The sequence below is a fragment of the Salminus brasiliensis genome, chromosome 18 (assembly GCF_030463535.1).
Source record: "Salminus brasiliensis chromosome 18, fSalBra1.hap2, whole genome shotgun sequence".
Classification (NCBI taxonomy): Eukaryota; Metazoa; Chordata; class Actinopteri; order Characiformes; family Bryconidae; genus Salminus; species Salminus brasiliensis.
Genome location: NC_132895.1, coordinates 4413678 through 4543729, shown reverse-complemented (window position 1 = coordinate 4543729; position 130052 = coordinate 4413678). Strand labels below are relative to the sequence as shown.

At 43.4% G+C, this 130052-nt stretch overlaps 5 protein-coding genes across 5 annotated transcripts in view; 1 reads left to right on the top strand and 4 right to left on the bottom strand.

Moving 5' to 3' along the window:
- Nucleotides 1-32555, bottom strand: part of bcr (BCR activator of RhoGEF and GTPase) — a 148750-nt gene extending 116195 nt beyond the window's left edge. The window contains exon 1 of the mRNA XM_072662343.1: nucleotides 30252-32555. Within this exon, the coding sequence (XP_072518444.1) occupies nucleotides 30252-31806 (1555 nt within the window). The 5' untranslated portion in view covers nucleotides 31807-32555. The remainder of the gene's footprint in view (nucleotides 1-30251) is intronic.
- Nucleotides 32556-39411: 6856 nt separating this feature from the next.
- On the bottom strand, nucleotides 39412-82701 carry atp2a2b (ATPase sarcoplasmic/endoplasmic reticulum Ca2+ transporting 2b). Its single transcript, XM_072662444.1, has 20 exons — nucleotides 82080-82701; nucleotides 80034-80051; nucleotides 79851-79933; nucleotides 73278-73382; nucleotides 65796-65934; nucleotides 53410-53490; nucleotides 50805-50890; nucleotides 49467-49931; nucleotides 46840-46928; nucleotides 46638-46740; nucleotides 45455-45586; nucleotides 45171-45290; nucleotides 44653-44871; nucleotides 43946-44281; nucleotides 43288-43508; nucleotides 42972-43174; nucleotides 42687-42772; nucleotides 42101-42234; nucleotides 41568-41685; nucleotides 39412-41472 (listed from the first exon to the last, which is right to left on the bottom strand). The coding sequence occupies exons 1-20, from the start codon at nucleotides 82195-82197 to the stop codon at nucleotides 41203-41205; spliced, it is 3126 nt and encodes a 1041-aa protein (XP_072518545.1). The 5' UTR covers nucleotides 82198-82701; the 3' UTR covers nucleotides 39412-41202.
- Nucleotides 82695-99927, top strand: ube2g1b (ubiquitin-conjugating enzyme E2G 1b (UBC7 homolog, yeast)). Its single transcript, XM_072662445.1, has 7 exons — nucleotides 82695-82756; nucleotides 92732-92919; nucleotides 95503-95605; nucleotides 96075-96172; nucleotides 97152-97330; nucleotides 97867-97985; nucleotides 99007-99927. Exons 2-6 carry the CDS (start codon nucleotides 92877-92879, stop codon nucleotides 97951-97953), a joined length of 510 nt encoding a protein of 169 aa, XP_072518546.1. The 5' UTR covers nucleotides 82695-82756; nucleotides 92732-92876; the 3' UTR covers nucleotides 97954-97985; nucleotides 99007-99927.
- A 2152-nt stretch (nucleotides 99928-102079) lies between these two features.
- Nucleotides 102080-108679, bottom strand: arpc3 (actin related protein 2/3 complex, subunit 3). Its single transcript, XM_072662333.1, has 7 exons — nucleotides 108582-108679; nucleotides 107994-108093; nucleotides 107741-107817; nucleotides 105945-106013; nucleotides 104135-104261; nucleotides 102986-103080; nucleotides 102080-102386 (listed from the first exon to the last, which is right to left on the bottom strand). Exons 1-7 carry the CDS (start codon nucleotides 108585-108587, stop codon nucleotides 102324-102326), a joined length of 537 nt encoding a protein of 178 aa, XP_072518434.1. The 5' UTR covers nucleotides 108588-108679; the 3' UTR covers nucleotides 102080-102323.
- An 809-nt stretch (nucleotides 108680-109488) lies between these two features.
- Nucleotides 109489-121969, bottom strand: gpn3 (GPN-loop GTPase 3). Its single transcript, XM_072661915.1, has 8 exons — nucleotides 121810-121969; nucleotides 115324-115432; nucleotides 114592-114759; nucleotides 113685-113809; nucleotides 112640-112755; nucleotides 112401-112497; nucleotides 111701-111829; nucleotides 109489-110604 (listed from the first exon to the last, which is right to left on the bottom strand). The coding sequence occupies exons 1-8, from the start codon at nucleotides 121855-121857 to the stop codon at nucleotides 110539-110541; spliced, it is 858 nt and encodes a 285-aa protein (XP_072518016.1). The 5' UTR covers nucleotides 121858-121969; the 3' UTR covers nucleotides 109489-110538.
- Nucleotides 121970-130052: the final 8083 nt, after the last annotated feature.

The window sequence follows — 130052 nt, the reverse complement described above, 5'->3', positions numbered from 1 at the left end:
ACGTCACTTAAGTAAGTTATGTTAGCCTCCTATCACCCTGTTCTTCAATGGTCAGGACCCCACAGGACTGACCACCACAGAGCAGGTGGTAGTAACTTCAGGGTCCTGCAGATGGAGCTGCATAAGGATGAGCCTTTGTTGTTGCCCACTATGCAACACCAACGGCAGAGAAACCACTTCCAGCTATGGTGGGACTCGAACCCACAACCGATGCTGTTACCCACTACGCTACACCAACCACAGACATGTGAGCTTTGACTCTGGTCTCTGGACTCGAACCCACAACCGATGCTATTACCCACTACGCTACACCAACCACAGACATGCGACCTTTGACTCTGGTCTCTGGACTCGAACCCACAACCGATGCTGTTATCCACTACGCTACACCAACCACAGACAGGTGAGCTTTGACTCTGGTCTCTGGACTCGAACCTGTAACCGATGCTGTTACCCACTACGCTACACCAACCACAGACAGGTGATCTTTCACTCTGGTCTCTGGACTCGAACCTGTAACCGATGCTGTTACCCACTACGCTACACCAACCACAGACAGGCGACCTTTGACTCTGGTCTCTGGACTCGAACCCACAACCGATGCTGTTACCCACTACGCTACACCAACCACAGACAGGCGACCTTTGACTCTGGTCTCTGGACTCGAACCTGTAACCGATGCTGTTACCCACTACGCTACACCAACCACAGACAGGCGACCTTTGACTCTGGTCTCTGGACTCGAACCCACAACCGATGCTGTTACCCACTACGCTACACCAACCACAGACAGGTGAGCTTTGACTCTGGTCTCTGGACTCGAACCTGTAACCGATGCTGTTACCCACTACGCTACACCAACCACAGACAGGCGACCTTTGACTCTGGTCTCTGGACTCGAACCCACAACCGATGCTGTTACCCACTACGCTACACCAACCACAGACAGGCGACCTTTGACTCTGGTCTCTGGACTCAAACCTGTAACCGATGCTGTTACCCACTACGCTACACCAACCACAGACAGGCGACCTTTCACTCTGGTCTCTGGACTCAAACCTGTAACCGATGCTGTTACCCACTACACTACACCAACCACAGACAGGTGAGCTTTGACTCTGGTCTCTGGACTCGAACCCACAACTGATGCTGTTACCCACTACGCTACACCAACCACAGACAGGTGACCTTTGACTCTGGTCTCTGGACTCGAACCTGTAACCGATGCTGTTACCCACTACGCTACACCAACCACAGACAGGTGAGCTTTGACTCTGGTCTCTGGACTCGAACCCACAACTGATGCTGTTACCCACTACGCTACACCAACCACAGACAGGTGACCTTTGACTCTGGTCTCTGGACTCGAACCTGTAACCGATGCTGTTACCCACTACGCTACACCAACCACAGACAGGCGACCTTTCACTCTGGTCTCTGGACTCGAACCTGTAACCGATGCTGTTACCCACTACGCTACACCAACCACAGACAGCATGAGCTGGAGCCCATCAGCATATGGAGCAGAGCATTGGCTCAGCTGAAACAGTGCGCTGGCGAACTCCAACACAGCCCAAATTATGATTTCAGGGGTCTGCCAAGAACACTGCAATTTATCAATATGCACATATCGGCACAGAGCTCACCTAATCAATAGCTATAAATGTTCTACAGCACGGTTCAGCACTGCGATTCATCACCCATACTCACATTAACATTTTCACGAGGTAGCACAGCAACACAGTGATTCAGAGCTGAGGGCGGTGACATGAAATATTAAGCGCGGCCTTTTTAATTGCAAACGCTCTTACATAAACATGTGTGCAGGGAGGAAAACAAGGAGCCGACATTAAAGGAAACAACACACTCATATCTGTTCTAAATAAAGAGGATGACTGGAGCGTAAACAGTAGCCAGAGAAGCCTCTCTTTCCATGCTCAGGGAATACACAGCCTCGCTGATCCACCTCAGGGATAGAATTAGCAGATTTTTTTAAAGCACTGCCTGTCTGTATAAAACTACTACCAGCTCAACAGCCCTGCAATACGGCGTGACCTCGGCTGACCTCTCCACGGTGGAAAAGCCATTTTTCTCTGCCTAGAGGGGTAACAAAAAGCATGAGTATTCAATCAGCTAAGGCACACACCTCATGTCCAAAAGTTTGTGGACACCCCTTCTGATGAACGCATTCAGCTACTTTAAGCTGCACCCATTGCTGACACGGATGTGCAAATGCATGTTTGCACACGCAGCTTGTCTAGTCTAGTCCTGCCCATAGAATAGCACAATAGAACAGGTGTGGGCTAGTAGAGGGGTATAATAAAGCCCCCCAGCATTGAGGAGCTGTGGAGCAGTGGAAGAACTTGGTTCTCTGGAATGATGGATGGTGGTGGAGCTGCATCCAGTACTTTTGGGTGCAGTTGGGAATTTAAGGCTGAATGCAATCAAATCCTCACAGCAATGCTTCTTGAAAATCTAGTAGAAAGCCTTCTTCCCTGGTAGAGACAGTTACTCCAACAAAAACAGAAGAAATTCTTTTAATGTCCTGGATTGCAGAAGAGACAATGATCGAGCAGGTGTCCCAATACTTTTGTCCATATAGTGTACTAGAGATTACTCATAGAACTGGACAAAGGGACAGAGCTAAATGCTAGCGCTAAACAATAGAGCTAAACATACAACTAGCAGCCATCATGAGGCCTAAACTAAACTAAAATCTATATTGTCATTAATAACTGTGTAGTTACACATTAATAACCCATGTAATAACAACCAACAACTGCTGTTATTGTTTTGCTGTTAGATGTATTACAGCAATATAACTAGTATAAATATACACGTGTACCAACTTTAATTTGGACTGTTATTACACAGGTTTATCTCAATAGTTATAACACCACATTGTCTCTTTTGTGGTTATACATGTGTAATAACAATGTGAGGGTCATTTTATTTAAATGAACTGCAGGTCTTTTGCTGATCCATCTACTACGATGAACTACAGTCAATATACACATGCATTTAATGCATTTACATAGCACTGTAATACATCTGTAACAAATACTTCTCCAGTAGTTACATTGTTATTACATGTACATGTAATTTTAGTGTCAAGTATAACTGTGTAATAACAACTTAATAACCTAAGTAATAACAAAATAATTACTGGTGATATTTTGACTGTTAGATGATCACAGCGGTCCAGCTTATTTAAATACACAAGCTGCACAAATGTCATTTTCAATGTTGCTAAGTGTATCAGTAGTTATAACACCACATTGTCTCTTACGTGGTTATACATGTGTAATAACAGGTTGAGGGTAATTATACTTATAGGAACCGCTGTTTTGCTGATGCATCTACTGAGATACACTTCAGACAATAGATTAAAATTTCATGTATTTACATGAAAGGTGTAGCACTGTAATACATCTGTAACAACAAACAAACAAACAGTAGTAACATTGTTATTACATGTTCATGGATGAGCGACCACAATTAAAACCTCAGGTTAATAATGCATGTCAACATCACCAGCTCGGAATCACTGTGACGTCTGATTGACTACACTTGCTGTAAAGGGATAGCTCTTTAATAACGAATAATAATGATGTTACATATTAATAACCATGTAATAACAATGCAACTTCTGTTGAAGTATTACCTATTACTGATGAATTACACCAGTACAGCTATCTAAATACATGTGTATTAACTTCTGTTTTGACTGCCATTATTACGCAGGTGTACTTCAACAGTTATAACATCACACTGCCTTTTATGTGGTTATACATGTGTAATAACAGGGTGAGGTAATTACGTTTATGTGAACTGCTGCATTTTTGCTTTTTCAGCTACCGAGATCCATATATTTCATGCATTTACATAAGTTGGACAACTGTAATGTGTCACACAATCTGTAACAACAAACAAATATTAGTTACAATGTTATAACATGATTTTTGACTTGTAATTACATAGTTATTACAGAAGCTTAAGAAATAACAGCCTTTTCAATGCGCTGTTCTTTTCAAAATAGCAAATCACGTGCGTTTGCGGAAAAGCGAAGGGCTGCTAAAAATAAGGCGTCCGAGTAGAGCATGTTTATGACCCTGCGTGACCTCTCCATACTACGCTCCTATGTACTCTCCACGCCTGGCTGTTATAACAGGCAGCAGCCCAAGGCAAACGGGCTGCCTCTGTGACCACGGATCTGCGTTGGTCGTCTGGCAACCGGCGCTACATCCTCTGAGTCATCTGACATTGTCTAACCTCATATCCTTGAAACAAGCCTAATAAACATCCTTCCATCATCCAGCGGCGCTCTGCCTCGCAAATACAGGCAACTGCCACAGCCACCTCAAAATGGTGTGTGATGACCCAGAATTAGCACCAATAATTAGAGCTCTCTCCAGTCAGTAATCTGCTGCATAAAGAGGCCCTTATAATTAGTAGGTTTAAATAGCTCTGGGTGGCCATACTGGCACAGTTAGTAAGGGTGAGAGGGAGTATGTGTGTGTATGTGTGTGCCTGTGTCCCCGGTGGTCACATCCTGGTAATTGCTCCAATCTGGAGCCAAAGCAAATACACACATGCGCCGGTGCCGGTGCGCACACATACACACATATTTGTCAGGGTAGGCCCGAGAAGCCCAACATAAAAACAGCCTGGCCAGCGGGAACCGTGCTCTTTACATATACAGGTGATATTTTAATTAGGGCTCTTTTTAATCATCAAATCATCAAAAATATTATTAGCAATAAGAGTAAGTAATTAGCATTAATTTAGTTAATTAAGACAATGGTTATATGCCTAAAAGCAACGGCGTACATACCCTATGTTATAATTCATTAATTATAACATTAATTGTATATAGAAATAAAACATTTGTGACCCCTCATTATTTCCCAACTCATTCACCCCAAAAGTACTGGATGGAGCTCCACCACCATCCATCACTCCAGAGAACACAGCTCTTCCACTGCTCCACAGCTCCTCAATGCTGGGGGGCTTTATTATACCCCTCTACTAGCCCACGCCTTGCATTAGGAGGCAGCATGGTGCCAATAGGTTCATCATGTTTATCTGCTCCTGCAGAGAGTCTTATTCTTTTGGCAGTTTCTCTCTACAGGGACTAGACAAGCTGTGTGAGTGTCTGTGTACATTTTGCACATCTGTGTTAGCAACAGGTGTAACGAAAAGTAGCTGAATGCATTCGTTAGAAGGGGTGTCCACAAATATTTGGACATGTAGTGTACATTATATATATATATATATATATATATATATATATATATATATATATATATATATATACACACACACATACCCACACCCCCCCCCCCCCATTTCTCTTGAGTTGTCACACCCAGGAGTGTGAAAAAAAGCCTTCCCAGGGATACTGGCCCTCGTTTCCCATGGGAATGCTGCATCATCTCCACAGAAGAACCCACACACACATATAAACACAGAGCTACTGGCTGCCCAGAGGTCAGGGATGTGACTGACATTCTGACAGCAGGACAACAGAGCCCACAAGGCATATGCTAATCAGTGTCAACAGGGAGGAAGCAGAAAGCCGTACGAGGCCACAGAGGTTCAAAGCCGGGCCAGACGTGTCTGAGGCTGCACCAGCACACGCCGCGTCCTCTCTGCAGGAGCCGTCTAGGAAAACACCGCTGTTTAAAGGCCATGACCGATCCAAAATACAGTTTCCTTTTTATCGTAACCTGCAGATTCAGACGTTGTATGAAAAGCTAATTGCAGACGAGCAAACCAAAAAAAGCACATCTGGAAAAGCTGTCCTGGGTCCCTCTCAGGCTTTACTCGCCCCAGCATCAAAGAAAGGCCGCAAACGAAGCACAGATATGTCATGGATATGGGAATCGCGGGTCGATACCAATATCTGACGTTTTTCACCAACATATCTGCAGATGCTGACAAACACACAATACACAATCAGCCATAACATTAAAAAAATGCTCAGGTATAAGAATCTCAGCCACTTTGACCAGAACCAAGTCAGCTAGGGTCAGAACATCTCCAACCAGGACATCAGGCAGGTCTTGTGGAGCGCTCCCGGTATGCAGTACCTGGTCAGCACCTACCGGGCTCACTGTTGCTCATGGAGGCCCCACCTCATAAATACCAGGACTTAAGTCTAAGGTCTTAGCGCTAGATGCCACAGGACACCTTCAGAGGCCCTACTCAATGCTAGGCAGGTGGTGCTAATGTTATGGCTGATTGGTGTAACCACATGGATATCAGTTCAGTGCCCAACGACATGCTGGACAGTCGCGTGCGGGCTTCAGCGGGATATACTCTTTACCACAAGGAGGACTTACACAATATCAGACTGGTGGTTTTAATGTTTTGGTACAGATCGATCGTTCATTCCTAGGTCCAACCCAACCAGACCCATTATTAGCATGGCTACAGAGTCTGAACTGACCAGACCAGACCGGCTGTGGAGCCATTTGGCAAACACCTCTTGGATATGGCTGTGTTCAGCCCCTGGTGAGGCCCCCGTTTAGGGCTGGGGGACCAGCAGACCCAAGGTTTGGATCTAGTACAGCTACCAGCACAGCAGAGCAGAGCACAGCAGAGCAAAGAATCTGGCCCTGAGCCCAAGCTACAACCGTCTGCTTCTCCCATTCTGTCTGGGGCTGGCGGGTGCGCAAGGTGCTCCGTATCTAGGCCGAGACGAATCGTATTTGTGTCATTTCATTGTGCTCTGCGGCTGAAGCCGTTTTACCTCGGAGCGTAATTCGATTCATTCCGCGTAATCGCGTTACATTAATCACGCAAAGTTCTGTCATCCTCTCGGCCCAGCCCAAACAAAAGGCCTCGTTTTCTGCTCGGCCGAAACGAATGTTGTCCTTTTCCTTCGGCGAGCGACCGACTCCCCTCCACTGACTCCAGTCCTGCCGCCGGTGCTCCAGCCACAGCCACGGCACCAGCTGTTCTCGGTTATGGATTTTTTTAGTACACAAGGTCACCTTGAAGGCAGCCTCCCTCCTTCTATCCCGCTCTCTCCATATCAGCAGGAAAACTCCACCTCTCTGAGGGAGATCCGTGCTATCAGATAACACACCACTGCAGGCCGCATTTTCGCACAGGTGCTATCGATACGAACTACACCCACCGGCCAGAACATTAGCACCACCTAGCATGCGTCGGCCCACTGCGACAGATCTGAGCATTCGTGGCACGGACTCCACCAGACCTGATACCAGGTGTCCTGTGGTATCTGGCATCCTTTAAGGTAGCCTGGGGCACTTCTGGTAGGTACTGACCACTGCATGTACCCCATGTACTTGAGATGTTCTGACCCAGTTCTCTAGAACATCACAGCTCCACCACCTTCAAGAACTGACTGTTCTGGGTGCTGGGTCATGACCTACATGGTAGTGGTGTGGCTGCTGGAGTGCATAAACATTGACTCTGTCCACTTACTGTCCACTCTATTAGACGCTCCTACCTAGCTGGTCCACCTCGTAGATGTGCTGCTGCTGCTGCTGCTGCACAGTTCGTGCTGGTCATCCTCTAGTCCTCCATCAGACGCTGTTGGCTGGGTATTTCTGGTTGGTGGACTGTTCTTAGTCCAGCGGCACTGTTGGGTTTGACCTACCACATGTTGTGTCACTGCAGTACTGAGAATGACTGACCCACCACCCACCCAATAGTACAGTCTGCTTTGTGGTGGTCAGGGGACAGGACAGGGTGACAGGAGTACTACACAGTGCTCCTATAGGGTCAGTGAATGGGCAGCGTTCATTGAGTGAGAAGCATCTACGGCCAGATTCACCATGACACTTACACAACCCGATCCCCGAGCTCCACGTGGGTTCATCAATGTCAGGGCGAGCTTACACGCGTATGTGTGTGTGTGTGTGTGTGTGTGTTTAAGAAAGACAGTCTGAATTAGAGTCTCATGTGGCACCCGGGAATTCCTCTGTGGTCATGTGAGAGGCTCTGAGAAATACGGTAACTCCAAACCGCCGCGAGGCAGGGAAACAGAACCTGGCTCAGGGTCTAATGAAGTGAGGGCAGAAACATGCAGAGCATGATGGGTACACAGAGGACATGTGATGCTAGGACCACTTCCCCAGTGGAGATCCCATCTCCCGCTTATGAACACGACCAGGCTTCTGACTTAACGTTCGTTATATCCAACAAAAGCTAGCAATGCATCCATAAACAGAGCTAAAATAAACAAATAAATAAAAATAAACTAAAAATTCCAAAAATTAAACTCATGAAGGTTGACTGTATGAACTATTTAAAGTTTTTAAAGTTTAAAGAACCTCCATATAGTTTAAAGGTTCTTATCTGAGAACCCTTAAACTGGTATTAAGGCCTTATAGTGTGTATAAAGTCTTTAAACCTGGTTCTACACCCTCACACATCCTATTTTTTTCAAACATAGTCCACTGGTTCTTCTATGGCATCACTCAAAAGGTCTTATAATTGATGGTTCTTAAGAGAACCACTTTTCTAAATTAGTAGTGAGAATCTAAAGAACCTTTCTAGAGTTTAAAAAGACTTAACATAGTGTAAAGGGTCTAATCTAAGAACCTTTAAATTGGTATTGACCTGGTTCTTCCGTCTCACAAAGTAGTCCATTGGTTCTTTGATGGTACCACTCAAAAGTATTTTTATTGATGGTTCTTTAGGGTTCCTAAATCAGTTCAAGTTAAATCAATGAGAATGTGAAGAACCTTTCTAAAGTTTAAACAATCTGTACATAGTATATGGTTCTTATCTGAGAACCCTTAAATTGGTATTGAGGCTATATATTGTGCAAAAGTCTTATAAGTGATGGTTCTTTAGAGAACCACTTTTCTTGTTGTGAGAATGTGAAGAACCTTTCTAGAGTTTAAAAAGACTTAACATAGTGTAAAGGGTCTAATCTAAGAACCTATACATTGGTATTGAGGCGTAATATTGCGTGAAAGGTCTCCGAACATGGTTCTTCATTGGTTCTTTGATGGTACCACTTGATAGCCCATTGGTTCTTCAACGGTACCACTCAAAAGTCTTTTGATTGATGGTTCTTTAGGGTTCCTAAATAAGTTCAAGTTAAATCACTGAGCATGTGAAGAACCTTTCTAAAGTTTAAACAAACAATCTGTACATAGTATAAGGTTCTTATCTGAGAACCCTTAAATTGGTTCTTCTGGTTCTTCTACTGCATCACTTAAAAAGTCTTATAAGTGATGGTTCTTTAGGGAACCACTTTTCTTGTTGTGAGAATGTGAAGAACCTTTCTAGAGTTTAAAAAGACTTAATATAGTGTAAAGGGTCTAATCTAAGAACCTATCTAAAGTATTTGGCTTGATGGTTCTTTAGGGTTCCTAAATAAGTTCAAGTTAAATCAATGAGAATGTGAAGAACCTTTCTAAAGTTTAAACAATCTGTACATAGTATAAGGTTCTTATCTGAGAACCCTCAAATTGGTATTGAGGCTATATATTGTGCAAAAGTTCCTTTTTTCAAACAAAGTCCATTGGTTCTTCGAGGGAACCATTCAAAAGTCTTTTAAGTGAAGTTCTTTAGGGAACCACTTTTCTTGTTGTGAGAATGTGAAGAACCTTTCTAAAGTTTAAACAATCTGCATATAGTTTAAGGAGAACCCTTAAACCCTCAAGGCTATACATAAGTTCTTTTTTCACATAGTCCATTGGTTCTTCTACTCAAAAAGTCTTTAGAGAACCACTTTTCTTGTTGTGAGAATGTGAAGAACCTTTCTAGAGTTTAAAAAGACTTAACATAGTGTAAAGGGTCTAATCTAAGAACCTTTAAATTGGTATTGAGGCGTAATATTGCGTGAAAGGTCTCCAAACCTGGTTCTTTGATGGCACCACTTGATAGCCCATTGGTTCTTCAACGGTACCACTCAAAAGTCTTTTAAGTGAAGTTCTTTAGGGAACCACTTTTCTTGTTGTGAGAATGTGAAGAACCTTTGTAGAGTTGTAGAGTACAATCTGTACATAGTATAAGGTTCTTACCTGAGACCCCTTAAACCCTCAAGGACATCAACCTCAAGTTCTTTTTTCAAACAGAGTCCATTGGTTCTCTTATGGCATTACTCCAAGAACCCTTTGAATCACCTTGTATAATAGCCCTGGACTGTTCATCCTAGCCTAGCCCTGGATGGTTCTAAAGGAGATCTAAAAAGAACCTATAAGATTCTTCACTCTCACAAATCTCTTTTGTCCAAACGCAGCTCTTTGGTTCTCCTGTGGCATCACTCCAAGAACCCTTTGAAGCACCTTGTATAATAGTCCTGGACTGACCCTTCGAACCCCCCCTTACGTCATGGTTCATAAGCCCTTATTAAAAAGATGATATGCAGCCACTGTCCCAAAAACAATCAGCAGCTCAGAGCAGAGAAGCTCCTGAGGGCGTGAGAGTGTGTCTCTTTGGGCTGCTGGGGCGGCGAACATGACACCCACCCAACAGCCGTTTCTGGTTGTGCAGGAAGTGGGTTGAATAATAGATGGCAGCGCCTGGCCCCTCGGGACCGCTGCGTAGGAGGAGAGGACAGAGGACTGCGAGTGGAAAACACACAACACACACATCAGAGCGATCCACCAGCAGGACTGTGCGGTCTACACGGTCACTCTCAGGAGGCCGGGTCTCATGACCAGCATTTTAAAATCCGTAGAATGAAGATACACAAGGGCCAAGGCATGTGTGTGCATTTAAGATGCACCTATTGCTAACACAATAGAATCCAAACAAACCAAACATGAACCTATTGGCACCATGCTGCCCAATGCCAGGCATGGGCTAGTAGAGGGGTTGAGCTGTGGAGCAGTGGAAGAACTGTGTTCTCTGGAATGATGGATGGTGGAGCTCCATCCAGTACTTTTGGGATGAGTTAGAGAGTTGGGGATAATGAGGTGGGTTGGTTATAATCCAACATCCCGGCCTCACTAATGCTCTTGTTGCTAAATGCAATCAAATCCTCACAGCAATGCTTCTCCAAAATCTAGTAGAAAGCCTTCATCAGCTGTAGAGACAGTTACTCCAACAAAAGCAGGAGAAACGCTTAATTTCAGGGTAAACAGTGAATGAGCAGGTGTCCGAATACTTTTGTCGATATAGTGTATGAAGGTCGGACAGGTAAAAATGGAAAGAGAAAGATTAGGGTATTTCTATTTTGGGAGCCTGGAAAAACAACAGTTTGTGAAGATGGACAACGTCCAACCGGTACAGTTTTAACTGGACGGAGACGCAGAGCATTACAATCCAGAACATATTTCACTCCTGAGAGGAGAGCCGAGCCTGCCAGGTCCAGATCCTCCAGTGCCAAGAGAGAGCGAGAGAGAGAGAGAGAGAGAGAGAGAAACAGAGGTAGGAAAAAGAAAGATAAAAAAGATCAAAGAGAAGAGAGAGAAGGTAAAAAATAAGAAACAGAGGGAAAACAGATCAAATAGAACAAAAGAGAAGAGAGAAAAGAGAGAAAGAGAGGGAGAGGGTAAAAGATGAGAAACAAAGGGAAGAGATAAATCAAAGAGAAAAAAAGAGAAGACAGAGAGAGGATGAAGAGAGCAGAGAGTAAAGATAGAGAGAGAGATAAGAAACAGAGGGAAGAAACAGATCAAAGAGAACAAAAGAGAAGAGAGAATAAAGCAGACTAAAGAGGGATAGAGAGAATACTAGAAAAAGAAATGAGAGAAGATAAAAAGGGAGAAACTGGAGAGATCAAAGAGAACAAATGAGAGCAAAGAGAGAAGGAAACAGTAAAAGATGAGAAACAGAGGGAGGAGAGAGATCAAGAAGAAGAAAAGAGAAGACAGAGAGAGGATGAAGAGAAAAGAGAGAGAGAGAGGCAGAGAGAGAGAGAGAGAGAGAGAGAGAGAGAGAGAGAGAGAGAAAGAGAGAGAGAGAAACTGTTAAAAGGAGAGAAACAGAGGCAGGAAAAAGACAGATCAAGGAGAAGAGAGAGAGAAGGTAAAAGATAAGAAACAGAGGGAAATCAGATCAAAGAGAACAAAAGAGAAGAGAATAAAGCAGAGACTAAAGAGGGATAGAGAGAATCATAGAAAGAGAAATGAGAGAAGATAAAAGGTGAGAAACCGAAGAGATCAAAGAGAACAAATAAGAAAAAAAAGAGAATGAAACGGTAAAAGATGAGAAACAGAGGAAGGAGAGAGATCAAAGAGAAGAAAAGAGAAGACAGAGAGAGGATGAAGAGAGAATAAAGCAGAGTAAAGATGAAGAGAGAAAAGAAAGAGAAAGATCAAAGAGAAGAGAGAGAAAAAGAGAAGTTAAAAGATAAGAAACAGAGGGAAGAAAGAGAATAGAATAAAGCAGAGACTAAAGAGGGATAGAGAGAATCCTAGAAAGAGAAATGAGAGAAGATAAAAGGTGAGAAACTGAAGAGATCAAAGAGAAGAAAAGAGAGAGAGGGTGAAGAGAGAACAAAGCAGAGAGTAAAAGAGAAAGAGAAGGTAAAGGGAAAAGAAAGAGAAATCAAAGAGAACAAAGGAGAGATTGAAAGAGAGAGAGAGACGAAGCGAAACTAAAGCCCACTCTCCTCCTGTCTCTCTCTCTCTCTCTCTCTCTCTCTCGGCCTGTAGGTTCTCTGTGTTCTGGCTGGCAGGCTGTGAAAGAGCCCTCCTGGCTGGAGCTGCACTCAGCTGCACGGTGGCACCCAGCCCACATTCTGAGCCTTAAATCAGACCGGACCCACCTGCCTCCGGACCCTCTCCTCTGCTTCCAGAGGGCAGTTCTTCAGTCTCCCCTGGCTGGAATGTGCTCAACCAGAGAAGAAAAGGGCCCACAAATTAAACATATCAGCGTTTGAGCGTCTTCAAAGGAAAAGAGGACAAAGGTATTTTTATGTAAATTCTTAGAAATTAAAAATGTCTACTGGAATAAAAAGACGCCACATAGCATAGCATAGCCTACAGTTGTGGAGTGTAATGCCACGTTTACTCCACTGCCATAAATTGCGCCCCCAGCCATATGGTCAGCCATACACATGCATTTCTGGACAAGCTGAAGGATACACAAGCAGAACTGAGGTGGTAGACTAATATTACAGGATGTAGCAGTGATCCAGCCTGTGGTGCTAATATTATGGCTGATCTGTGTGTCACTAAACTGAACGGCATCAGAGAGAACGTAGCAGAGGCAGCCAATGGCATCGCTTGACCCATCCATAACACCCTGACTGAATTTGCAGCCTCGTTCTGACGGTAGTCAGACAGAGCTGAGCTGAGCTGAGCTGGACTGGGCTGGACTGGGCTCGGCTAAGGCTAGTGGAGAAGGCCTACCGTCACTTCTGCAACATGGAGCTGGAGCTGATCATCACAGAGAAGACATCGGACAACCACATTTACAGAGTCTGTCATGTGATCCTGAGATCATACAGTGTTGCGGGAAATAGAAGTGTGGGGGGTGAGAATTGGCGAGAGTGACGTTTGGCGTCCATCAGCCTCGCTCTTAAAAGTTATTGGATCCTCAGGTTGGGGCTTTGATCTCCTCTTCTTTTCCCCTTGTTTAGTGGAAAACATCGACACGCAGCACACAAAGGTGCGAGCGCAGTAATTGGCTGCACACACAGCCCAAATTCGAAGCAGCTGTCCGGTCTGCATGAGGGAGCAGATCTGGCTGAAAAAAAGGCGAACGCTTCATTTGGCCACAAGAAAAGAGCCGCCTGGGAAGTATTGCTTTAATCGGCAGCGCGGAGAACAGCAGTTGATTTGTGCGTTAGCACTCGACACAGATTAAAGAAGGGCCGTGAAAACAAACAGTACGAAGTACGAGGCGTAGCGCCATGTACGTGTCCGACAGACACCCCGATAATAAGCTGTCTGCGATATGTAGGACAGCAGACATGTGGCGTCTTGTGAAAGCGATGATGCAGTAAATGTGATGAGTGACACAGAAAGTAAGCTGATTGTTCCTCTTTCGACTGAAGTGTGATCTGGGATGGAGCGGGGTGTTTGTGTAACCGCATGGGTTTAATCCAAAAATGCAACCGAACTCATCTGTGGCGGTAATCTGGACCCCCTCGCCCCACCACCCCACCCCAGTGTAACACACAAACACACTTCACCACTCAGGGCCGTAGAGAGCCGTCAGCAATCGGAGCCGAAACTGCTATGGTACCCCATGTGTTTGCTACAGGGTTGCTAAGCGGTTGTACAGTTAGCTAGGTGGTCGCTAGGTAGCTGCTATGATTTCCTATTTTGGTTGCTATGGGGTTGCTATGATATCCCAGCTATTTTGATTACTATGGTGCTGCCAAGTAGTTGATACATGTATTTTGAGTGGTTGCTATGGAGTTGCTAGGGTACCCCATGTGTTTGCTATGGTTGTGCTAAGTAGCTGTAAGGTGGTTGCTAAGGAGTAGCTAGGCAGCTGCCTTGGTATCCCATTTGTTTGCTATGGGGTTGCTTGGTACCCCAGTCAATTACCATGGGGTTGCTAAGTAGCTGCATGATGTGTGCTACAATGTCGCTAGTTGGTTGCTGTGGTATTTCAGGGGGTTGCTTGAGTACCCCAGGCGATTACTATGCTGTTGCTGCGCCATGTGCGCTTTAACGTAACTAGGTGGTTGCTATGGTATCCCATGTATTTGCTACGGTGTTGCTAAGCATCTGTAAGGTGGTTGCTAAATGTTGCTAGGTGGTTGGCATCCCATTTGATTGTTATGGGGTTGCTAGGTGGTTGCTAAGGTACCCCAGGGGATACTATAGTGTTGCTAAGTAGCCGTGAGGTGAGCTGTAATGTTGCTAGGTGGTTCCCACAGTTTTTTCAGGTGGTTGCTTTGATGTTGCAAGGTGTTTGCTACATGCGTGTTATTATGTTGCTAGGCAGTGGCTCTATTGAATCCCAGGTGGTTGCTAAGGTGTTGCACAGTCCCCATGGTACCCCACATAGTTGGTTGAGTGTATCTGTATCACCATGGCATAAAAAGAGTGCACAACTTTTGCACCCCAGTCGTCCTACGAGACAAATTGCAGGACATGTTACCCAGCAACAACCCTGCAGTGAAATCCCGCATCCCCGTCCTGCTCGTCAGGCCCTGTTGTGCTGCGGCGGCCTGGACCAGAGCATGGAGTGCTTCTAACGCCTGTTCTGTCCTGAGCTTTTATTTCCCCCCATGAGCCACGTCTTTTTGGGACGGGTGCAAATGTGTCAGGCGACAAAAAAGCCTGTGTTCGAGAACTTGGCACTGGCGCCCATGCAAGCAAACACACACACACACATACACTTTGGTGTGGGTGGAGTGTGTGCCGGAGCCATGGGCAGTGCCTGCAGTGCAGGGTGGGGTGGGTCAGGCTGGGTTGGGTTCTCTGCTCTTCCTCTGGGCCAGGGGTCACAGTCCAGACCCTGATCCCAGCCGCATGCTGGTGGACGCACGCTGAGAGGGGGCAAGAGAGTCGTCCGCCCCAGGCTTTAGCCTTCCGTGCTGTGCCCAGTGCTTCGGCCTGCCAGCCACCTCCCCACCACCACGCTGGCCATTATAGGCTGATCTACGGCCCATGACTGGACAGTCAGAGCGGGGCTGCAACCATTGACGATGCTTAGTTGAGGGTCAATTATGGCAAGCGGTTGACCTCCTGAAGAACCATTGGACGCACAAATCCACCAATTATGGATGAGAGGCAGATGACGGACACCCGAATCCACCAGTTAGACGCAGCGAGAGGCAGAAGGATGGAAGAGGACGAAGCCTCATATCTGAGAGCGCAGAGTCGAGGGAACGTGTTCTAGATACACCCAGAACATTATTTTGAGACACCATAAGCACTGCCCAAGTTAGGCCACAGCTACAGGTCCAGCTGTTAACAGCTGCTACAGCAAAAGGAGGTCCACAGGACACTCCTGGGCAGGAATAACACCTTCTCCCCTGTAACACAAACACTTCGACACGTCCACTGAAGCTGTGTAAACGTTCGACATGGTGAGATAAAAAGTTCGGGATATTTTGGCTCAGCGGACGATGGAGACCATGTGTCCGAATCCCGAACCGTCGCGGAGGCTCTACATCTCTACAGTCGCTCACCAACATGAAAGCCATCCAGTTCAACTATTTTGCAGAAAAACAAGCAAGAACCCCCCCCCCCCACCACCACCACCACCACCACCACCACCACCACCACCCTCAAAAAAGGGGAGAGCAGAACTGAGACTAGTTTATCCTTATCCTAAGCTCAGGCTATCCTTTAACTTTCCTAAGTCTAAGTCGATCAGGCCTCGGAGATATCTGCTCGTCCAACGATACGCACTCTAAAAGTTCTAATCCCCATCTGGATTTTCCCACCCCCTCTCCCAGCAGGGGGAGATGAAGCTGGGATCCATCCAGCCACTGTTTGCCTTCTGTGGTTCCTGGAGCTTCCGCTGCATGTCTCCGGCAGAGCGCTGGGGACCAAATGAGGCTTTTAAAGGGGAACTGCACCCTTTTTTTATATAAATGAATGTCTGATAATCTAATATTGCTAATAAATCAATACACGGTCATTCAGAGTCAGGGTCTGGTGTGAAATGGTTCACTGTAGAGAAACTTACCTACGCTCATGTCTTTAACATGGTGGTGAATGGAACAGGACATCCCTCTGACTACCACACAAACATCTAAACCCACCAGTGCTCCTTCACGAGACTTCTGAGGATTGTTGATCATGGTCAAAAAGTGGGAAATCTGATAAAGTAAGTTTTCTTAAGGGACTATGTCGCCTTATAACATCCTTATAACATCCTTATAACAAACTTCCATAAAGCAATATCTCAGGCAGTGTGTTTCTAACCACCTGATGATTTCATTCACCACCACCGTCAACGGCTCTGAATACGTTTCTCCAGAACAGAGCGTTTCACACCAAACCCACTCTGAATGACTTTTGTAGAAAGCCCTTTTAACCCATAGTTACTATTGTAGTTTTCATACAGTTCACATGATATAATTTGTAACATATAATTACATAATTTCATGTTTAATTGTATAATTAATTACATGTATGTAGTGAGTATGTTGACAGGTTCAGTATTTACGAGGAATTATTCAGCAACCACTATGAATTATTTGATATCTACTAGGAATTATTTAATAAATACTATGAATTATTTAGTGCCTACTAGAAAATATTTGGTATCTCCTATGAATTATTCATAACATACTATGAATTAATCAGTATCTTTTATTAAGTATTTAGTATGTACCAGGAATTATTCAGTATCCACTAGAAATATTTAGTATCTACTAGGAATTATTGAGTACCTACCCTGAATTATTGAGTACCTACTAGAAATTATTGAGTATCTAATAGGAATTATTCAGTACCTACTAGGAATTATTGAGTACCTAATATTAATTATTCAGTATCTACTATAAATATTCAGAATCTACTAGGAATTATTGGGTACATACTATGAATTATTCAGTATCTACTAGGAATTATTCAGTACAATTTATGAATTATTCAGTATCAACTAGGAATTATTTAGTATCTACTAGGAATTATTTAATAAATACTATGAATTATTTAGTGCCTACTAGAAAATATTTGGTATCTCCTATGAATTATTCAATACCTACTAGGAATTATTCATAACATACTATGAATGAATCAGTATCTTTTATGAATTATTTAGTACGTACCAGGAATTATTCAGTATCCACTAGAAATATTCAGTATCTACTAGGAATTATTGAGTACCTACCCTGAATTATTCAATGTCTACTACAAATGGTTTAGTAACCACTACAAACTATTCTGTATCTGCTATTAATTATTCAGTATCCACTAGAAATTATTGAGTACCTACTATTAATTATTCAGTATCTACTAGAAATTATTCAGTATCTACTAGAAATTATTGAGTACCTACTAGGAATTATTCAGTATCTACTAGGAATTATTCAGTACAATTTATGAATTATTCAGTACCTACTAGGAATTATTTAGTATCTACTACGAATTATTTAAAAAATACTATGAATTATTTAGTGCCTACTAGAAAATATTTGGTATCTCCTATGAATTATTCAATACCTACTAGGAATTATTCATAACATACTATGAATGAATCAGTATCTTTTATGAATTATTTAGTACGTACCAGGAATTATTCAGTATCCACTAGAAATATTCAGTATCTACTAGAAATTATTCAGTATCTACTAGAAATTATTGAGTACCTACTAGAAATTATTGAGTATCTACTAGAAATTATTGAGTACCTACTATTAATTATTCAGTATCTACTAGAAATATTCAGTATCTACTAGGAATTATTGGGTACATACTATGAATGATTCAGTATCTACTAGGAATTATTCAGTATCTACTAATTATTCTGTATCTTCTATAAATCTTTTGGTAGCTGCTATGGAATTAAAATGTAACTTATGACGTTGGAAAGCAAGGAACTTAATTATAGACCAGAATTAAAGCCTTTAGGCTTTTCTTAGTGTTAAAAAAACACACAGTTGCTCCCTTTTCCACAAAACTCTAAGAAGTGTATTGTGTTGCTGGTGGTTAGTCAGAGTTTTTCCACTTAATTCCTCCTCGTATCCGGCATGTGTTAACATCGGAGCGTGTCACACCATGTGACCTGGTGTTTTTGTTTCATTAGCATGACTGCACTTCTGTTCTTCGAGTGCTGCCTTTTCCTCTCAGAGCCCAAAGTGGCGTCCAGCTTCGGGAGGAATGTTCCCAAACCTCCATGGCAAAGGTGTGCTAGTGTGAAGCTCTGGCCTCTCCTGCCACCCAGCCCGAAATAAAAACGTAAACAGCATACTTTTCTGAGGCATAAACGGGGGGGGGGGGGGGGGGTCCTGAGTGCCGGGCTAAAAATAAAGGCAAGGCTGGAAGGTCTGACCTCAGTCCAGTACTGCTGGACAATGAGAGCATTGACCAGGACACATTCCTCTACTCACATCCAGCCATCCATCCTCCAACCCATCCGTTCATACGCCCATCTATCCAGCTCTCTCTTTAACCGTTCCCTCCATAAAAGTGAAGGAACACCCAGAACGTCACTTGGAGAACCAGCAATATCTGAGCACTCCATTAGCACATGTTTCATCTTGAACAGCCCTGAGTCACGACTCGCTCTCCTCCACCTTCTCCTCCGCCGCCGCCTCAACCCGACAGGAGGCCCCGGTACATGCGGGAGGATTAATATTACATTACCAATATAACATTCAACAAAGACTGTCTTTTTTTTCAGCTCACTCCATAAATTCTCAGACCCCTTAATCGACCCCGGCTAAGAGCTCAACACACCTACACACCCTCCCTCTCCAGCTCGGCCTTTCTTTCCTTTCATCTATATATACCTCTCTAAAGCTCCCGTTTAACTGGCTTCATCCTAATTGCATATCCTCAGCTGGGGTCGGGCGCTCTCCACATCCAGGTCTGAATCCGGAGAGGGAAGCTGGTTAGCATTAGCTTAGTTAGCAGGATCACATTAGTCTCGTCACCACAGCTTTACCACACCCCGCTTATAAAGATCAAGAACTCGTTAAGCTAACCTTTGCTTAGCTAGCTCGACTACAGTGGTGTTGGGAGGAATTAGAGACCGGTTCTGCTGGCTTTGGACTCGTAGCCGGCTATGACACAAACAAACAGACGCAAAGTGAACTGCGACACATCTGAGTGGTCATGAAAATCCTTGTATCTCCTCATATCTCCTTAAACCATGTACAATCACCTGTACTGGAGGGGGAGGCTTCCTCCAACACACGTGCACGACCAGCCACCATCGCTTTTCGACAGGTGCCAGGTACCCAGCTCTGATACATCGGCTAGCGGATGCCCGTGCCGGCCAGCATCGTACTAAAGTGATGTGAGGAGGGAGGGAGGGGTGGACAGGGAGACGTGGACGGAGAGAGCGAGAGCGAAAGCACCATCTATCCATCAGGAGAGCGCATGGCCAACTGTGCTCTCTCAGGCTCCGGCTGCTGACGGCAGGCAGCATGACCCGGCATTCGGGTCATATTGGCCAAACCTAGTGAAGGCCTACAGTGGTGTTGGGAGGAATTAGAGACCGGTTCTGCTGGGTTTGGACTCGTAGCCGGCTATCTAGGCCTAGATAAGTGAGCTAGCAGGCTGAACACCACAGCACAGGCCGTGTTCCAGCTGACCGAGGCTCAAATCCCACCTGTTTAGAGGATAAAGCCTCATATCTGAGAGTATCACAGAGTCGAGGGAACAGTCTTAGGACTGTTATCAGACATATTTAGAAGGCCGGGTTATCCAGGGTTCCTTGGCCTGTTTTCATTAGAACTCAGCGCCGCTAAACTTGAAACTACGATGGGCTTGTCGCCCCCCCCCCCCTTGTTTTTAGAGTGTGACATCACCGATCCCACAGCGCCCCCACCCTGTGGCTCTCTTAAATGCACATGGGGGAATGAGCTTATTTGGCCGTGTTCTCGATAGACACAGAACAGAAATCGGACACATCGTCCAGTTCACAAATCGACAGGTCGTCATGTTGAGATACCATCTATTTTTTAAATACTGTGGTTTACAGTATTACCGATAAAGCGTCCAAGCCTATCCTCAACTAAAACTGTACCAAAATTCACTACCCGGACGACGTCTAATGCTAACGTTAACTTTACGTAGAATCGTGACGACAGCTGGCGTTGCTAGACTATATTGACAAAAGTATTGGGACACTGTTCATTCAGTGTTTCTTCTGAAATCAAGAATTTCTAAAAAGAGTTTCTCCTACTTTTGTTGGAGTAACTGTCTCTTCTGTCCAGGGAAGAAGGCTTTCAGCTAGATTTTGGAGGAGATTTGCTGTGAGGATTTGATTGAACTAGACAAGAGCGTTAGTGAGCTCAGGATGTTGGATGATCCCCCCCACCACCTCATCCCTTGCTCCCCAACTCTTCACTCATGTACATTTTAGAATTAAACCTTCCTAACCTTTTCTAATTTAGTGGTGAAGCTTTATTTTTCAGACGTCTGGCTCCATTCACCACCACTGTGAACAGATCGGACTCGTACATTTCTCTGGAACGGAGCGTTTCACACCGACCACACTCTGAAGGCCTTTATTCACTTCTTAAGATTCACATTATGCTGAAATTTTAAAAGCTGGTGGACTTCCCCTTTAAAGCGTCCAGACTACTCTTACAGTACACGGTCATGTGATGTGAGCAGGGAGGCAGCTGCACAGGGGCCCGGGCTCTTTTATCCATAATGAATGACTGATGTTTTCTTGGAAGCTTGTGTGAGAGCAGAGAGGGGGAGTTGTTTGTTGTCCGGAGCCTCCTTCCTCTCTCTCTCTCTCTCCCTCTCTCCCTCTCTCCCCAGCTCTCGCTCATTCCACTCATGTCTAACGGACACAAGGACATTTCATCCTGAAAATCCAGGGCCAAAAGAGACATGAGGAAACAATTGGCACTGTTATTTACAAGCGGGATTCCCACTGTGGGAACAGGGCCACAAGGACAAGGAAAGGACCAGATGGGGCTGAACGCCTTTGCAGAACTAACACAGTCCCGTCTGGACGCCTGTGAGAAGGCCCAGGCCTACAGCGAGTGGACACGGGGCGGAGCGGTACCGTGGTACGAGTTTAGGCGAGACGCAAAGTGAACTGCGACACATCTGAGCGGTCATGAAAATCCTTGTATCTCCTCATATCTCCTTAAACCATGTACAATCACCTGTACTGGTGGGGGAGGCTTCCTCCAACACACGTGCACAACCAGCCACCATCGCTTTTCAACAGGTGCCGGGTACCCAGCGCTGATACATCGGCTAGCGGATGCCCGTGCCGGCCAGCATCGTAGTAAAGGAGGGAGGGAGGGGTGGGCAGGGGGACGTGGACGGAGAGAGCGAGAGCGAGAGCGCCATCTATCCATCTGGAGAGAGCATGGCCAACTGTGCTCTCTCAGGCTCCGGCTGCTGGCGGCAGGCAGCATGACCCGGCATTCGGGTCATATTGGCCGAACCTAGTCTACTGGACCACTTGGAGCCCTTTGAAGGCCATGTGCCAGACATCATCATCATCATCATCATCATCCTCACCTAATCACTTGATGAAGTGAAGGTCCTTCAAACTCACACACCTCATACACGTGGTTCTTCATGGAACCACAAATAGGAGAACCATCTGAAACCTCCCAAGAAAGGTATACGGACAGTGTTCTGGGTTCTGGGTTCTAGGATAACAGGACCAACACACACCCTAAACCTCATGAAATGTAATTTCCACTATATTTTGGAGCACCTGTCCTGCACCTGTCCATCCGTCCTGAACTCACTCAACGTAAAGACCAGCCGTCCTCCTCCAACAGTGAGTCCAAGAGTGAACTTCCCTGAACATCTTGTGCTTGGAGGATAAAAGAAGGTTCTAATCCTGAAGCTTTAAAGAAGAACACATGAAAACAAAGACATCAGAAGCGCTGTGGCGGGTTCCGCTATTTTTAAAAAGAACACAGAGATCCTGTGTGGTGCTTAGTGCTCAGAGATTCAGCACCTGGTGGTACCATATGTATGCTCCCTTACACACACACACACACACACACACACACACACACACACTGGACTACTCTTTTCTCTCAGATACACACAGCAGCAGCCGGGCTCTGAGAGAGAGAGAGAGAGCGAGCGAGCGAGAGAGAGAGAGAGAGAGAGAGAGCGAGCGAGAGAGAGAGCGATGCTCCTGCTGTTACGCAATAGGAGAGCTCTACCCATCTGTGCTTCTCTCTTCAGCCCCCGCATCCCTGACCACCAGAGCAGAGACAGCAGATCAGCTCACTCACACGCATACACACACACACACACACACACACACACACACACACACACACACACACACACACACACACACACACTCTCTCTCTCTCTCACTGAGCACACACTCCACCTCCCTCTCTCCACACACTGACTCTCTAACACAGGACTCTGTACCTCTTTCACCCTGCCTTTCTTTACCACTCTACCTCTCTCTCTCTCATCACACACTCTACCTCTCTCTCTCTCTCATCACACACTCTACCTCTCTCTCTCTCTCATCACACACTCTACCTCTCTCTCTCTCATCACACACTCTACCTCTCTCTCTCATCACACACTCTACCTCTCTCTCTCTCTCATCACACACTCTACCTCTCTCTCTCTCTCATCACACACTCTACCTGTCTCTCTCTCATCACACACTCTACCTCTCTCTCTCTCTCTCTCTCTCATTGCACACTCTACCTCTCTCTCTCTCTCATCACACACTCTACCTCTCTCTCTCTCATCACACACTCTACCTCTCTCTCTCATCACACACTCTACCTCTCTCTCTCTCATCACACACACTACCTCTCTCTCTCTCATCACACACTCTACCTCTCTCTCTCTCATCACACACTCTACCTCTCTCTCTCTCTCTCTCTCTCATTGCACACTACCTCTCTCTCTCTCTCATTGCACACTCTACCTCTCTCTCTCTCTCATCGCACACTCTACCTCTCTCTCTCATCGCACACTCTACCTCTCTCTCTCTCATCACACACTCTACCTCTCTCTCTCATCGCACACTCTACCTCTCTCTCTCATCACACACTCTACCTCTCTCTCTCTCATCGCACACTCTACCTCTCTCTCTCTCATCGCACACTCTACCTCTCTCTCTCTCATCGCACACTCTACCTCTCTCTCTCTCTCATCGCACACTCTACCTCTCTCTCTCTCATCGCACACTCTACCTCTCTCTCTCTCATCGCACACTCTACCTCTCTCTCTCTCTCATCACTCTACCTCTCTTTCTCACCACACACTCTACCTCTCTCTCTCTCTCTCTCTCTCATTGCACACTCTACCTCTCTCTCTCTCTCATCGCACACTCTACCTCTCTCTCTCTCTCATCGCACACTCTACCTCTCTCTCTCATCGCACACTCTACCTCTCTCTCTCATCACCACACACTGTACCTCTCTCTCTCTCTCTCATCGCACACTGTACCTCTCTCTCTCTCTCTCATCGCACACTCTACCTCTCTCTCTCTCTCATCACTCTACCTCTCTTTCTCACCACACACTGTACCTCTCTCTCTCATCACACACTCTACCTCTCTCTCTCTCATCACTCTACCTCTCTTTCTCACCACACACTGTACCTCTCTCTCTCATCACACACTCTACCTCTCTCTCTCTCTCTCATCACACACTCTACCCATCTCTCTCTCTCATCACTCTACCTCTCTTTCTCACCACACACTCTATCCATCTCTCTCTCATCACACACTCTACCCATCTCTCTCTCATCACACACTCTATCCATCTCTCTCTCATCACACACTCTACCCATCTCTCTCTCATCACACACTCTACCCATCTCTCTCTCTCATCACACACTCTACCTCTCTTTCTCTCTCTCACCACACTGTACCTCTCTCTCTCTCTCTCTCTCTCATTACACACTCTACCTGTCTATCTCTCTCACCACACACTCTACCTCTCTCTCTCTAAATACATGACTCTCCACCTTTCTGAACACTCTTAACATACTCTAAACTGAATTCATAAATTAAATCTGAACACACACACACACACACACACACACAATTCGAAGACTCAGGAACTTTTCACACCTGCAGTCGGCGTTGAGCCGTGCTGCTTTATTAACACTGGATTTTAGGTCAGCTGCACACCGTCCACCACGACTCCAGAATACCAGTCCTGAAGACCTTCTGTCTCGAACACAGCCAGGAGGACCTCGGTTGACAGCTCCAGAGCTTTCACTTCTCCTCAGCGTTTCAGAACAACACACTTGACTCTGCTCTTGGCTCTAAGCTCTTACTCATACAGCGAGCCGACTGTGAGCTGGACTTTCCTGGGAGCAGTTCTCTCTTTCTGTCTCGGCTGTTAAACAGGAATAGTCTGCAAAAGGGAAGCAGGCAGCTTAGCTACCACCAAGTTAGCATCCGATGAGGTCTGACCACTGTGCTGTGACTGCTGACTGACACTGACTCACCTTTTCAGGTCTATTAAAAGAACACCACCTTGTCACTGATTCTTTACCATACACGGCAACAAAGGCCATACATATCCTTATGGACAAAAGTATTGGGACACCAGCGTTGTCCCAGCTCAGGATGTTGGATGATGACCACCCCACCTCATTCCCAACTCCCCAACTCATCCCAAAAGTATTGAATGGCGCACAACCATCCATCATTCCAGAGAACACAGTTCTTCTCAATGCTGGGGGGCTTTATTATACCCCTCTAGCCCACACCTGGCATTATTAAGCAGCATGGTGCCAATAGGTTTATGTATAGTTTATCAGCTCCAGAGAGTCCTATTCTATTGGCAGTACTTCTCCACAAGGACTAGACATGCTGTGTGTGTGTGTGTATTTGCACATCTGTGTCAGCAATGGGTGCAACTTAAAGTAGCTGAAAGCATACATCAGTGTCCACAAACTTTTGGACCAGTGTATATAGACAGATATGTCGCTCAGGGCAACCTCAGCTGCTGCTAAGTGTCCATCCTCGTCTGCCCTCCGGGTTATCGTTCTCCCGCCACAAAAAAAAAAAAAGACCTTCCTGGCATGAAGGTGGGCAATAGGTGCCAGCGCCCTCTGGGCCCGTCTGCTTCACACTGAAATGCCATTCACCCTGTCAGCACTAAGCTACGAGACTGCAGAGCCAAGCTTACACACACACACACACACACACACACACACACACACACAGCCTGCTGGCTCTCCGTGCCTCCAGGCTACACATAGGTTAAAAGATACTGGATAAGGTTTGAGGAAATAATCTGTCCCCAGTCCAAGGCTTCCTGTAAGCGCGCTCATAAAACCAGTCAGGAGGTGGAAAAGTCAGTCGGATGAGTCAGCTCTCATCTCTGGCGGCATCTTACATGCATGCACACACACACACACACACACACACACACACACACACACACACACACACACACCTGTGGTTGAATTCTTTGCACAAACCCAGAGAGAAGGTAAAGGTGTAGATTACCGTTCAGCTAGTCATAGTAGGTGCTACTTTAAGGAAGATTAAAGGATCTCTATACAGGCTCAAATGTTCTATACCCATTAAAGAGGTTTCCTAGTACTGCACGTTCTAATAAGAACAATTTGAGTGGGGGACGTCTTAAAAATGGGTTAGTGGGTATAGAACCTTCAGTTTACATAGAGGTGCTACAAAGTGGGCCCCATTTGTAAACTTTAAAGAAGATTAAAGAATCTCTATATAAGGTCAACTGTTCTATACCCATTAAAGAGGTTTCCTAGTACTGTATGTTCTAACAAGAACCATTTAGGGGCCTGTATTGCTTGAGTAGGAGACGTCTTAAAAATGGGTTAGTGGGTAAAGAACCTTCAGTTTACATAGTGGTCCTTTAATCCTCTAGGTGCTACTCAGACGGGATGCAGGCCTACAAAGTGGGCCCCATTTGTAAACTTTAAAGAAGATTAAAGAATCTCTATATATAAGGTCAACTGTTCTATACCCATTAAAGAGGGTTCCTAGTACTGTATGTTCTAACAAGAACCATTTAGGGGCCTGTATTGTTTGAGCGGGAGACGTCTTAAAAATGGGTTAGTGGGTAAAGAACCTTCAGTTTACATAGAGGTCCTTTAATATTTAACCTTTCAGACCTAAGGGCTCGCTGTCCTAAAAATTAAAGTTTGTAACTGGTTCCTGGCTCTAGAACATCCCATGGAGTTGGCGATTTCCGAGATGCTACCAGCCTCCACCCTATTACCATGCTCGTCTGGACATCAGTCCAGTCACGTCTGTTGCCCATGACGATGGTTTGCAATCTGCAACAACTGACTGGTGTGCTTGCTTATTTATATTGGGACGTCCCGGCCAGGGTTCATTCCAAACCAGCTGTGGTCATAACATTCTGATAAGACCGCGACAGTGGGCGGAGGGTGGTAGCGTCTCGGAAAGCGCTAAATTTGAGGGATGTCCTATAGGCACCGTAGTGAAGGTGTACCGAGAATGGACTTCTGCCACATCGGACGGCAGAACAGTGGTGCCCCACGGGCCACTGATGAGGGTTCAGTGTCCACCCCTTGACAAAAGCCCCTGGATCCACAAGATAATCAGTGTAATCCACTTCGCCTGGTCCTAATGTTATGGCTGTTTTTGGGCCTAAAATCAAACTCTGGTAATAATTACATTACCCCACCCCACCCCACCCCACCTCCCTGTGCCAAACTAATCTTGTCACAGCAGCACATTAGAGGTCATCAGCACTGCGACAGGAATGCTCACCTTACTCGCCAGGCGCGCACACACACACACACACACACACACACACACACACACACACACACACACACACACACACAGTCAAAGACACACTCTTATCTGTAAAGGTGTCGGGTTTCAGTCGTCCTACTGAACCGAAGTCGGCTTCGTTTAGACCAGCGTCTGCCTGGGAGATTCCCTCAATACAGGCAAACAATGAGCCGAGCGAGACGCGGTCATAGTAGGGTAGCCATGTGACACACAGTGGCAAAATCCCTCCATCCCACCCCTCCCCTCCCACCCTGCTCTTAACAAAGAGGCCGGCTCAGCAGCCTCACACACACTAAAGCATATAGACACACACTCTCTCTCGATCTGACCTCATCATCTAAATGAGCTCTTTCAGTTAATTACTCAACATCTCTCTGGCCCAGTGGGCCTGAGTCACTGTGGACAGGGCCTGTGGCTGAAGCAGGCCAGAGAGACGTCACGGTGTTTGAAGGACACAGCGGAGAGCAGGGAGGGAGAGTGGACGGTAGCTCAGCACGCTGACAGAAGGGTGAGAACAAAGAGGGTGGACAGCAACAGGTCCCCCTCTCTCTCTCTCTCTCTCTCTCTCTCTCTCTCTCTCTCTCTCTCTCTGAATCTCAATCTAGTCTAAATACATGATCCACTATCTTGACAAAAGTATTGGGACACTTGCTCATTTCATTGTTTCTTTCAAATTCAATTCAAAAAGGGAGCTTATCCTGCTGTCTCTATCATCCAGGGAAGAAGGCTTTTTTACTGGATTTTGGAGGAGCATTGCTGTGTGGATTTGATTGCATTCAGCAACAAGAGTGTTAGTGAGGTCAGGATATTTGATGACCACCACCCCAACCCATCCCAAAAGAATATGGAGCACCATCCATCATTCCAGAGAACAAAGTTCTTGCACTGCTCCACAGCTCAACACTGTGGGGGGCTTTATTACACCCCTCCAGCCCACACCTGGCATTAGGAGGCAGCATGGTGCCAATAGGTTCATTTATATCTGCTCCAGATATAAATCTTCTATTGGCAGTAATTTTCTACGGGGACTAGACAAGCTGTGTGCATTTAATAGAAGGGGTGTCCACAAACATTTGTATATATACCGTATTTAAACTATATTCAAGAGATCACCGTTTGTGCCAGTGTGAGTCTCAGGCACCGAGCTGAATAATACTCAGATAACTCTGTTATAGGATGTTATAGGCCTCGGGGCAAAACCATTAATGCCCCCTCAGACCCCCCACCCATCCAGCAGGCAAGTCCTCCAAGCATCCAACAGCTAACATTAACCTAAACATTAACATTACACTTCCTAAACACTCAAATATTAAAAGGTGCTTAATGGGTTCTTTGATGGTAAACGCCAAAGCAGAACCACCTTTGAATCCAGAACCATGTTTATGTTTATAATAGAGATGAGAGTGAAGAACCAGCAAGAACCTTTAAAAGATGGAACTAAAAGGGGTTCTTCTATAGAATCGACCATTAATGAACTGCTTGAATTATATTAACTATAATTGGCTATTATATTAATATAATAATAGTTATATATTAATATAATGACATTAATTATTATTGTTTCATATAATTATTATTAACATTAATTATTCATATTTTATACAATATTATATATATTATTGATAATTATATAACTATAACTACCTATAATATAAATAATATAATTACAAATTACATGTTAATAACTATAACTATAACTAACTATAATTTGCTATTATACTAATATAATTATTTTTATTATTATTATTATATTAATTGTTATATATGTTTAATATAATTATTATTAAGGTTAATTATTAATACTATATACAACATTATATATGTTATTAGTAATTACATAATATCATTTTAACTATAATATATACTATATAATATAACTTTAATATATATACACACTATAGTATATATCTATAACATAAATAATTTCATTATATATGTTAATATAATTATATTTATTATTAAGATTAGTTATTATTAATATGATTACATATGAATATAATAATTATATTAACTATAAATCGCTATATTAACAGGCCAAAAGCAGGAGGTCCCAGAGGTTCTGGGAACCTCCACATACTCTGAGATACGTAACCTGTTATAAATAAGAAGAGCTCGAACATCCTTTCTATAACAGGAGGCTGAGCAGCAGCAGCAGCAGCAGCAGCAGCAGCAGCAGCAGCAGCAGTAGCAGTAGTAGTAGTGTTGACGGAAGCTAAGCTGCCGCATGTTATTAAAGGGAAAGTCCAGTAGTTTTTCAGTGGACGTGGGTCGTTGTAGAGATACTGATGATGATGATGATGATGATGGTGAAATAGTGAGAAATCTGGAACCTGGAATCTGCTTTCTATGAGGACTATTTTTCCTTACAAAGCCCTGCATGTATCCCTCCACCGTTTAACAACACTAGTACATTTTAGGCCAAAGTTTTCTTAAAATACATAAATAAATAAAAATCCTTTATAATCATTTGGAGAAATAGCTTTGAGAGGCAATAAACTCTTCAGACGTCCAATTCCATTCCCCACCAAACGGAGCATTTCACTCCACACCCACTGGGAATGACCGTTTCCATATCATTGACTCAATTATGCCGAAATTTAGAAAATTTGGTGACATTCCCCTTTAATACATTGAATTTCTTGGTGAGATATGGGGGTACCGTTGCATTAGCATCTATATGAGAGTCGCAGTGAAGGTTTTAGGGGCCCCCTGCTCTCACTGTATTGAGTTATACCAGTGACTATAACCTATTCTTCTGGAAAATGATGCCATTCCACAATACAGCCCAAAATGAAGGGTCTTCCCTACTTGAACCCCCCTGTGTCGGATCATTAGCCGACTAGCAACCCCTTCCTGGACTAAATGAGGATTCCAGTGTACAGGAGCGCTTCGTGCAGATGGCTGACCTTTGCCTTGCAACTATCCATTCTTTCGCAAACCCAGGCCAGGCTGCCAAGTTTAACAAACCATGCAGAGCACATCAGGGGATAGTCATCACTTACCAAGGTCTCCATGGTAACTGTTGTCATGGGAGGCCCTGAGGCCGGAGGGTGCGGAGTCTCCATCTCCGTGGGGCCAGATCTGTCCGGTCTTGCGGACGCCTACAATGGTGGCCTCGGAGACAACCACGTGCTGCTGCTGCCGGTGCCTCTTCTGGGACTGCGGTGTGGGGGGGCTGCTGCTGTCCAGCGAGTGCTGGGAGTTCTGCGAGGGCGATCGGCTCTTCTCCCTGAAGGGCCGGCGGAAGGCCGCCGTGGGGCTGGGCGACACATGGCTGGACGACTGGCCCGACGAGAAGTCCTCCTCGCTGGACGTCAGGTTCTCGTTGGAGCTGCAGTCGGGCGTGTAGCCACCCCCGCCTCCGCCCCCTATGTCCTCCAAACTTCCAGGTGAGTAAGACCTCCGGGGCCAGGTGAGATGAAGGTCGTCGCTGCCCCCTCCATGCTCTCGCATCGCCACCCTGCCATCTCCCCCGTCCACGGGCACACCTCCGACATACACGGTGCTGTAGGGCTGGAAGTCTGACGGCTGCCACGGCGGTGGTGGAGGCTTGTTCCCGTTGGACCTGGATGCTCCATCTCTGCTGGACCGTGGGTTGGGCTCTCCATCTTCGCATTCGGCATCGTAGCCGCACGTGCTCTCGCTGGAGCGACCCCTGTAGACGGGCCTGGCCCTCAGCTCGCCAGCCACCGTGGCCAAATTGCCTGGCAGCGAGTGGAGGGACCTCTTGCGCTCCATCTGCATGGCTTGGGTACCCAATGAGCTGATCTTCTCAGAAACCTCGCGGTCATTCACTCGCACCAGGCCCCTCTCATGGTGGAACTCCACGTTGGTGTAGAAGGGCTGCTTCTCTTGGGCCGCCTTGCCATCCCCGGCCGAGTGCGAGTTGGCCCGCTTGATCCGCTCAAAGTTGGAGCGCAGCGCTGCCACTCCAAGCCCCATGCCCGGCTTGTCTTTAGGAGACGGGTCAGAGGGGAGATCCTTGTCGGGAGGAGGATGGGGCCTGCGGGGAGAGACCCCTCCCCTCTGTTTGGATGGTGAAAGCCCATCTGTCTCGCTCCCTGGCCCCGGCCCCGGCCCCGGCTGGTGGGGCTCGAAGGCGGACTGCAGCTCCAGCCCATCCCCGTGCGAGGCCGACTTCCTCGCCGGCGGAGGCCGCGGCTTCACCCTGGCCTCTCCCCCCACAGGCTGGAACCTGGTGCGCTCCCCTTGTCCTTGCCCCTGCCCCAGCCCCGGCTCCTGCAGGTGTTGGAGGTGCTGGGGGTCCAGCCCGCCTCCGGCCTGCGGATCTCCCGCCTCGTTCATCTGCGCCTTCCTGAATCCCCAGCGCTGCCGGTCGTAGCTCTTCCTCTCTTTGGCCAGCAGCGTCTGGAGGTAGATCATCCGGAAGCGCTCTTTGTTCACCTCCATCTCCAGCCTCCGGATGGACGCCTTGCACTTCTCCAGCTCCTGCTCGATGCCCCCCACGGACCGGAGCTCCATCTTCGGCGGCTCTGACTCGGGAAACTGTGCTTTCCAGGCCTCGATGAAACCCACCGGCTCCACCATTGTGGACATTCAAGTGGAACTTCTAACAAGATAGGTCTCGAGAAACGGCGATCTCGTAGTTCTGCAACAGAAATGATGAACGTGCTCAAGAAGTGTCCGAAAGTCACCAGCGCATGCACACCACACTTGGATCGGGGGTCTTCCAGGGACTGGGGCCTTCTCTTCGTTTTGAAGCGTCCTGCCAGATACAATGACCATCGGCGACCACTCTGGAGGGAGACAACAGCGACACGGCTCGGACTCCCCTCGCCTGCTTCATCCCTACGCTTGGCTCCCAAATCTCAGACCTCTCAACACAATGACAGCATCTGCACACCTTCTCCAGCAGGGATGAAGACACACACACACACACACACACACACTATATATATATATATATATACTGACACAATACACTGAGACCCTCACTCATTCAGACCTCCTCTGCTCAGCTGGTCCTGGTGCCCAGTCCTCATCCATGATGCGCCATCCTCTGCTTCTCCATCAGGAGCTCCTCTTTTGTAGACCGCACTAAAACAAAGGCTCTGAGGGGGAAACACCACAAAAGCGAGAGACTCACTCCTCCTCACTCCACCTCACTCCACCTCACTCCTCACACACACTCTTTCAGCTCTCGTCGTTCCTCCAAAACAACCCGGACTCGGTGAAAAAGCCCCTCAGACGTGTTATCCCATTTTCGCAGCTGGTAATCAGCAGAGGAGATGAGGGCTGCTGCTGCAGACTGCCTGCCTGCCTGCCTGCTCGCCTGCTCGCTGGACAGCCTACAGAGCTACTGTCTGAGGGAGGCGGGGCTTATGCAGGAAAGGGCTGGGCATCGGGATATGACTGACAGGGTGAAAGCATGCATTACAGCATCATACCTGCTCCTTTATTTAGATTATTTAATAGACAGACACTTGGAATAGCGTATAATTCATATTTATTTCAAGTTATTAATTAATTAATAGTAATCAATATGCATTAATATGCACTGATGATAATAATAAACACACAATAATACACAAGCCTCTGTTTATTGCCTAGTGTTTACTGCATGGCCTGTATTTCTTATTGCACGTTATTTTACGTGACTTTGACTTATGTAATGTAATTATTATTATTTTTATCACTATATATAATAAGTATAGGCGTAAATACGAGGTTTTACACGTTATAAGCAATTATGACAGCTAGGTAAGATAAACAAAAGTGAATAAAAAAATAAAACGTTAATTTATTATTTATTAATACTAATTTACTTCTAATAATACAGATGTTTACTAAACCAGTGAAGCCTCTCTATTATTTGTGCTGTATTTACCTCTCGGTGCCTTTGTTTTGGTCAATTTTAAGCCCATGCGCGCTCAAGTAATTATTAATAACGTGTAAATAATTAAATAAATAAATAAATAAATAAATAAACACACGTATCCACTGATTGCATTATATGCAAATTCGCTGTAGACGCTCATTCAGCACTGCCGTCTGTGCTCAAGGCCTAGTCTCTGTCGCCCTCTAGCGTCAGGTGGGAGTAATTACAGGCTGAACACACACTCAAGTTTGGTGCTGGGCTGGTGCTGGGCTGGTGCTGGTTGACCAGTATACCAGTGTGCAGAAAATAACAAATACTGGTTTATACTGGTTTATGCTGGTTTGGTGCTGGGCTGGTGCTGGGCTGGTGCTGGTTGACCAGTATACCAGTGTGCAGAAAATAACAAATACTGGTTTATACTGGCTTGGTGCTGGGCTGGTGCTGGTTGACCATCATACCAGTGTTAAAACACAATAAATACTGGTTTATACTGGTCTGGTGCTGGTTGACCAGTATACCAGCGTTCAGAACACAGTAAATGCTGGTTTATGCTGGTGTGGTGCTGGTTTGGTGCTGGTTGACCAGTATACCAGTGTGCAGAAAATAACAAATACTGGTTTATACTGGTTTATGCTGGTGTGCTGCTGGTGTGGTGCTGGTTGACCAGTATACCAGCATTCAGAACACAGTAAATGCTGGTTTATGCTGGTGTGGTGCTGGTTGACCAGTATACCAGTGTGCAGAAAATAACAAATACTGGTTTATGCTAGTGTGGTGCTGGTTGACCAGTATACCAGTGTGCAGAAAATAACAAATACTGGTTTATACTGGTTTATACTGGCTTTGTGCTGGGCTGGTGCTGGTTGACCAGTATACCATCATTCGAAACACAGCAAATGCTGGTTTATACTGGTCTGTTGTTGGTTTGGTGCTGGTTGACCATCATACCAGTGTTAAAACACAATAAATACTGGTTTATACTGGTCTGGTGCTGGTTGACCAGTACACCATCATTCTGAACATAGCAAATGCTGGTTTATACTGGTTTATACTGGTTTATGCTGGTCTGGTGCTGGTCTGGTGCTGGTTTATACTGGCTTGGCGCTGGTCCAGTGCTGGTCTGGTGCTGGTTGACCAGTATACCAGCGTTCAGAACACAGTAAATGCTGGTTTATACTGGCTTGGCGCTGGTCCAGTGCTGGTTTGGTGTTGGTTGACCAGTATTCCAGTGTGCAGAAAATAACAAATACAGGTTTATGCTGGTTTATGCTGGTCTGGTGCTGGTTGACCAATATACCATTGTTCTGAACACAGCAAATGCTGGTTTATGATAGTTTGGTGCTGGATGACCAGTATACCAGTGTTCAAAACCAGACAAATGCTGGTTATTACTGGTCTGTTGCTGGTTTGGTGCTGGTTGACCATCATACCAGTGTTAAAAACACAACAAATACTGGTTTATACTGGTTTGGCGCTTGTCCGGTGCTGGTGTGGTGCTGGTTGACCAGTATACCAGCGTTCAGAAAATACTGGCTGATGCTGCATTTACACACCCGTGTCAGCAAAGAGTGCAAGTAGCTGAATGTATTTATTAGAAGGGGTGTCCACAAACATTTGGACATATAGTGTATGTGTAGGTGTCTAGACATTCAGTCACAGCATGCTGCCTAATGCCAGGCGTGGGCTAGTAGAGGGGTATTAAGCCCCCCAGCATTGAGCTGTGAAGCAGTGGAGTGATGGTTGGTGGTGGAGCTCCATTCAACACTATTGGAATAATTAGGGGAGTCGGTATGAGATGACTTCAACATCCTGTTACTGAATGGAATCAAATCCTCACAGCAATGCCAATCCAAAAAATAGAAAGCTTATTCCTCCCTTAACAGTACTGAGACAGTTACTCCAACACAATACCTCTGAATTCAGAAGAAACAAAAAAAATCAGTAGGTGTCCCAATACTTTTGTCAATTTATTTGTTGTTATTGCACAATGTAAACTCCACCAGTTTTGTGGGATTATACACATATTGTCCTACCATGACATATCCAGAGAACTACTGTAATACTGAGCTTCACCGGTACTGCCTGGGACTAGATAACAGCTGTCATCAGAGAACCAATCAGGTGCTCCCTGCTGCAGAACGTTGTACAGCAGAGGGAAAAGCTAAGTGAGGACCTCGCTGAACTGGTGTTTATGGCACCATCACCCCCCAATTAGCTTTCAAGCATCGGGCCCACCACCACAGCCGGGCCTTTATCCACCACCCAAGCTGCACATATCTGATTAACCTAGTATTGGTGAGCCACCTATTAAAATGAATTAATTAACATTATTAAAATTATATTAATTAACATTAAAAAAAACTTTTTTATTTTTAAAATATGTATTTTTTATCATGACATCTTGGAGGTCTTCCCAGCCCCTGGTGGCGCCGGGGTGGCGTCAGGGCCCTAAGCAGCCACGTATTGCCACAAGTATGCCTTGTGCCTGGCTCTGACGGCCAGTAGAACACAGAGGGAGACGTGGGACACTCTGCGTCAGTAAAATCAGACTGGTGAGTTTATTTGTAAAATGATGTTCATGTCATAGCACTGAGCAGCAATGTACACAGCAAATTACTATAGAAATATAGATCAAATCGTTTGGCTACTTACAACTGAAGGCATGCAGTGTCCTATATATTATACATATATATATATATATATATACTGTATATAAAACTATGACATTTTACACATTAAAAAAAACAGCAAACGAAAAAGTACTCCTTCCAAACTCTCCTTGCGGGTCAGCATTTAAGAATGGTACACCATTTTTGTGTCTCGTCATGCAAAGTAGAGGACCCTGTCTGCACACAGCATCCACTCACACTCATCAGCACTGCCTTCAGCTTCTACGGAGCCACCAGTGATCGCTGTAGTCCGGTCAGGGTCCTTCACTACCGTTTAATTATTATTACTATTATTATTATTACTATTATTTTCAACATCGGTTCCCTCAGTGCAAGGACTGCTCGTCTTCCCTGGTCTGCACATGGATCATGCAGCGTATGACATGGAGAAGGGAATGCCACTGAAAAACACATGCACAAGAAGAAGAAGAAGAACAAGAAGAAGAAGAAGAAGCCTGCAGGTTCTCCACGACGAGCTGAAGGGAGGGGGGGGGCGTCTTTACGAGGCGCAAGCTGTAGAGAGGGAGAGAGAGAGAGAAGCAGAGAAAGAGGAGAGAGAGAGAGACAACATGAGCATCAATGGCCTGGAAGAGGGTTAGGAAAGGAGTGCGGCCTACCGTGGCTAACACTGCATGACTCTGTGTATCACTAATGCATCTGAGGGGGGTCGTTAGGACCGTTCTGAGGCTCTGTGACTGACCGGGTCGCTAAGAATTGCCACAATTGTTGAGCCCACTGTGATATCTTTTCATGGGGCCCCAAATCCATAGCAGCGCCCCTGCCCCTGAGTGAGGCTTCCACAGGGGTACTGCCTTAGGCCATGAAATGCACTGATTTCACAAAATCTGGCAACCCTTGCTTCCATTCCCCAACACTGTAAGATGTGGGTTTGGTGTGAGATGCTCCCCTGCTAACCCCTGGCGCTAGCAATGCTAGCAGGACTTAATACACGCCTCCTCTGATGGTCGCAAAGCCAGCCACCGGCTTTTGACCGATGCGGCAATGCTCTGAGGAAAGCGCCGGGTCCCCAGCTCCACCACACCGGCTAACAGACGCCTGTGCCGGCCAACATCGCTTGATGTGATGATGGGAGAGAGCTCAGCCAATTGTGCTCTCTCTGACTCCGGCTGCTGATGGCAAAGCGGCATGGCTCAGGATGAAAAGCACTGTTATTCAGGCCTGATTAGGCCCGAAGCCTAAATCACCGGTTTCCTATAGTTTTGAGACAGTTTGGGCCTAAAATGTGTTTTCAGAGCCAATCACGACAATGTGATATAGTGTATATTATGGGATGAGTGCATTATACCAGCATGTGCTCAAATCAAATGACAAAAATCCATTTTATACTTATAGATATAGATCCGCTCATATCCCGGATAACATGCCGGTATGGGGCCTGAATGGGTAGCTGAACTGGGAATCAGAAAGTTATGTCCTTGGGCTTCATGTATGGAGGCCCACCAGTGTCAGTGATGAGACCAGGGGGGGTTAAACATGGACCCCATGTGAGTTGTATGCGGCAAACGGGGCCTAAATGGGACCCATGTGAGATTTTAGGGTGGGCTGTAATGATTAGGGCCCATTTGGGAAGCCCAAAACAGCCCAGTAACAACAGAGATAAACAAACCTACTCAGAGCACATGCCCACCGGGAACCCACCCAGGCCAGGTTTCACCAATGTGAGCCCCTTTATGTGCCTGATCAAAGCCTGATCCAAATGGAAAGGACAACTCTAGGCCTCACTGCCTGTAATGCAGCCAGAGAACCAGCAGTGATCATTAGCAGATCTGAGGAAGGGTCACTCTCAAGAGCAACACTATATGGCCAAAAATATGTAGACACTGCTTGTATAATCTCCACAGACATACACTTGCACTTTGGGGGAGATGCATGTGAGCCTAAGGTCATCGACCCCTAACATCATGTGGTTGCTAGAGCTGTAGTTTCCAACCCTGCTCCTGGAGAACACCGCCTGCCTTGGGGCTTGATAATTAGCTGACTAGCTGGATCACAGGTGTCGGGAGCCGGGTAAACGCTAAAATATGCAGGGCATGGGGTTCTCCAGGAGCATGGCTGGGATCCACGGGACTAGAGGGCTGTAGAAGACAGTGGAATGATGGAGCTCCATCCACTACCTTTGGGATGAATTGGAAGCATTGCAACTAATCATCCAACACCAGTAACTGACATCACCATTGCTCTTGAGGTGGAATACAATAAAATCCTCACAGCAATGTTTCAATGTAGCAGGTGTCTACAAACTGTTGGATATGTATGGCTTCTATGGTAACCTTTTAAGGTTCTTCGTAATCATAAAAGGTAAGTGTATTCAGGAATTCTCAGAAGCATCTTGTGGCACATGGTCGCTGTCACGCAAAAACCTTGCATCTCCACTTTCGAGATTTTTGTCTCCGATTCTGTCAATTAACCCATCCCGTTCATTGCTCCACTAGGAGGCCTCCTCGGATACATGAAAAGTCAGCCACCACCCTCTTTTTAAACGGCAGCCACGCCACTTGTTGGTCCGTGCCGGCCAACATCGCTTAAAGCATGATGAATGGAGAGAGAGTGAGCGCCATCTACCCACCCGGCCAATTGTGCCCTCTCAGACTCCGGCTGCTGATGGCAAAGCGGCATGGCTCGGGATACGAACTTGAGGCCCGGCCATTTGACAGCAGAGCCATTCTAAGCCAGTGTCCAAAAATGTAATGAAGAACGGGCCTGAAGGATTTTGCGGGACAGCATTGATATGTTTAGTAGTGAGGAACGTGTGGAGGAACGTTAGGGATACTTACTTGGTTAACGGGAAGCCCATTGAAGGCATTAAAAGGGGGGGAAAGCAGAATCGTATTAGATACCAAAACACTGGCAGTGCCATTCACACGGCACAGCGACATGCTTCACCTGGCACCAAACACGATCAGCACGCAAGGACTAGGCGGCGGATGACTGCTGCAAGCTGAGCGCCATAAATCTCTAGTAGTATAAAATGCACATCGGTACTGTTGGGTACGTGTGCTGTGTGCAGACAGATGAGACAGGCTGGATACGAGGAAGCTCCACCAGCTGCTCTTAATTCGCTTGATTCGTTTATGTACACCGACTCGGTTCTGTATTCAAGTATATTTGCTCCTGATAACTCGACGCACGTCCTCGGATATAAAGATATGAGCAATAAAATTAAGAAAATAAAGAGACACGCAACTGTTTAATTCAAATGGTCCATGAGAGTGTATTTTTTCTTGAAGTAGAAAAAAAAATTTGAGTGAAACATTTTGGTTTTGCATTGTAAAACTTAAAAAAAAAAAAAAAAAAAATTAATCCTAAATGTGGTTTTTAAACCTATTGTGTTTACTCCTCCTTCTTGTCTCCGACCCTGATCCAACTGGTGGTAACATTTACATCCGTGTCTCCCACCCCACCCTGCCTCAAAAAAAAAACAAAAAAAACAAAAACAAAATGCCTAAAGTAAGACGAGTCAATTTTAAAATATAAAAAAAGAAAAAGAAATATATATATAGGGATGATTGGATTTTTCTGCACAAGCCAATAGCCAATAGGGGCACACCTCAACGCAATAACCATGTCATAATGTGTGAAGCTAAGTGGGAGGATACAACCAGAGAGGAACTAATCAATCAGACTGTATTGAGGTAGCTGTGCTCTGCCTAGTGCAGAAAAAACTGGCTTTACTAATTGGTTTTACGGTAATAAAACAAAAAAACAACAAAAAAACAAACAAACAAACAAACAGGAGGTTATTGTACAAAGGGGAAGACAGACAAATGCTAAATGAACAGCTGAAAACCCACACGTAACGCATGCAGAGAACATGATACAGAACATGCAGCTTTCACGTCAGGATCCCGCAGAGTCCACGCATCCATCCCGCACCCGCACCGCCACTCTGCGCTTGTCCACTGGCTCTGAAAGAGTTCAACATTCAACACTGGAGACCACGGTAAACGAAGGTAAACAACTCCCCCCACCCCCATCAGTCACGGCCACGTCTAGACAGCCGTCAGGGACGCTCCAATCGGACTGGTTGTTCAGCTACGTGCCACCAGATTGCAACACGCTCGAAAATCCACTAGCTACAGAAGGTTCTCCAAAGGGAACCTGTAGGAGAACCACTTCTGGAGTTCCTCACTCCCCATTACATCTACACTACACGGCCAAAAGTTTGTAGACATCTGCTCCTCCAGAGATGCAGCTAAATTGCAGCTTCTACTTCTCCTACACTAGGTCTCTTTTACTAAATTTGCAGAACACTGCTGCAAGGATTTGATGGCATTCGGCGATGAGCAAGAGCATTAGTGAGGTCAGGTACTGATGACGGATGATTAGTTAGCAGTTTTAGACCAAAAATGCCAATCAAACTTATAACAGAGGTTCTGGCCGGAGCTCCACTGGTCTAACTAGTAGCTCAGAGCTGCAGAGCTGTATATACCCCTCTGCGGACTGGATGGCACCGGGCATGGTGATTTTGACTCAAGCAGGGCTGCTCCAGGGTGTCCCGTTTTATCTGCAATGCTTTTCTAAGGCGATTAAATAAGCCGTGCCTGCCAACTCAATAAATGCCGGTGTCAGGAGCTGAACTCGCTCGTTTAAAGGAGGAGTGTCTGGATACTTTTGCACCTATTGTTTAATAATGGAATCAAAAGTGGTTCTTCTAAGGAAGAAGGATCTTCCGTGCTGTTTCCTATTATAGACGAAATGCTGAAACACATACAAACAGGCCGAGATACGATCGAGATGATCCGACTTCTTACGTTATATGGCTTTAAGGGACAACATCAGATATGTATCAATCAAACACGTAAAGGGGGGTTAACTGTGGTCTCGATGGCTGCCTAGACGTAGCCCGCAAAGCCCAGGGACCCATTCGAAGCAGGACCAAAGACAGATGAGTTGTATAAAATAGTGTTCAATCTCTGTACACATATCAGAGCTTCTCTTCATGCACTCAAAGGGAGGACCAAAAAAAAAAAAAAAAAAGAAAAAGAAAAAGAAAAGACAATTAGTATTTGTACTGGTTTGAAATGATACCTCAGGAATTAAGAAAAATGCTTCCAAATTATTAAATATTAAAAGGCAACAAAAATCATGATCGTTTTAAGACCAAACCAGCAGAAAAACCCCACGAATGTGGTGGTAATAACAACAATAACCTCGATCACTAATACTTAAAGACTTCAGCTCTATGTGGTCCCCTCCATGCCCACTACATATTTTTTTAAAAAAAGAACAGTTACGTTTTTATATTATTGTTATGTTCGTGTTAACTCTGTCCTTCTCGTGCACTTCCACAGGTGCACAGGCACGCTTCTTACACACTGGCACTCACACACGCACACAGGTTCTCTCTATCTACATACAGGGTGAGTGGGGAAGGGGGTGGTGGGGAAGGGGGTGAGGGGTTGGGGTTTGTGCTCATGATATGAGTCAGGACCAGAACATTTCGGCCAGGTTAGTGTCGGTGCTGTAGATCCAAAGCACCAGGGGGAGCGAGAGCGCCACGAAGGGCCAGGAGATGCCCTCTGTCCAGGCGCTGAGCGAGCAGCCCTTGCCGACTGGCTTGTCCAGCTCTTTACCGGGCTCCAGGTAGTTCCTGGCTGCAAACTTGAGCACCTCGTCCAGCAGGATGACCGGCAGGGAAATCTTCAGCACCATCAGCCACTGGGTCAAGTTCAGAGGGGTGATCTGAAAGATCATCTGAGGACGAGAGAAGATGAGAAACATCAGAGGGAGGGAGAAGGGCTTACAAAAAACAAGCAGCTACCCACGTCAGCCATCACTCAGAAACGTACTGGAAGAGGCTCCACATAGAGAATGAGGAAGTGGAGGGACATGGAGAGGCAGATGGCTCCCAGCAACCACACGTTCTCCCAGGGAGGCATGCGCAGCAGGGACTGGTTCTCCGATACACTGAAAGCAGCAGAAATACAAATCACAAATCAGTCAGCTAGAAAATTACCTGATCAACTCATCGCAATTTAGGACATGACTGAAGTGATGAGTGTGCGAAGGCATGGTAGACACAAAACTCCGCAGTTTATAACCCTCCTTGATCACAGTGTACATTTACATTCACGGCATGTAGCTGACGCTCTTATCCAGAGCGACATACAAGGTTACTCGTATTACAAAGGTGGGCCAATGTAGTGTTAGGAGTCTTGCCCAAGGACTCTTGGGTATTGGTGTAGCGCAGCACAGTCACCCAGACCAGGAATCGAACCCCAGTCTCCAACATGGTGTGGTAGCTCAGTGGCAGGTAGGGGTGTTATCTGTTGCGCCACACCAACCGACAGTTGCTGACCTGCACTTCCTACACTACACTCACCTGTTGAGGGCATTGCACATTTCAATGGTGACCAGTACAGACAGGGCCATAGTCATGGGGTACGGCGACTCGAAAATCTCACACTTGACGCCCTCAAAGTCAGGGTTTTCTGGTCCACACTGGAGAAAGTGACTCTGGAGGAAGAAATCAGAGAAGCTTCATGAGATTCAGGGTGTTTTTTGTTTGTTGGTTTTTGCAGCAGGCTTTGCTTTCTTTGCGGAGACTGAACGACTGATCATTAGTACTGAGATCTGCTGTGGTTTGGATGCTGATTTAGGAAATTTAGCTACAAGAATACATATATTATGTATAAAATATATAATATATAAATATATAAAAGTATAAAATTTTCACAAATAAGGCAAGAGCATGTCAGTGGTCAGGTCAGGTCAACGGTAACTTTACAGGAGTCCCTTAACATTTATTGAAAACTGATGTAAACAAAAGATTTTGCAGCATTTCTATTGGTTCATTCATGATAAAAATACAATAAAACAATGGAAAGAACATCTCTAACAATCTGAGAGCATAATTATGTAAAATTTCACACAATCTTAAAAAATAATATTAATAAAATTGCACTAACCAGTTGGTATAAGTTGATTTGGGGACCATCTTCAGCAGCAATGAACCACCATGCAGCTGCACCAACCGTGGCTGCACCAACATAACCTGCAGAGCAGAGATTTGAAAAAGCTCAGATACACTTAACCTCTAAATGTTCTCCCACCCAATAAAAACACATTCCAAGTCTCTTTAGGGTTCCTCTCTGCTTAGCAGCAGCATTACAACAGTTGTAGGTCCAGACACATCCAGCACAAACACGTGAACAGATCATTAAGGCTTTACTGATACTTCTTAATGAACTCACAGCCAATAGCCAGGTATCTGAAAAAGAGCCAGCCGGAGATGAGGGGCTCGCGGGCATTGCGTGGAGGCTTTTGCATGATGTCCAAATCAGGAGGGTTGAAGCCCAGCGCGGTTGCTGGCAGGCCGTCAGTCACCAGATTCACCCACAAGAGCTGTACCGGGATCAGAGCCTCCGGGAAGCCCAGCGCAGCAGTCAGGAAGATGCTGCCACACACACAAATGCAGGGAATTATGTCGTTTTCTAGATACGAACATGACAATCAGTGTGAAAACTGTGGCCGCGAACATCCAGCAAGCCTGAAAACCTGAATTCTTACCAGACTACTTCTCCAACATTAGAGGAGATGAGGTAGCGGATGAACTGCTTCATGTTATTGTAGATAGCTCGGCCTTCCTCAACCGCCGCCACAATGGTGGCAAAGTTGTCGTCGGCCAGTACCATCTCGGAGGCGGTTTTCGCCACAGCCGTGCCAGAGCCCATTGCAATTCCAATCTCAGCCTTTTTCAGAGCAGGGGCATCATTCACACCGTCTCCAGTCTGGAAGAAAAACAAAGGGACAATAAGGGCCCAGAAGTCGGTAACTGGAGACGTTATAAACAATATAAATGATTAATGGACTTTAATAATATCTGTAAATACTTAAGAGATTAAAAAAAGACAATTAAAAATAAGATTAATTATATAAGCCTTTGAGGATGGGCCCTAAGGATCTTCATATTTGTTAGAGAATGGTCATAATGTATGAAAATAGGTTTAATCACAATTTTAAACCCTTAGAGGTGCAATAGATCCTCCTTATAGATTATTTTTTGACTATCCTTCAACTATTTTCATCTACAAAAGAAGAAAATCAACTAAACTTAATAAACAATATCAAATAATGAACCACAGGCAAATTCATCACAGATATTCCAGAGTATATCAATAAAAATAATATATAATACACTGCTAATACAGGGAAAAAAAAGCATTACCATGGCAGTGATCTCGTCGTAGGACTGGAGGTACTCCACAATCTTGGATTTGTGCGACGGTTCGACGCGGGCGAAGCAGCGGGCGCTCAGCACGGCCTCTCGCTGGGTGGCAGGAGACAGGTCATCAAACTCACGACCTGTGAAGGCCATGCGCGAGACATCATCATCCTCACCGAAGATGCCAATGCGCCTGCAGATGGCCACAGCCGTGCCCTTGTTATCCCCAGTGATCATGATGACCCGGATCCCTGCCAGACGACACAGCTTCATGGAGGCAGCCACTTCGGCTCTGGGGGGATCCAGCATGCCCACGCAGCCCACGAAGGTCAGATCCGTCTGCAGTGGAACAGTCAGGGAACAGCGGTCATCATCGTTAGTTGAACAGTCAGGTGAAAATATTAGGACACTACATGAAAACCTGCAGATGTTTAGAACATGGCTGGAGAGGATTACTCTGGAGGAGTCTGTCTTAGTTAAACCTCAGACGTTTAGCCTGGTCTGCTCTTGATTGATGGTTGAAGATCACCATCATGGCCAGATCCAAATAGCTCTTAGAGGCCTGACAAGGGGGGGGGGGGGGGGGAGGGGGTGGATGACAAGGGGGCTGTCCACTGTTTCACATGACTGTATGAGCAAGGAAATCGCTGGATTTAGACCGTCCAGAACTAGAAGACTGGGACCTTCATAAAGAGTGCAGGGTCACTGACCTCATACTCTACAAAGCGGGCAGAGTCCTCGAGCACCAGGTCGTCTTTGCTGATGGGGTTGTCCCGCGTGGCCAGCGCCAGGCACCTCAGCGTGTCCCTCCCTGTTCCATATTCACGGATCACAGACATGATCTTCTCCTTTATGCCTGCCGTCAGAGGAACCTTATTACTGCCCACACGGATGTGTGTACACCGGTCAATGACACCTTCTGGAGCACCCTGTATGAACACACACGGATATATAACAATTAACTTCCTGCATTCTGGCCTGGAACCATAAAACACAGAGCAGGACTGATAAAGAATCAGTTTCCTTGTGTCTGTATTGATTTTAGCTGCAACAGCAGAGCCAAGACCATCATCAGGAGAGAATCCAGGTCTGAAGTTACAAAGGTAAGGAGCAGTAAGGTTCCTGGAGCCCAGGTGAGGTCAGGTCAGGTCAAAGCAAAGGTAAACTGACCACACCTTCAGCGTTCGTACAAAAGTACACATGCAAAACTCTCTGCTGCTCTGGTCACCTTGACAAACATCTTGCCGATGGAGGAGCGAGCCTTGTTGGGGGTGCAGTACACAGACATGGATTTCCTGTCCCGTGAAAACTCCAGCGTGAACTCTTTCTTCATCAACTGCTTAATTACCTGAAAAAAAAAGCACACGCAAACATTACTTCCTGCCTGCAAAGAGGCCAGAACACCAAGTCGGCTGGCTACTCATATACAGTGGATGTGGTCAGGCTACGATGCTCCAACAGCATGTGTGGGAATCTCATTGATCAGGGCAAGACTACAAATGGCTAACTTACGGAGTTACAGGCACTGGCCCGATCGATCTTGGAAAGGCCTTTGAGATCATTGTCAAACACATTCATCTTCTCCACCAGGCAGGTGAGGGCCGTTTCTGTGGCTTCTCCAACCTTCTCATACACGCCTTTGGCCTGGGGACAGAAATATACACGCGAGACAGAGCATGTATGAAATGGGTTCATTCAAGGAATTGCCACACATTGTACACTTGTTGATGAAAGCTGTCAGTGTCAACTATTGATTATATCAGTAATTAACCAATTATTATTAATAATATTCCTTCTCTTCATCAATAAATAATTTATATATATATATATATAAGCTTGTTATATTGTATATGTATTATTATCATCATTATTATGATTATTGTAATATCAAAGACACCAAGTCATTAAGAAGCCTAAAGATCCTAGCAACCACCTAGCAATCCCAGTATAACCCTAGTGGCCTAGTAGAAACCCCTGGAAGTGGGGACCACTAAAGCTGTGCAACCACTAGTTATGATATTAAAATCATCATCATCATCATTATCATCATCATTCACCAGCCATTAAGAAGTCTTAAGATCCTAGCAACACCATAGTTGCTATATTATTATAATCAAAGACATCAGTCATTAAAAGCCAAAAGCTCTTAGGAACCACCTAGCAAATCCACAGTAACCCCATAGCAACCAATCCACCACAACCATCATCATCATCATCATCATCATCAAAGAAACTAGTTATGAAGAAGCCTAAAGATCCAAACAGAAGACCTGATCAATTCTGGAAAAACTGATTTGACAGCCCAGAATAACCAGTTACTCCATTACTGTCAATAAGGTTCACATTTTCAATGTAGTTGCATTTTCCTAAGCATAATAAACTATGCATCGTTTCCAAGATTAAAGAAAAAAGAAGGAACTATTAAAAAGTAAAGGCGGGGTATTTATTTATTTATTTATTTATATTAAATTTCACTTAATATAATATATTACATATTTAATATTATATTTATTAAAATAATCAAATTATGCAGCAATAAAAAGCATGACTTCCTGTCAGATGAAATTACAAATATTAAATTATGTATTCTTTCAATTTGCCACCTAATCGTTGCCAATTCATCAAGTCGTCAAATTTTAGCGACCGATTTCTTAGAATAATAGCTGCTGAATTTTTTACTACTTCAATTACAGACCTCATTAAAGTCCAGCGATGAGTCATTGCAGAGGGCACAGATGGTGGCCATCTCAACCAGAGCGTCATACTTGGAGCACTTCACTGGTTTGCCGTCCTGGTACCTGAGCAGCAGTGGAGAGAGCGTTGTTAACACAGAGGAAGGTCATCCTATAAAGCGGACTATAGGAACGGGTCTCAATATTCATGCTGAAAACACTCACACTTCTCCTTCAGGTGCATATGTGGAACCGGTGACGGTGAACTCTCTGAGCGAGCAGCTGTCTCCTTCCACCTGGTCAACGATGAACATCTGAAACACACAAGCGCACACACAGTGAGTAACAAATATCCAGCAGGTGGCGCACACTCCCTGCAGAGATGTCCAAGTGAGGCTTCTATGAAGATCCTGCAACACCTTGCCTGGGAACACCAGCACCACATAACGTAAACACTTCAGCACACTTATTGGGGAGGCGAACGAAGGGTCAGTGTCCACAGAGACGCACACGGTCATGACTTATGGCAGATTACAGCAGATATACAGCCGGAGGGGGGGGGGGGGGGGGGGGTGCAGGGGGGTTATAAGGACAAAGACAAGTCAGGGTCCCACTTTTTAGGAAACCATTTCCCAGCATTTTCCACCACAATGATAACATGGACAAAAGTATTGGGACACCTGCTCATTTATTGCTGTTTATCCTGCTTTTGCTGGAGTAACTGTAAGGACAAAGACAAGTCAGGGTCCTACTTTTTAGGAAACCATTTCCCAGGACTTCCACCACGATGATAACATGGACAAAAGTATAGGGACACCTGCTCATTTGTTACCGTTTATCCTGCTGGAGTAACTGTCTCCGCTCTTCAGAGAGGCTTTCAAATAGATTTTGGAGAGGATGTTGGATGATCACAAGCCCACCTCATTCCCAACTTATCCCAAGACATATTGGATGGAGCACCATCCATCATTCCAGAGGGTACAGTGCTCCACAGCTCACGGTGGAACGGTGTTCCCTGGAATGATGGTTCTATGATATTCAGACATACGGACATCTCTCAGTGGCTCAGTGCAATTAGCCCAAAAAGGCCAACCTCCCCATTACTAGCCTTTCTGTCATAGGATAGGTTGGATAGGTTGTTATACTGACAACAAGACACTGTTTCGTCACAGCCAGGAGGGGGCGAGTGGAAAAAGTGGGCGATTTTAAAGAGATAAATATAAACTCGATGGCATTCTTTGATGACTGTTGCCCATTTTTAGAATCAACCTTTTTAATATAGAACAGCTCGGTGGAGACCGCTCAGCTGACTGTTTACAGCAGCAGCAGCTCAATCACCATTTCCAAATCACCGAAACAACCGAAGGAAGGCCCAGAACTAAGATCAGACCCATTTGACTTGACATACGTTTCATAACTGCGTTCCAGCAGAGCCTGAGGCACCAGATCTGCTCAGTCATGTCAACAAGATGAGGTATGATTAGACACGCGCAACCTCCTTTCCCACGTCTATCTGAACTACCGAAACTTGGGCTTGCTGATGGAGGTGGTGGGGAGGGGGAGATTTGCATACTGCGTGGAGGAAGAAGAAGAATAAAAAGAAGGAGGAGGAGGAGGAGGAAGAGGAGTGTGTATGTGTGTGTGCGCAGCCTCCAGCGACAGAGCTGCTGAGGATCAGAGGCAGATCCTAAACACAAGGTCAGTTACGCAACACTACTGCAAGTAACTGACTACTGCATACTGATCAGCACTCCCAGAGGAGTTGCGCTGGGGGTGGGGGAGAGGGAACGAGAAAGAGAGCGAGAGAGAGAGAGCGTGAGCGAGAGAAAGAGAGAGAGAGAGAGAGAGAGAGAGAGAGAGAGAGAGAGAGAGAGAGAGAATACAAAGGAAGTGGAAAGCTTGTGTTGTATTACATCAGGGATGTGCTTTCGTCACGGCCTCGTCCTCTTTGAAAGCAAGCCCCTATAAGGCACAAATTACTTAGCACTCATGGAAATAGGCCTCAGTAACTCTGTCCCGATGCCGAAACACAACAACTTGCTCAGTAGAGCTGCAGGACCTAAACAAAACACCACAAAACTGCAATTATACCATCAGATATGGCAACTGTCTGAATATACACTGGTGGGCTCACTGATGGGCTCACTGATGGGCTCCCAAGGTGTAACTAGGCGCTGTTATTCATCTCCCCAGCCATGCCATAACCATCTATGGCCAGGAGTCCAAGAAAGCATAACTGGCCTGATGACTGCCCCCTTCTAATGAATGCACTCAGCTACTTTTTTAAGTTGCACCCACTGCTGACACAGATGTGCAAATGCACACACACACACACAGCTTGTCTAGTTTCGGTAGAGAAGTACTGCCCATAGAATAGGACACAAACCTATGGGCGCCATGCTGCCTAATAAAGCCAGGGTTAGGGCTAATAGAGGGGAGTAAACCCCCCCCCCCCCCAAAAAAAAATTGAGCTGTGGAGCAGTGGAAGAACTGTGAACATTCTCTGGAATGATGGACGGTTGGTGCTCTATGCAATACTTTTAGGAGGAGTTGGGGAGTTGGGGAAGACGTGGGGTGGTGATCATCATCCAACATCCTGACCTCACTAATGTTCTCGCCGCTGAATGCAATCAAATTCGTGAAGCAATGATCCTCCAAAATCTAGTAGAAAGCCTTCTTCTCCCCTGGACAGTAGAGACAGTTACAACAACAAAAGCAGGATAAACAATGAATGAGCAGGTGTCCCAATACTTTTGCCATCATGCTAACATTAGCCCAACTGGGCTATCTGGGACGTCTGCCATCATTGCGCAAAGTTTGCCCAACTCAACAAGCCCTTATGTTGTCCTCACCCTGCAGACAGACATCTGGTTGGTGGTCAGGGTGCCCGTCTTGTCGGAGCAGATGACCGAGGTGCAGCCCAACGTCTCCACGGAGGGCAGGGAGCGGACGATGGCATTCTTCTTGGCCATCCGGCGGGTGCCCAGGGCCAGGCAGGTGGTGATGACCGCCGGCAGCCCCTCGGGGATGGCGGCAACAGCCAGCGCCACGGCAATCTTGAAGTAGTAAACAGCGCCACGGATCCAGGAGCCGCCATGCACAGGGTCGTTGAAGTGCCCGATGTTGATAATCCACACTGCAATGCAGATGAGCGAGATGACCTTGGAAAGCTGCTCTCCGAACTCGTCCAGCTTCTGCTGCAGAGGGGTGCGCTCCTGCTCCGTCGATGCCATCTCGTCCCGGATCTTGCCGATCTCGGTGTTCACGCCTGTGGCCACCACCACACCCACGGCTTTACCTGCCGCAATGTTGGTGCCCTGTCAACACGGAGAAGAACCGTCGACACTTAGAGAAGCTTCAAATCCAATGAATTTAAGGTCAGATTACTCAAATTTCATTTTTCTTCTGACCATGAAGCATACAGGCTAGTCAATCAACCCTGACCTCTTCAATTTAACCCCATTAAACAGAGTCTAAATGTCTGATCTCATTTTTACACCTTTTAAAGATTATTAAATGAATATTTTACGTTTTACTAATCTCAGTTTTACTAGTTTTAATTTATTTAATCTACGGAAAGTGTCTTAATGATTGTGTTCCAAGCGTTATTTCCTGAGAAAAGCTAAATTAAGTGTTTTAGGCCAAATTATTTGCACAAATAACAATAATAATAATAATAATACATATATAATATATATACACACACATACATACATACACACACACAAATATATACACACACACCCTTTTAGCAGATAAAATTAAAATCACTTAAGTTCTAAGTGAATTAATCATACATTACTTCAATTATTTTCAAAATGAGAAATATATATATAAATATATCATCCGATATTAATATATTACACACATATATTTCATACATACACACACACACTATATATATATATATATATATATATATAAATATATATAAATTATTTATTTATAAATTTTTTTTTATATAAACCTTTATCTTCAATAAATGGGATGGTCATTTGATAGCTGCATTGCATGTTTACGTGTCAATTTTATCTTATATTAAAATGAACTGGATGACCTGAAACACTTAAAACAACACAATAGAGGTTCTTCAATCCAGCAACTGCAGGAGCGCTCTGATGCACAGAGAAACCAGACACCCCCTACAGCGAGGAAACAGCAGCAGTCATATGGGGTGATATCACACTTACAGAGAACAGCATGTTCTTCTTGTCCTGGTTAACAGCGCGTGGGTCTGGGACCGGGTCCGTATGTTTAATGACTGAGACGGACTCTCCTACAGAGATGCAGAGAAACAGAGGACGGGAGTTAGCAAAAAGCATCATCATCATCACCATCACCATCATCATCATCGTGTGTGCTTCAGTCCTGCAGCCAGTTTGTCTCAAGTGGTCCAGGTGTGCCTGCCTGTTAGGAAACACTGGAAGGCTCTTCCCAGCTGGCGCCCTCGTTTACCTAAGAACTGCCTTCTCTTGTGTCTTTCAGTCCAAAGCTGTCATTCACAGCAAAGCTGGGTGTGAACATCCCTCTAAACAAAACAGTGAAAATCTAAACATCCAGCAGAAACCCTTTTTTTCAGACCATGACTGCACTCATGGACTATTAGCACTGAGATTAATGGCTTCGCCGCTCAAAATTTGATCACTGTTTATGGCTTAAATGTTTAAAGCCCTGGAACGGTCATCACTAACTGTCTACAAATGCTGGGAACTACAGATTTGCAGCTTTCAGCTCAACTCCTACCGAGCGGGGATGCAAGCTTATCTCCATACCAAAGCGTCAACTGCACTGCTTCACTGAAGCTTTTCGACTCACGGGGGGGAGGGAAAGCGGGAGAGCAGACATTGCTGATCAGTAATTGTCTGAATGGCCAGTTCTGCAGCAGAACAGAAAATAGCCAAGGATGGAGAGGCTAAAAGCACTCGGACTGGAACGTCGGCTGTTGCCAATTAAGGCAGTGAAACGAGATGCAGCGTTTCCTCTTTCTCATTTCCCTGCTTTTCTGAGCTGGCCAGAGTTCTGACCTCCCAATGAGGTTCAGGGTCATGGATACATGATGGGCAGGAGCGGAAAAGAGCGTTTTCACTGCGGATTGTGAGTCGTCTTCATCAATATTTTATTAAAACATCAAAATGGCATAAAATTACATATCACACTCTATAAGCCATTACATTTACATTACATTTATGGCCTTTAGCTGATGCTCTTATCCAGAGCGACTTACAAGGTTACTCGTATTACAGATGTGGGCCAATGTAGTGTTAGGGGTCTTGCCCAAGGACTCTTACTGGTGTAGCACAGCATAATCACCCAGACTGGGAATCAAACCCCAGTCTCCCACGTGGTGTGGTAGCTCACTGGCAGGTAGTGGTGTTATCTGTTGCGCCACACCAACCAACCATTACACACCCTCTTAGGGATACGTTTCAGTCCTGTAGTAGAACACCGGTGGCTTATTCGGAAGTTACGGGACACATGTTTCTTACTGGTGGCCGCTCAGAGTCTCCGACTAAGTTTGCAGAAGCCTGTATGTTTAAAATGAATGCAGGACACGTGGCACCGACATTTTGCTGTTTTCTGGCCTTCATCATCATCATCATCCTTTAGGATCTAAGTGGTCCTAGGGATCGAACCGGTAACGTAAATGTAATGTTTCTAAAACGTTTAGGATTAAAACGGTCAGACCCCGTTTCAGGGGCAGAGGTGCTTGCTTTGAAGTCTGGCTTTTTAATAGGATATTCACAACCCCCCAGACGCTTCCCCCACTTTTTGGAATTTAGCTGGGACCGCTGTTGAGTGTGAATACATGGACTGTTGAGCAGAGTCCCCGTCACTCAGAAAGGAAAGACCAAAAAGCACAGGGAACCCTGAAACGGCTAAACTGGGCTTCTCCTCCAGGCTTCACCAGAAATTCTGAATACAGTGCGAATAGTTTCCTACACTGTATTTTTGACACCGTCTGATTGGACAGATGCCTCATTTTGGCTTTGGACTAATTTGCATTAAGTTCAGCCTTTTGTTGCACCGGCATTCCCCGGACTCGACACGCAGGGCCTAACATGCACCGTGGGGCTGCGTCTGAAGGAACAGCTTGACCAATCCGGCTTATTAACATTCTGGACTGGAGCTTCCATCACTGCTATATGGAGGGTGGGGTATTTTCTCCCAAATTTTGTCCCAAACAAATCTTTGAACCAATGAGGACTCGACTCGCTGGGCTACGTCTGACTATATGAAAACAAATGGGATACAGACATGTCAAGCTCTGTAAATGCAGTGTTAGCATTAGGCCACAGCTGCCCTGCAACACTGCAGAAAGTGACGGAGGCCATAAAGACATACCACTGCCCCCCCCACCGACCACAGCTGCAGTGCGACATGGCTACTTCTGCCCAGCTAGCTAGCTTTATTTATTTAGTGACCGACATGGGGAACAGGAGGACAGCTGACCATTATGACTAATTTCATAGCTTTTCTCTTTTGCTCTTTCAAATGCACCAGCATGATGAAGTTATTACCGTTAAAGCAGCATTATGCGACAACTGGCTTTTTTTTTTGCTCTTGGGCTCCCCTTATAACTGGGGCATGCTTTACATGAGCATTTGTTGACAAGGTAAATGATACAGAACCACTACTGTCTCTGGTACAGCCAGCTGAAGCTGCCATTTTAAGGTAAAATTACTACATACTGTTGCTTTAACTGTCCTAATGTTCAGTCTCTACAGTTCCTACATGTATACAAAACAAAAAATCCTGTAGACACACAACAGTGTTGCAGTACTATAAACAGCTCACCTGTCAGAATGGACTGGTCCACCCTCAGCGTGGTGGATTTGATGGACGTCAGGCGGATATCTGCAGGAACTTTGTCACCCACTAGAAAGGAAACAGAAAGCATGCTGTCAGAGATAGGCACATTGCACACAGAGGAAAGACAGCGTTTCAGGGTGTATTTGGTGGGACACCTACAGGAGCTTTTTTATGACCTCCCATTCTAACCCCATAGGCTGCATTAATATGGAGCTGGCCCCCCAGCAGCAGCAGGTCTGGAGCTCTGCAGTTATTGAGTCAGTTGGAGGCTTTTCTGCACTATGAGAAAAGTCTGAGCTCAGCACTCGGCCCTGACCCCGCTCTGTAGCTTTACGTGGTCGGACACTCGGTGGACGCTGAGCTGCTCTCTGTGAGCTGTTCCTCCTAAACTCTTCCACTGTTCAATAATAACACCACTCACAGCTGATGGAGGAAGATCTAGGAGGGAAGGTCTAAATTTCACCAGCTGACTTGTTGTTGTTGGTGCAGCGGTGTCTCCTATTACATACAGAACCACGCTGGAGCTCAGTGAGCTCTTCAGAACCTCTCATTCTTTGACTGCATGGCCTTAGGGGCTTGATTTTATACACCTGTGGCAAATTCAACGATTCAGAGGTGTGTCTGGATACTTTTGTCCATTGAGTGCGTTTAAAGGAACTGCGGCACGTCCAGCGCAGCCTTGAGGCACAAGCGGAGGAGAGGTCTACGCTTCCAAAATGCCACAGCTGTCTCTTTGACTGCAAACATAACTCTACATGATGATCCTGGCGCCATTACAGGCTTAACAGCTACTCCAAAAGCACTACAAGCAGGGGAACAAAACGTCAACGGCAATCACACCCTCAGCACTTCGAGATCAAGGAGACACTAACAAACATGTTCTCGGCCTTCTAGCTCCTGTTATGGCCCTTTCCAAACTACTCTCCTCTAAAAATACCACCACGGTATCATGGCAGAGACCAGCTTGACCATTAACAATCTGGACTGGAGCTTCGGATACTGCGATCTCAATCAGGGAGAATAGTTAGTATCAGGTCATGTGAGCCTCTACACTGGCCAAATACCAGATGCACACGGGAATCTTCCTAAATAAACCGATCTAAATTTTGGAGGACAGAGTTAAAAGCTGCGTTACTGGGAACTTGTTCTAACTATGCTGGGAGAACTGGGGTCTGGCAATTTCTCTGGAATCGTGAAGCAGAACAAGATATCAAACGCTTCAGAAAAAAAAAAGTTCCAGTGCTTTCTGGCAAGTGATAAAAATAGACTGTGCATCATTCTTTCCATTAACGTGGGGGTAGTGGCGGGTGGGCTTCAGTAATTGCCGTTGAGAAAAAAAAGAAAAAGAAAAAGGCCCAATGTAAACATCTAATTCTTTCCCAAACAAATCTCTGAATCAATGAGGAAACCAATCCACGAGCCCTCTACAACTGCTGACATTTATTAGTCACATGGGAGAGCGTTCGCTCGAACCATCCACTTCAAACGTGTAAATGTTGGGTTTATGTGAAGAACGCTTCTGTGACGACAGCTGGGCTTTTTCTTCCAGGACAAACTTTCCGGCTAGATCTGGCCTTAGGCTTGCTCCCGGATTCCACAGAGACTCCGCATGCGGAAAGGGAAAGGATCATGAAGCTCTGGACACCCAGAACAGAACTCTGAAGTCACCCAGAACATGAAGCTCTGGACACATCGCCTTTTCTAGACAAGTCAATCTGCAGATTAGCCTCAGAGCCCCATTGCATGGAAGAAAGGGATAGCTGGAGGGGGTTGTATTACTGCGCCCCCCACCCCCCTTAAAAAAAAAAAAAAAAAAAAGCACACACTGTCCAAAAATGGGAGAAGTATGTTGATATGGCGATCGAGTACACGAGGGTTTACGGGACATGAGCTGATTGTGCTTCGTGTGAAGATGCGGCCAGGGTGGAAACGCCAAAGTACTGACCTTTCCGAGGCCTTGATGAACTCTGTATGAGCGGTTTTTCAAACCTGGACTGGGACTGCACCAGTTAGGTTGGGTCTAGTGTTGAACCGATACCGTCACTCTGTATTGGCATCGGCGCAGATGCTGGCACTTACACATGGTATCGGTGTCGGCAATAGAAAGCACTGATATCATGAAACTGTTGCCAGACTTAACAAAACAAAAATATGTTGGTTTGCAGATTTTATGAAATAAAAATAAATTATTTTTTTTTCTACTAAAACCAAAAGTTTAAGAGTTTAAGCAGCTTGTTTTTAGAGCCACGCACTAAAGTTTAATACATCTTTTACAGAGAGACGTGTACTTGTAATAAAATGTGAATTTTAAACCCTAAATAAGAAGCTGTTTGGTCGAGCTTAGCAAAATGATGATTCCCTACTTGTGGCGATTTTCATTGATTTATAGCTTGACACTTTTCAAATCTGCCATTCCTCAACCAGTACATGCTGGTCTTTTTAAGGAGTATCGGGACTGCTAGCCATCTGTTGAGTATTTTGGTCAGAGTCGGTATCGGTATCGGTACTAGGTATCGGCAGATACTTGAATATCTGGTATCAGTATCGGAAAGGAAAGGAAAAAAGTGGTATCGGTGCATCCCTAGTTAGTACTTGTTCCTCAATCTGCAGGAAAAGGTCTTCGATAGTAACGTCTAATTACAAATGATTATACGATAACACATTTAGAACCAATCATTAACCATGCTACCATGGAAATGCAAGCATGTGTTGACTCAGAATAATAATAATAATAATAATAGAAAATAATGTTATGATTTTACACCTGAACTAAATAATTAGTCATTTTACAGCCGTTTAATGTTTATTTAAGCTGACCTAATAAGACTGCGCAGCTTTATTTTAATGACCCAGCACAATCAGAGCATCAGTCTACAACAGAGGTGAGGACCTGGAGAGCTGGAGTCTTTCACAGTTCTGTGCTTTTCCTGCTCAACACACCCCATTTAACTCACCCGTTAATCGCCAGGCATGTTAGAACAGCGAAATCAGCGACCTGTGCTGCCCTCCGGCTGTCGGATCCTCAGCCCTGGGGTCTAGAAGTTGATTTCTGCCTCTGTTGTTGTTGTTGTTAGCATGTTTTTCTATGCTGCCTTTGTGTTTTTTTCATAGGTTTACTGAACATTTTTGCATGACCGTGGCGATATCTGCAAAGCACAAAGCCAGGAGTGCGCAACTCCAGGCCCAGAGGACCGTCCTCCAGTAAGCTTTGTTAATTGCCCTACTTAAAACACCCCCACTTTGTCTGGTATTTAGCTGTTGAGTTGAATCAGGTGTGTTTGAGCAGGGCAACGACCAAAGTTTGCTGGAGGACGGTCCTCGTGCCCCCCTGTACTAAGCGCTATCATTTTGACTTAACAGCTTGTAAACCTGACCTTCGCACCTTCTTCGTAAACACTTGGGTCACAACTGGTCTACGTGTGAACTAGATGGTAGGCCTGTCGTTTTTTGGAGGGCGATATATTGCCCCTATAGTAACTGCGATAAACAATACTACAGTAATGTTGAGACCACTTTATGGGGTGAATACAATGACAATGTAACAACGTAACATCTGCCTTTAAAAAAATATAATAAATAAATAACTTTTAATTAATAAAAATGTGGAAAATTAATGCTCTCTGGCAAATCGACTGGCTGAAATGGGTGATATCGGGCTGCAAAAATGATTAGGATCATGTACGAAATTTGTACGTATTATGTACGAAATGTCGATAATGTAATCATCATGACGGGCCTAATTACTGGTGCGACCAACCCCTGAGAAAGTGTGAGCTGTCCAGGGTTCTGTGGATGAAAATGGGCTTATATTAAAGCTGGGCAATGACTGTATTTTATCGTATCGTGATCAATTGGGTTATGGTGGTAACAATAAGCTTCTCTAAGCATATGGAGGAGACTGTTAGTGCCTAATAAACACTGATCAGCTGCAGGTTTCATTACTAACAGTGTAATTAGACTGGATTAATTAGATGAGGAGCAGCAGTATCTGAATAGCAGCTTATAAGAATCTTTTGCTACTGATGTATTTAGTCTGTGATCACATGCATCGTTATAATATCGCGTATCACGAAATAGCCTTTACATATCGTGATACAGTACCCCCCCCATATCGCCCAGTCCTAGGTTATATACACACTTCCATTCACTGTAGTGCTTATTACTGCCGCTAACAGGCAGAGTACCACAAAACAAGTAAATAAAATAAATATGAAGAAATAATATCCATGTCTTCGCATTCAAATCTAAGACCCAACAGGCCAAGGATCCACAGGCCTTCCCGCCATACAATTTCTCACGATCCAGTTTATATAAATACACACGGTCGTCTGAACGCCCCTAAACCAAAGTAATGAATGTGGAACATGAACTCAATATATAGCTCAAGTTAGAAAAAGGTCAGATAGTAGGGTAACCTACTTTAGGTAGACACCCTCACTGTAAGAATAGCTCTCCTTGAAAAGCTTCTTGAGATCATCAACAGAAGGCATGGAAAGGGTTACACAAGAGCCTGGTGGTGCACCTACATTTGGGGGAAATTTAGGCCCAGCGTGGTACATAAAGCTCGGTACATCCCTGTGAGCCTCGATTCGTAAGATTTAGAACGTAAGCAAAGTTTCAATCGATGAAGACACTAAACCAGGGTTGAGATCTAACTGCTCAGGTGGGGAGGAGACCTCGTTCTCCCAGCTACAGGCTAAACCACCTGAGGCTAGTGTTAGCCAAGCCTCCCTCCCAGCCACTATTTACTTTTGTTAACGGACTGTGTGAGCCTTTGACTAATGTTTGCTGGTAACTGACGCCTTGAGCATACCTTAGACTAACACGCGCAGTGTCCTTCCCAGCAGAGACGCAAATGCATTCCAGCAGGGGCGAGAGAGTGAGCGAGAGAGAGAGAGAGAGAGAGAGCGCGGTGTAAGCAGGAGCTTACATAAACTACAACTCCCAATTTCCTTTAGAAACCTCCCCCTCCCTCCCTTTTATTTATTTATTTATTTATTGCCCGCCACTACTCTCCATCTTTAGAGGTCCACTTAATCGTTATTAGTGGTAATACAGTGGTTATTCTTTTAGTGAATGGGAGAGTACAATAATTACTAGACATTCATAATAATAATAATTATTATTATTATTGTTATTATTATTATTATTATTATTATTAATAATGAGGCTTATTTTCATGGATCAGGTGTCGGCTATTGAAATCCCAGTCCAGTTCCGAGTCTTTGTTTTAACCGCGATGTTCAGAGCACCTCCTGGAGGCCTCAAGGGATCATTAACGAACATCATCCCCATCCGGCCGCAGCAGCAGAAGGTAAATAAAGGAGTTGAGGTTCTGCAGTGTGGAGCTATTTCACAGTGAAACCTGAAAACAGACCATAATATCTGACCCTTTATAAAACTCTCACTGAAACGCTCCGTTTTACCAGCGGGAGAACCGCAGAACCGCTCACTCACCTTTCTCTGTTTATAAACCAGCACTGGAGAAAACATTCAGAACCGCATCGAGGAGGCTAATGCTAATGCTAATGCTAATACACACACTCGCTATAGCAACCCCAATCACACACACAGCACATTCACCCACTATAAACCAGTTTACACACACCAGCAGACCAACAACCACAGATACCAGTCCAGAGTGTGTACCAGTACACACACTCACACAGGAAGTGATTAGACTGCAGTGTAGTAAAGGAGCTGGGAGCTGATTGGTCAGGGAGGAGATCAGACTGGATTATCAGATATTAAACACTATAAAACATCATTTTAAGAAAAGTCTCGACTAAACTGGATCATTACGTCCAGAACGTCTGATTATAGCAACTGATACTGAAAAAAGGCTGGATTATTTAGACAAACAAAGATTGGATTGGATAGTGACACACACATATACACAAATAATTATATCATGTATAATACACACGCGTGCGTGCACACACACACACATTATATATATATATATATATATATATATATATATATATATATATATATATATATATATATATATATACACACACATACACACACACACACATATATATTAAAGGTTGTGTGTATATAAAATGATATATATCTTAAGTTTAATAAAAAATTTCACAATATTTCTGTTATTGAACGCTATCAATATCTCCCTGCACTCCCAGCAGAAGACCGGGGCCTCTTTCACACAAGATGACCACAAGGATGACCGCCTTGACGACGGCAACGAGAACATTCAATAAACTCCATCAACTCCAACAAAACAAACACAAACAAACGAACTGAAGGAAAGTTTCGGCTGCTGTTAGTCTGACTTTTGTAGATAAAGGAAAACTAAACACACAAAGACTCATAACGGCTCGACAGTGGGAACGGTCTCACGGGGGGCGTGAGGGAGGGCTACGCTCGCAGCTGAGCTCGTCGGACAATTTGTACATAATTCTCCTTTCGGGTTTTCTCTCAGGGGCTCGCTGCAAAAGGTCACGAGCACAGCTCTGAAACCCAGCACATGAACACGCAGCAGAGGATGTGCTCGCAGTCACCCGGACACCTCGTCCCCCAGGTCGGCTCAGGTCGGAGCCGGCGGGACTGCAGCGCCGCCCGAGGAGAACAGCGAGAGAGGACAGAGTGCAGACGGTCCCTCCCATAAGAATATGACCGCTAGATCCGACATCTGCTTTGTTAATTATTCATCTCCTCAAACGGCGCTCGATAGATACAGCACATCCTTCCTCTGTGCCCTCTGACTGTCTCCGGTGGTTTAGGCCACAGGCCTGCGGCAGGGTCATGTCCAACACTACATGAGAGCAGCTGGCTCTCCATTTCGCTTTCACTGTTGAGAACTCACCATCGGCGTTGGATGGATGACTGCCAGCAAACCCCTACCATGATCTAGATCTAGAAATTCCTACACCAACTCCCCAGGCTTCCAGCTTATTCTTAGAACAACTGGTCTAACCTTTAGGGATGCACCGATCTGGCTTTTTCAGTTCCGATACGATACATAAACTTCGCAAAATCGGTCGATACTCGATACCGATCCGATACCATTGCTGAAATAATAAATCGGATACCTTTACTTAGACTTAAGGCATCAGGATAGACTCAAATCGTTAATTTACTAACTTTGTAAAACTAAATAACAAATTAACACAGATATAAATGTACTAAACTGCTATTTGTCACTACAAAAAAATACAAAAATAAATAATAATAATAATAACAACAATAGTACAGGACCTTGATACAGCAATTCAAATAAAAAAGGTGTCAAACTTATTCAAATATTAAAATAAATAAAATGTATATGTGAAAATTAGTAACTTCTTTTTAAATATTTAATGTTTTGAAAAGTAATTGATAATAAAATTTAATAGCTTAACCTGAAAATAAATAAGTAACTTGGCCAAAACACACAAGCTGTAATCCAACATTGCAAACATTTAGTCTCGCACAATCAGAATAAAAAAGGATTGGTGAAGGATTAAAAGTAAAAGGATTGGTATTAAGGATTTGCCTATTCCTATGCCTAGACTGATGAAGCTTCTGGAGTATTCCTCCACCCAGACCAACCTGGCTCGTGGAGCCAAACTCCTTGGCCTTTAAACATCTTGGGCTATGAATTAAACATCTAAAACAAAACATGTGTATAATCACACAGTCATATGGTTACACAATATATTATTGAATAAATTATATTATATTAAGTATTAAATATTTATTATTTTGGTCAAAATAATTAGATGAATTAATTTTTGGTCACATTAGATTAATTAATCACGCACTGCAAAACACCAATAGGCATCAATATAAACACAAGACCGTCCCTGCAAGCCTTCCTGGCCATGAACTCAGTGACCAGTCTAACTCGTGGGAAGGAGTGAGGGCTAATGAGACTAATTTGGGCGCTTGCTTTGGTGAGTGGGCAGACGGTGAAGAAAAGCCTGCATGCACAGGGGGCGCTCATGTTTCTCCCTCCCAGACTCCGAGGGATTACTAAGTGCACTGAAGCGGTTAGCAGGTGGTGAAGGCAGCCGTCTCATGTATCCAGCGCTTTCTGTGACCCGTTTTAAGGTCAATAATCCCTCTGTAGCCAGCATCAGCACTGTGCCACTGTGTGCACAGCATCCCTACGGGTCAGCGGGGCTTGTCGTCAGCACCTCTCCCCATCCCCTCCTGTTACCAGTCAGATTTCCTGAGGTGCAGAGAGCCCTGACATAGCATATGACCTCCTCTTATATTGACCACATGCCTTCAGAAGTCTACTACGTAGCTGACATGCCAGAGGCCATCAACTACCCTCAGCCGATGATGTGCGAGGTGGACAAACAGCAGAGTGCCATCCGGGAAGGCTGAAAGCGGACACCGCTAAGCGCTTAATAACGGCAATAACAGCAGCTGCTTCACAGACGACAGGAGACACGCCCCAAGCCAAATAGTGGATCAGGTGCGAGGAACCTCAGCCAACAGGATTGGCCTAGCATTACAGGGCAACAGTGAGCAGGTGCACAGGAGACAGAGGAGGAAGTAGAGAAGTGCAGCTCAGTGGGGGAGGCTCGGAGAGCGTGCGGCAAGGGTGCGCCGGGGGCGGGCTGGGGGGCGAGGGTCGGCAAGACCCTCCAAGGTCATGCTGCTGTGGCTGCAGCCCAGTCTACAGGCTATGACTCACTCAGAGTAGGAGGGATGCTGCTAATGCTGGTGTTGGTTAAAAGGCTGCATTACAGTGCTTCACCGATTTCCAGCTCTCTGAATAGCCACAATGTTCTTCAGGATGAGAAAAGTGTCTCAATATAGGCTGCTGTCGAGCCTTTGTCTATGTCCAAATGTTTGTGGACACGGACTAGAGTGGTATGAAGCCTCCCAGCATGGAGCTGTGGAGCAGTGGAAGAACTGTGTTCTCTGGGAAGATGGATGGTGGTGGGGCTCCATCCAGTACTTTTGGGATGCGTTGGGGATGAGGTGAAGTGGTGATCATCAGCCAACATCCTGACCTCACTAATGCACTAGAAAGCCTTTTTCCCTGGACAGAAGAGATAGTCCGACAAAAGCAGGGTGAACCCTTCGCCACCCTTCATTTCAGAAGAAACAATAAATAAACGATCAGGTGTCCCAATACTTTTGTCCATATGGTCCACGTGCACAGACCAAGACAATTTCCTTGCGTGTGTAACCTACTTGGCCAAGCGTAACTGGTTCCGATTCGAAGAGTGAGAAAGCAAAGGGGACCGGCTCTTCTTTCCATCAGACAGGCTGCTGAGTTATGCGGAGTGACGCAGAAGCAGCTCTGGGGTGGGGGGGATAAGCACAGCGAGCAGACTTCACCGGGCACAAGAAGAAAGGACACTGCAAGATCAGGGCTGCTTTAAAATCCCACAGCACCATCTGCAGCAAGGCAGGTCACTGACCTCCGAGCTCAGCCTCGAGACAACAACTAAGAAATGCCCAGTGAAATACCTGGCACCGCATGACCGCTCTGAAGCGGGGTCATCACACTAGGTATAGGGTATACGGCACTTCCCTCTGGGCACGTTGGTTGCCTGGTGACGTTGCATAGGCGGCAGATCAAAGAAGAGGTAATTGGCAATATATAATTAAACAAATAATAATAATAATAATAATAATAATACGCTGATATTTTAAGGTCATTTCTACATAATGTTGCTTTAAATGGTGCATCAGTTACATTCTGACACCCATTATAATATTTAGGCTGGAACAGAAATTTTCCCAGGGGGTTGCAAGCTTTGCCATCAGCAGCCGGAGTCTGAAAGAGCACAAAAAGAGGCCGGGCTCTCTCTAGGTGGCGCCCTCTCCCCACACCACTCTTAAGCATTGCTGGCTGGCACAAACATACTGAAGCGGGCACGGCACAGCTGGGGACCCGGTCCTTTCTTCTTAGTGTGCCAGCTGCCACTGCCATTGGTGGCAGGCCGAAGAGAGATCTGGTGGCTGGCTTACCCTTCTAGCGTCTGGAGCATTGCTAGAACGGGCAATACCAAATTTGGAGAAACATGGGGAAAATGACAAAATATTAAATAAGTGATTTTAAAATAATTTTATTTTGAGCTATATTTGATACAGGATTAGGTCAGATTGAGGCATGTTTCCATCCAATGCCTCATGTTCTGATATTCCTAATAAACGGATGAGTCACCCTGCTAAAAATTCCTCTCGCCCTTTCTGTTCTGCTCTTCACACTCATCCTCTGCGTCAAGCTCAGTCTGGAATGGTATGGGTTAATCCCAGCTCTGAGTTTCTTCCAGCCCATGCAGGGGGTTAGAAAACCAATCAAAATTCTGCCTCCAATCTTCCCTCGTCTCTCCTTTCCAAGGAGAAAAACACCACCCCCCCCCCTCTCTCTAGCTCTCTGCAGTGACTGAGCAGGGGCTGATGACTTAGGAAGATGGTGACCAATCGAGATCGGAGGAGAGACTGATGAAGGGGTGGAGGCTTGCCTTGAAAAAGGACCAGCCTGCAGGGACTTTCTTTGCCTTTTCTTCCCAGCCTTTAACCACTGCTGGATGTGTGCTGAGCACCTCAGCCACCCACGTCCACGGACTGCGTGGGCATTATTACATTCGGTGTGACCCTGCGTGCCTTTCGTGGTCCTCATGTGGCCTTACATAACACACGCACTTACCCAGCATTGTTACTGTAGTGGATTAGTCATTAGCCATACGCAAGGCAGCGTTCTCCAATCCTCGCCCTGCTGATGGAGGCCAGCCGCATCGAGCGGCTCGCTCTCGGCACGGCCTGTTCCGTCTCACCATGACTAAGCACCTACGCTGAAACCCTGTACTAGTACCAGTCTAATTCCAGCACACGCAGCCTGGTGAATAAGCCTCATCTGGCTTGAGCAGGGGGGTTAGGAGGGGCTGCACAACTGTTGGGCTCTTCCACACAGAGCGGCTAGGGGCTTAAAAATGGCCTGCCGTGCAGTTCCTCTGATGAAGGAGCCCACGGGTATCAACACCAAATTCTTAATGGCCTGTTGGGAGTACATATATCAATTTCTGACGATAACCAAGATGAGAATTAATCATTAAAAGGAAAAACAAAAATACCTTCAAGGCTGCATTTCATCTTCTGGTGCCAAAACTAGACTACATGCAGCAGAAAAGGGAATTTAGGTTCTACATTTCAGAGCACTCATTTATCACATCATTAATATATATTTTTTAAAATCTTATTTCAACAATGAAGGAAAACCTACTGAGCAAAAACTAAGGTGCAAACTTGGATTACACCGTTGTGAGCCTTTACACTCGAGCGTTCTGCGATTATACCACCAAAACACCAGTCTGGCAATGAGGTTTCTACACCACTGTGGTGAATTCTACGGTATACTGCAAACGACAGCGGCTGAAACGGAGACAGGCTGTCGGAGGAGATGGTCTGGTCTTGCCAAGTCCCTGTAGAGAAGCATTACCAAAAGAATACAGGACACTCCGGAGCAGATAAACATGAACCTTGCCGAATTTTGGCACCATGTCTAATGCACTTGGTCATGTTCTTGTTGCAGAATGCAAGCAATGCTCCAAAATCTAGTAGAAAGGCAGCTACTCCAACAAAAGCAGGAACAGCTCTAAACAAGCAGGTGTCCCAATACTTTTGTCCATATAAAAGAACTTCACCATCATTCATCTTGCAAAAGTAAAATCCACCACTGGTCTAACCTGACTGATACAGTTATAATCTGATGGTAAAACACATAGGTAACGCAAAGGTTTGGGTGCTAAGCAGAAGCCGTAATTTGTTTAGTGCTTTCTGGGAACCAAACTTCAGTCCTCGGCTAAGCGCTTCAGGATGCATTTCAGACTGTTTACTCACAACTGAAGCAACCACCTCCACACTGCCCCAGAGGAACAGCAATATGCATGTTAACAGCAAGCCTGAGATAGAAATGGTAATTGTTTTAGGCCCAGCTGAACAGGAGAGGTGTTAAATCAGTAAGTGAATAAACCTATGGGAGACTATGGGCATTACAGTGTACTATGGGGCAAGGAGCACCGCTGAGAAGCCCATATAGAGGCCTGACAGTGCAGATACAGCCATTTATTTTATCCTGCCTTTCCAGGAAGCAGGAGGAAACGGCTTGACAAACGTAATAAAGAGACGTCGGTGAGAGGAGTAGTCCTCCTCTCATGTCTCGGCATGTTTTATGACGGCACATTCTACTGCAACATGAACACGCCCTGCGCTGGGAGGGGGTTGTAAAACTAAACCACAGGTAAGCAGACACCTCACAGCCCTGTCGGGAACCATCTGGGTGGCACGATGACAGCTGGTAACGCTCCTTTAGTCGGCCATTGTTTCCAAAGACTGCTTCAAACTATTCAATGCACTGGAATTTAATATCGGAAGGGTCCAAAATGAGGCGTCCTTACCAGAGACTTCCACAATGTCCCCAGGCACGATGTCTTTGGCTTTGACCCTCTGCACACTCTTCCTGTCTTGCCGATAGACTTTGCCCATCTCAGGCTCGTACTCCTTGAGGGCCTCGATGGCATTTTCGGCGTTTCGCTCCTGCAAGCACAAATTAAAGGTTAAAAAAGGTAAGAAATTATAAAAAAAACTAAAGTATTCATGTTTCAAAACACTAGCAATTTAAAAATGGCATTAATCAATTAATAATACTAAAATAAATATGTTTGAGGAGGTTTTTGAGGTTCTTCAGTTTAAAACTGTGGAGGAACCTTCTAGGAAAGATTCCTTGATTTCTTTAGATGCTTGTGGAACTTTCAAGGAACCTTTTTCAAGGAATCTTTCCTAGAAGGTTCCTCCACAGTTTCAAACTGAAGAATCTCCAAAAAGTTCTTTGAGAATCCTATACCTTTAACAGTGTAGTTAAATGGACATGCTAATTTGCAAACGTAAATAAAGGGGGTGGAAATGAGCCTTAAGAGCCGATCACCGATCATCACAGCCCAGAAGCTGCAGGAACACGGATGCAGGAAGGCCTCGTTCATGAAGAATAACAACCAACAAAAGCAAACTGCCAAAAATAGTCAGCCATTAACCTTAATTAGAGGGCATATCTCCCAGTTGGTCAAACAATGCAGAGCCAAGCCACGCTGGTCAGCCATGGGAATTACTTTTACTAACTAAGAAATGTCACGACGCGCCATCAGATACAGCTTAGCAGATTTCCTCAGCCCAACCCCTCCTCCTCCCTCTGTCCCAGAACTCGACATTCTGTTTAGCGTGACCTTTCGCTTGCGCCGCGATCAATCCTCGGGGACGTGCCCGTTGGTGGCAGCCGACTTGGCAGCACTTCTTGGCAGGAGGCTCGTGTTGGCCTCTTACGTATGATGGGAACACAAAGCACCCATTTTAGGCCAACAGCATTAGCTAGCTTCAGGGCAATGGCGTAATCTTAGGGCCAGACCTCTATGGACAACAGACATGCGACGAGGCCGGATGTTGGTTATGGACAAAAGTATTGGGACACCTTGTTCATCTGCTTTGAGTTCAACCTGCTTTTGTTGGAGTAACTGTCTCTACTGTCCAGGGAAGAAGACTTTGTCAAATTTTGGAGTAGCATTGCTGTGAGAATTTGATTGCATTCAGCGACAAGAGCGTTAGTGAGGTCAGGATATTGGAGGATGATGATCACCACCCCACCTCATCCCAAAAGTACTGGATGGAGCACCACCAATCATTCCAGAGAACACAGTTCTTCCACTGCTCCACACTGCTGTGTTTTTGCATGTTCGCATATCTGTATCAGCAACGAGTGCAGCTCAGAAGGGGTGTCCACAAACATTTGGACAGTTTTGCTAGCATATTTTGGTTATCATCCAACATCCTGGCCTCACTATTGCTCTTGTCGCTGAATGCAATCAAATCCTCACTGCAGTGCTCCCCCACAATCTAGTAGAAAGCCTTCTTACTCAGACAGCAGACACAGTTTCTCCACTAAAATATGCCTGGACAGGTGGTCTGAAGCGTACAGACCACCTGGTCACCACGATGTGAGCCATGCCATTTAGCCATCTAGCCATCAATGTCCAGAGCCAGAGAGAGCACAACTGGCAGCGCCCTCACCTATTATTACCCTTAAAGAGATGTTGGCTGGCACAGGCGTCTAGCTAGCGTTAGCTGGTGTGGTAGAGCTCGAGGCCTGGCGCTTTCCTCAGAGTGCATCGGCTGCCCAGCACTGCTGAATCAGCCGGCGTTACATGTATCGGAGGAGACATGTGTCAAAGCCCTTATCCTCCTAGTGTCGGAAGCATTGGTAGTGCTAGGGGAGCTACGAATAGGTGGGTTAATTGGTAGCACCAACATTGGGAGAGAAGGAAAGCTAGTGTGGTGGAGCTCGAGGCCCGGCACTTTCCTCAGAGCGCGTCGGCTGCCCGGCACTGCCGAATCAGCTGGCGTTACATGTTTATGAGCAGATGCGTGTCAAGCCCTTACCCTCCTAGTTTCGGGAGCATTGCTAGTGCTAGAGGGAGCTACAAATGGATGGGTTAATTGGTAGCACCAATATTAAGAGAGAAGAAAATTGACAAACAGAAATCAAATAAATAAATAAATAAATAAATAAAAATAAATGCCTGGACAGTTTTACACAATGAGAAAAAGCAAAAGCACAGTTCTACAGGGCAATTTGAATAAAATTGCTGCTTTATTAATATGAGAAAAGTCTGAAAGCTCTGAAAACAGGCCATTCTGGCCCTCAGCACACTGAGAAACACAGAAAAGGAAATGCAACTGTCATTGACATAAATCAACACAGGTTGTGGCTGACTTAGACGGAAATGCTATAATAAGCCATGGGGGAGGGGGGGGGGTGTGAGACACTGTTATAGCTCTTATTGCATAACAACTAAAGAGCATTAAGCTATTAAATAAATAAATAAATAAATAAATAAAAAAGGCCCAGAGGCCCAGAGCATGTTGAGCTTATTTTCATTCTTCATAAAAAAAAAGGGACCCACCGCAAAAAAACACCAGAAATAGGTTTCAGGCATTATTTAGGAATTGCAAGCATGGCGGATTGGGCTCTCACCAGTTGTGGCCGGATGTGGTTGAGAAAGGCCAAGTGCACAATTTTATTTTTACAAGAACCAGGTCAACAGCCCCGACATTTTCACATCATAAAAAGAGCTTGTTCTGAACTGCGCTGGTGCTGGCTGCAGCCAACTGTGGTTTCTGATAAAGATCAGAACAAACGGGACCCCGAAACGAAGCCAAGTGAGCCATTCACTAGAAACGGCCCCTGCAACAGCCTTGTAACATGACAGTGTGCTGTTAGAACAGAAACCATCACTGTTCAGACTGTGAGGGACCGGAAACCACGATCCACTGACTGCGTTAACTCCTCTGACCGTTTCACAGCTCCACAGGCGAGACTGTTTGCAGACTGTTATAAGATGACCTTCAAGTGACCTTGGTTGCTTGACTTTTTGTCCTTGCTGGATATGAATTTTGATCTTTAACCTTGTGTATAATTACAAAATAAGAAAAAAAAAAGATCTGTGAGCTGTGTGTTGGTGGTTTGAGGTTTCTGAGGTGATCAATCCAACCTAAATAGACCTGGAGAGCACAGCAGGGGGTGGTGCAGGCGGGTAGGTTATTGAAGAAGTATGAAGAAAGGTTTTTTGCATATTCTGGAATATATAGATACATAAATACATAGAGATTTGTTTTAAATAAATTGTATCCGATTTCCCCATGGTGGACATGGTGGAATTTTAATAAAGCGTCAAATAAATGGTTGGTTTTCCCATTTTCAGTGAAGTTTTAGGCCAAGGAACCACAAACCACAGCCTGTTCACACCTGAAGGAGCAGAGGTAACGTATTAGTCAATTTTCAGGTCGCAGGATGCCTCATTCAAACCTTAGACGGCAATACAGACCTCACTCGCAGTACGCAGCACTGCAGAAGCGAATGAAGTCATGGGTGTTGGTGGTTTGAGGTTTTTGAGGTGATCAATCTAACCAACCACCAGCGAATGATCCTCAACAGCGCTCATGGTCTTCCTGAGCTGCACCACATTAGTGAAAACTCGTGGCTTTTATGCCCAAAACCTGAACCGGAGTCATGTGGTCACACCAGAGGCGCATTTTAGTGAAAGGTGTGAACAGAATCCAGTCAGTCAAAGTGGATTCAGATCCTATCCAGGATCCAGGCCAGAACAAACCGGCTAATGAACAGTTTTTACCCACAAGCCATCAGGTTCCTGAACAAGCTGTGAACCTTTCACCAACACCACTGCACTCGGACACTTTATTATTAATACTAATATATATATATATATATATATATATACATACACACATATACATACATAGCTCAAAGAATTTCTACAGATCCTTCCTGTCTTTGTATATTCTGTGTTGTGTATATTTTGTTTCTATTTTGTATTTATTTAATTATTATTATTTTGTAATATTAATATTATTTTATATTTTATTATTTTATATAACTTTATTTAATATGTTTAGTATGTATATAGTTTTGTCCTCCTGTAGAGCATCAACCTGAGCCTCACCACAAGAATTTCAATGCATAAATGTCCTGACATGTTGTGCAAATGACAAATAAACCTGAAACCTGAAACTATCTGACTTTATGTGGTCGAGTGAAATCCGAATATGATCCCATCACCAAAAGCGCCCGTTACTGCCAGGAGTAGACGGCTTCTCTGCGCCCTGGTTGATTCATAAGAACGTCAAACGTTTTCTGCTCAAAATCTGCTAAAACTGGACAGAGCGGAAATGGTATATTGTTTCAAAAAGGCATAAAATACACGTGGGTGGCTGGCAATGTACTCGGCAGGGGGTGCCCAAGTATAGCCTACGTGTGGGGAATCACTGAAGACCTTCCCAGCGCTGTAATGAGTAATCCTTCACTCTACAGCCCTCTGTGAATGCAGGCCCTCATAAAACATTACAGCGAACGCTCGATGCACAGAGCAGATAGGCAGCGTGCACTATCACCTTTGTCCCTTAGCGGCTGCTCCCGGCCCGGTTGCTGAGAAACAGCCGTAGATATTTACTATGGACGCTTAATAGGTCTGTAAATCTCCAGGCCCGCCTCTAGAGCGGGCGTATAGAGCGGCGTTCCCGGAGATCGAGGATTATTGCCTCTCTGATTGTTTGAGCAAAGGAAGGAAGGAAGGTGGCTTATTAAGAATTAGGAAGTAGCTCTGCGTCCCATACCATCCCATAACACACCACACCAGCCCAGACCAGCCACTCAGCCAAACTACCCCAGTGACTTTAACCCTTACTGAACAAAGGGCGAGGATTGCACCATCCATGCTCCACCCACACATGCTCTTTTGTAGCTACCATTTTAGCCTTATAGAAGGCTGAGTAAAGCCCCATTCAACCTCATGAGAAATGGCAGCATACACAAAGTGAATTTTTAATTATTAAATGCACTAATAACTGCATTTCCTTCCAATTAATCAATTAAATGAATCAACTAATAAGCAAATTAATAGATTAACTGAACCAATCAGTCAGGAACTGATCAGATGCGTTGGAGGGTCTGTAAATGTGTGCTTGCTAGCTGGAGGCCGCATGTTAGCTTGCAGGTTTCATTCAGAGGATCTCTTGTTGTAGCTATTTTCAACGCTGGTACCTACAAACCTGGAAGACCAGCTCCGAGACCTGCTCCCATGCTAAACCGTACGGTAGATTTTCGGACGGGTATGGTACAGCTTTGCGAGCTCACGTTACAATTGGTCTAATTAAACCTTTCATTTCTACAGTCCAGCACTAAATAAATATGTAAATATCATTACTCAGCGGGATGCGTGTCAACATTCAGCTGCCAAGATCAACCAAGTAAACATTTAGTAGGGATGCACCGATCCGGCTTTTCCATCAATACAGATAAATAAATTACCGATCGATACCTTTGTTGAGTGAATAGACTGTGTACCTCACCTCATGTGGGAGATATTTAGGGCATCAGAATTGACTTAATTTGTTATATTTTGTTAGTAAAGTTAAAAAAAGCAATGTTTAACACAGATATAAATGTAACTAATTGTTATTCTTTATCGCTAAAGAAGATATAAATGTATTGGACCTTAATACAATATTCAAAAAAATAATAATTAATTTTAAAAAAGGGTGTCAAACTTCTTAAAATATATTAAAATGCATAAAATGCATCAGCCAAAACATCAGCCAAAACACAAAAATATGTAGCTTCACTTTGTCAAACACACAACCAGTAATCAATCATATTTTTAAATATTTAGCCTAATTCAAAATAAAATCTAGCAGCTGAAGCGGAAAATAAATAAGTAACTTTGTCAAACATACAAGCAAACATGTAAACATTTAGTGCAGTCTCACACCAACAGATTAAAGTGAAAATGAAATATAATTATCCGATACCCGATCCAGCTAATTTTGTTATTATTAGGACCGATACCCAATCCCAATATCGGACCGGTGCATCCCTAGCATTTAGTCCTTAATAGGAAACCGTCTGCAGGACAAAAATACATTACTGGTATAAGAGGGACAAAAACTGATGCACATCCAGGGTCACACTGCACTCTTTTCTCCTTTAAGGAGTGGACTGGCAGTTTGCAGAGGTGAAAGCTGGGGATTCTCATGGCCAGCCTGGGTAATGAATGGTGACTAAAATAAAACGATGGACTGGAAACTGGGACATGGGTTTCAGGGCCACTGGGAGGTGCCGTTAAAGAAAGAGAGAGAGAGAGAGAGAGAGAGAGAGAAAGAGAGAGAGAGAGAGAGAAAAAAAAAAAAAAAAAAAAAAAAAAGGCCCTCAGCTCTACACTGGGGATCCACTGGGAAGCCAGGGCTATCTTAAGACGAGCAGAAAGGAGGCATCCATGTGTTTTTTAATTTCCATAACAAGGCTAATTTCATTAAGAAAAAAGGAGCGAACAAATCAAACCGTACGTTCAGCCCACAGCAGCGAAGCTGACCGCAAAAACAAGCTGGAAGTAGTCCACAGACCGAGGCTTAAGATGCAAACCCACCTGTGTGAGCGGTGCACGTGGGCTGAGATGGACAGCAAGTGTAGCTAAAAGTACTGGAACAAATAGTGCATACCCACAAAACCCACACACATTTTAAACTACTGCTGCCATGGGACTGTTCAGGCTGCTGGTTGGCTGGCACCGAGTCAACAGAGACAGGCAGCACCTTCGCAACACAGCCGTTAAGATTTCCAAATAACGGGAGCCTGTTCAAACCCATGTTCAGTCTTCATAGGCTACACCAGGGTTGGGCAGGCTGGGAAGGGTCAGACTGGAGCGACTGGTGAATTTCAGGTTTCCTCCTGCGGTTTTGGATCTGTGGCCACTCGTTAAACTAGTTCGGCTGCAGCCACCCCCCCAGCCCAGAGCAACTAACTGCTGAGCTCCGACACAAGTGTTGACCATAAAAACTGGTTCCTGAGAGGAGCGAAGTGGAGTGACTGTTCCGGGTCTGCTGGGTTTGGACTTGTAGCCGGCTATCCAGGCTTGGATAAGTTAGCTATCAACCGTGTTCCAGCTAACTGAGGCTCAAATCACACCTGTTTAGAGGATGAAACCTCATTTGAGAGCGTGAGGGAGTCGAAGGATTGGCCTTAGGAGTGTTTTTTCACTGTTTTCGGGCTCATTTAATAGACTGGCTCATCCAGGTTTGCTTGCTCTTTCAGTCGAACTCTCAAAACTTGAAACTATGGCTAGCTTGTTGGGGTTTTCAGAGCATGACGTCACCAATCAACACTGTTAAAAATAAAGATGCTTGAGTGTAATAGCAACATGCTGACCATATCCAATTAAAATGTGGCATATAGACCTGTGCAATTAAGAAACCCAATCATTCAGTGATCAACCACCTGTTACTCTGGCGAACAAAAGACAGACGGGCTGGGATGCACTTACCTGCCAAACCCCGACAATGGCGTTGGCTATAAGAATTAGCAATATTACAAAAGGCTCCACAAAAGCCGTAATGGTCTCTTCTCCCTCTTCAAACCAGGCCAGTACCTAGGGAGTAGAAAGACAAAAAGAAAAGAAGAAAAAATTGGAAACTGTCAGACACTGATCACAGAATAATGGCTTGTAGTTCTGTCCAATCACACAGATCTCACATCTCAAATTGACATGCAAAGACAACTGCAAGGTCAGTGCGACTCGCAGTACCGGAGCGGTTTCCGAGGAAGACAATGGGGGCCGAGAACGTGTCCTGCTGCGTCACAGATTTTGCACCCTGGGCATGTCGCCCTTGATCAAGAGGCACGACTGTGGGCTCGGTGAGCCTGCTGTCAGCTATTTAATGAGGCGAGTTATGTTTAATGCATGCTCTCCTGCTGGCCTGGCTCAGACAAGCCAAGCATTCCATCCAGCTGGACCGGCGTTTAAATTTAGGCAGACGCTGAAGCTCATTATGCATCTCCATCAGCGCTGGAGAACTCGAGCGTTTTCAGAGAACGCAGACCAGTCCCTCTGACTGCCGCAGTGGAGTCATCTGGCTCCAGTGGATCATAAGTCACTTACCGCTGATCCCACACACAACATCCAGAACGAATAGTTCTGCACTTGGTACATTTAGTTCCATATAATACACACTGATGATGCCAGTCCTGGACTAAACTGCCGTGTCAATGGTGAATCACCACTGCTTCAGTCTAGGCTTAGCCTTAATCTAGATCTGGGAGACTGCGAGGTTTACTGGCTCGGCCAGACATTTCTACAGTGTAATTAACAGGTCCGTTTTTATTCGGCACTCTTCGGACTCTTAACTGCACATGGGGGAAGGAGTGTATTTGTCTGTGTACTAGATAGACGCAGAACCGAAATCAGACAGGTGGTCGTTTCGAAATACCGTCCTCATTCTGACTGTGGTATTCTGTATTACCGTTAAACTGGACGAAGCCTAGGCTACACTGATGCACACCATTACGTACACTGTTAAAAAATAACGGTGCTTGAGTGATGCCCCAGAAGAAGCACTTTTGGTCTGGGAGAGCTCCAAAGGTTTACTGGCTCGTCCACACATTTCTACAGTGTAATTAACAGGTCCGTTTTTATTCAGCACTCTTTAAATACTGAAAAGTATTAAAAGTATTTAAGTACTGAAAAGGTACTTTCGATACTTGCTCAGCTTTGTGCACTCAAGATTATTTATTAAAATGTCCAAATTTTCAGACGTAAACGAACCCGATTTCTGTTTGTAGATCACTAACATTTGTAACTGTGCTGGACGGCGGCACAGTGTCTGCTCAGGACTCTTATTCCAAAATCTGAGAGACTAAAGAAGAGCGAGCAGCTCCTCCCATGTCGGTTCTCCTCATATGGTAGATGAGCCGGATTCTTCGCTGATAGTTGATGACAAATGACTGTTTAGATAGAAGGAGTCTTGCTGTTTGCTACAATCTATGTATGATGTCTGTAGGTTACCCTGATCCAGGGTTATGAAGCCTGGAAAACCGGCTGTGCAAGAATCGGCCTTGGTGGATGGATCTGACTAGTTATTCGATACCCGATCCAGCAAATTGTTAGTATCAGGACCAATATCCGATGCTAGTATCGGATCGGTGCATACCTAATTAATAAGCATCTCTCATTTAAGTTATTCTACAAATAGCTGGCAGTTTTCATGTACTTTTAAGATGAGCTACAATCGTTGTTGGCTATCGGTCTTGGCAAATAGTTCTCTTAAATTAATGATCAAAAATATGGCTCTGCAACTCGTCCCACTCGCCCTCTTTCAGATCAACAGGAGAACCTCGTCTTCAGCCGATGAACTGAATAATAAAGGTGAACTTCTACAGCAGAACTTCTACAGATAATTACTAAACACCTGCTGCCATTATTTGTATAATATACGTAGCATCGCCAATCCTGTGGATATGCAAGGGTTTCTGTCTCAACACAGATAATCTAGGCCACTCTACAACTATGTCACATAGTATTCCCTCATGCCAGCTGCCTGTAACCTACTTCAAAGTCCAAAGACACAAAATAAATCTAATCAGGATGTTTTTAGAAGCACAGATCTTCCACTGCTTTAAAACACTGATACTAAATCCACAAAAGAACACCATCGAATTAACGCAGCTAAGAGATCGCGTCCAACTGTGTGGTCTCTGGACGCCAATGTTCAACTATTTGTCTGACTTTGGGTCAGTTAAAGCGTCAGAGTTGCCCCATCTCCAAACTCTGACCAGATTTTAGCTTGTTTTTACCCCAATTTAGCTGATGAACTATTTTTATGTGTAGCATGCTGTAAAGTCACAGTGCTAAGAAGGCGGACCACCAGCATTTAAGAGGCCGGTCTTAAAGCAACACATCAGCCTGTGTTGTTGATCCAGATTCAGATATTCTGGAATGCTGTTTATAGATCCTGTTTTTGTTTTGCATATTTATGTATTTTACTTTTATTGTATATTTCGACTTGGTCATATTTTTTTTCAATTTGTTTTCCTTCTTTTTTTTTTACTTTCAGAATTAATCTGGCAGTTGTTTTGACAAACCAATAGAAATGCTCCAAAATAAAAAGTAAAATATAGTAAATAATAATAATATTTTATATTTCTAAATATATTTACATTGACTTCCATTGTGTATATATATATATATATATATATATATATATATATATATATATATATATATATATATATATATATACACACACACACATTTTTATATATTATAAAATATATATATTAGTGTGTGTGTGTATATATATATATATATATATATATATATATATATATATATATACATATACAAGTACATATATACACACACATGATCCCTGATTTGGGGTGGTGTTGGGGTTTACACCAGTGCAACATAAGGGCAAGCGATAAGCACTTTTCTTTTTTTTAATTACTATCATTTATTCGTTTATTTATTTGTGTAATAATTGTGAATGCATTGTAAATTCATTCAATTACGTTTTTTATTAAAGTTCTTATTTTTTATTAATAATTATTATTTCATGGTTTACCATGTACAGTTCCTCTGCTCTTTTTTCACAAAATAAATACAAATTGGATTCTTTTATTCCCTGATTAATCACCGGTCACCGGTGTCAGTGCTGTAACACCACAAGTGTCAATTTTCCCAATTTTCCTAAGGTAACAATATTTCGTTTGGTTAAAGCCGTTACATTAGTCCCTGCTAAACCTGTGTGGCGAACTCAAAGAGTAGCTCCACCTCTTGTGCTACAATATTTACATTATTCAAGACTAAAGGTCCACTGTTTACTGGTGTTGCAGAAGTGCGAGACAATAGAGAATGGCCTGTTGTGTGTCAGCAGAGCAGTAGTGGTTGGTGTGGTGTAGTGAGTAACAACACTGCCTTGCCAGGGGCAGACTAGCGGCGGTTTGATTTCCTGATAGACAGACGAGCACAGCCCACTCTTAAAAATATGGGTGCCTTGAAGGGTTATTTGAGTGACACCATAGAAGAACCAGTAAAAACAAATGAAAACCACTGAAGGTGAATTGAATAACACTGATTACTCTGTTCCAATGGTTGCAAAGGGGTGGAAAATATCCAATACATTTCTAGTAAGTTACCGGTAACTTTCCATGGGAACTTCTGAAATATTAAAAAAGGTAGATTTTCCATGGAAACTTTGGGAATTTATTGGAATTAGTAGGAAATATTGGAACTATGAATTGAATTAAAAAGGAACCATCATACACAATCATCAATGTACCGTTTGAAAACATGAAAGCATAACAATACAAATAAATGTACCATGGGAATTAACGGCTAATTATAGAAATTAATGGGAATATTTGGAGCTAAAGGTGAGAAACTTACATATAGTTGGTAGAAATATACTGAAGCTTTGGCACAATATTAGGCAGGTGGTTTTAATGTTATGGCTGACTGGTGCATGTTGGACAAACCTTTCTGGACTAATGGATTGGGTGAGTCTCTGCCCCAAACATCTTTGGAGCAAACGTTTTGGCAGCCTACATGTTGGACATAAGTTTGTGGACACAGCTCTTCTAGCAATAAAATTGCTTCTGCCCCATGTATCTTTAGAGCATAAGGTGGCATCCTACTTTTCAGCCAAAAGTTTGTGGACACAGCTCAATTAGTCAAATGGATTGGGTGAGCTTCTGCCCCAAACATCTTTAGACAAACGTTTTGGCACCCTACACTTTAGCCAAAAGTTTGTGGACACACCTCTATTAGCAATAACATGGACTGAGTGAGCTTCTGCCCCATAATTCTTTAGAGCATAAGGTGGCACCCTACATTTCAGCCAAAAGTTTGTGGACACAGCTCAACTAGCCAATTGGATTGGTAAGCTTCTGTCCTTAAATTATCTTTAGAGCTACATTTCAGGCAGCCTACATTTTAGCCAAAAGTTTGTGGACACAGCTCTATTAGCAATAACATTGAGTGAGCTTCTGCCACATGTATCTTTAGAACATAAGGTGGCACCCTACATTTCGGCCAAAAGTTTGTGGACACAGCTCTATTAACAAAACATAAGGGACGAGCTTTTGCTTGAAATATTTTTAGAGCATAATTTGAAACCTACTTCTCAGCCAAAACCTCAAGCTAGCCACACTTTAGCAATCAACACCTTTATCACAGCAACACTGCTGAGCTGCAGTCACACTGGCTGTTTCTCTCTGGAAAAAGTGTAAATGTAAAACTGCTGCACAAAATGTGAAGATAAGATGATTCCTGCTGATATCACAGGACTAAAAATGACTCAGCACTGGTATCAACTGGTTTGGTCGTGGGTTAGACCGACTCAGTTTGTTATCCAGGTCCAGTCATATCTCTCCTGCTCGTACAATTAAGCCGTCAATTAAACGAGACGTCACTCCTGCCATTCCGCGGCCTTTTGACCATCAGGAAATCTCTAGAGGCCTGTTCTCACACACCCTTCCAGAAACTGCAGTGAGCAGGAATAGGACACAAAGTGCTGACTGAATAACCCAACCCTCCCCCCGGGATAACTAGTGGAAAAGGAAGACCAGAGGAAGAGTGAGTGAGAGTGGAGGACCCTGCGACTGATTTACAGGCCAGATTCCAGGCTATCATCACCCAGCTCACTGCCAGTGATATCTGTGCTAGGGGACACTGCAGCGAGTGCCAAAGCGGAAAGAGGTCACAGAGGTTAAATGCTGCACTCGCGTGCTTGTCATATTCACGAGGCCCTGATTATGCAAGCCCTGTCAATGCATTCATCATGATGATAACCTACAAGTGCTGCTGTAACAAACAGTGCCATTGGAAAGGGGCTTTAGGGCCAGCAACAGGAGGCCTGCAGGACAGACTGACTGACTGACTGACTGACAGTGGCGGTGTAAAGTTGCACAGCGAGTAACACCCAGGATGCTAATCTCATCTGCTGTTCACACCATTCCAGACAGGGCTGGCTTCATAATCCCTCTTGAACTCACACCATGCCTCTCATTCCGACTGTGCAACTTAGCCCAGGAGCTAAAGACCTTATTTACATTGACAAACACGTGGCCTCACTTTTATTTAGACCACGGTCACTTAATAACTAGCTTAATAAAACAGAATTGAAAGAATTGGTACTTTTCGGCTACAATTGGACAGCTGTACACATGCATTTCTGGACAAGCTGAGAGGTTCCAGAAGCAGCATCTGAAGGTATAGCAGCATGTGGGTTGTGGCAGTTAGAGTAAAGCAACAGGATTTTACACTAATATATATTAGTGTAACAGTTCTGGAGTCTTGTTGGTCTTGTTGAGCTCCACCACAAGTACATTGGTTCCGGTCCGGAGCGGGAAGGTTGCCATTCTCCCTGTTACAGTCAGTGGAGCATCAACATGATTTCGAAGCTGTTATTTATATTATTTTTTATTCATTATTATTTTAATTATATATAATATATATCTTCTATTCTGGCACCAAAGTGGTGGAACAAACTTCCCCTGGGTGTCCGAACGGCAGGGGAGTCGCTCGCCGTCTTCAAACCCAGACTGAAGACCCTCCTTTTCCAAGAGTACTTAGGCAGAGTGTAGAGTATGTAGAGTATTGGGGTCTCCATACGGACTTCTGTATTTAGTAGCATCTAAGCTTAGAGGGATCTTCTGAATCCTAGCCAATACAAACTAGCTAAGGGGATTTTCTGAGCAAACAGTGAAGCTCTTTCATAAGTCGTTCCGAATAAGATGATTATATATATATATATATATATATATATATCACAAGTGGAGCATTTACACCAATAAATAAATGAATGACTGAGTCAATAAATGCACTCCAGTCTGCTTGAATATTAAGCTGCCCACATGGACTAGATCACCCTCTTTTTAAAAATCTACAAAAAGCTATTAGACAAATGTTAATATGACCGTGACGTGCGTCGGCATGAGTCAGCTTTCAGTCAGGAACACAGGCCTGTAAAGCAACGCTGGTGATGGGAACCACCCACCATCTAACCATGCAATAGAAACAGGTCTTTATCTCTTTAACAACTACAGATTCAGTACTTACAAAAGATATGCATGCTGCTAGAAGGAGAATCCTGACTAAGAGATCCTCGAACTGTTCCACCACGAGCTCCCACAGTGATTTTCCTGTTAGACAAAGAGGCACGATTGCATAAGAACAGTTGACAACAAATGCCACAAATAAGCATATGAATAGTCCGGGCAGAGACAAAAGAATTAGTCCCACCTTCTTCTGCCGGCAGTTCTGTAGGACAGCAGGGGGGTCCGCAGCAAGGGGAGAGAGAGAGAGAGAGAGAGAGAGAGAGAGAGAGTGTTAAAAGTCAGTTTTACAGAAACACTGATCTGAAGATTAGAGGCTGATCTGGGGATACAGGGCACACACACTACTACAACTGGAATGACATCAATACCGGTAGATTATTTATAATTAAATAAATAAATGACGGACTGCAGGTGTTTAACCATGTTGATTAGATTCAACTTTATTTATTGTAGGAGGACGTTTGAGTGAGGCTGGGTCACTGAGCTAAAATATCAGCACCTTGTTTACTTTACTGCCTCTATAACTGCCTCACTTCTCCGAGACGCTAAGCCAGGTGGATCGATGGATGGTGGATTTTATAGATGTATGAAGATCAACAGATATGCACATGAAAAACCCTGGATGCTGGGATGTTTTAATGAACACAGTGACGGAAAAACACCGCGACTTTCTGTAGGAGTGTTATTAGTGTTTAACTGAGCTGATAAACACTTACTGCCCAGATTAGTGTGCATATATTGCTGCTGTCCAGTGAAAAACACGCATCTCCAAGACTGAGAGTTTACAGGAGAAGCTCTTCACTTTAAAAGAAAGTAATTTAGAGCATGTCTAGTGGTCCGTTCAAACCATCAAGAAAACTAAAAACGGACAAAAAAATGGAGATACATGGTTTTCATTGGACAGCAGATATATACTCATACAGGCATTCAAATACAAAGGAAAAGATAGACATAGCACCAGCTAGAAAGAGAGAGAGAGAGAGAGAGAGAGAGAGAGGCAGGCAGACAGCTAGAGAGAGAGGCAGACAAATAGACAGAGATAGGCAGAGAGAGAAAGATAGGCAGCGAGAGGCAGGCAAATAGAGAGGCAGAGAGCGAGAGAGAGAGGGGCACAGAGATCGAGAGAGAGGCACAGAGATCGAGAGAGAGGCACAGAGAGAGAGAGAGAGAGAGAGGCACAGAGAGAGAGAGAGGCACAGAGAGAGAGAGAGAGAGGCACAGAGAGAGAGAGAGAGAGGCACAGAGAGAGAGAGAGAGAGAGGCACAGAGAGAGAGAGAGGCACAGAGAGAGAGGCACAGAGAGAGAGAGAGAGAGGCACAGAGAGAGAGAGAGAGAGAGGCACAGAGAGAGAGAGAGGCACAGAGAGAGAGGCACAGAGAGAGAGAGAGAGAGGCACAGAGAGAGAGAGAGAGAGAGGCACAGAGAGAGAGAGAGAGAGAGAGAGAGAGAGAGAGAGAGAGAGAGGCAGAGAGAGAGAGAGAGAGAGAGAGAGGCACAGAGAGAGAGAGAGAGAGAGAGAGAGGCAGGCAGACAGCTAGAGAGAGAGGCAGACAAATAGACAGATAGGCAGAGAGAGAAAGATAGGCAGCGAGAGGCAGGCAAATAGAGAGGCAGAGAGCGAGAGAGAGAGGGGCACAGAGATCGAGAGAGAGGCACAGAGATCGAGAGAGAGAGGCACAGAGAGAGAGAGGCACAGAGAGAGAGAGAGAGAGAGAGAGAGAGAGGCACAGATAGAGGGAGAGAGAGAGGCAGAGATAAGGGGGGGCTGCACGGGCAGATAGAGGGTGGTCAGATCAGCTGATTTCACGCTTTAACTAAAACACAGAATCTAAAAGTCAGTAAATCCTCGTGTTTGTCAAAGGCGCGCGCTCACGGGCTGCACTGACGTCACACTTTCACTTCATTTTTTTTTTAACTCGTCGCCGGTTCCCGGAGAGCCGCGCGCAGGCCTCTTATCTGCAGGTTAGCTAACCGGCCCGGCTGATTACACAGCGCTTTATCCCGGTCCTCCGACCACCCCGACCTGCACCTCCTCCGGTCCAGTCAGTTCGGTCTGAAGCAGGAAACAGCAGAGGGTTCGGGGGCCGGGCCGGGCCGGGCCGGGCCGGGCCGGGTGGGGAAACCCTGGGATTGCACAATGGCTCCGCTCCGCTCCGGCGTCCACACGTTAGCTAGCTAGCATAGCTAGCATTAGCTCGGCTGCTAAGCGGGCCGGCGGAGGCGACTCACCGTTCGGTCCCCATCGCTCCCTCTGCCGCTTCACCTGGTCGTGGCCGAGCCCGGTGCTCTCGTTGACGCTGAAATAGCTGTAAACCTCCTCCACCGTTTTCGTGTGCGCGTTCTCCATCGTGGACGGTGCCTCGAGCTCCTCAAAATCCGCCCCGGTTTCTTTCAGCGGCTCCCAGAACCGGACCACCGCAGCGCTTTCTTCAACGGTCGACCCGGTTGCTAGGAAAGCTCGTGTAGCAACGGCGAGGCACCGACACCGGCACCGGCGCGGAAGCTTCCGCTAGTTAGCTAGTGCTAGTTAGCTAGTGCTAGCTAACGTTAGCTACTGGAGTTTGGACTGAACCAGCGGCTGCAGGTCCGGACGGACCGCTGTCATCGAGCACTCGGGCGGTTGGGTTATTCAGCTAGCGAGCGCTACTGCTCTGACGGCTCGACGAGGCGCCTAGCCGGTGTCTCCTCGAGTCCGCTGCCGTCGTTGGAGAGCTAAGCTCGGCGTTCGCGCAGGGAAGCACCGGGCGGATCACGGGTTAGTTCCTACAGCAGCAGCAGCAGCACCATCAACCGCTCCGCTCGTCCTCGCGCCTGTCCTCCTCTCTCGCTGTCCGCATGTGGAAAGCGCTCATTGGCTGATTCCCCCACACCACGTTGCTCCAGGGGGAGTTCGAGTCGATGATTCGGTACGTGATCCGATTCCTTCGAACTGATTCGGATCCTTTTCGAACTGATTCTTTTTGTCGATCTCTTCGCATGAAAGCCAGCGTTCGATTCAATGAGTCATTTTGCTTCGCTGCAGCGCTGATTCGTTCGCATAAACAAAAATGACAATAGACAATTAGTTAGTTTGCACTAATTAATGATCATAATAATAATGAAATAAATGATCAAATATTTAATAATCGCACCGTTTCCGAACTGCAGTGGCCCTACAAGCAAGTAGTGCTGAGTAATAACATATATAAACTGAAAAAAAGCACGTGCTTCCCACCTCCAGGTGGCTGCTATGGCCTTGCTAAGAGGTTGCTATGTGATTTGCTATAGTGTCGCTGCATGGTTGCTATGGGATTGCTCAGTAATTGAATTTATGTTTCTATGTGGGTTGCTATAATTGTTATAATGTTGCTAGGTGGTTGCTGTGGTACTGCTACCTTGTTGCTAGGTGGATGCTATAGAATTGCTTAGTGCTTGTGTCTAGGTGTCTTGGTGGTTGCAATGCAGCTGCTATGGAATCCCATGTTGTTGCTATGGTGATTGCTATAGTGTCACTAGATTGTTGTTTGGAATTGTTTAGTGGTTGCAAGGCAGTTGCTGTGGTTTCCTAAAGTGATTGTTATAATGTTGCTAAGTGGTTGCTGTGGTACTGCTACCTTGTTGCTAGGTGGATGCTATAGAACTGCTTAGTGCTTGTGTCTAGGTGTCTTGGTGGTTGCAATGCAGCTGCTATGGTGTCCTCAGTGGTTGCTGTGGTGTTGCTAAGTGCTTGCTTGGTGATTGCTGTAGAGCCACTAAGTGGTTGTATGAAATTGCTTGGTGGTTGAAATGATGTTTCTAGGTGGTTGCAACACAGTTGCTATGGAATCCCATGTTGTTGCTATGGTGATTGCTATAGTGCCACTAGATTGTTGTTTGGGATGCCTTAGTGGTTGCAAGGCAGTTGCTGTGGTTTCCTAAAGTGATTGTTATAATGTTGCTAAGTGGTTGCTATGGTACTGCTACCTTGTTGCTAGGTGGATGCTATAGAATTGCTTAGTGCTTGTGTCTAGGTGTCTTGGTGGTTGCAATGCAGCTGCTATGGTGTCCTCAGTGGTTGCTGTGGTGTTGCTAAGTGCTTGCTTGGTGATTGCTGTAGAGCCACTAAGTGGTTGTATGAAATTGCTTGGTGGTTGAAATGATGTTTCTAGGTGGTTGCAACACAGTTGCTATGGAATCCCATGTTGTTGCTATGGTGATTGCTATAGTGCCACTAGATTGTTGTTTGGGATGCCTTAGTGGTTGCAAGGCAGTTGCTGTGGTTTCCTAAAGTGATTGTTATAATGTTGCTAAGTGGTTGCTATGGTACTGCTACCTTGTTGCTAGGTGGATGCTATAGAATTGCTTAGTGCTTGTGTCTAGGTGTCTTGGTGGTTGCAATGCAGCTGCTATGGTATCCTCAGTGGTTGTTGTGGTGTTGCTAAGTGCTTGCTTGGTGATTGCTGTAGAGCCACTAAGTGGTTGTATGAAATTGCTTGGTGGTTGAAATGATGTTTCTAGGTGGTTGCAACACAGTTGCTATGGAATCCCATGTTGTTGCTATGGTGATTGCTATAGTGCCACTAGATTGTTGTTTGGAATTGTTTAGTGGTTGCAAGGCAGTTGCTGGGGTTTCCTAAAGTGATTGTTATAATGTTGCTAGGTGGTTGCTGTGGTACTGCTACCTTGTTGCTAGGTGGATGCTATAGAATTGCTTAGTGATTGTGTCTAGGTGGTTGCAATGCAGCTGCTGTGGTATCCTCAGTGGTTGCTATGGTGTTGCTAAGTGCTTGCTTGGTGATTGCTGTAGAGCCACTAAGTGGTTGCAAGGAAGTTGCTGTGGTATCTTAGGTGGTTGCAAAGTGATTGTCATAAAGATGCTGTGGTATTGCTATAGTGTTGCTAGGTGGTTGCTATGATACCTTAGGCAGTTGCAAGGTGATTCCTATAGTGTTGCTTGGGGGTTGCTTTGAAATTGCAATTTGAGGTTGCAAGGCAGTCGCTGAGGTATCCTAGGTGGTTGCTTTGATGTTGCTAAGTGATTGCTAGATGGTTGCTGTGGATTCACTTAGCTAGTCAGTTGCTATGGTGGGTACAATGAAGCTTTGCTATAGGTCACATGCTGCAGAAGCAGACACAGTACTGTCACATGGCTGCCCTCACTATAAGTGCCCTGTCAACCCCTAACATGACACACTCCTTTACTTAAGGTCACACCAAACTGACTCCACAAATAGCTCCCATCAAAAGCATCCCAAGTGTTCTCACATCATACAGACATGGCCAAATAATTCCACACAGAAATGGACACACGAAATGGACCGGTAGACGAGTAGACGGTGACTAGACTGCACCTGTACACCTAGTGCTGGGAGCATTGCAGGTAATTGGAAAACTGGCTGTGGGGAGGAAATTTAAGGCAGCATGAACAGTATGACCACCAAGACCCAGCTGGTGGAGCAGCATGACCAACATGATGAAGCTGGTGGACCAGCAAGACCAAGCTGGACTCCCCAGATGACCAGCATGGTCCACATGGCCAAGCTAGTTGACCAGCATGACCAGAAAGACCCAGCTGGTCCACCAGCATTACCAACATGATGATGAAGCTGGTGGACCAGACTGAGCAGCAAGACCAAACTTGAGGCCACCAAGGAGGTCACTACTCTGCAGGAGTTCAGTTGATACTTCCACCACTTTTGGTGCTGGGGATGGTGAGTTTGTGGAGCTGTGCCGTGTTTGGTGCCTAGTCTGATGGCCAAAAAGCTCCAGACCTAGACCTAAGAACCTTCTTCCAGGTGACCTTGTGAGAGTTTCCCACATGCCGGTGACGGTGACGGTGGTCGTATGCAGAGTTTCTCCCGTCTCTGAAGCTGCTGAAGCTTTTAACCCCTTCAGAGTGGTCATAGGTGTCTTGGTGGCCTTCCGGACTGGCGGCCTACTCTCTCCAATGTTTTGGACCTCTTAATATTAATAATTGATCATTTCCTGCCATTGTTGTAAATAAACATGTACCGAACCTGTATTCCTTTGATCAACTGCATTGATTTCAAATGATACAAATGGCAGTCATTAACACAGTTGCTATGGCATCCCATGTGGTTGCTAAGGTGATTGCTATAGTGCCACTAGATTGTTGTTTGGAATTGCTTATTGGTTGCAAGGCAGTTGCTGTGGTTTCCTAAGGTGATTGTTATAATGTTGCTTGGTGGTTGCTATGGTACTGCTACCTTGTTGCTATGTGGATGCTATAGAATTGCTTATTGATTGTGTCTAGGTGATTGCAATGCAGCTGCTATGATATCCTCAGTGGTTGCTATGGTATTGCTAAGTGTTTGCTTGGTGATTGCTGTAGAGCCACTAAGTGGTTGTATGAAATTGCTTAGTGGTTGAAATGATGTTTCTAGGTGGTTGCAACATAGTTGCTATGGAATCCCATGTGGTTGCTATGGTGATTGCTATAGTGCCACTAGATTGTTGTTTGGAATTGCTTAGTGGTTGCAAGGCAGTTGCTGTGGTTTCCTAAGGTGATTGTTATAATGTTGCTAGGTGGTTGCTATGATACTGCTACCTTGTTGCTATGTGGATGCTATAGAATTGCTTAGTGATTGTGTCTCGGTGTCTAGACACAAACATGGTTGCAATGCAGCTTATATGGTATCCTAGCAGCATCCAAAGCACTCGCTGACAGCTCCCCCACACCGTGGGCAGTCAGAGGAACGCTCTCTGCTGCTTTCGGTCAGTTGGGAACGAGCTGTGGGACGCCGCGATAAGGCAACCCACTCCTCAGTGCTCGCAGCGTCGCAGATGAAACGGAAGGCCGAGGGAACAAATCGCAAGATTAACTTTGAGCGCAAGTCGCCAACCGCTGAGGACAGATAAAAGGACGCGAGGTGCTTAAATTAGTGCTGCCAGCCTCAGGGTTGTCATGGCGATGCATCCAGCTACAGTTCACACTTTGCTTTTTAAGGCTGTCTTGTGCGTAATCTACGTGTATCTGAGGACATTGAGGCTGGAGGAGATGACGTGTTGAAGGCCATCGTACCAAACTGTAAGAAACTGCTGCTTTTTACAATTTTACAAAATAATTAAAACCTTTGTCCTGTTTAACATATTGAAACATCTGGGCCCCCTAGTGGCGACCGCGCCCAGGGGTTGTGACTTTGAGATCTGGGCCATGCTGCTTTGCCATCAGCAGCCGGAATCGGAGAGAGCACAACTTGAGTGGGTAGATGGTGCTCTCTCTCTTCATCACTCCAGGGGACGCAGTGATCGGACCACCTGAGACACAGGGTCCGCAACTGCTTTGCCATCAGCAGCCGGAATCGGAGAGAGCACAACTTGAGTGGGTAGATGGTGCTCTCTCTCTTCATCACTCCAGGGGACGCAGTGATCGGACCACCTGAGACACAGGGTCCGCAACTGCTTTGCCATCAGCAGCCGGAATCGGAGAGAGCACAACTTGAGTGTGTACATGGTGCTCTCTCTCCTCATTGCTCCACCGGACACAGGGGACGCAGTGATCGGACCACCTGGGACGCAGGGTCGGCGGACCCGGTGTCTTCCTCTGCTGCATTGCGGCGACGGGTGAAAAAAGTGGCAGTGGCCGATTTCACATATATCGGAGGAGGCATGTGCTCGTCCTCAGCAGGAGTGGGTTAATTGGCTCAGCTACACTGAGGAGAAAATTGGGTAATAAAATAATTTCATTAATTAATAAACAAACATATAGACAATAGAAGCCAGTAGGAAGGTGCTCCCATTGGATTCTATGTTAGACAACCACAGGAGAAGCACCTAGACTACGTCACTGACCAGCACAAAGGACCACTGAAGTATGATAGCTATAGCAAACGATGCCTGGATGATTTTACATTTCAGTCGAGCCAAGAGCAGCAGTAGAGCCTCCAGGTTCTCCTCCATATCCTGTATCTCTCTCGCCCACTGAGTCTGTGACTGACACATTAATTGCAGCAGCGGCAAAAGTCCCAGTCAGCGGTTCAGTGAGGTGAAGCCTTCATTAAAATAAGGCCTAAACGGCCAACCGGTTTGTACAGGCAGTGTGGTTACACTGTTTACTGGGATGTTGGAGCTGGAGATTTTGGAGATGGTTTAAGTAAACATAAAATTAGCAGCTGGTGTAGCGCGGTGGTTAGCAACAGACTGGGGGGGGGGTTGATTACCCCAATCAATCATCAATCAATCGGACGTCGTCTGTAAACGCTGTTAACGTCTCTAAGCATGTAATTTACTTCCACGCCCATATATGGATACTAGGCTACAAAAACAGAGCCCTTTGTTAACAGCAGGTTAGCTCCGCCCATTCACACTGAGGTTAATGTGGCTAACAGTGGGTGAAAGTGAATATAGGCACAATGTGGGGCAGTTCAATAGAACCGGGCTCATTTAAAGGAGTGGTTCGGTCATTAATGCTAATGTTGCTAACAGTGAATGAAAGTGAATAGTCACCGAACAGCTTATTAAAACCACTTAGCAACAGCATAGTAACCAACAAGCAACTACGATCAGCCTCCTATTAACTACCTAGCAACCACCTAGCAACAGCATAGTAACCAACAAGCAGCACCTATTACCTACCTAGCAACCCCACAACAATCACCTAGCAACAGCATAGTAACAAACAAGCAAGTTCCAAGCAACACTATAGCAACCACTTGGCAACACAATGTTAACTATATAGCAACTACCTACCAACACCATAGCAACCACTTGGCAACACAACTATTTAGCAACTGCCTCACAACTACCTAGCAGCACTATAGCAAAACCATGTGACCGAACAGCTTATTTTGGATCAGGCACAATGTGGGGCAGTTCATCGGAACAGGGCTCGTTTAAAGGAGTGGATCGGTCATTAATGCTAATGTTGCTAACAGTGAATGAAAGTGAATGGTCACCGAACAGCTTATTTTGGATCAGGCACAATATGGGGCAGTTCATTAGAACAGGGCTCATTTAAAGGAGTGGTTCAGTCATTAATGCTAATGTTGCTAACAGTGGGTGAAAGTGAATGGTCACTGAACAGCCCTCACCTGATCAGGCACAATAAAGGGTAGTTAATGAGTAGTCACCGAACAGCAGTTCAAATGGCATCATGCCAACTAGCATGACTAGCTTCTATTCATTGTTAGCAACATTAGCATGTGGGGCTGAACTATTCCTTTAAATGCAGCTCCAGTGAATTCTGACTGAATGTGAGATATGGGTCTTTAATAAGTGGGCGTGCCTTTGCAAAGCAACGGGGTGCAAAAGTCACCATGATACAAATGCACTTGAACAACACCCAACCAGCCAAATGGGGTACCACATCAACCGCTTGGCAACATGGTAACAAGCACATATGATACCAGAGCAACCATCTAGCAACTTAGCAAGTACCTACCAACACCACATCAACCACTTTACAACACAACAGTAACCCCAGAGCAATCAGCTAAACCACAAAAAGCAACTACCAGCATAGTAGCCAACAACCCCATAGCAACCACGTACCAAAAACAGTTTTACCACAGAGACCATATTAAAGCAACTTATCCACTGCCTAGGAAGTGGAAACCACTTAGCCACGACCCCATAGCAACCACCTAGCGACCCCATAGCAACCACCTACCAAAAGGTTTCACCACAGAGACCATATTGCAGCAACCTATCCACTGCCTAGGAAGTGGGAACAACTTAGCAACTACCTCACAACCACCTAATGGCCCCATAGCAACCACCTACCAAAAAGTTTCACCACAGAGACCATATTAGAGCAACCTATGCACTGCCTAGGAAGTGGGAACCACTTAGCAACCCCATAGCAACCACCCACCAAAAACATTTTTACCACAGAGACCATATTGCAGCAACCTATCCTGTGCCTAGGAAGTGGGAACCACTTAGCAACTACTTCACAACCACCTAGAAACACCATAGCAACCACCCACCAAAAACAGTTTTACCACAGAGACCATATTACAGCAACCTATCCTGTGCCTGGGAAGTGGGAACTACTTAGCAACCACTTACGACCACCTAGAGACCCCATAGCAACCACCTACCAAAAGGTTTCACCACAGAGACCATATTGCAGCAACCTATCCTCTGCCTAGGAAGTGGAAACCACTTAGCAACCCCATAGCAACCATCTACCAAAAACAGTTTCACCACAGAGACCATATTGCAGCAACCTATCCTGTGCCTAGGAAGTGGGAACCACTTAGCAACCCCATAGCAACCATCTACCAAAAACAGTTTCACCACAGAGACCATATTGCAGCAACCTATCCTGTGCCTAGGAAGTGGGAACCACTTAGCCAAGACCCCATAGCAACCACCTACCAAAAAGTTTCATCACAGAGACCATATTGCAGCAACCTATCCTGTGCCTAGGAAGTGGAAACCACTTAGCAACTACCTCACAACCACCTAGCAACCCCATAGCAACCACCTAACCCCATAGCAACCTATCCACTGCCTAGGAAGTAGGCCGTTTAAGCTGTGTTTTCTTCAGGCAAGGCACTTTCCGAGTTCCTCTTGTTATCGGTGTGAGGTCTAAAGGTTTATTTACATTTCGGAGAAGCCTCCACAGATAACTGCAGATTTAAGACTTTAGTTTAGGAGTGGTGCTGCATGTTTTTGATAAAACCTCCAAAAAGAGACCCAGCAAGGCCCCTCATTCTTCCACCTGAGTCTCGCTGCTTCGTCCAGAGAACCCTCCTCATGTTTTGGCTTCATGGATGAGGAATGTGACTGCTACCAACCCTTTTCCCTTATTAAGACTATGTTTGGTATCAGCCTCTGGGCACGGAGCCACGTGCCTGCCTTATACGGGCCTGCAAAAAAGCACATGTAAGAATCTGGCACGTCATGCAGATAATAAAGCTCTCAAGATAGAAAATGGCATGGAGACCCAGCGCACAGGCCGACACAGACATGTTCAACCAATCGCAGAGGTACTACCACTGCAGAGCGCTGATAATCAGGGAAAGGGCATTACTGCACACTGCTGAACTCGTCAACTCGGGTGGCTACCTATCACACTTTCAGGGAACCTTGTGTACTTGGTGCAGGTTCAAGAAGGCCTGGTGTCCAACATAGATGTAGAGCACCACCTAGTGGTTATTAGTAGTTACCACACCCTCTTCTCACAGGGGATGGGTGATGCTACTCACTTTCTTTCAGTAAATGGCACTTTTTTATTACGGAATTATTGAATTAAATATACTGACTTAAACAGTGAGAGAAATCCTTTATTATAGAGCCACCAGTCTGCCCCATTTAGCCGTCATATAGAGATATATATATTTACTTTACTACATATCACAATCATGAATGGTTATATAGGAGAACAAAGATGACATCATCACTTCTTATTAGTAAACAACTAGCTTGTAAAACAGTTATTTTCACACTGCACCCTTTAATAAATAAGTTATCTGATTCTTTAGTACAAACAATTGGTCTGTATGGAAAATTATAACACAGTGAACCACTTGGTGCTTAAACTGTTTATTGTCTGGTTAAATAGATCTTAATTGTGTCTGTGGCATGCAAAAATGTCAACTTTACAGGAGAAGGAAAAAATATAATTTACAATGAAAGCCAATGTAAAAAATCATTTACAATAGAAATCAATGTAAAAAAGATAAATGGTAGTCAATGTAAAATAAGTTACAATGGGTGTCAATGTAAAAATACATTTACAATGGAAGTCAATGTAAAAATAATGTACAATGAAAGTCATAAAAAATAATTTACAATGGAAGTCAGTGTTGAAAATAATTTATAATGAAAGTCAATGTAAAAAATAATGTACAATGGAAGTCATCATAGAAAATAATTTACAATGGGTGTCAATGTAAAACATAATTTACAATGGAAGTCAATGTAAAATAAGTTACAATGGATGTCAATGTAAAAATATTTGCAATGGAAGTAAATGTAAACTAAGTTAAAACAGGTGTCAATGTAAAAATACATTTACAATGGAAGTCAGTGTAGAAAATTATTTATAATGGAAGTCAATGTAAAAAATTGCAACAGAAGTCAATGTAAAATAATTTAAAATGGGTGTCAATGTAAAAAATCATTTACAATGGAAGTCAATGTAAAAAATAATGTACAATGGAAGTCAGCGTAGAAAATAATTTACAATGGAAGTCAATGTAAAAAATAATGTACAATGGAAGTCAGCGTAGAAAATAATTTACAATGGATGTCAATGTAAAAAATATTTGCAATGGAAGTCAGTGTAAAATAATTTACAATGGATGTCAATGTAAAAAATATTTGCAATGGAAGTCAGTGTAAAATAATTTACATTTACAAATTATAATTCCAAATTATTTTAAAGTATTTTCATTCATCATGAAATCACAACTGCCAGATTGTTGCAGGTTCAAGCAGACCTGATGTATGATTGCTGAGCGCCATCTAGTGGATATTAATTATTACCACATCCTGTTCTCACAGGGTATAGATAATGCTGCTCATTTTCCATTTGATCTGATACCAAATAATACTAAGCCTGAAAAATTATGGGAACGACTTTTTTGGGAAATTTGTGGAATGACTTATTCAGCTGAGAGAACTACTTCTTAAATTGTGGGAATGACTTAATCAGTTAAGGAAAATTTAATAATTAAATCAGAGGAAAGACTTCGACATTGAAGGACATTGAGGGAATGATTTATTAACTCGTGGGAACGACTTAGCTACACTTTGAGGTGTAGGTCCAGTCCAGTATCGGTTCTAAACCTTAAACACAATAGCTACATTAAAACGCAGTTCAGAACGGTCCTGACAATTTTATTTTGTAACACAAACAAAAGTCTAAATCGTTTATTTAAATCGTTTTTAATTCGATTAAATAAAAATAATAAAAATAATAATAATAATAATAATAATAATAATTCGTGCAGCAGCTGAGACCGGAATAAACCGGGAGCGGACTGCGCATGCGCGTCCGACAGCGTCTCACCCAGCAGGGCGGCCGAGAGGAGCGGGGGGATCTTCAGAGTCCAGGCCTTTCTTCAGGTGTTCATCTGCTGGAACTGGCTGAATAAGATGACCGAGCAGTCATCGCTTCTTCTGAGAAAGCAACTAGCGGGTAATGCTGCGAGTTATTTACGTGTTAATTATAGTTCGGGCTGTCAAAAGCTAGCTAGGTTAGCAGCTAGTGCTAGCTTAGCTTAGCCGGGCTTAGCCGGGCTGGCGGACCTCATCAGCGGTTAGCTTGGAGTTTGACCGGCTTCGGAGGGTCGAAACTCAGAAAGTCCGCGGTCATTAACAGCTTAGGCAGCTCATACAGCTTCATTGGGGGGTAATGGCTAATGGCTAGCTAGCTAAATAGGTCAGTAAGCCTTTGGGCATTAGACCAAGCCAGCTAGCTGCGACCACACGTCCAGACCCTGTAGATCTGTAGCTCACCTTAAGCTGCTGGGCTTCTCTCCCCCCCACTAAGCTCATCTCGGGGTGTGTGTGTGTGTGTGTGTGTGTGTGGACTGGCTTGGTAGTTGTGTGATGATGGCTTCTAGCTAACTAGTTTCTGAGCCAGCTCCCTGATCAGCATGTGTTTCAGTGTGTTTAGTCCTGAGTGGTTATTGGGGTTGATTTAATGGATATATTAATATTAATAATAATAATAATATTAATAATAATAATAAAAGGCTGTACGTGCTCCGGATTGGCAGCCTGGGCAAATATAACGTTAATGTGCATTAGACACTAGGGGTGGTCAAGCCCACGTGTTCCCTCCAGGCCTGCTTTCCTTAAAGCCCAGATGTCTAAAGTGAAGAGTCACATAGAAAACATAGAGAATAAGAATACAAGCAGTTCCTATTATTTAATATTTAATATGTCCAATGGGGAAAAAAAAATCTAATTGAGCGAGCAATTTATGAAATTGTGTTAAATCGAGGGAACGACTTATTAACTAAAGGCAATGTTGTTAAATCGAGGGAACGACTTATTAACTAAAGGCAATGTTGTTAAATCGAGGGAACGACTTATGAAATGGAGGACGTGATTTATGAAATTGAGCAGTTAAATTGAGGAAGCGGCTTATTAAATTGAGTGAACATTGTGTTCGATCAAGGGAACGACTTATGTAATTGAGGGTGCGATTTATGAAATTGAGACAATGACTTGTTAAATTGAGGGATTGACTTATGAAATTGAGCAAACAATGTTTAATCGAGGGAACGACTCATTAACTAAAGGCAATGTTATTAAATCGAGGGAACGACTTATTAACTAAAGGCAATGTTATTAAATCGAGGGAATGACTTATTAACTAAAGGCAATGTTATTAAATCGAGGGAACGACTTATTAACTAAAGGCAATGTTGTTAAATCGAGGGAATGACTTATTAACTAAAGGCAATGTTATTAAATCGAGGGAACGACTTATTAACTAAAGGCAATGTTGTTAAATCGAGGGAACGACTTATTAACTAAAGGCAATGTTATTAAATCGAGGGAATGACTTATTAACTAAAGGCAATGTTATTAAATCGAGGGAACGACTTATTAACTAAAGGCAGTGTTGTTAAATCGAGGGAACGACTTATTAACTAAAGGCAATGTTGTTAAATCGAGGGAACGACTTATGAAATGGAGGACGTGATTTATGAAATTGAGCAAAAAATGTTAAATTGAGGAAGCGGCTTATTTAATTGAGTGAACATTGTGTTCGATCAAGGGAACGACTTATGTAATTGAGGGTGCGATTTATAAAATTGAGACAATGACTCATTAAATTGAGGGAATGACTCATTAAATCAAGGGAATGACTCATTACATTGAGTGAACAATGTGTTCAATCGAAGGAACGACTTATGAAATTGAGCAAAAAATGTTAAATCGAGGGAATGACCTATAACATTGAGGGAATGACTTATAAACTAAAGGCAATGACTTATTAAATTGAGGGGATGACTTATGAAATTAAGCAAACAATGTTAAATTAAAGTAGCAACTGATTAAATTGAGTGAACATTGTGTTCAATCAAGAGAACGACTTATTACATTGAGGGCGTGATTTATGAAATCGAGGCAATGACTCATTAAATTGAGGGAACGACTTATTACATTGAGGGCGTGATTTATGAAATCGAGGCAATGACTCATTAAATTGAGGGAACGACTTATTACATTGAGGGAATGGTTTATTAAAACTTGGTGCATGTTATAATAATAATGATAGAATAATACAAAGTTCTTATTATATTTAATATTAATCCCATTTACAAACTTCACATAGGGTGAACGGCTTTTTTAAATCGAGGCAGTAATTTATAAAATTAAGGGAATGACTTAAATTGGGGGAACACCTTATTAAATTAAGGAAATTACTTATTAAAACTTGATGCATATTCAAAAAGGCCTGGCACCCAACACCCAAGTGACTTTAGACAGTGTTACCTCTAGGCCTGCTTTCCTCAAAGCCCAGATGTCTAAGGTGGAAGAGTGAGTGGTCTAGAGTAAACACAGGAGAGTAATAATACAAACAGTTCCTATTATATTTAATTTTAATCCTATTGGAAAGTGTAAATATAGGTAGTTCATGATTGATCATTGACAAGTGATCATATAGTTCATGATGGGTGAAGGTAGTAATAAAGGAGACGGACTTGTTAGTCTGTTGAGTTGGTAATTGTTCCAAAGTAAATAAGTGTTTTTCTTCCCACAGAGCTCAACAAAAACCCTGTTGAGGGCTTTTCTGCCGGCCTGATTGATGATGACGATATCTATCAGTGGGAGGTCGTCGTTATCGGACCACCAGACACGCTGTTGTAAGTCAATTTCCTTTATGTTGGCTCTATTCTTGGCGATCACTGTTCCCATTAGGAAATGAACTGCTATTGAAGTTATTTAAACTGTTATTTTAAACAGCTTACATGTCTATTGCATGCATTTTGAAATGCATTGAAATTAATACAGAATTGAGCCACTTTGTGATGTTTTGCAGTGTCTTTCCAGGTTTATGGTCTCATAACCTCTAATCTAAAGCCTATTTTTAACTGGAGGAAATGCCTCAATCAACAACCAACAATGACCTTTATAATTATATAAAACCACAGCTAACTCCATTCATTTATATTTTCAACATTGTGAAAGCTTGGTGAATTCTCACTAGCATATTCGCATTAGGATCAGGATCACAAAGCTTACACTATTGGGAAAAACCTTCAACTAACTGCACAAACGATTGCTGTGATTTAAGCATGTAATGAAAACTGGATCTTGTGTTTTCTCTTCTAGTGAGGGTGGATTTTTTAAAGCAAACCTCACCTTCCCCCAGGACTACCCTCTTCGGCCCCCAAAGATGAAATTTATTACAGAAATATGGCATCCCAACGGTGAGTGTTTCACTATAAACATCTTATTGTTAATGTTGGGGTCAGATCACACCTGTAATAGTAACCACCATCATAGAACAGGGAAAACAGGTAACGGGTAACGCCACTACCAGCCGGTACCACACCATGTGGGAGACTGGGGTTCAATTCCCGGTCTGGGTGACTATGCTGTGCCACACCAATAAGAGTCCTTGGGCAAGACTCCTAACACTACATTGGCCCACCTCTGTAATACGAGTCACCTTGTTTGACGCTCTGGATAAGATGTCATAAATGTAAATGTGATGATCCAACATTCTGACCTCTCTAACACACTTGTCGCTGAATGCAATCAAAGCCTCACAGCAATGACACTGAGAGATGAGTGGAAACATTGGAAAGGAGAAAGTAGACATCTAGTAGAAAGCCTTCTCGCCTGGACAGTAGAGACAGTTACTCCAACAAAAGCAGGATCAACGCAGGTGTCCCAATACTTTTGGCCATATAGTATATCTGTAAATGGCTGTTTGCCTTTTAATGCTCCTTGGTGTCTTTGGTCAAGATCTGTCATGATTGCTAGTGCCATCATGGCCAGGGCAAATAAGGTGCTTATGGGTGACATCAGTACTTTACAATTTCCATAATTTTCTCATGGCACAGTTCAAAGCCCATCAGAGGAGAGACCAGAGAGGTCAGTCATCTTATCTATTTCCATCTGATTTGCTGACATACCATTAATGTCTTTTTAACAGATTAGATGTTCTCATCTAAGGGTGCTTTTATACCTATAGTTGGCTTGCTCTGGTCTGAATCAGTTCCCTCTGCTTATTATTATTATTATTATTATTATTAGCATATTGCTGTAGTAAGGTTCATTATCTGGGCAGTATATTCATGTATATCACCTGAACGAGGTCAGATCACATTCTAAACCATTCTAAACTAAGAGCTCCAGGGTTTGGGACTAGACTGGTGACCCCCTTTACTTCTTTACCATCAGTTGCAAAGAACGGAGACGTGTGCATCTCCATCTTACACGAACCAGGAGAAGACAAGTTTGGTTACGAGAAACCTGAAGAGCGTTGGCTGCCGATCCACACTGTCGAGACAATCATGATCAGCGTCATCTCCATGCTGGCCGACCCGAACAGCGACTCCCCTGCCAATGTGGACGCGGCCGTAAGTCCAGATACACTGTCCAATTTTTTGTGGACACTCTTTTTGATGAATGCAGGGCTGGTAGAGGGGTATAAAGCCCCCCAGCATTGAGCTGTGGAGCAGTGGAAGATGTGTATTCTCTGGAATGATGGATGGTGGTGGAGGTCCATCCAGTACTTTTAGGATGGGTTGGTGATCCAGCAACATCCTGACTAATCGTCACTAATTTAGCTCTTGTAGCTGAATGCAATCAAATCCTCACAGCAGTGCGCCTCCAAAATCTAGTAGAAAGTCTTCTTCTCTGGACGGTAGAGACAGTTACTCCAACAAAAGTAGGAAAATCCTTTTAATACCCTTGATTTCAGAAGAAACCGTGAATAAGCAGGTGTCCCAATACTTTTATCCATGTAGCGTTATGTAAATACTGTATCTACAGACCTACCAGGCTTTAATCAGCATTGAACTGCAGATATTGTGACCCCCGTCCCCCCAGAATGGACATTTTTTTTAATTTATGCATCAGTTTTGGACGTAATTTGTGTTTGTTTGTTTAACAGAAAGAGTGGAGAGAGGATCCCAACGGTGAATTTAAGAGGAAGGTAGCCCGCTGCGTGAGGAAAAGCCAGGAGATGGCATTCGACTAAGCCCTCCCATCAGCGCTACTCTCACTTAAACGGTAATTGTCAACAACCCTAAACTCTGAGCAGTCGTCCCTCGAAGTGCCCCAGTGCAAGAACCTGCAATTATCATGATTCATATTTCCTACCAGAGATACAATAGATGGCCAAATGTTTGTGGACACCCCCTGTCGAATGAATGCATCCAGCTGCTTTAAGTTGCACACATTGCAAACACTGATGCACATGAACCTAGTGGCACCATGCTGCCTAATAATGCCAGGCGTGGGCTAGTAGAGGGGTATAAAGCCCCCCCAGCGTTGAGCTGTGGAGGAACTGTGTTCTCGGGTTAGACTAGAGCTAACCACACAACAGGAGGGGGACTTGGAAACCATGCTTGGGGAAGCAAGCAGGTGCTAGGCTAAGTGCTCACTAGATGCAAGTATACTATGTATGCTATGTTAAATAAAGTGCCTTAACCAGCCTGTCGGAGCAGAACTAGTCCAGCGTATAGGCAACATAACAGGGTGGTAAATCCGCATACAAACATTTCTCACCCCAACCAAACTAGTCACACTTACTATTAATACATCAAACAACTCAAATACTCAATAAATGTTAATGTTATAGCACCTTTAAAGCAGCCTTATGTGAGAATTGTTTTTTTGTTTTTTTTTTGTTTTTTGTTTTTTTGCGCTCCTGGGCTCCCCCTACAGTTGGAAAGTGTAATTCCCCTTTACTCCACTGTTGCAAGTACAAGTCATGCAAGTGTACACATGCATTTATTGACAAGCTAAGCGAGACGGAACCGATGTCTGAAGGTAGAGAAGCATGTGGCGATAGAGTAATATGACTACGTAGCTCCACCAAAGTCCTGTAGTGCACTAGGAGGGTTCTGGCCCAAATTGTGGGAATGCTGGACTCTCCCTGTTACAGTCAGTAGAACATCAACATGATTCTGAAGTTGCTAATTTAATTTTAACATGGGAACACAAGAATGCAGATTTGTCTCATCTTGATCATTTTATATATAATTAATATAATTAAATATAATTTTTTTTTCTCTCTCCTTTCACACAGATACTGGAGTTCTGATCTACAGGGGTGTGCATCTGCCACTACGCAATCAACTTTTGCACCATTTTTGGCTATTATTAAGGTGGAAGTAAACCTCGCCATTTTGAACAATAAGATTTCTGCTGAATGTGTGAGAACAGAATCATGTTAGGAAAATAATCGCACCCATGTAAGTGTGAGAGTGAGTGAGTGAGTGAGTCTGACTTATTTATTGTCTAGATTATGATGATATAATGCATGACATTTGCTTTTTTACCTGCCTCTGAGCCATCAACTTTGAACAGTCTCTTATGCAATTCTGAAGTTTTCCTTGCATTTGTGGTGACAGAGGTTGACGGTCAAATGCTGGTCCCCCTTAACCCAACCCACCCCTCCCTGTACTTGCATAACCATAAAGAACCATAAAGAACCTTGCTCCCTGGGAAAATCATACCACAAATGTCTCTCACCAAGGAGTCAATGTGATCTCTGCTGCCTTAATTTGTTTTCCTACATGGAAGGAAATTGAATTCCGTGATGTCAGGATGTTTATTCTGTTTTTGAGCAAAAATCCTCATTTTTTTGGGACAAACCAAAAAGTTCGATATTTGCATGAAAGAGAATATTTTTTTGTATGAGATGTAAGCTGAGAAACTGTATTTTTTGTGTATGTAAATATAATGTACCATAGCTGTGTCAATCAGTCCCTGTGTTTGTTGGTTTCCACCTCTGTGTGAATCTCATATGTGGCTGTAGTCTAGTTGAGTGTGAAGGCTGTTGGCGGGGTAGTCTTCTCATAGTCTGAGCTGTACTGCCCTGCTCAGACTAGATCTAGCCTTCTGTAGCACACCACCTTTACCCCCCACTTTTTTTTTTTTTTTGCCCCACTTTTCCCAGATTGCCTCACATGTATTTGCTCATTAAAACAGTGTTTGTGTGACATTACCTACTAGTCTGTCTTGTCCCTTTATACGTTTGTATGAAAGCTCTGATGGGCCATGGTTTCGCTTATGTTTTTCCAAGATCTCAAATAACTCATTTCATTATCATAACATAACATGAACAGTGTTTTCTCAAGCTCTTGAATTAACAATGCTGTATGGACAAAAGTATTGGGACACCTGCTCTTTCACTTTCTTCTGAAATTAATATAAAAAGAGTTTATCTGGTTTTGTTGGAGTTACATTCAGCAACAAGCTCTGAATTAAGTGAGGTCAGGCTGTTGGTTGATCACCACCTCACCCCAAAAGTATTGGATAGGGCACCATCCATCATAAGAGTGCTCCACTGCTCAATACTGGGGGGCTTCATATCTCCCTAGTCCTGTCCTCCTTCTCTATAGGGACGAGATAAGCGAAGTGTGTGCATTCTGCACAGCTGTGTCAGCACTGGAGAGCTGAATGCAATCGTTAGAAGGGCTGTCCGCAAAGATTTGGACATATAGTATATTTCACTATTAAGGCATAACAAACATGGGTTATCTCAAGCTTTTGAATTACCTATTTCATTATTAAGGCATAACATGTTTTCTTGAGATCTTTATTTATAAATAATGTCTAGCTTATTCAAATTTTACTGTGTTTTTATATCTTGTGGTGATGAAATAAATAAGGAAACGTGGCACAGAATAAAGGAGTTAGAAAAACATGCGAATCCATGGTCCTTCAGGGCTTCTTTGTCTCATATTACTACATTCATACTATTCTTGTCTTCGTCATACACGTAAAAGGAAGGCTACTTTATTAAGCCTTCTTAAGTGCATATTGGTTCTAGGTAACCTGTTCTAAGAAACATTTGTGGTTGTGAGAAACATTTGTGGTTTTGTCTTGCAACTGTGGGTTCTGATGCTAAACAACTCCATACATCACCCATAAAGAGCAATAACCAGTGCTAATAAAAGGTGCTACATGTAGGAATTGCATATACAAAGTCAAGGGAGGCCACCAAGACCCCTATTACTACTCCCACATGCCTTTGTCCTTGGCGACCTGTAGTGGAGATGTAATTCTCATTGCTGCTCTCTGCTAAAGCTCTGACTGGTGAAGAACCTGCTATGCTACGGTTCTCGCCTGCAGAGTCTCTGCCATCTCTGAAGCTGCTGACGCTTTTAACTTCCTCAGAGTGGTCACAAGTGTCAGAGTGGTCACAAATGTAGCCTCCCTCACTAGTAATTGCAGTAGTAATTGCACATGCAAAGTAATCCAGCTTGGTTGTTCTCCTACAGCTCCTGTTATGTTAAGTCCCAGGTGCTCCAGCTGTTGCTATACACAGTGATGGTGGAAGGTAGAGACATTGGGCTGACAACATCTGCATGTGAACAACATTGATTAAACATGCTTCTATATGTTCCTACATGCAGCAATAAATAATGTGCATCATTCATGAAATATTCAGTGTGAATTAATTATTTGACTATGGCCAGTTGGGAATGATCATGGAAAGATTTCTGGAGCAGATGTTTGGAGCTGTAGAACCTCTGCACACACTATACACTAAGGGTTCTTTGAGTGATGCCTCAGAGGAACCATATATTTGGTTCCACAAAGAATCGGCTATTCCTCATATTTGGATGTGGTGGGTGGTGGGTGCAGAGCCTACCTGGAATCAATCTGGCTTTGTTGGAGTAACTGTCTCTACTGTCCAGGGAATAAGGCTATCTGCTAGATTTGGGAGGAGCATTGCTGTGAGGATTAGATTGCAGATCTGAAATTACATGGAGGTCAGGATATGATGTTGGATATGATCACCACCCCATCTTTTCCCCAACTCAACCAACAAGTATTGGATGGAGCATCAAGCATCATTGCAGAGTGCTCCACAGCTCCAGTTTACCTGGAATCACTAGGGGGCCAATGCTTCTACCTTATACCTAAGGTTCTACCACAAACCTTCTAAAGGTTTGAAGTTTCTTAACATTCACATCTCTTTCACAAAAATGGTTCTTCTACGGCATCGCTCCAAGAACCCTTTGTAGCACCTTAATTTTCAAGAGTGCACAGTCAAAATGTCAGCAAGTTCAGTCCAAATAAGATGAATACAACCCTTCCTGTGCAGCATGAGTGGAAGTAGTTTTCTGTGCATGGATTAAATAAACACATTTTCTTTAGTAATATTTTATTTGATCGCCTCAAGTTTGCATACATGATGTATGGTTCCAAAAAGGAAATCAAACATGTTGGACTTTGCAAATTTGCAGTATAAAATTAATCTGAAATCTGATCCGATGGAAGCATCCCCCACCCCCCCAAAAAAAATAAAATAAAGGAAAACAACCGACACTGGAAAAATAATCCCATCCACACTCCGTGTAAAAAGTACCAAGAGAAAATCTCTGTTGACGCTTATTGACCAGGTGCAGACAGACTCTTGTTCATGAACTGTTTCTTTACAAAGCACACCCACCACTGTGAACAAAAAGGACATACATGGTTAATATAGTTAATATCGTTTTTAGGATTTAATTTGTAGCACTGAAAATCTATGGCAGATAAACAGTACAGAACTGTAGACATTTTAGAATTTAGAGCTGCTTATCTGGGCAGTAAGTGTTTATCAGCTGATATTAGAATAAACACCAATAACATGGTGGTTCTCCATCACTGTGTTCATCATTAGAACATCTCCAAAGCTCTCCTCGTGGAGTCTAGTATTATTTAGAGTTCTCCTCAGATCAACACCTGGTTTGGTAAATCAGGTGAGCTGCTGCTGATGGAGTTGAACACATCCTCCACGCTGTGCTGGCTGGACTGGACTGGGGGAGGGGGCGTCCAGGAGAACCCTGGAGGAACCGAGCTCTGTTCTTCAGACTAGCTCACCGACAAGATCTCACTACTTTCTTTCTTTCTTCAGAATGAGAAGCTCTTGTTTCTCCTTTTTACTGGATTTATGTTCACCTGCTTTATCTGTTCTAGTGAGATCTGGAGCTTCTACAGTAAAACTCTCAATGCTGAGAGATGGGGTCTAGAACAATAACAGTGCTGTATGTGTAACAGTATATGCTTACCTTGCTTGGCTTGTCTGTCTGTGGGTCAAACACGCGCTCACACAGTCTGAGGCCGGTCTCCTGACGAATCTGCTGCAGGTAAGCCCTCATCGTCTCTGCCAAAGCAACGACAATCACTTGGTCAACATCAGAAAGGGAGCGGACACTGATATGAATGCATTTCAAAGGGATTACTCATACAGCAGAGAGACAGAACAGATATGGTTACCTGAGGACTATAACTATATATATATATAAAAATGTCATATTAGTAGCTCCCCCTAGCACTAGCAATGCTTCCGACACTATTAGGATAAGGACTTATCACGTCTACAGATGTGAAGCCAATGCCATCTACACACCTGGAGAGAGCACGACCAACTGTGCTCTCTCAGACTCTGGCCTCTGATGGCAAAGCAGCATGGCTCAGGATTTTAGCTTGTAACCCCCCCCCACAGCCATATTGGTAGCACATTAGACTGCTGAGCCACTCTGAGCCAAAAAAATGTAATACCTTCAAGAAGTTACTATGTTAAAACTGGTATGAAGAACCCAGGTTTGGTTCTTATTCCTCTCAATGGAGCTGCAGGTTTTGGATGGTGGCTACACACATACAAAATTGGCTTAGGAATAAGTGTAGAAGTGATCAAGCTATAAGTGACATCACTTATTGTCTCAGGCAGCTTAATATTTTTAACCTAACCTAGAATGAAGGGTGAAAATGACTTAAAAAAAGTGGATCTCCACTCTTAAAAATAAAAGATTGTTATTAAGCAATGCAGAAGAACCATGTTTGTGGTCCCTGTTTTAAAAAAATGAGAATGTGAAGAGCCTTTTAATTGCTTAACAAAATGTTAAGGCTCTTTCAATGGCTTTAAATAAATCACCCAACTAATTACGCAATCCAGTAGTCACATGTAATGCTCCCAACACTGCTTAGACTATCAGAAAGGATCTTCATATTCCTCACACCTCTTGAATACCATCTATTGAGTTTTTTTTTTTATCAGAGCCTTTATTTTGAAGACCATAAATCACGTCCTTAGGCTGTGCCGATGCACACTCTTCAGGCTTGTGCTGATGCAGTCCTGTGTGTTACCCTCTCAGATGGGAGAAGAGAAGCGTGATGAGAAGAAAAGGAAGAAGATGCACCAGTTATGCCACACTTACCTTCTTCCTGTTTGTTGGAGGGTTTAGCATACATGGCATTCAGAGGGAATCCAGGCTCTCCTGGGATGGGGAAGTTGGTGATTCCTAGTGTGTACATCTCCTTCTCTCCCTGGCCCTTTGAGCTACACTGTAGGACATAAAGAAGGAGCTGTTTGACACACGTATCAGTAAATCCTGCCTCACTATACGGCACGCAAGACTAGGAGGGAACCCTTTGTGGACGTTTATGGACTTCCCCTCCAATACTTGAAGTTGCCCCCACTGCTGACACTGATGTGCAAATGCATGCGCACACAGCTTGTCTAGTCCCTGTAGAGAAGTACTGCCTGTGTAGGACTCTGCAGGCACCATGCTGCCTAAAGCCAGGTGTGGGCTAGTAAAGGGGGTATAAAGCCCCCCAGCATTGAGCTGTGGAGCAGTGGAGGAACTGTGTTCTCTGGAATGATGGATGGTGGTGGAGCTCCATCCAGTACTTTTGAATGGGATGAGTTGGGAGTGGGCTGAGGTGGTGATCATCATCATCATCATCATCATCATCATCATACAACATCCTGACCTCACTATTGCTCTCGTCATTGAATGCAATCAAATCCTCAAAGCAATCCTCCTCCAAATCTAGTAGAAAACCTTCCTCCCCTGGACAGTAGAGACAGTTACTCCAACATAAGCAGGATCAACTCTTTTTAATACAGTGTGCATTCTTGTGGAGATGCTGCATCATACAACTGTATTGCAGCTCTAAACCTCTAATCTGTGACCTTATTTATTATCTTACAATGTCTGATTTTGTACTAAATAGAGTTTATTTGGTTTTGGACTGTAGCTACATACATACAGGACGGCTTAAGAATAAGTGTAGACGTGATTAAGCTAACGCTGATCACATGCACATACTTCCTGCCCAGACAAAAGACATCACTTATCGTCTCGGGCAGCTTAGTATTTTTGGTGGAGCCGTCTGACCTAGAGTGAAGGGTGTTAATGACATGCTGCACTTCTCTCAGACATTAAAAGTGAATCTCCACTCCTAAAAATAAAGGTTCCACAAAGATTGTTATTGAGCAGTATCACAGAAGAACCTTTTAATTGATTAACAATATGTTAAGGCTCTTTCAATGGCTTTAAAAACGACCACCCAGTAGTTACTACTCTTCCCAATCACATGTAACGCTCCCGCCACATAAAAGGGGGACTGCAAGACACTGTTTCTCATCTCATGACCGATTTTGTAAAAATATCAAATAGGGTTTATTTGGTTTTGGATGACAGCTACACACATACAGGTGTAGAAGTGATTAAGCTAATGCTGAACACATGCACAACTTTGCTGCCCAGACAAAAGACATCACTCATTGTCTCGGGTAGCTTAATATTTTTGGTGGAGCCATCTGACCTAGAATAAAGGGTGTAAGTGACTTCCCGCACTTCTCTTAGGCATTGCTATTGAGCAATGCCACAGAAGAACCACCACAGTGTGAAGAACCTTTTAATTGATACCCACATTTTTTTTGGCTCTTTCAATGGCTTCAAAAACGATCACCCAACTTATTAATTACCCAATCCAGCAGTTAGTACTCTCCCCAGTCACATGTAATGCTCCCGCCACCAAAAGGGGGACTGGAAGACACTGTTTCACATCTTATAATGTCTGATTTTGTACCAATTTATTCATCAGATGTCTTTAGGGATCTTGCCACCATATTTTGTTTTCATTTGCAAACAAAATATACCCCCAATATACTCAGAGTTCCATTATGATCTATTATAATTGTTATTTTAACTACCGTAGATGCAGAATGATACTACTTACCTTCTGTAGCTTCTTGAGGCACTCAGAAATGTACAGGGTGACATAGATCAATGTTCGGTCAGCCTCATTCTAATAAAGACAATGAAGCAATTAAACATTAGTGACAGAAAATATTCAAAAGTGATTACAATACGATACACAAGACAGGGACAATACGTGGGGTCATGGATCGACAGCACGACTATATGTCATCGTTATCCTGATCAATAATGTCTTAACGTGCTTTTTTTGTGATCATATATTTGTTCAGAAAGAAAATAAACAAAATGGCAATCAACAAACAGTGTTATACTACCCCTATTTTAACCTCCACCCACACCCACACCCACACCCGTCCCGTCCTGTCCAACCACACATAAATCTGTATACGCACATAGTCTACTACTTCCTACTACTTGATTCCTCATGGTAAAAGTAACGTCTTCACATCTTAGGTAGCTCAGAACACAACCTAACTGTATGCAAAAGTCTGATGCAAAAGTTTGGGCACCCCAGTCAAATGTTGTGTACGTCCAAGTTCATATCCTCTAGAGAAACACACTGCCTGCACATTGTAAAGCATCATTAAATGTTTATTCACATTAGCAAAACAATTAAACATCACATTTTCTAAAGTAATGGCACTTTACGTGTTATTTATTTATGTATTTTTTGTCTAATTCAGAAAAATAAGTAGTAACTGTCTCTCAAATGTGCAATGTTTACAACAAATGCTAGATTTAAGGTCTTGGGTACCTATTTACACTTAGAAAATCGCTGAACGTTACTGTACTAATCTGTAAAACCATGGCCAAAATCACTGTGCTAAATACTTTGTGTATCACGGGTATTTTTACCAAGCTGCCCACCCCTGAACTGCTTGACTGCTGATCTGCTTATGCGTAGGACTGATGGACGATATGGCAAAAATACTATATCACAATACTTAAAGACATTTCTCATATTTATCATGATCAGTATCTGTAGTGGTTGGTGTGGTGCAACAGATAACACCACTACCTGCCACTGAGCTACCACACCTTGTGGGAGACTGGGGTTCGATTCCCGGTCTGGGTGACTATGCTGCGCTACACCAATAAGAGTCCTTGGGCAAGACTCCTAACACTACACTGACCCACCTCTGTAACACGAGTTACCTTGTAAGTCGCTCTGGATAAGAACGTCTGCTAAATGCCATAAATGTAAACGTAATGTGAATGTAGTGAGAGATTCTTAAAAACTACTATTCAGATCCTCTCTTCTTCTGAATCCAGTGATTTCTATTCAAAATCTGCTGCTCTCGTCTAATTACACTGCTGGTAATGAAACCTGCAGTTGATCAGTGTTGATTAAGCACTGACAATATCCTCAAACTGCTTAGAAAAGCATAGTTTGGCATATTTGGTCCAGCTCTACTCGCCAGCAGAAGAAGACGGCGCAGTGGTGGCTCAGCGGTTAGAGCGCCGGGATATTGATAACAGGGTTGTGGATTCGATTCCCGGGCTCGGCAAGCCAGCACTGTTGGGCCCTTGAGCAAGGCCCTTTACCCTCTCTGCTCCCCGGGCGCTGGAGTTGGCTGCCCACCGCTCTGGGTGTGTGTGTGTGTGTACTCACTGCCCCTAACACATGTGTGTGTGAGTGTGTGTTCACTACCAGATGGGTTAAATGCGGAGGACACATTTCGCTGTACAGTGTACAGTGACAAATACGTGCACCTTTACCTTTACCGAGAAGAATGCAGGTTGAGGCATGAGTGCATATTTTACGGCTGTGGGACACTTCCTGGGTAATTCCTGCACACTGCAGGCTCGCCTTACCTTAATCTCATAGTTCTTGAAGAAAACGTTGGCTTTGAAATAATAGATGGCCTCGTCGATGATGTCTTGGTCTTTGGCTGTCAGAATAGGAAACAGGAACGATGATGAGGTTGAGGGTGAGATGATGTAGTGCAGTTTGCAACCATTTAAGGAAGTAATGCTGGAGGTCTAGAGCTTCAACACATGACACATCCAGGCTATGGTTAAAAACACACTTCTAGAGGAACAAAAAGGGGAAAACTGCTCAACTTACTTTCCTTTGGAGCTGGGCCTTTAAACTGTGTTTTGAGAGGGAGCAATGCCATATTCCCCACCAGCTTGGTGTCGCCATCCATGAGACTGGAATGATAAGCCTGATCACCCAAAAAAGAGAAGAAGCAGGAAGCACAGGATTAGTTAAACCACTAGCTAGACCACTCCTAAACCTCTTCAGGGTGTCTGATTGTCTGGCTGTGTTCCCAAACCCAATGCAACACCCCTATCCAGCCCCAGACACCTGGCCCTGTACAGCCCTGTACAGCCCTGTACAGCTACCCTACACTAACCTACATGACATAACTGCTACAGCTCGATACGAGCTCACCTCAAAAACTCCTAAAACATGTTTTAGACAAATACACAACTCTTAAAAATCATTTACAGGCAATAAACAAATCTCTAGCTCAGGATATCTGAGAAATAATGGGTGGCTAGCCGTGCAGCTAAAGTGCTACAGCTAGGATAATAGCTAGCTACGTTGGGGAACTCCGCTCAGAAATAGGCTGAAATATAAAGGTTTAACTGTAGAAACCGCGGTTTTAATATTATCTACTGGTAGAGGAGACGTTGGACGTTTTCTTACCGGCATTTTGGTGTGAAGTATGTCGGATTTGGTGAGGAAAAATTAGATAGTGTCAGCGCTGCAAAACGCCGCTTCCGCTGTGCGTCCCACCCAACTGCTATACAGGAACTGCCTGAGCTGCAGTTCCCCTCACTGGCCACTAGGGCGCCACTTGTTTATATATACATGGAATATTGAGCGTGTATAAATTAAAAATGTATAATTAATAAATATTACATTAAATTAGTATTTTGTAAATGTTATCATTACTATGTAAAAAAATATATAAAATTGTTCTAAGTAGGTTAAAAAAAACAACAACAAAAAAAACATGCCTACCCTATACTGGTAGGCCAGCTAGTTAAGCTGGTTCTTGACCAGTATGGCATATGCCTTCAATTAGTATTTGATGGACTAGCTCAACCAGCATGATCAACTTGACCAAGCTAGTCGTCAAGCTGTCCATGCTGATTGACTAGTTTGGTAAAGGTGGCTGATCAGTGTGGTCAAGCTTGATTGGCTTAATCAGGTAGGTCCTGCTGATAGACCAGCTAAACCATCAAACTCAACAACGACAACAACAAAAATACCCAAACATACCCTGAGCTGGGATATTTACATTCCGAATCATTCTGCATCTACGGCATTTAGCATATGCTCTTATCCAGAGCGATTTACAGGGTTACTCGTATTACACAGGTGGGCCAATGCAGTGTTAGGCCCAAAGAGTCTTATTGGTGTAGCGCAGCATAGTCACCCAGGCCGGGAATCGAACCCCAGTCTCACACACGGTGTGGTAGCTCAGTGCCAGGTAGTGGTGTTATCTGTTGTGCCACACACCAACTACATCAAGCTTATACAAGTTTATTTAAATACATAAAGATGATATTAAAATACTGTAATATCATTATAAATAGTTGAATGGTCATATTAAGCCAGCCAAGGTTCTTTCTCATATACAACACATTGTGAAAGGACCAAACAGACAATAGGTCGCCTCAATACAAGGTTCAGACTAAACACAAACACACACACACACTTAAAAAATCAAACACTTTTATTGAAAATATATTTAATATTCAGCTCTAAGAATGTAGCGTCCCATGCTAAACAGGGTAAAACAGATAAAGCACAGGGAAGAGTAACATAAAAATTATCCACAGGCAGACAGACACACAGACATACATACACACACACACAGACACACACAGACAGGCAGGCAGACACACAGACCGACAGTGAGACACACAGACAGACATACAGACAGGCAGACATACAGACACACAGACAGACAGACACATACACACAGACAGACAGACAAAGACACACACAGACAGACAAACAGTGAGACAGACAGACAAACAGTGAGACAGACAGACAAACATACAGACAGGCAGACACAGACAGACAGACAGACAGACAAAGACACACACAGACAGACAGACACACAGACAGACACACAGACAGACAGACATACACAGACAGACAGAAACACACAGACAGACACACAGACAGACAAACAGACAGACAAACAGACAGACAAACAGACAGACAAACAGACAGACACAGACACACACAGACAGACACACAGACAGACAGACAGACAGACAAAGACACACAGACAGACAGACAGACAAAGACACACAGAGACAGACACACAGAGACAGACACACAGAGACAGACACACACAGACAAACAGACAGACACAGACACACAGACAGACAGAAACACACAGACAGACACAGACAGACACACAAACTAAATTCTTATTCTCTTCAAACAGCCGGAAGCTTCCTACTCAAAATCCTGCAGCGCTGCTCTTCACCTCCAAACTCGGATGGCCACAGCATCCTGCAGCGGAGTGCCTGCTTAAGCAGGACTGCACCTCTGTGACTCAGTCAGTCTGTTATGCTTCTGATTTGTCTCAACCGTAGAAACAGGCTCCAATTCTATGGTGACAAAAGTATCATCTGCAGGTTTAGGCATCCACTCGGTCTTGGAAGAACTCATCATAATTTGTGTTGCTGGGCTCCTCCTCCAACTCCTGCAGAAAAAGGGGAATCGTTGATGGATACAGTGATGGAAAATAACCATGGCTGGGTGTGTGGGTGGATAGACAGACTGGGGGTATGTATATCCAGATATATACATATACTTGATAGTTATTTTTCTACTGCCGTCATCAGTACAGTGTCCATGACTGAATTTGCAGTTCCAGCCCTCATACACACATATTTACAGTAAAGGTTCACAGAAAATGACTACTGATATTTACCCCTACACCAAAACAAAGTCTCATACTCATGTAGCTAAAAAGTAATAGAAGCCTATAACATGTCTATTAGCTCCAGGTTAAAACTTCAGAGGGTGGAGTAAAGGGAATCTAGGAGAACAGAGCACTTCTAATAGGGGAGTAACAGTACATGCCGTCGCATGGCGAAAACACGGCCCACACTATTACAGTAAATACAGTAATTTCACAAGCATGTCTAAAGCTGTACGCTGCTGTATTAGCATGGTATAGTGGGAACTGTAGTGGTAAAGGAGAATTGCTATGGTAACTGTAGTCTTGTTTGCCCCCCCCCCTTTTTAAAATCACTTATTTCAACTCATAAAATCATTGGAGGATCAGATGAAGACGAGATGTCTGCGATTTTGGGTGTGTGTCTGTGGGAATACATTTAACATGCTAACTTTTACATTTTACTGCTTAATTAACTCACTATGGGCTGTATTAGCTACCTCTGGGGGGCGCTATATGGCCCTAAGTGGAACATACTGTAACTTGCACGACTGACTGTTCACATTTAACGAAAAAAAAACAAAAAACAAACCCTGGGTCCTGTTTTTACTCTTTACCCCCCATTTTTATGATTCTCGCGAACCGAACCGTGAGGTCCAAACCGGGGCACAAACCCAACAGTGACTTTTGTGTAGCGTTACACCCCAACTGTCCAACCATATTGTTATTATGTGAAGATGCTTGAAGCTGTAAATTCATGTATACATTATTACGTTATATTAATAGTATGTATGTATGTATGTATAGTGTGTGTATATTCTGTATGAATTATTTTGCATGTATGTCTTTTTTTTAACAACCGTGATTTAATTTGAGATATAATAGATAATGGGTTTACCTTCGGCTCCTTGAACTCTAGGTCCTCCCCGTACTGAATGGAGAAGTCAATGTGCTGTAGGACAATGTTGATACCTTCCTCATCAGTGCGGTCAAAGGGCAGGAAACGCACCATGCTGTAATCATCAATCTATACAGAAACGGCACAGTCTTCTCATAAGTGGGTGCGTATTAGATCATAAAATTACATTTAAAGACACATTTAGAGGAAACAAATTATAATTTATAACAGATCTGCTACATTTAGCATCACTTACATCAGTTACTCCAGATGCAGCAAAAGGCCAATATTAATATCAAATATATTATTTACATCTGTAAATAATATTGTTATTGCTTTTTTTAATTTCTATTATTTATATTGTGTATATAGTGGTAATTTATCTACATTTATGCATCTGAGTGTCTTGCTATCCCTTTCTGCTGTGACACTGAGAATTTCCGCACTATGGGACTAATAAAGAGTTATCTGATCTTATCTTATGTACAAATATGATGTTTCTGTTGCATAAACATTTTAAGGTAAATAGAAATTGGGACCAAATCCACCACATATGCATTATAGAAAAATAAAAACTGCAGACGTTCATTACTTATTATTAGAAATGTCAATCATTTATTAACCCCCCCCCCCCCCAATAAAGATCCAATTAGGAATAATCGTTTACAGAAAAGGCAGAAAATACTGAACATAGACCTACCAATCCACAGATAGCTTTAGTGAGTTTCTCAAATTTTTTGCTTCTCAGTGTGGTAGAGTTGTCCTCCATCATGGAATACATGTCTGGGTCCAGATACCTGAAGAAAATACACGTCAATCCTCTGCACTTATTTACTGATCTGTGTTTCTTTACACACTCTGCACAAATGCAACAGACAGACAGACAGACAGACAGAAAGACAGACGTTCTGCTAAACTTCAGATGTTCTGAGAACTTACTTCTCAATTTCTTTCTTGGCCTTTGGATTGAGCAGATCCATTTTGGTCATGATGTTGACCTGAGGAATTTCCAGCGCCACCATGGCACTCAGAGCTGCCATTACACCTGAAATGAACTATAAAACACAACATTCCTGATGGTAAAATTCATTCAAAAAAAAAAAAAAAAAAAAAAAAGGTTTAAAGCAACTCTATGGAAGATTGGCATATTTTGCTCCTGGGCTCCCCCTACAGCCAGGAGGTGTAATTTGTGCTTTGAACCACCACTAAGAAAGAGAGATGTCCATCTGGTATCACTCTATGTAGGAGAGTCACTGGCGTGGTAAACTACATTGCAGGGCAGAATAAATAGATCAATACTTTGATTATTGATTGCTATCTTTTTTTATGTATTACAAATGACATTTTTTAATTGAGGGAATTACTTATTAAACTGAGGAAATAATTTCTTAAATTGAGAATTATTTTTTTAAGGGAATGGCTTGTTAAATTGATTTAATGGCTTGTTAAATTGAAGTCATTTATTAAATCTGGGGAATTTGTTCTTTAATTTATGAGAGTTATTTATTTTATTGAGGAAATTCCTTATTAAACTGAGGAAATTATTTCTTAAATTTATAGAAGGTGGTGTCATTTGTGCTTTGAACCACCACTAAAGCACATTTTTCTGGACAAGCTGGGAGGTCCAGAAGCAGCATCTGAAGGTATATAAGCATGTGGACTGAGGTGGTAGAGTGAAATTACAGGATTTTACATAAATACTAAATAAACAGTTCTCGCCAGTGTTGTCCTGCCAGCTTCACCAGAGTTACATACTGTAGTTAGTAGCATGTTGAGTCTAGCGCAGCAACGAAGCGAGGATATTCTCCCGGTTACAGCCAGTGAAGCATCACAATGATTTTGAAGCTGCTATTTTAAGGTAAATATTCTACATACTGCTGCTTTAATACAAATGTTGTATTGTCAAGTGGCAGTGTTTAGCATATTAGGAGCATTCAAATGTGACCAGCAGCATAGGACAATATTCCCAGGCCCGTCTTCTTACCTTAAAGCTCTCCACCATGAACTGAGAGTCCACCAGGAAGACCCCACACACCCGGAACTCCCACTGCTGCAGCTGCTCAACTAACTGCTTCATAACGGGAAGGTGGGTGTATAGCTCTATTTGACCTGCAGCCAGAGAGAAAAGCATGGTAGTAATGTGCATTATGAGACAGCTTCAGTTACCTACCACAGTTCATAGCAAGGCTAAGGAGGATATTCTCCTGGTTACAGTCAGTGGAGCATCACAAGGATTTTGAAGCTGCTATTTTAAGGTGAAAATTCTACATACTGCTGCTTTAATACAATTTAAATTTTAATTTAAATATCAAATGTCCCCTTTTTCTAAGTGTTTTATTGAACTTGGCAGGTCCTGCATGACGAAAGACTAAAAATGAATAAAGAAAATTGAAATAGGACACTTCAGTGTGAGCTGAAGGATACAGTGCTGCCCTACAGAATACCTCATAACAAATAACTTAACATGTAAATATGTGGTTGATGTGGTGCAACAGATAACACCACTACCTGCCAGTGAGCTACCACACCACCAATAAGAGTCCTTGGGCAAGACTCCTAACACTACATTGCCCCGCCTATGTAATATGAGTAACCCTGGAAGTCCCTCTGATTAATAAATAATAATATTAAATGTAATTATGTGTTTTAGGCCAGAATATCCTTTAAAGTCATATTTGAAGTCTTTTCTTTTCTCAGGTAAATGTAGATCTTTCTTTAGAATAATACAATTATGGATTCCTAATATGCAAAATTACTCCAACCAAGAGTAATTACCCTGCTCTACCAACATCTCAAACATACGATAAATATTTTTAATGACAATTTAAAAACCCCACTTAACACACAAACACACACGTGTTCTGATTAATGGCAGTGAACTGAAGAATTACCTGGGCAGTCAAAAAGTATGTAGTCATCCTCAACATGACCAAGGCTCTCCTCCAGCCAGTCAAAGTTATTCGCAAAATACTCCATGCAGAACACAAGTCCTCCATTCGGGCCAAACCTGAGCGACTCGTCCTCCATCACATCATCCACCTGGATCAGCTCTCGGATATCTGCCCGGACAAGAGCCTCATCAGTTACCAGCCGTCTTTAATACAGGAAATTTATTTTGTTGGTTCTACTGATCTGCATATTACAGTCCAAAGTAGTCAGTTATATTATTTGTGTTAAATTATTGTAGTTTATTTAATAATTATGTTGATTTTGTTGTTTCTCATCAATAAATATTTTTTTTATTTAATATTTTTCTGATATATATATTTATTTTTAATTTCTACAATATGCTGTAATTATCTGCATCTGGATTTTTAAATGTATTAAATGTATTATAATTTATGCTTTAATACTACAACTATAACAGCTCTCTCCCTCATATTAGATCCTCTACAGTCTGCATGTATCTAATGTGTCTTAATGATTCTCTCTATCTTTCTGTTGTCCTACTGATAAGTTTAATGATTATCTGGAACCAAACTGGATATTTTTCATTGAATATTATTTAATTGCATTAAAAAAACAAAAAAAAAAAACAGCACTAATTCCAGGACTATGCTGAAACCATGTTGAATGAACCCCGGCCCATGTCTCCAGTCCTCCGCCGCACTGGGCAGTCTTACCTGCCATTACCGGGTAGTTGAAGTGTTCTGCAGCTGGGTCCAGATTCACGACCTGCACAGAGCGGTTGATGGCTTCAGCGTGCTGTATCAGGGTGGAGCAGTAGGTACTCTATGGAGGTGTAGAGAAGTGCACGATTAAAGAAAGAGTCCAGATGTTTATCTGGTATCACTCTATGTAGGAGAGTCACTGGCGTGGTAAACTACATTGCGGGGCAGCATAAATAGATCAATACTTCGATTACTGATTGCTATCTTTTTTTATGTATTACAAATAACTAAAGAGAGGAAATATTTTTTTAAATTGAGGGAATTACTTATTAAACTGAGGAAATAATTTCTTAAATTGAGATTTATTTATTTAAGGGAATTACTTGTTCAATTGATTAAGAAATGTATTAAATCAGGGGGAAATTTTATTAAATTGAGGAAATAATTTCTTACATTTACAGAAATTATTTCTTACATTTAGTAACTCAGTAAACACTACAGTAACCCAGTAAACACTACAATAACCCAGTAAACACTACAGTAAACTCAGTAAACTACAGTAACCCAGTGAACACTACAATAACCCAGTAAACTACAGTAACACAGTAAACACTACAGTAACCCAGTAAAAATGACAGTAACCCAGTAAACACTACAGTAACCCAGTAAACACTACAATAACCCAGTAAACTACAGTAACCCAGTAAACACTACAGTAACCCAGTAAACACTACAGTAACCCAGTAAACTACAATAACCCAGTAAACACTACAATAACCCAGTAAACTACAGTAACCCAGTAAACACTACAGTAACCCAGTAAACACTACAGTAACCCAGTAAAATACAGTAACCCAGTAAACACTACAGTAACCCAGTAAAAATGACAGTAACCCAGTAAACACTACAATAACCCAGTAAACACTACAGTAACCCAGTAAACACTACAGTAACCCAGTAAACTACAATAAGCCAGTAAACTACAGTAACCCAGTAAACACTACAGTAACCCAGTAAACTACAGTAACCCAGTAAACACTACAGTAACCCAGTAAACTACAATAACCCAGTAAACGCTACAATAACCCAGTAAACACTACAATAACCCAGTAAAATACAGTAACCCAGTAAACACTACAGTAACCCAGTAAACACTACAGTAACCCAGTAAAATACAGTAACCCAGTAAACACTACAGTAACCCAGTAAACACTACAGTAACCCAGTAAACTACAATAAGCCAGTAAACTACAGTAACCCAGTAAACACTACAATAACCCAGTAAACTACAGTAACCCAGTAAACACTACAGTAACCCAGTAAACACTACAATAACCCAGTAAACTACAGTAACCCAGTAAACACTACAATAACCCAGTAAACACTACAGTAACCCAGTAAACACTACAGTAACCCAGTAAACTACAATAAGCCAGTAAACTACAGTAACCCAGTAAACACTACAATAACCCAGTAAACTACAGTAACCCAGTAAAAACAACAATAACCCAGTAAACACTACAATAACCCAGTAAAAACTACAATAACCCAGTAAAAACTACAATAACCCAGTAAAAACTACAATAACCCAGTAAACACTACAATAACCCAGTAAACACTACAATAACCCAGTAAAAACAACAATAACCCAGTAAAAACTACAATAACCCAGTAAAAACTACAATAACCCAGTAAAAACAACAGTAACCCAGTAAACTACAGTAACCCAGTAAAAACAACAATAACCCAGTAAACACTACAATAACCCAGTAAAAACTACAATAACCCAGTAAAAACAACAATAACCCAGTAAAAACAACAATAACCCAGTAAACACTACAATAACCCAGTAAAAACTACAATAACCCAGTAAAAACAACAATAACCCAGTAAAAACTACAATAACCCAGTAAAAACTACAATAACCCAGTAAAAACAACAATAACCCAGTAAACACTACAATAACCCAGTAAAAACAATAATAACCCAGTAAACATTACAGTAACCCAGTAAACATTACAGTAACCCAGTAAAAACAACAATAACCCAGTAAAAACAACAATAACCCAGTAAACACTACAATAACCCAGTAAAAACTACAATAACCCAGTAAAAACTACAGTAACCCAGTAAACACTACAATAACCCAGTAAACACTACAATAACCCAGTAAAAACAACAATAACCCAGTAAAAGCTACAATAACCCAGTAAACATTACAATAACCCAGTAAACTACAGTAACCCAGTAAAAACAACAATAACCCAGTAAACACTACAATAACCCAGTAAACACTACAATAACCCAGTAAAAACTACAATAACCCAGTAAAAACAACAATAACCCAGTAAAAACTACAGTAACCCAGTAAAAACTACAGTAACCCAGTAAACTACAATAACCCAGTAAACTACAGTAACCCAGTAAAAACTACAATAACCCAGTAAACACTACAATAACCCAGTAAAAACAACAATAACCCAGTAAACACTACAATAACCCAGTAAAAACTACAATAACCCAGTAAAAACTACAATAACCCAGTAAACACTACAATAACCCAGTAAAAACAACAATAACCCAGTAAACACTACAATAACCCAGTAAAAACTACAATAACCCAGTAAAAACTACAGTAACCCAGTAAACTACAGTAACCCAGTAAAAACAACAGTAACCCAGTAAACACTACAATAACCCAGTAAAAACTACAATAACCCAGTAAAAACAACAATAACCCAGTAAACACTACAATAACCCAGTAAAAACTACAATAACCCAGTAAAAACAACAATAACCCAGTAAACACTACAATAACCCAGTAAACACTACAATAACCCAGTAAAAACAACAATAACCCAGTAAAAACAACAATAACCCAGTAAAAACTACAATAACCCAGTAAACACTACAATAACCCAGTAAAAACAACAATAACCCAGTAAAAACAACAATAACCCAGTAAACACTACAATAACCCAGTAAAAACAACAATAACCCAGTAAAAACAACAATAACCCAGTAAACACTACAATAACCCAGTAAAAACTACAATAACCCAGTAAAAACAACAATAACCCAGTAAACATTACAGTAACCCAGTAAACTACAGTAACCCAGTAAAAACTACAATAACCCAGTAAAAACTACAATAACCCAGTAAAAACTACAATAACCCAGTAAAAACAACAATAACCCAGTAAAAACTACAGTAACCCAGTAAACACTACAATAACCCAGTAAACACTACAATAACCCAGTAAACACTACAATAACCCAGTAAAAACTACAATAACCCAGTAAAAACAACAATAACCCAGTAAAAGCTACAATAACCCAGTAAACATTACAATAACCCAGTAAACTACAGTAACCCAGTAAAAACAACAATAACCCAGTAAACACTACAATAACCCAGTAAACACTACAATAACCCAGTAAAAACTACAATAACCCAGTAAAAACAACAATAACCCAGTAAAAACTACAATAACCCAGTAAAAACTACAATAACCCAGTAAAAACTACAATAACCCAGTAAAAACAACAATAACCCAGTAAAAACAACAATAACCCAGTAAAAACAACAATAACCCAGTAAACACTACAATAACCCAGTAAAAACAACAATAACCCAGTAAAAACAACAATAACCCAGTAAACACTACAATAACCCAGTAAAAACAACAATAACCCAGTAAACACTACAATAACCCAGTAAAAACTACAATAACCCAGTAAAAACAACAATAACCCAGTAAACATTACAGTAACCCAGTAAACTACAGTAACCCAGTAAAAACAACAATAACCCAGTAAAAACTACAATAACCCAGTAAAAACTACAATAACCCAGTAAAAACTACAGTAACCCAGTAAACACTACAATAACCCAGTAAACACTACAATAACCCAGTAAAAACAACAATAACCCAGTAAAAGCTACAATAACCCAGTAAACATTACAATAACCCAGTAAACTACAGTAACCCAGTAAAAACAACAATAACCCAGTAAACACTACAATAACCCAGTAAAAACTACAATAACCCAGTAAAAACTACAATAACCCAGTAAAAACAACAATAACCCAGTAAAAACTACAGTAACCCAGTAAAAACTACAATAACCCAGTAAAAACTACAATAACCCAGTAAACACTACAATAACCCAGTAAAAACAACAATAACCCAGTAAACACTACAATAACCCAGTAAAAACTACAATAACCCAGTAAAAACTACAATAACCCAGTAAAAACTACAATAACCCAGTAAACTACAGTAACCCAGTAAAAACAACAGTAACCCAGTAAACACTACAATAACCCAGTAAAAACTACAATAACCCAGTAAAAACAACAATAACCCAGTAAACACTACAATAACCCAGTAAACACTACAATAACCCAGTAAAAACTACAATAACCCAGTAAACACTACAATAACCCAGTAAAAACTACAATAACCCAGTAAACACTACAATAACCCAGTAAACACTACAATAACCCAGTAAAAACTACAATAACCCAGTAAACACTACAATAACCCAGTAAACACTACAATAACCCAGTAAAAACTACAATAACCCAGTAAAAACAACAATAACCCAGTAAACACTACAATAACCCAGTAAACACTACAATAACCCAGTAAACACTACAATAACCCAGTAAAAACAACAATAACCCAGTAAACACTACAATAACCCAGTAAAAACGACAATAACCCAGTAAACTACAGTAACCCAGTAAACACTACAGTAACCCAGTAAACACTACAATAACCCAGTAAAAACTACAATAACCCAGTAAAAACTACAATAACCCAGTAAAAACAACAATAACCCAGTAAACATTACAGTAACCCAGTAAACTACAGTAACCCAGTAAAAACAACAATAACCCAGTAAAAACTACAATAACCCAGTAAAAACTACAATAACCCAGTAAAAACTACAGTAACCCAGTAAACACTACAATAACCCAGTAAACACTACAATAACCCAGTAAAAACAACAATAACCCAGTAAAAGCTACAATAACCCAGTAAACATTACAATAACCCAGTAAACTACAGTAACCCAGTAAAAACAACAATAACCCAGTAAACACTACAATAACCCAGTAAAAACTACAATAACCCAGTAAAAACTACAATAACCCAGTAAAAACAACAATAACCCAGTAAAAACTACAGTAACCCAGTAAAAACTACAATAACCCAGTAAAAACTACAATAACCCAGTAAAAACTACAATAACCCAGTAAACACTACAATAACCCAGTAAAAACAACAATAACCCAGTAAACACTACAATAACCCAGTAAAAACTACAATAACCCAGTAAAAACTACAATAACCCAGTAAAAACTACAATAACCCAGTAAACTACAGTAACCCAGTAAAAACAACAGTAACCCAGTAAACACTACAATAACCCAGTAAAAACTACAATAACCCAGTAAAAACAACAATAACCCAGTAAACACTACAATAACCCAGTAAACACTACAATAACCCAGTAAACACTACAATAACCCAGTAAAAACTACAATAACCCAGTAAACACTACAATAACCCAGTAAAAACTACAATAACCCAGTAAACACTACAATAACCCAGTAAACACTACAATAACCCAGTAAAAACTACAATAACCCAGTAAACACTACAATAACCCAGTAAACACTACAATAACCCAGTAAAAACTACAATAACCCAGTAAAAACAACAATAACCCAGTAAACACTACAATAACCCAGTAAACACTACAATAACCCAGTAAAAACAACAATAACCCAGTAAACACTACAATAACCCAGTAAAAACGACAATAACCCAGTAAACTACAGTAACCCAGTAAACACTACAGTAACCCAGTAAACACTACAATAACCCAGTAAAAACTACAATAACCCAGTAAACTACAGTAACCCAGTAAAAACAACAGTAACCCAGTAAAAACTACAGTAACCCAGTAAACACTACAGTAACCCAGTAAACACTACAGTAACCCAGTAAAAACTACAGTAAACTCAGTAAACTACAGTAACCCAGTAAACACTACAGTAAACCCAGTAAACTACAGTAACCCAGTAAACTACAGTAACCCAGTAAAAACTACAATAACCCAGTAAAAAAAACAGTAACCCAGTAAAAACTACAGTAACCCAGTAAAAACAACAGTAACCCAGTAAAAACTACAGTAACCCAGTAAACACTACAATAACCCAGTAAAAACTACAGTACTCAGTAAACACTACAGTAACCCAGTAAACACTACAGTAACCCAGTAAACACTACAGTAAACTCAGTAAACTACAGTAACCCAGTAAACACTACAGTAACTCAGTAAACTACAGCAACCCAGTAAACTACAGTAAACTACAGTAACCCAGTAAACTACAGTATCCCAGTAAACTCAGTAAACTACAGTATCCCAGTAAACTACAGTATCCCAGCATTAGCAGCTCCAGCTCTGCTCCCATCTGCTCACCTTTCCGCTGCCGGCGGGGCCCATAACGAGCTGAGCGTAGCGAGGCATTCCGACTACCCCTAAAGTAAACTCCCCCAAACTCCCCCAAACTCCCAGCCTCTAACCCCGCTCAGAGCCAGTCCAGGGTGGAGAGCGCAGCGCCTGACCGCAGCGGTGTGCTCACCTCGCGCCTATAACCCACCCGCAGCAGCCATGCTGCCTGCTGACCCGCCGAGTCTACGGAAGCCGAAGAGGCTCGAAAAGCAGAGCGACGGCAGAGCTGCTCGAATCCAAATGTCCTGCTCGACATGTAAGAGTCGACTCCGGTTCGATTCCTGGGTCCGAGCAGTTGAATTCATTTACTATAGAGAACAGATTTACTATTTACTCATTTAATATATCAGTACATATTCAAATATTATAACCACAACAGTAACAACAACAACAACAACAACAACAATAATAATAATAATAATAATAATAATAATAATAATAATAATAATAATAATAATTTAAAACAACAATAACAACAACAAGATATACTATTACACTATATATACACACCTGTACACTATATACACAATATAAATAAGAATTTAAAAAGCAATAACAGTATTATTTACAAATTATTGCAAGTGACTCTTAATTGCACATGTGTGTGTGTGTGTGTGTGTGTGGGGGGGGGGGGGGGTACTGCACATAGTATTTTTACATTGAGGGACCTCAATGTGTGTGTGTAGTTAAGTGTGTGTGTATGTGGTCCGCTGGGAGCAGTGCTGGGTGTAGAACAACAACAATAATCATTTAAAACAATAATAATAACAACAATCATTAAAAACATATAATAACAACAACAACAATAATAACAATAATAATTAAAACCATATATACAACAACAACAACAATAATAATAATAATAATAATTAAAAACATATATAATTATAATAATAACAATAATAATAATAACACCACCAACAACAATAATAAAATAATGTTTATATTATTATATACATATACATATATAATAACAACAATAATAAAATAATGTTTATATTATTATATACATATACATATATAATAACAACAATAATAAAATAATGTTTATATTATTATATACATATACATATATAATAACAACAATAATAAGAAAATAATTTAAAACATCTATAATAACAATACTACTACTAATAATAACAATAATACAATTATTTAAACCATCTATAATAATAATGATAAAAATAATAACAACAACATTGTTCTTCTTCTGTGTTCTGCTTATTATTATTATTATTATTATTATTATTATTATTATTATAATTATTTGTCGTTTGAGTATTAGTATTAGTATTTCCTTGTGAAATCAGCTAAAGTAAAGGTCATCAATCAAGGATGGATAATTCATAGAAAATTCATAGAAAAGCTATGAGACACTATCATTGCTTTGGAGCAGCCCTGAGCCCTAAGCCCTGACCCTGAGCTCACCATGCTGCCTAATGGCAGGTGTGGGCTAGAGGGGTATAAAGCCCCCCAGCACTGAGCTGTGGAGCAGTGGAAATGATCATCTATGCAACATACTGACCTCAACTCACAATGCTCCTGTTACTACTATATGCATTTAAACCCTATTGCTATTATTATTATTATTATTATTATTATTATTATTATTATTATTATTATTATTATTATTTCCTAAGGAAAATGCAGAATAGTTTTCTTTTTAAGCTGTTGCTATGTGGTCACTAGGGTGAAACTATTTTTTCTTTTGCTAAATGGTTGCTATGTTGTTGCTTTGCAGTTGCTATGCTATTTCAGGTGGGTGCTATAGTGTTGCTAAAGTGTGGCTAAGGTGTTTGTAGGTAGTTTATGAAGTCTGTTGCTATTGAGTTTTAGATAGTTGCTAAGGTGTTGCTAAAGTGTATCTCTGTGGCTACTATGGCACTTAACACAAAGTATCAGGTGGTTGCTAATGTGTTGCTTGGTGGTTGCTATGGTGTTTCAGGTAGGTGCTATATTGCTGCTAAAGTGTGGCTAAGGTGTTTGTAGGTAGTTTATGAAGTAGTAGTAATATGCTTGGTGGTTGCTATGGTGTGTCAGGTGGATGCTATGGTGTTGCTGTTTCTTGGTAGCTGCTGAATTCTTTTAGATGGTTGATGAGGTGTTCCAGGTGGTTGCCCAGGTGGTGCCAAGTGGTCACAGCGGTGAACCAATTACATTGTCAAATGTCGAAAAAGTAAAATACAAGGTTTTTGCAGGGCAGTTGCGCAATGCTAGAATGACAAAGACCATGACAAACTGCCATAGGGAGCTTAATGTACCTCCCTAAATCAGGTAATACAGGCAATAACCCCCCCTAAACTCAACCGGTAGATGTTTCAGCACTCGAGTCGACTCAGTTCCCAAATACCTTCGGAATCTGAGAATCGGCTGTTTTTGAACTTGACTCCCAGTCCTGCTTCACTGTAACTTTAGTCGGAGGCAGGCTGCACAAGGGTCAGACATGCAGAGCTTGTTCTCAGGTGAAAACAGGGCAAACATAGGGGATACGGCATGAGAGCCTCCAGAGACCGGCTTTGAGTTCTCCTCTACATCGAGGTGAGTTGAGGGTGGTGGAGGATTTAGAGCTCACCGATTTCCTTCATTCTCTTGAGGTTCTACTCTACATTTCTTTAGTGAGGCTGTTGTGTGCTCTGAACAGGCCGTCTGGGTTCACTCATGTAAGCTCCTTACTCCTGTAAGGTTGGCAATGCATCTTTGAGCCTGGAGAACAATTCAAACGCTGCTAACTTCACTCGTATCACTCTGGAACAAACCTTGTTTCTCCAAAATGTCGACTTTACAGGAGAAGGAAAAAACCTTCTGAACTTTTAATGGAATTCAATGTAAAAGGATTTCATTCCAAGTCATTTAGGAGCATCTCTATTGGTCAATCCATCATAAAATATGGGCACAAGGTTAAGAACAACAGGCAGATTCAGATTATGTCAAAAAAGTTATGTGGCCAAAAGTATTCAGACACCTTTGTGAACTCTAATGCAAGTCATAGGCTAGTAGAGGGGTATAAAGATCCCCAGCATTGAGCGGTGGAGCAGTGGAGGAGCTGTGTTTTCTGGAATGATGGATGGTGGTGGAGCTCCATCCAGTACTTTTGGGATGTTGCGTTGGGGAGTTGGGGAATGATGAGGTGAGATGGTGATCATCTATGCAACACCCTGACTGCACTAATGCTCTTGTTGCTGAATGCAATCAAATCCTCACAACAATTCTCCTCCAAAAACTAGTAGAAAGCCTTCTTACTTGGATGGTAGAGACAGTTACTCCAACAACAGCAGAATCAGCTATTTTTAATAGTTTAAGATTTCAGAAAAAGCAATGAATGAACAGGTGTCCAAATACTTTTGTCATTTTGTGGTATGAGGTGTGTAGAGTAGCCTGAACCCACACTCCAGTTGAAGTGCTACTGTATGACTTCTCATACACACACATACATATCTCTGAGAAATCTGAGAACTCTATTAGCCATAACATTAAAACCACTGCCAGATGAGGTGGTTAGCAGTGGTCAGCACCTACCTACCTACCTACCAAAAGTGCTCCAAGGAAGGTCGACCGGTGAACCCGGGACAGGGTCATGGGCCCCCAAGGCTCACTGATGCACATAGACGCCCCACCTCACAACTTACAGGACTTTAGTCTTGGTGCCAGATCCTGCAGGGCACAGTTCTCAGCCTGACCGTATGAAATGTCCTTGTCTTGACTCAGTGGACAGTGCCACTGAATCTTTCTTGCAACCCGATAGGTTTGTTCCACACGGGTACAGTGGTGTCTTTTTGGCGCTGGCTGTAGAAACAGTACACCTGCAATGCAAAGGGAAACCAGTGTCTGCTGTGTGTTGACCTGATTGATGGAACTGAAGCTCTCTGACATGTAAAAGTCTGGGATGACCATGTTTTGGTCACTGGGGGCATCCACCATGGTTAGGATGTTGTGGTCGGGAGCTGTAGAACCATGGCACTGTGTACATTTGAGGGTCGGAGGAGTTAAAAACCCCCAAAACCATGCATCCACACTATACGTCCAAATATTTGTGGACATCCCTTCTAATGAATGTATTCAGTTCCTTTTGCTCGCACTTGTTGCTGTCAGAGATGTGCAAATGCACACACTCAGCTTGTCTAGTCTAGTCCCTGTAGAAGTAGAAGTACTGCCAATAGAATAGGACTCTCTGGAGAACCTATTGGCACCATGCTGCCTAATACCAGACGTAGGCTAGTAGAGGGGTATAATAAAGCCCCCCAGCATTGAGGAGCTGTGGAGCAGTGGAAGAACTGTGCTCTCTGGAATGATGGATGATGGTGGAGATGGGGATGATGAGGTAGGGTGGTGATGATCATCCATAATCCTGACCTCACTAACGCTCTTGTTGCTGAATGCAATCAAATCCTCACAGCAGTGCTCCTCCAAAATCTAGTAGAAAGTCTTCTTCTCTGGACGGTAGAGACAGTTACTCCAACAAAAGCAGGATCAACTCTTTTTAATTCCCTTGATTTTAGAAGAAACCGTGAATAAGCAGGTGTCCAAATACTTTTTTCCCAGTTTCCCCAGTTTTGTACCACCCCGCCTCATCCCCACCTCATTCCAGACCATTACAGAGAACACAGTGCTGGGGGTAGGGGGGTGCAGTATGCCCCTCTAGTCCACGCCTGGCATTAGGAGGTATGATGCCAATAGGTTCTCCAGAGAGTCCTATTCTATTGGCAGTACTTCTCCTCAACATGTGTTGCTGCATCTCTGACAGCAACACGTGCAAACAAAAGTAACTGAATACATTCATTAGAAGGGATGTCCACAAATATTTGGATGCTGGGGGGGCTTCATACCCCTCTAAGTTTGTTTATTCTCAGTCTGTAGACTCCAGCGTGAACCCAAGTCATGAGCTCCAGAAACTCGAACCATGCACCTCAGCTCTACGGCCGGGAGAAGAGCCGCAGAACATCCACACTAGTCACACCCCCAATGACGACCACTCCCTGCATCCTGGTATTTCTGCAAAGCACAGTGGTTTCCCAGACAACCCATACACCAGTGGTCCACGGGCAGCTCCGGTTAGAGCTCCGGGCTATTGAGGACAGGGTTGTGGGTTCGATACCCGAGGTCGGCAAGCTGCCACTGTTGGGCCCTTGAGCAAGGCCCTTCTTCACCCTCTCTCTGTTCTCTGGGCGTTGGAGTTGGCTGCGAGTGGCTGGGAGTGTATGTGTGTGTATGTGTGCTCACTGCCCCTATTTCACTAATGTGTGTGTGTGTGTATGTGTGTTCACTACCACATTTCGCTGTAGTGGTGCAGTGAGACCAAACAGGGGTCATTGTCCTGGAGGGCCGGTGTCATGACATATCCTACCCCCCCCCTCTGACGTTAGGACCCAATACTTTAGCCAGCTGATGTAGTGAGTTCTGATGTAGTGGTCCATAACCCCTCAACTGTATTAGCTAGCATGCTAGTTAGCTAGCCAGCCAAGTATCTGGGGAGCAGAGAGGGTGAAAGGCCTTGCTCAAGGGTCCAACAGTGGCAGCTTGCTGAGTCTGGGTATCGAACTCACAACCCTGTGTGTCATCAATAGCCCGGAGCTCTAACCGCTGAACCACCACTGACCCAGTATGTATGTTTATATATATATATATATATACACACACACACACACACACACACACACACACACACACACACACACACACACACACACAGGGATGACTTGCATACATTCCCTGTTTCAGCACCCAAGCTTGACGCCGGGACAAAAGCTCTATTTGTACACTGTAGCTAAAGCCTACAGTGAGGATCACGTGCGAAAGCTGATATGCCAGCATTACCTGAACGTGTTACACAGATCCATCAGCACAGGTGCGTGATCTCCTACTACCTGTGACTACCTGTGACACTGGCAGCGGTGTTACTGGAGTACACCGACACTGATCCCCTCGTTACTAACAGGCCTGTCCACTGTTTGCACTTAGATGTCAGTCACACGAAGGACATGACTTTCAGAAAGCCCTCACCGGACGTGGACCTCCGCCCAGCACCAGAGGAAGAGAGCTCAGCTGGAGATGCCAGAGGAGTGAAACCAAAGGCGGTCAGCAGAAAGAAGAGACTTGTTCTTCCTAAAATCAACAGTCATCGTAAACGGTAACGAGAACCGGGTGAAATAAAGCTTTACGCGAGCGCCGGGCGCCGGGCGTTGTGTTGTGCTGCACTCTGGACTAACATGTGACCACTGTCCTCCAGGCCTGCTCAGGCATCCACTGCAAGAAAACCGAGGCCTCTGAGAAGAAACAGACACCAGACCTCAAAGGGTAAGATCTAAGAGTGGACTAGCTATAGGAGTACAGCAAAGTGACCGCTGCACTCACTGGCCATTTTATTAGAAACACCTACCATTGTACTGTAGATGCACTACCACAAATAAAGGTTCTATAAATGGTTCTTTAAGAGATAGCATTGAAGAAACCAATTGGTTCCATAAAGAACCATTAGACCATTACACTGTAGGCGCACTCTCGAAAATAAAGGGTTCTACCAATGGTTCTTTGAGCGATGCCCTAGGAGAAATACCTTTGGTTCCATAAAGAGCCATTATACCAATACACTGTAGGTGCACTCCTAAAAATAAAGGTTCTTCAAATGGTTCTTTAAGAGTTAGCATTGAAGAATTCAGTTAGTTCCATAAAGAACCATTATACCATTGTACTGTAGGTGCACTCTCAAAAATAATGGTTCTACTAATGGTTCTTTAAGCGATGCCCTAGGTGAAACCAATTGGTTCCACAAAGAACCATTATATCAATACACTGTAGGTGCACTCTCAAAAATAAAGGTTCTACAAATGGTTCTTTAAGAGATAGCATTGAAGAAACAATTGGTTCCACAAAGAACCAATTAACCATTATACTGTAGGTGCGCTCTTAAAACTAATGGTTCTACTAATGGTTCTTTAAGCGATGCCCTAGGTGAAACCAATTAGTTCCATAAATAACCATTATGCCATTGTACTGTAGGTGCACTCTCAAATATAAAAGGTTCTACCAATGGTTCTTTGAGCGATGCCCTAGGAGAAATACCTTTGGTTCCATAAAGAACCATTAGACCAATACACTGTAGGCACACTCTCTAAAATAAAGGTACTACAAATGGTTCTTTAAGGGATAGCATTGAAGAAACCAATTGGTTCCTTAAAGAACCATTAGACCATTATACTGTAGGTACACTTTCGAAAATAGTGGTTCCACAAATGGTTCTTTGAGTGATGCCCTAGGAGAACCACCTTTGGTTCCATAAAGAACCCTGTTTGTAATAGACATGTGATTTTGAAGAACCTTAAAGAACACTTAAAGAACCTTCATTTGATGCAAAGGTTCTTCACCATCCCTATGACCTATGCGACCTGTGAGTGCAATGCGATGGATCATCTGTCACATCAGCATCACTACTGAGAATGGTCCACCACCAAATAATACACTACATGTCCAAATGTTTGCGGACACTGCTCCTAATGCATTCATGCATTCAGCTGCTTTAGATGTGCACACACAGCTTGTCCAGACCCTGTAGAGAAGTACTGCGAATAGAATAGGACTCTCTGGAGCAGCTACACATGAGCCTATTGGCACGATGCTGCCTAATGCCAGGAGTGGACTAGTAAAGGGGTATGATAAAGCCCCCCAGCATTGAGCTGTGGAGGGATGAGGTGGGGTCCTGACCTCACTAATGCTGTTATTACTGAAAAGCAATCAAATCCGCACAGCAAATGAATGTACCGGCGTCCCAATACACAATCCCTGTTAGTAAGTGGTCCTTAGAGGGGGCTAATTGTGGAGCTGATGTTTGAGCGGTAGGTGTTTCTCATAAACATGGAGGCCGATGAGTGTAGCTAGAAGGTAAGCAATAAACTGTCAGGTTTTGCCATTGCCTAGTTATGTTCCCATGATGACTGACCCATAACATGCATACATTTTCAGGATTAGCCCAGTGGGACACAGACGAGGACTCGCTGCTTTCTGACCTCAGCTCCATGTCTCTGGAAAATGCAGATTTTCTGTACATCCCATAAACTATGGCATCATAAATTATGTATTTTAGCATTAAGTCATGTTCATATATGCAGCAGGAAGAAGCAAGAGCTTCTCATTCTGAAGAAAGAAAGTAGTGAGATCTTGTCGGTGAGCTAGTCTGAAGAACAGAGCTCGGTTCCTCCAGGTTTCTCCTGGACACCCCC

Excerpts from the sequence above, each read along its gene's own strand:
- atp2a2b (XM_072662444.1), bottom strand. The coding sequence starts at position 82,197 with ATGGAGAACGCGCACACGAAAACGGTGGAGGAGGTTTACAGCTATTTC. Across the intron at positions 65,935-73,277 it reads CCATTGTCGGGGTTTGGCAG|GAGCGAAACGCCGAAAATGC; the intron begins GTAAGTGCATCC and ends TTGTGCTTGCAG. Across the intron at positions 49,932-50,804 it reads AGAAGAACATGCTGTTCTCT|GGCACCAACATTGCGGCAGG; the intron begins GTAAGTGTGATA and ends CCGTGTTGACAG.
- ube2g1b (XM_072662445.1), top strand. The coding sequence starts at position 92,877 with ATGACCGAGCAGTCATCGCTTCTTCTGAGAAAGCAACTAGCGG. Across the intron at positions 92,920-95,502 it reads TCTGAGAAAGCAACTAGCGG|AGCTCAACAAAAACCCTGTT; the intron begins GTAATGCTGCGA and ends TTCTTCCCACAG. Across the intron at positions 96,173-97,151 it reads AGAAATATGGCATCCCAACG|TTGCAAAGAACGGAGACGTG; the intron begins GTGAGTGTTTCA and ends CTTTACCATCAG.
- arpc3 (XM_072662333.1), bottom strand. Across the intron at positions 107,818-107,993 it reads AGGCCCAGCTCCAAAGGAAA|CCAAAGACCAAGACATCATC; the intron begins GTAAGTTGAGCA and ends CTATTCTGACAG. Across the intron at positions 103,081-104,134 it reads CTCCAACAAACAGGAAGAAG|AGACGATGAGGGCTTACCTG; the intron begins GTAAGTGTGGCA and ends TTGCTTTGGCAG.
- gpn3 (XM_072661915.1), bottom strand. The coding sequence starts at position 121,857 with ATGCCTCGCTACGCTCAGCTCGTTATGGGCCCCGCCGGCAGCGGAAAG. Across the intron at positions 114,760-115,323 it reads CAACTACCCGGTAATGGCAG|ATATCCGAGAGCTGATCCAG; the intron begins GTAAGACTGCCC and ends TTGTCCGGGCAG. Across the intron at positions 113,810-114,591 it reads CATACTTTTTGACTGCCCAG|GTCAAATAGAGCTATACACC; the intron begins GTAATTCTTCAG and ends CTCTGGCTGCAG.